This window comes from Pseudophryne corroboree, chromosome 10, assembly GCF_028390025.1.
Source record: "Pseudophryne corroboree isolate aPseCor3 chromosome 10, aPseCor3.hap2, whole genome shotgun sequence".
Classification (NCBI taxonomy): Eukaryota; Metazoa; Chordata; class Amphibia; order Anura; family Myobatrachidae; genus Pseudophryne; species Pseudophryne corroboree.
Genome location: NC_086453.1, coordinates 7,342,429 through 7,486,607, shown reverse-complemented (window position 1 = coordinate 7,486,607; position 144,179 = coordinate 7,342,429). Strand labels below are relative to the sequence as shown.

General features: G+C 50.3%; 2 protein-coding genes across 3 annotated transcripts in view; both read right to left on the bottom strand.

The window, feature by feature from the left end:
• The window catches only part of DDOST (dolichyl-diphosphooligosaccharide--protein glycosyltransferase non-catalytic subunit), a 10,539-nt gene extending 6,607 nt beyond the window's left edge, over positions 1 to 3,932 (bottom strand). Inside the window, exon 1 of the mRNA XM_063942075.1 lies at positions 3,736 to 3,932. Within this exon, the coding sequence (XP_063798145.1) occupies positions 3,736 to 3,880 (145 nt within the window). The 5' untranslated portion in view covers positions 3,881 to 3,932. The remainder of the gene's footprint in view (positions 1 to 3,735) is intronic.
• Positions 3,933 to 47,487: 43,555 nt separating this feature from the next.
• On the bottom strand, positions 47,488 to 118,950 carry KIF17 (kinesin family member 17). Of its 2 annotated transcripts, XM_063942073.1 has the most exons (15): positions 118,847 to 118,950; positions 112,687 to 112,959; positions 105,947 to 106,093; positions 105,760 to 105,861; positions 103,691 to 103,880; positions 103,164 to 103,616; positions 102,465 to 102,553; positions 92,426 to 92,573; positions 90,653 to 90,714; positions 90,402 to 90,526; positions 78,147 to 78,378; positions 74,347 to 74,605; positions 73,975 to 74,039; positions 66,514 to 66,631; positions 47,488 to 47,721 (listed from the first exon to the last, which is right to left on the bottom strand). In XM_063942073.1, exons 2-15 carry the CDS (start codon positions 112,915 to 112,917, stop codon positions 47,534 to 47,536), a joined length of 2,409 nt encoding a protein of 802 aa, XP_063798143.1. In that variant the 5' UTR covers positions 112,918 to 112,959; positions 118,847 to 118,950; the 3' UTR covers positions 47,488 to 47,533. The 2 variants fall into 2 exon arrangements, with proteins under 2 accessions (XP_063798143.1, XP_063798144.1); XM_063942074.1 differs by lacking the exons at positions 105,760 to 105,861; positions 105,947 to 106,093.
• Positions 118,951 to 144,179: the final 25,229 nt, after the last annotated feature.

Here is a 144,179-nt window from a genome sequence, read left to right as displayed (position 1 = left end):
TTCACGAAGGATGCCAAAACCATTGTTGAGGATGACTCGTCAGTAGCACTTTTTGGACGACCACTCCGTGACTTGTCAGTCACAGTCACAGTTTCTCTGAATTTGGAAATTAGGCACCAGACAGAGTTATGTGAAATTGGAGGTCTTTCTGGGTGCCGGTTGTTCAAATCTGAAGCTATGACACGGAAACTTTGTTCTACAGACATCTAAATGACCTCAATTCTCTCCTCTTTTGTCAAAGCCATCTTCAGTTACGTGCAACAAAAAGTGTTGTAACTTTTGAACCATAGCTGCTATTTCTAATCTGTGTACAGCAATGAACTGTACAGGAAATTCTGATGTTGTTTGAAAAAAACTGACTGGAGCATATATGTGTATACAGGTATATATGTGTCTGCAGGCATGTGAGGGGAGTATATAGGTGTATACAGGTATGTGTATGCAGGCATGTGAGGGGAGTATATAGGTGTATATATGTGTATGCAGTGATGTGAGGGGAGTATATAGGTGTATACAGGTATATATGTGTATGTAGGCATGTGAGGGGAGTATATAGGTGTATATATGTGTATGCAGTGATGTGAGGGGAGTATATAGGTGTATACAGGTATATATGTGTATGTAGGCATGTGAGGGGAGTATATAGGTGTATACAGTTATATATGTGTAGTGTTCATGCTAGGATTTGGGCTGGGCAGGGCGCCGGACTGTGGGGGGAACATGCGCGTCAAAAATGGGGCATGGCCACGCAAAATAGGGGGCATGATCATTTTACATAATAAAAGTGGGGGGTTCAGCCCACAGACGATAAAACAGGGGGCGTGGGCGGCCGGCGGCGTCACTGATGGGGGCGTGCTCAGCACCTATGCAGGTGCTGGGCTTCCCCCAAGCTCTCTCTCACAGCGTGAATGGATGCTGCATGCATGCGCACGGCATCTTTACACACTGGGAGGACAGGAAGCGGCCGGCTGTTTTAGCAGGGCGCCGCAGAAAGGGTAGGGCGGATTTTGCCCCGTCCTGCTAAAACAGCCTAGCATGAACACTATATGTGTATACAGGCATGTGAGGGGAGTATATAGGTGTATACAGGTATATATGTGTATGTGAGCGGAGTATATGGGTGTATGCGGGCATGTGAGCGGAGTATATGGGTGTATGCGGGCATGTGAGCGGAGTATATGGGTGTATGCGGGCATGTGAGCGGAGTATATGGGTGTATGCGGGCATGTGAGCGGAGTATATGGGTGTATGCGGGCATGTGAGCGGAGTATATGGGTGTATGCGGGCATGTGAGCGGAGTATATGGGTGTATGCGGGCATGTGAGCGGAGTATATGGGTGTATGCGGGCATGTGAGCGGAGTATATGGGTGTATGCGGGCATGTGAGCGGAGTATATGGGTGTATGCGGGCATGTGAGCGGAGTATATGGGTGTATGCGGGCATGTGAGCGGAGTATATGGGTGTATGCGGGCATGTGAGCGGAGTATATGGGTGTATGCGGGCATGTGAGCGGAGTATATGGGTGTATGCGGGCATGTGAGCGGAGTATATGGGTGTATGCGGGCATGTGAGCGGAGTATATGGGTGTATGCGGGCATGTGAGCGGAGTATATGGGTGTATGCGGGCATGTGAGCGGAGTATATGGGTGTATGCGGGCATGTGAGCGGAGTATATGGGTGTATGCGGGCATGTGAGCGGAGTATATGGGTGTATGCGGGCATGTGAGCGGAGTATATGGGTGTATGCGGGCATGTGAGCGGAGTATATGGGTGTATGCGGGCATGTGAGCGGAGTATATGGGTGTATGCGGGCATGTGAGCGGAGTATATGGGTGTATGCGGGCATGTGAGCGGAGTATATGGGTGTATGCGGGCATGTGAGCGGAGTATATGGGTGTATGCGGGCATGTGAGCGGAGTATATGGGTGTATGCGGGCATGTGAGCGGAGTATATGGGTGTATGCGGGCATGTGAGCGGAGCATATGGGTGTATGCGGGCATGTGAGCGGAGCATATGGGTGTATGCGGGCATGTGAGCGGAGCATATGGGTGTATGCGGGCATGTGAGCGGAGCATATGGGTGTATGCGGGCATGTGAGCGGAGCATATGGGTGTATACGGGCATGTGAGCGGAGCATCTGGGTGTATACGGGCATGTGAGCGGAGCATCTGGGTGTATACGGGCATGTGAGCGGAGCATCTGGGTGTATACGGGCATGTGAGCGGAGCATCTGGGTGTATACGGGCATGTGAGCGGAGCATCTGGGTGTATACAGGCATGTGAGCGGAGCATCTGGGTGTATACAGGCATGTGAGCGGTGCATCTGGGTGTATGGAGGCATGTGAGCGGAGCATCTGGGTGTATACAGGCATGTGAGCGGAGCATCTGGGTGTATACAGGCATGTGAGCGGAGCATCTGGGTGTATACAGGCATGTGAGCGGTGCATCTGGGTGTATGGAGGCATGTGAGCGGAGCATCTGGGTGTATGGAGGCATGTGAGCGGAGCATCTGGGTGTATGGAGGCATGTGAGGGGAGCATCTAGGTGTATGGAGGCATGTGAGGGGAGCATCTAGGTGTATGGAGGCATGTGAGGGGAGCATCTGGGTGTATGGAGGCATGTGAGGGGAGCATCTGGGTGTATGGAGGCATGTGAGGGGAGCATCTAGGTGTATGGAGGCATGTGAGGGGAGCATCTAGGTGTATGGAGGCATGTGAGGGGAGCATCTAGGTGTATGGAGGCATGTGAGGGGAGCATCTAGGTGTATGGAGGCATGTGAGGGGAGCATCTAGGTGTATGGAGGCATGTGAGGGGAGCATCTAGGTGTATGGAGGCATGTGAGGGGAGCATCTAGGTGTATGGAGGCATGTGAGGGGAGCATCTAGGTGTATGGAGGCATGTGAGGGGAGCATCTAGGTGTATGGAGGCATGTGAGAGGAGCATATAGGTGTATGGAGTATACAGGCATGTGAGGGGAGTATACAGGTGTATACAGGCATGTGAGGGGAGTATACAGGTGTATACAGGCATGTGAGGGGAGTATACAGGTGTATACAGGCATGTGAGGGGAGTATACAGGTGTATACAGGCATGTGAGGGGAGTATACAGGTGTATACAGGCATGTGAGGGGAGTATACAGGTGTATACAGGCATGTGAGGGGAGTATACAGGTGTATACAGGCATGTGAGGGGAGTATACAGGTGTATACAGGCATGTGAGGGGAGTATATAGGTGTATACAGGCATGTGAGGGGAGTATATAGGTGTATACAGGCATGTGAGGGGAGTATATAGGTGTATACAGGCATGTGAGGGGAGTATATAGGTGTATACAGGTATATGTGTGTATACAGGCATGTGAGGGGAGTATATAGGTATATGGAGTATATAGCTGTATACAGGTATATATGTGCATGCGGGGATGTGAGCGAAGTATACAGGTGTATACAGGCATGTGAGCGGAGAATACAGGTGTATACAGGCATGTGAGGGGAATATATAGGTATATGGAGTATATAGGTGTATACAGGCATGTGCGGGGAGTATATAGGTGTATACAGGCATGTGCGGGGAGTATATAGGTGTATACAAGCATGTGAGGGGAGTATATAGGTGTATACAGGTATATGTGTGTATACAGGCATGTGAGGGGAGTATATAGGTGTATGGAGTATATAGCTGTATACAGGTATACATGTGCATGCGGTATAGGTGTATATGCGGGTCTCTCACCGGCCAGGCTGCGGAAGAAGAGGGAGTGTGTCTCCCGCAGGTTGATGTTCTCCAGCAGGACCAGGGTGCGGGGCGTGGCGAGGGCCCCGGGGGCCAGTGCGGCCAGGAGTAGCAGCAGCGAAGAGCACAGGGAAGCAGCCATCATTCCCGGTCCTGAGCGGCCACCTCCACGTCACCGGAAGCGTCTGCAGCCGACCAATCACCGAGAGACACCTCCTGTCACAGCGCTACCACGTGACCACCGCTCTGACACCGCGGCCGCCATCTTTACTCCGGGCACCGCATCGAGGGTATTCTCTCTCGACTGTTCCCTTACCTACCCCCGGGTCACTCCCTCTGCACCAACGCCGTAATATACACGGTAATACATGACGGTTCTCTCCCGGGCACTGACGGAACATGAGCTGTGACCGTGATAATCTGTGGGAGACGTGGAAACGGCACTGCGCATGCGTGAGGCCCGTGTGTCAGCAACTGACCAATCGGAGAGCGCCAACTCCAAGGCGGGAACCACGAGGGGACAGAGATAATACATGTATCATTATTATAACAGGTTGAGTATCCCTTATCCACAATGCTTGGGACCAGAGGTATTTTGGATATGGGATTGTTCCGTATTTTGGAATAATTGCATACCATAATGAGATATCATGGCGATGGGACCTAAATCTAAGCACAGAATGCATTTATGTTTCACATACACCTTATACACACAACCTGAAGGTCATTTAATACAGTATTTTTAATAACTTTGCGTATATTGACCAATCAGAAAACAAAGGTTTCACTATCTCAGTCCAAAAATTCCGTATTTCGGAATATTTGGATATGGGACACTCAACCTGTATGTACCTGCTGTTATTATCATACATCCCCTGTCCTGCCAGTCACTGATACATCACTATAATACAGATGGGGCGCAGGGGCTGTGAGGTGACAGAGATATTACATGTATCATTATTATATACCTGCTGGTGACAGAGATTGATAGGGTATGTTAACCTATTCAGGTCTGGTCTATAAACTCTCTGCAGTCATCAGTCAGAATTCTGTTTCTCTTGCAACCGGTTGGAGATCAGTGAATGAAAAAAGGACACAAGTTCATGTGTAACCTTAATCAAATCATAAAATGACCCGCTAGGGGCCATCATAGCTTTATTATTTATAGCTTGAAAACAAAGGGTTTATGCTTGCCAATACATTTAGCCAATCAGAGTACACCATGTATGTCTTGAAAATACATCGATTGTCATACAATGTTAGAAGTGGCAACTAGGACAGCCTTGAAAATGGTTATTGTTTCGTTTATCAGTCTTTCGGACATAAACTCAAAAGATTTCTTTCTTTATTCTTCTCAATTAGCCTTGGATATATCTGGTGTTGCTTTGTCCGTCTTGGATACATTTCCAATACATTTAATGTTGCATTTGTCTTGTACAAGTCATGCCTTAAAACAAGATTATTCAGTAAATATAGTATTCTGACCAGCTCTGCACATTTTTCTTAAGGACATATCAACTCATTTTGTGATTAACAGTAAATATCTTAATAAATGCGAAAAAACGTGAATCAATATATATATTTGCTATACTGCGGAAGCTCCTACACCATCATTTCCCCTCTTTTTGATTCCACTTTTTCTCCCTATTCTACCTACACTACACTACCTAGGCCTGAACTATTTCCTTTCAGTAAACCAGTCCCCTGGACTTATAGTCCAAACCTTGGGGATTACCCCTAACAACAACCAAAGGATAAGCAACTTCATTCTTCTGGCTGGAGAGTCACTGTCAACTTCTTCGAGTGGGATGCATGTAATCAGGTATCACGACCTTTCACCTTAATTTAAGGTAGACATGGTTAGCAGCACTTGATATGAACCATCATATCTTGGTTCAAAGGTCTTTCTCACATGTCTCTTTAAATAGACCCAATCTCCTGGATTTAGCTTATGCGTAGCTGATCCTTCTGGGTCTGGAATGGAAGAAAACACTCGGCAATGGAGGTTAGTCAATGTTTTACAGACCTCATGTACATAACCTGTAAAAATAACCATGATTATGTTGTAATTGTTGTGGATAATAACAACCTGTTCTTAGAGCTGACCCAAACAATATTTCATATGGAGTCAGTTTACTAGGTTTCATGGGTGTGGTCCTAATATTGAACAATACTATAGGTAGGCATTCTGGCCGTTCTTTTGGTTTCTGTCATTTTCTGTAGTTTTAGCTTAAGGTCAAAGTTCAGATGTCCCCCCTCCCACTCGCCTGGGGGCGGTAAGGCACGTGGAAGGCCTGCTGTACCCCCAAATCTTTCATTATATGCTGCATGACTTCTCCTGTGAAATGTGTACCTCTATCTGATTCTATAACCTCAGGTATCCCAAATCTACATACTACTTCTGCTATCAGTTTCTTTGCAGTGGTTTTTGCTGTGGCTTTGCTTACTGGCCAGGCTTCGGCCCAGTAACTAAACATGTCCGTTGTTACTAGTACATATTCATATGGACCGCTTCGTGGCCACTGTATATAGTCAATTTGTAGTCTTTCAAATGGGTAAGAGGCTTTGGGTATACTTCCTAGAGGTGTCTTGGTTCTTTGTCCTGGATTGCTGATTCCACAGATCCAGCATCCTGCTACAAAGTTTGTTGCAGCTTTATTGAAGCCTGGAGCTATCCAATGCTCTTGTACTCTATTCACCATGGCTTCCTTTGAATGATGTACTTGTCCATGAGCTACTTGTAACATAGGTGGAAATAGAGCTGCTGGTAGAGTATGTGCTTGTACCTTGATTATACCAATCCTTTTAGGTAGTTCCAATGTTCTGAAGAGTTCCATAATCAAACTGGCATGTTTGATAGGTTTTCCGTTTGCACCTTTGAAGTCCCTACTTTTCCAAATAACAGCGTAATCCTGGGACTAGATATTAGCTGTCATGTTTTCAGCATGTATGCAGGCTCTGGTCATTGCTATGAGTTCTGCTTCTTGTGCTGTCATTCTTGGTAGCAATGGTCCAGAGTCTATGACTTAAGTTTCAGTTGTTACTGCATATCCTGTCCTTGGGGATCCATTATCATTATATCTTGATCCATCGACGAACAGGTTCATGTCTTGATTGTCCAGTGGTGTATCTTGGACATTAGGAAGAGGTAAAGTCTCTAATTCCATGAGGGCTAGGCAATCACTTCATATTTGGTAAGTCTGGCTGCAGAAAGATGCTTGCTTTTTTCTTGACTTAGTATTTCTGTTACAGCGTGCGGTACTTGTATACACAGTGGATGATCAAGCACAATGATGTCTGTCACCTTTTCCTTCATTATTGCTGCTGCTGCCATTGCTCGGACACAGGATGGTGCTCCTCTGATAATCGGATCCAACTGGGCTGAATAGTATGCCACTGGTCTTTGTTTTGGTCCGTATTTCTGGGTGAGCACCCCTAAAGAATGCCCTCTGTTTTCATGGCAGAATAGGTGAAAAGGCTTTTTTGTAATCAGGCAATCCCAATGCTGGGGCTGTTATTATGGCTTGCTTTAGTTTTCTTACTGCTTCTTCCATGGTGTCCCTGTTTTCTGATGGACGCCTCCTTTTTTTTGTTAATTCATATAGGGGATGCATCAGTAATGAGGCTGAGGGTATCCATTCTCTGCAATAACCAATAAGGCCCAGAAAAGCTCTGATTTCATTTAATGTTCTTGGGGTTTTTGCTTGAGTTATTGCTTTTGTTCTTTCATCAGTAAGATGCCTTGTTCCTTGGGATATGCAGTGTCCTAAAAAGATAACTCTTGTCTGTACTAGCTGTAGTTTGGCTTTTGACATGAGTAGTGATGCTGTTTCCTTTTTGCACTTTTCTTCTGTCTGTGCAGCAATAAGCAGATCATCGACATATTGAACTAACTGGGTGTCTGTAAAGTCCGGTCTCCATTTCTGCAGGATTAATGCCATTGCCTCCGAGAAATCTGATGGACTGGTTGCTCCCCCTTGGGGTAATCGTGTCCAACAATATTGTTTACCTTCGTGAGTGAATGTTAGAAACTTCTGGCTTTCCCATTCATCAGTAGATAATCTGTTTTTCCCTCCTTTTGAATCTTGAGATTCAACACCTTTATTGATTAATGCTAGAAAAGGGTTGCTGAGTTGAGGGTAATACATCGTCAGATGGTTACTTGTCGCACTTTGGCAGTGCTACTTCATACATGGTCAGCCTTGCCACTGACAGGTGTTTGGTTCTTGCTTGTTGAAGCTTCTCTGTACCTGCATGTGGACCCTGGATGATAAGTTCATGATTCAGCACTATGCCTGTGCTCTTGTCCTCTTCTAGGACTTCTGATTCATCACTGTGTCTGTGCTCTTATACTCTTCTAGGACTGTTGCTGCTATCACTGCTCTGATGCCGGTAGGTGCTCTTTGATTACCGCTGTCAAGCTTGCTTGAGTTGTAGGCCACTGGTCTTCACCTCAGTCCATGATTTTGCATAAGGACTTCTATGTATGGCCTCATTCTTTAATAGTCAGGTAGTTCTAGGGCTTGAGATGAGGCAACTGCTGTTTCCAACTGTTCAATAGCCTAATTCATCTGTTGCTGTATGTAGGATGCGGACCCTCCTCCCTTTCAGTGTTGTCATACAATGCTTGCATGTAGACTGGTGCTAGAGGTATCCGTGTTCTGTAGTGTCCTACTAGGCCCAGGAATGATCATCTGACTTGCTTGACACTAGTTGGCATCTTAGCTTGCAGTCTGAATCTTTTCCTTCTCACTTTTGTTAGATGTCGGGTACCTTGGGTGTCCTAGGAAGATTAACTCTTGCTTGACTAGCTGCAATTTCTCCTTCTGAGGCTCTGCAGTCTTGTTCTTCCAGAAACTTCACTAAGGACACTGCCCCTTCTTGGTACTTCTTTTAGTGGTGGTGGTAATCAACAGTTCATTCACATCCTGTATTTAGCTGTGTGTTTTGTGGATAAATCACTTGGTGATATAGCCCCTCCACAAAGCTATCCTGGTCCAGTAGTATTGCTTCCTTTCTTCTACAACTGGTACTGCGGGAATGAGCCAATACTGAACTTCTGTTTTAACTTGCTTCTAAATGGCTTTTTGTTCTTTCCTTTGATAAGTTGCTGAAAAGTTAAACTTCTTCTTGCATTCTCCTTGGATAAGCTTTTGTACATTGTGCTTCAGCAAAGTCACTGGACATGTACTCCAAGGTCAAGAACTGGGCTGGTATTGGTGACTGTATTTCTTTCATCTCCTGGCCTTTTAAGAATTTCTGATATCATCAGTTCTTATCTCCCTCTGCTGTCTTCTGCGTGTGCTGGCTCCAGTATTCATTAGGCACAAACGTATTTCTCCAGTGGGCAAGGTGACTGTAATCATACCTTCTGCTGTTTCTTCTGGAGACATTATGTTCACTGGGGAGTACCTGAAGAAGCTTGTACTTCATATTGGCAGAAGAAGCATCATTCATTTGTCTTCTGGAACTTTTTCTGTCTTGTTCCTTATTATTTGCTTTAAACCCCGGAGCTTCTGTAGCTTTAAATCATGGCATTATCTCTGTAATCTTGCCAGGTAGTACTGACCACTTGTCAGATGTCTTTCTTTGTCCTTCTTAATGCAGACTTCCTTTAGTCTCCAAACTTTCATGCGGCCTTCATATTGTTTCTCAACTTTTCTTTTTCCAATCACCTCTCTTTATGATTCATTCATTATTCTTCATACTTTGTCCTTTCTTTACTTGCATATTCTTTCTCACTGCTGCAGGCATGTCATCTTCTTAGTCCAAGTCCACCCAGGCTGGTGTTTAACATAATGATGTTTATGCTGGGAGTTGTTGTTCCTCTTTGTCTTACTTTTCCTGTGAGAGATAGTCTTGTATAGCAGCTTGTATTTCAGGTTACATCTTTGCTTTCTTGCAGGGGTAGGGCTTAACCTCCCAATCCAGTCGTTGCAATGGCTTGATCTGTAAGTAAACGTAGAGGAATCTGGTTGTGCATAAAAACAGCTCTTGAAACCCTTGGGTCTCCTGTGGGTAAAGTCACTTTTATCGAACTGCCAGTGGTGACTGAGTACACTGTTGCCGACACAGGAGTTGCACACCTTCATATTCTATCATCTTGTGTGTCGTATAGTGACTTTATCATAGTAAGTTCTGATGGACTTAGTCTTTTCCTGTTTCAAGTCTGGGGCTGCTGGTGCTCTGAGTGTCTGTGCATGACACCATCTCTTAAGTCTTGTCATGTACATCTTTCTACTTTCAAACGTTGTTCTATTTTCCTCTGTCGGAACGTCCGTTATGGCTGGGCAATCATCTACTGCATCTGCTTTTAACATGGTGCTTACTGTTTGGGCAGTTGCTGGTCCTAGTATAGCCTCACACAACTGGTGGTAGTCGACCCATGCCGGTGTCCATATGGTTTGAATTCTTTCCATATAGGCATAAACTGCTGTTGGGTTTTTTCTAAGATCTGGGGTCTCTGCAACTATATTTGCGAGACCATTGCCATACCATGGTTTGTGGTGTTGGCTCTGTACGATGTATGGTTCGTTCGTCCTGGCTGCATTATCTGGGTTGCGTATTCTCTGTACTTGTGCTGGATACAGAGAAACAGGCAATGATGACCGTCTTTCAGTATTTCTAGTCGCATAGATATCTTGGCATGGTGGTTCATGGTGTGAAATCCAGTTTCCACAATTTGGGCAATGTTCATATCCTTCTGGAACGCAAAACTGACATACCGGACACAATCTTTCTGGAAAATATGTCAGTTTATTCTGTACATTATGCACCTGGGCATGAAAAGCTGTAGAGGCTGTGTCTTGATCCCTTGCTTCTCCTCTCCGCCTGATTTGCACCCTTTCGCCTATAGTTCCTGATTGTGGACAATTGTTTACTGGACTCATAGCTTGATTCCAGGTGTCTACCACTCGTTTAAACATGAGGGGAACTTTAGCTGCCCAGTTTCTTTGGTTGGTCTTGTTGGGGTTTCTTGTGATAAAGTATCAGGACACTGGGGCATACTCTGTACACATAGCTCAGGTAAATCATTCGGATTTTCAACTACAGATCCTTCCAAGATAGGGCTGATTATTCGTCACTCTTTTCCTGGCTCATCTTTTTTTCAATTTTACTGTTAGTGAGCTTGCAGATGATTTCATTCTGTTCATACTATGGGTACCTTGGTGTGCATGCATGTCTGGGTATAGGGGTGGGGTATAGTGTGCAGGTGCTGTTGCTGGAATCACAGGCAGTGAGTTTAACGCTGGTTGTGGTGCTATTGAGTACTCTGGTACAATGGGGAAATCATTTTCCTCATCTCTTCTTCTATTCTCTGCTCCTAATTCTTTTGCTACAGTGATCCAGATGGATGCTTGATCTCTACTATTATGCTTAATAATCCAACTCTTGTTACAGGAGGCAAATTTTTTTCCATTTCTCTAAGTCTAGTGTCCCTTCTGACGGAAAACCTGCTCTTCTGAAAATTTTACTTATTCCTTTCAAAGCTTTCCTGCCCTCCCTGTTACTAACAATATCCACGGGTTTGTCGGGCCCTGACATCTTTACAGACCGCGCTCCCATGCCTGGGTGAACGTGCGCGGAACCCCTCCTGATGTGGTATTTTAGTAACTCCTTATGAGGGACTTAAAATCTCCTTTTAAAGCTTTTCTTACCCTCCCTGTTACTAACAATATCCACGGGTTTGAACCCATCCTGATGTGGTATTTTAGCAACCCCTTATGAGGGAATTAAAATCTCCTTGTGAGACGCTGACTCTGAAGAATCTCTTCTATCCTTGTACCTAAAAAGCTCCTTAAATCCGTCTGTGGACAAATGACATGGGTTGTAGTGTTGTCCCTTCCTCCCTGTGTTGGTGGAAAATCTGTTAGTACTGCTCCCCAAGTGAGACCTGCATAATAGATTATTTCTTCTGGATCACTGAGATGCGTCCCTAATATTTATTGTTAAGTCACTCCAAGGGTCTATCCCTCTGCCTATATAGACTCCTGTTTGTACCTTGTGTTCTTGGTAAACTCCCCACTATTCTTGGAATACGTTCACCTTGTGTCTCTTTCAGACAGTAGCTGTTCTTTATTACAGACCCAATCCTACCCTTTAACTGTCTTGCATAGGGACATACAATATATACAGTACAATGTGTGCAGCAGAATCTAGTTACTGACACTGGTTTCATTATTCAGCAGACACCCGACTCCCCCCCACCTTTTCAAAAGCATATTGACAGAGTACATACAACAGTGCAAGGATACAAAAACAAGGATGACAGTAAATGCTATATCTGTTATCTGTGTGCACGGCAGCTGTTTGAGGCTGCACGGGCACATGGGTCTTAGACCTGGGATTATGTGGTTCCTAGGCCAATAGGTTATGATGTTAGATCAATCATTCTCAATGTAATGTTCCAACAATTCCCTTTTTAAAATGACAACCTTTTGTACAATAAAATTCATCATCATTTTCCACATAACCAAATGAGACTTCAGTGCTTGTAATTGCCACCAATCTCGGTGCTACGGACCCTTTGTATTTTCTTAACACAACAACACAGGTACAAGATTTGCATACACCTCTTTGGTTATTTATCAATTCAAACTGGTTATCAGCATTAGAACATATCTTGGCCATGCGCCACCTTTATAAAACGGCTCTATTTTCTTAATAAACATGTATTAGTACTTTCACAATTTAAAAGTTTTCTGCATATTTGATTAATTCCCCCTGTGCACTTGTGGCAAATTATCTGAAATTATTTACCCACAATTCAACAATATAACATACATGTATGGTACCTTAAAAAATTTCTTCTGACTGACACTGGGCTCTGTAAAATATTCTCTGACCTTCCCGACTGGACTTCCCCAGATTTCAAGAAACGCTGAGTTCAAGTGAGCAGGTAGAAATCTACACATTAAATCTCACTTACCGGTTTTTGTTATCAGCGGTTCCTGAAAGATCAGAGGATTTATTGCCAGTGGAGGAGATGCTGGAATATGCCGGACGATGCTCCCAAAATGATAGGGTATGTTAACCTATTCAGGTCTGGTCTATAAACTCTCTGCAGTCATCAGTCAGAATTCTGTTTCTCTTGCAACCGGTTGGAGATCAGTGAATGAAAAAAGGACACAAGTTCATGTGTAACCTTAATCAAATCATAAAATGACCCGCTAGGGGCCATCATAGCTTTATTATTTATAGCTTGAAAACAAAGGGTTTATGCTTGCCAATACATTTAGCCAATCAGAGTACACCATGTATGTCTTGAAAATACATCGATTGTCATACAATGTTAGAAGTGGCAACTAGGACAGCCTTGAAAATGGTTATTGTTTCGTTTATCAGTCTTTCGGACATAAACTCAAAAGATTTCTTTCTTTATTCTTCTCAATTAGCCTTGGATATATCTGGTGTTGCTTTGTCCGTCTTGGATACATTTCCAATACATTTAATGTTGCATTTGTCTTGTACAAGTCATGCCTTAAAACAAGATTATTCAGCAAATATAGTATTCTGACCAGCTCTGCACATTTTTCTTAAGGACATATCAACTCATTTTGTGATTAACAGTAAATATCTTAATAAATGCGAAAAAACGTGAATCAATATATATTTGCTATACTGCGGAAGCTCCTACACCATCAAGATATTACATGTATCATTATTATATACCTGCTGGTGACAGAGATATTACATGTATCATTATTTTCTCTTATGTCCTAGAGGATGCTGGGGACTCCAAAAGGACCATGGGGTATAGACGAGATCCGCAGGAGACATGGGCACACTAAAAGACTTTGACTGGGTGTGAACTGGCTCCTCCCTCTATGCCCCTCCTCCAGACCTCAGTTAGATTCTGTGCCCAGGAGTGACTGGACACACACTAGGGGAGCTCTACGGAGTTTCTCTGGAAAGACTTTATGTTAGGTTTTTTATTTTCAGGGAGACCTGCTGGCTACAGGCTCCCTGCATCGTGGGACTGAGGGGAGAGAAGCAGAACCTACTTCTTCTGAGTTAAGGGCTCTGCTTCTTAGGCTACTGGACACCATTAGCTCCAGAGGGTTCGATCACTTGGTGCGCCTAGCTGCTTGTTCCCGGAGCCGCGCCGTCACTCCCCTCACAGATGCCAGAAGAAAGAAGCCGGGTGAGTATTAGAAGAACAGAAGACTTCAGACGGCAGAAGACTTCAGTAACAGAGGTACAGCGCAGCGGTCGCGCTGCGCTCCATGCTCCCACACACCAACGGCACTCGCAGGGCGCTGGGGGGGGGGGCGCCCTGGGCAGAACGTTACTGGAGCCTTGTTTTACACTGGCAATAGACATATTAAGGGTGCTTGGGCACTGTGTATGTACCCCCGCCAGTATAATTTTTTAAATTTTAGCGGGACTATAGCGCGCCGGGAAGGGGCGGGGCTTAGCCGCACAGCTTACCAGCGCCATTTTCTCTTCTCCACCGTGCATGCGGAGACGCTGGCCCGGACCTCCACTCTCCTTACAAGTAACAAAGGGAGCAAAACGGGGGGGGGGGGGGGGGGGGGCACAGGCAATTGGTGCTATATATATTCAGCTCAGACAGCATTATAATATATATATAATATATTATTTATATAGTAGTATATGGGCGCTGGGGTGTGAGCTGGCATACTCCCTCTGTGTTCTCTCTACAGGCTTCCCTGTGGGTCTGTCCCCTTTGGCCAGTGTGAGTGTGGTGTGTCGGTACTGTGTGTCGACATGTCTGAGGCTGAGTGTTCCTCCCCGGTGGAAGTTACAGGGGCGCGGAGAAGGATTTGGGAATGACTCTGTCGGCACAGCCGACTGCTGATTGGGTGAATATGTTGAGTACATTGAATGCAAATGTGGCGTTATTGTCTAAGAGGCTGATAAATCTGATTCTCAGACACAAACGTGGAAAAAATCCATGGAGGACGCTTTGTCTCAGGTACAGGCCCCCTCAGGGTCACAAAAGCGTTCGTTTACCCAGATGGCAGATACGGATACCGACACAGACTCTGATTCCAGTGTCGACTTCAATGAGGCCAGTTTACATCCGAAATTGGTTAAGAGTATTCAGTACATGATTGTGGCTATTAAAGATGTTTTACATATTTCTGAAGTGCCTGCTGTTCCTGATACGAGGGTTTGTCTGTATAAGGGTAAAAAGCCTGAGGTGACATTTCCCCCCTCTCATGAACTGAACGCTCTTTGGCCCTCATTCCGAGTTGTTCGCTCGCTAGCTGCTTTTAGCAGCATTGCACACGCTAAGCTGCCGCCCTCTGGGAGTGTATCTTAGCTTAGCAGAATTGCGAATAGAAATTTCTTAGCAGTGTCTGAGTAGCTCGAGACTTACTCCTACACTGCGATCAGTTCAGTCAGTTTCGTTCCTGGTTTGACGTCACAAACACACCCAGCGTTCGCCCAGACACTCCCCCGTTTCTCCAGCCACTCCCGCGTTTTCCCCTGAAACGCCTGCATTTTTCCGCACACTCCCATAAAACGGCCAGTTTCCGCCCCGAAACACCCACTTCCTGTCAATCACACTCCGATCACCAGAACGATGCAAAATCTTTGTTAGGCCGTGAGTAAAATACCAAACTTTTGTGCTAATTTACTTGGCGCAGGCGCACTGCGAACATTGCGCATGCGCAGTTTGCGACTAATCGCTCTGTTGCGAAAAAAACTAACGAGCGAACAACTCGGAATGACCCCCTTTGTGAAAAAGCTTGGGAGTCGCCTGACAAAAGGTGGCAGATTCCCAAGATAATTTTTATGGTATATCCTTTCCCCTCTGACGACAGGGAAAAATGGGAGTCGTCTCCCAATGTGGTCAAGGCTCTGTCCCGACTGTCCAAAAAGGTGGAGCTTCCGTCTCCTGACACAGTTGCCCTCAAGGATCAGGCGGATCACAAACAGGAGACGACATTGAAGGCCATTTTCGTCACTACTGGTGCACTCCTCAGGCCTGCCATGGCGTCGGCTTGGGTGAGTAGTGCTATTGCTAAGTGGGCTGATAATTTGGCATCTGACATGGATACCCTTGATAAGGATAACATTCTTTTGACTCTTGGTTATATCAAGGACGCTGCAGATTACCTAAAGGATGTGGCGAGGGATATTGGCCTCCTGGGATCAAGGGCCAATGCCATGGCGGTCTCGGCCAGAAGGGCGCTGTGGATTCATCAATGGAATGCTGATGCCGACTCCAAGAAAGCTATGGAAGCTCTCCCTTTTAAAGGTAGTGTCTTGTTTGGTGCAGGCCTTGCTGACCTGGTGTCTACCACTACTGCGGGTAAGTCATCTTTTCTTCCTTATGTTCCCACACAACAGAAAAAGACGCCCCATTATCAGATGCAGTCCTTTCGACCTAATAAATACAAAAAAGGAAAGGGCTCGTCCTTCCTCGCTTCAAAGGTTAGAGGAAGTGGAAGAAGGTCGCCTGCTGTGTCTGACGCCCAGGACCAAATGTCCTCCCCCGCCTCTACCAAGTCCACCGCATGACGCTGGGGCTCCCCTATGGGAGTCCGTGCCGGTGGGGGGGCCGTCTCCGAATCTTCAGTCAGGTCTTGTCTCAATTGGGCCTGGATCCTTGGGTCTTAGACATAGTATCCCAGGGGTACAAACTGGAGTTTCAGGAGATGCGTCCCCCCCCCCCCCCCGCCGCTTTTTCAAATCAGCCTTGCCAGTTTCTCTCCAGACAGAGAAGTAGTAAATGCGATACAAAAGCTGTGTCAACAGAGGGTCATTGTCCCGGTTCCCCCATCCCAACAGGGGGAAGGGTTCTATTCGAGCCTCTTTGTCGTGCCGAAGCCGGACGGCTCGGTCAGACCGATTCTGAACCTAAAATCCCTAAATCCTTACTTGAAAACTTTCAAGTTCAAGATGGAATCTCTTCAAGCTGTGATCTCCAGCCTAGAAGGGGGGATTTTATGGCATCAGTCGACATAAAAGATGCCTACTTGCACGTCCCGATATATCCTCCTCATCAGGCCTTCCTAAGATTTGCGGTGCAGGATTGTCATTACCAATTTCAGACGTTGCAGTTTGGGCTTTCCACGGCCCGAGGGTCTTCACCAAGGTGATGGCGGAAATTACGATACTCCTACGCAAGCAAGGTGTCACAATTATCCTGTACTTGGACGATCTCCTGATAAAGGCGAGATCAAAAGAGCAGTTGCTAAGAACTGTGGAACTCTCCCTGATGGTTCTGCAACATCATGGTTGGATTCTAAATTTGCCAAAGTCTCAGTTGATTCCGACAACTCGGCTGCCCTTCTTGGGCATGATCCTAGACACGGAACTACAGGGAGTGTTTCTTCCGGCAGAAAAAGCTCTGGAAATCCGGACCATGGTCAAGGAGATTCTGAAACCGGCAAGGGTGTCGATTCATCAATGCACTCGAGTGCTAGGGAAGATGGTTGCGGGTTACGAAGCCATTCCGTTCGGCAGGTTTCATGCCCGGGTGTTTCAGTGGGATCTGCTGAACAAATGGTCCGGGTCTCACCTGCACATGCACCGGAAAATAAGTCTATCTTTCAGGACCAGAATTTCTCTCCTGTGGTGGCTGCAAAGTTCTCACCTTCTAGAGCAGAGGTTTTCAACCTTTCACAACTCGCGGCACACTGAACAAGATTTATATATTGCCAAGGCACATTCAAATATATTGGTGATGCATGGTTCCGATGCATGTCCTAGGATGTTATGTTGCAGTTTCTTGATAGGTAACGCCTGAGCCACATCTGAGAAAGCCAGAAGAGCCCAACACTGGCCGGGCCCAAAATTAGAACTGGCTCTGCAACCACTAAAACCACAAGTACTGATCGTCCCAGGGCCTCAGTAGCAGCAAAACACTGACGGGCCTGGCTCTGCTTCTATGGCGGCACACTTGGAGACTGCTCAGGGCACACTAGTGTGCCACGGCACAGTGGTTGAAAAACACTGTTCTAGAGGGACGCAGATTCGGAATCCAGGATTGGGTCCTGCTGACCACAGATGCAAGTCTCCGAGGCTGGGATGCAGTCACACAAGGAAGAAGTTTCCAGGGAAAATGGTCAAGCCAGGAATCTTGTCTCCACATAAATGTTCTGGAGTTAAGAGCCGTTTACAACGGCCTTCGGCAAGCAAAGAACCTTCTTCAAGGTCTACCTGTCCTGATCCAGTCGGACAACATAACAGCGGTGGCGTACGTAAACCGCCAGGGCGGAACAAAGAGCAGGGCGGCAATGGCGGAGGCCACAAGAGTTCTCCGCTGGGCGGAACAGCACGTAAGCGCTCTGTCAGCAGTTTTCCTTCTGGGCGTGGACAACTGGGAAGCAGACTTCCTCAGCAGACACGATCTCCATCCAGGAGAGTGGGCTCTTCATCAAGAGGTGTTTGCAGAAGTGACAAGGCGTTGGGGAATTCCTCAAACAGACATGATGGCGTCTTGCCTCAACAAGAAGCTTCCGAGGTATTGTTCCAGGTCAAGGGACCCCCAAGCCAGTGCAGTGGACGCCCTGGTAACTCCGTGGGTGTTTCAGTCGGTGTATGTGTTCCCCCCGCTTCCTCTCATTCCAAGAGTGCTGAGGATCATAAGACGAACAAGGGTTCAGGCAATACTTGTCGTTCCAGATTGGCCACGGAGGGCCTGGTATCCGGATCTTCAGGAATTGCTCATAGAAGATCCTTGGCCGCTTCCTCTCAGAGAGGACCTGTTACTGCAGGGGCCATGCGTGTTTCCGGACTTACCGCGGCTGCGTTTGACGGCGTGGAGGTTGAACGCCAAATCCTAGCTCATAAAGGTATTCCCGGGGAAGTCATCCCCACTCTACTTAAGGCTAGAAAGGATGTCACGGCTAAACATTATCACCGTATTTGGAGAAAATATGTGTTGTGGTGTGAAACACATATCAGCTCCTCTGGAGGAGTTTCACTTGGGTCGTTTCCTCCATTTTTTGCAGGCAGGCGTGGATGCAGGCCTGAAATTGGGTTCCATCAAAGTGCAGATTTCGGCTTTATCTATTTTCTTTCAAAAAGAATTGGCTGCCCATCCTGAGGTTCAGACTTTCGTGAAGGGAGTGCTGCATATCCATCCTCCATGTGTGCCGCCTGTGGCGCCGTGGAATCTTGAAGTGGTGTTGCAGTTTCTTATGTCTCACTGGTTTGAACCTTTGCGAAAGGTTGAGTTAAAGTTTCTCACTTGGAAAGTGGTCATGCTTTTGGCCTTGGCGTCTGCGAGACGAGTGTCAGAATTGGCGGCTTTGTCTCACAAGAGCCCATATTTGATTTTTCATGTGGATAGAGCGGAATTGAGGACTCGTCAACAATTTCTGCCGAAGGTGGTTTCTTCGTTTCACATAAATCAACCTATTGTGGTACCTGTGGCTACGGATGCTGTGGCAGTCCCAAAATCTTTTGATGTCGTAAGAGCTTTGAAAATTTATGTCGCCAGAACGGCTCTTGTTAGGAAAACGGAGGCTGTTTGTCCTGTATGCTTCCAACAAGATTCGAAATCCTGCTTCCAAGCAAACTATTGCACGCTGGATTTGTAATACGATTCAGCACGCTCATTTTTCGGCTGGGTTGCCGTTGCCGAAGTCAGTAAAGGCCCATTCTACCAGGAAGGTGGGTTCATCTTGGGCGGCTGCCCGAGTGGTCTCGGCACTTCAACTTTGCCGAGCAGCTACGTGGTCAGGTTCAAACACTTTTGCTAAGTTCTATAAGTTTCATACCCTGGCTGAGGAGGACCTCATGTTTGCTCAATCGGTGCTGCAGAGTCGTCTGCACTCTCCCGCCCGGTCTGGAGCTTTGGTAAAGACCCCATGGTCCTTTTGGAGTCCCCAGCATCCTCTAGGACGTAAGAGAAAATAGGATTTTAATACCTACCGGTAAATCCTTTTCTCCTAGTCCGTAGAGGATGCTGGGCGCCCATCCCAGTACGTACTGTTACTTGCAGTTGTATTGTTGGTTGTTGTTTTCGGTTACACGATGGTTGTGTATCGGTTATGTTCAGCTTGTTGCTGTTTTTTCGTGCATACTGTTATCTGGTATTCCTGCTAATCCAGTTGTATGGTGTGTTTGTGGTGTGGGCTGGTATGTATGTATCTCACCCTTAGTTTAACAAAAATCCTTTCCCTCGAAATGTCCGTCTCCCCTGGGCACAGTTCCTATAACTGAGGTCTGGGGGAGGGGCATAGGGGGAGGAGCCAGTTCACACCCAGTAAAAGTCTTTTAGTGTGCCCATGTCTCCTGCGGATCCCATCTATACTCCATGGTCCTTTTGGAGTCCCCAGCATCCTCTACGGACTAGGAGAAAAAGATTTACCGGTAGGTTTAAAATCTTATTATATACCTGCTGGTGACAGAGATATTATATGTATCATCTTCATAGGCGTGCGCAGACGCCGACACGGGGGTGCCGCTCCAGACTTCCCTCCTCCACCCTTTGCTCTGGGACATAAGACTGCTCACCTGGGCCGCCCAGGCGAGCAGTCTATGGGGGACATGTACTAAGCAGTGATAAAAGTGGAGAAGTGAGTCAGTGGAGAAGTTGCCCATGGCAACCAATCAGCATTGACGTAACATTTATAATTTGCATACTATAAACATATACAAAGCAGCTGATTGGTTGTCATGGGCAACTTCTCCACTGGCTCACTTCTCTACTTTTATCACTGCTTAGTACATGTCCCCCTATGTCCTGGACGGGGAGGGGGAGAGTTGACCATAATGCGGCGGAGGGGGGAAAGTCCGGAACGGCAACCTCGTGTCGGCTTCCGCGCACGCCTCTGGTGATTATATACATGCTGTTATTACATCCCCTGCCCTGCCAGCCACTAATACATCACCGTATAATACATATGGGGCGCAGGGACCAGGTGGTGACAGAGATATTACATGTATCATTATTAATACATAGTACATCCCAACATCTGAGTCTTCTAAGTCGGGACCGCCGCACGCCGCCGGAAAGGGGGCGTGGCCTCCCATTTTAGTCACAGTGGGGGCATGCCCTCTGGCTCCCGGGAATAGATGCTGTGTGTCTATTTACCGCTGCTCTGCTTTGCACTAAGCAGAGCATCGAGTGACAGGAGCCTCCCAACTGAGATATTACATGTATCATTATTACTGTATATACCTCTGGTGACAGAGATTTTATATGTTTCTCCTACGTCCTAGGGGATACTGGGAATCCATTTAGTACCCTGGGGTATAGACGGGTCCACTAGGAGCCATGGGCACTTTAAGAAATTTATAGTGTTTGCTGGCTCCTCCCTCCATGCCCCTCCTACGAGACTCAGTTTAGAGACTGTGCCCGGAGGAGCCGGTCACATTTCTGGAAGCTCCTGAAGAATTTTCTGCATTTATTTTTATTGTTTGTTGTTTTCGGGTAGGTCTGGCTCGCACCAGCCTGCCTGCTTTGTGGGACTTAGGGGGGGAACAGCCCAACCTCCCAAAGCGTTAATAGTCCCGTTCCCCGCTGACAGGACATAGAGCTCCTGAGGGAACTATTCGCAAGCCCCACCACGGCGAGCGTACATTCCCGCAGCACGCCGCTACCCCTAACAGAGCCAGAAGAAAGAAGAGTGGTGAGTAAGTGGTCGCCGTCCCGACTAGCGGGTCACCGGCCATTATGGCGGCAGGTGGGTACGGAGATACACGGCTTCTTCATGGGGCGGCTGGGTCTCCAGACTTAGTACACAGTGCAGACGCACGGCTTCTAACCAGGGCGAACGGAGTCTCAGTACACTTTATGTGTACACAGTACCCAGACTGGCATTACAGACTTAAAAGGGGGCTGACTCCATTTTAGGCACAAAAATCACCTCAGCCAGTATAAAAAAATAGCAGGAAGACCGTGCGCCATTACAGGGGCGGGGCTTCACTATGAGGGGATACTGGGAATACACTTAGTACCACAGGCACCATTTTACACACTGCATCATCACATACGCTGACTGCAGAGCTGCGCAGCTCCTCCAGAAAGCCTCCAGTTTACCTCAGCGGTACCAGAGGGTTATAGCAGGGAGAGAGCATTATATAGTGTACTGAGTCCCCAATTAGGGTACTTAGTCTGCAACCCGGCTAAGCTTGCTTAGTGATAAGGGTGCCGTGTGCTGGTTTCTCTACATTTGTGTCTCTCCTGAAGGGCTCTTTGTGGGTTAATTGTGCTGTTAACTATTTCCTGTGTGTATGCCATTCTGCTGCAAGGATGTCAGAAAGCAAGGAGTGTGTTACATGTAAGACACAGTGTTCCTCCTCTCCTGGGGGTTCACTAGTGTGTACTCAGTGTAGTGTCCCTTCTCAGACAAAGGAAGCAGAGCCAGCGTGGCTGAACTCCATTAGGGCAATGATCTCCACCATCTCTACTAAATTATCTCGAAATGAGAAAGAGACGCAATACTTAAGAAAGTCTATGACTGAGTTTATGCAAAAGGACTCAGTACTCAGACCAGCGTCTCAGTCCTCTGCCGTTTGTTCACAAAAACGTACTTTAGCCCAGATCCTACATTCTGACTCTGATCAAGAAGGGTCAGAAATGGAGGAAGGTGAGGTGGACATGGCGGTAGGGGAGGGTACTCTGTCGCAGGGAGTTAAAGCGCTCATAGACGCTATCAGGGAAGTCCTCAATATTCCTGACAAGGTGACAGAGGAGAGTGAAAAATCTTACTTTCTCTAACGTCCTAGAGGATGCTGGGACTCCGTAAGGACCATGGGGATAGACGGGCTCCGCAGGAGACATGGGCACTTTAAGAAAGACTTTGACTCTGGGTGTGCACTGGCTCCTCCCTCTGTGCCCAGAGGAGCTGGGTGCATTTCAGGAGCTCTCCTGAGTTTCCTGTAAGAAAGCATTTTTGTTAGGTTTTTTATTTTCAGGGAGCCTGCTGGCAACAGACTCCCTGCATCGAGGGACTGAGGAGAGAGAAACAGACCCACTTCTCTGAGTTTCAGGGCTCTGTTTCTTAGGCTACTAGACACCATTAGCTCCAGAGGGAGTCAGAACACAGGTCTCACCCTGGAGTTCGTCCCGGAGCCGCGCCGCCGTCCTCCTCACAGAGCCGGAAGATAGAAGCCGGGTGAGTATGAGAGGAAAAGATCTTCAGAGGCGGCAGAAGACTTCATTGATCTTCACTGAGGTAACGCACAGCACCGCAGCTGTGCGCCATTGCTCCCATACACCTCACAAACGACAGTCACTGTAAGGGTGCAGGGCGCAGGGGGGGGCACCCTGGGCAGCAATATAAACCTCTTATTTGGCAAAAGAGAGCATATATACAGCTGGACACTGTATATATGCATGAGCCCCCGCCAATTTTACACTTTTAGCGGGACTGAAGCCCGCCGCCGAGGGGGCGGGGCTTCTCCCTCAGCACTCACCAGCGCCATGTTTTTCTCCACAGCACCGCTGAGAGGAAGCTCCCCGGACTCTCCCCTGCTTATACCACGGTAGAAGAGAGGGTTTTAAAGAAGAGGGGGGGCACATAATTCAACGCAGATAATTATAACAGCGCTACGGGGTAAACATTAAATTGCTGTCTTTTTCCTGGGTCATATAGCGCTGGGGTGTGTGCTGGCATACTCTCTCTCTGTCTCTCCAAAGGGCCTTGTGGGGGAACTGTCTTCAGAAGAGCATTCCCTGAGTGTGTGGTGTGTCGGTATGTGTGTGTCGACATGTCTGAGGTAAAAGGCTCTCCTAAGGAGGAGATGGAGCAAATGTGTGTGTGTGTGTGTGGTGTCTCCGTCGACAACGCCGACACCTGATTGGATATGTGAAATTAAGTGCTAAGATGAATTTATTACACAAAAGATTAGAGAACAGACAGGGAATCTACCCATGTCTGTCCCTATGTCACAGAGATCTTCAGAGTCTCACAACGCTCACTATCCAAAATAATAGACACTGATATCGACACGGAGTCTGACTCCAGTGTCGACTACGATAATGCAAAGTACAGCCAAAATTGGCAGAAAAGTATTCAATATATGATTATTGTAATAAAAGATGTTTTGCATATCACTGATGACTCATCTGTCCCTGACACAAGGGTACACATGTTTAAGGGGAAGAAAGCTGAGGTAAATTTCCCTCCTCTCATGAAGAAAAAGAGCGGAAATCTCCAGACAAGAAGCTGCAGCTTCCCAAAAAGAATTCTCATGGTGTATCCTTTCCCTAATGGGGCCAGGATACGATGGGAATCTTCCCCTAGGGTATACAAGGCATTGACACGTTTACCCAAAAAGGTAGCGCTGACTTAACAGCTATCCTCAGGGAGCATGCAGTAAAAGTACTTTGAAGTCCATTTACACGCATTCTGGTACACTACTCAGACCGGCGATTGTGTCGGCATGGGTTTATAGCGCTGTAGCAGCGTAGACAGATATCTTATCAGCGGAGATTGAAACCCTAGATAAGGATATTATGTTATTGTCCATAGTATATATATATATATATATATATATATATATATATATTTATTTATATGTAAAAGATGTTGTCTTATATATATATATATATATATATATATATATATATATATAAAACACATGCCCAAAGAGACGTTAGTCTACTGGGTTCTAGAGACAACGCTATGTCGATTTCTGCTAGACGTGTCCTGTGGAACATGCAATGGACAGGTGATGCCGACTAAAAGAGGCATATGGAGGGTTTACCTTACAAGGCTGAGGAATTGTGTGGAGAAGGGCTCTCGGACCTGGTCTCCACAGCTATAGCTGGTAATTCTGATCTTTTGCCTTATATTCCCTCACAGACTAAGAAAGCACGACATTGTCAAATGCAGTCCTTTCGGTCACAGAATAACAAGAAAGTACGAGGAGCGTCCTTTCTTACCAGAGGTAAGGGCACAGGGCACAGCTAGTTCCCAGGAACAGAAGTCCTTCCCGGCCTCTACTACATCCACCGCATGACGCGGGAGCTCCGCTAAGGGAGTCCGTCCCAGGGGGAGCACGTCTTCGACTCTTCAGCCACATCTGAGTTCACTCACAGGTGGATCCCGGGGCAATAAAAATTGTTCTCAGTGTTACAAGCTGGAATTCGAAAGATGCCTCCTCGCCGGTTTTCCTTATCGGACCTACCGGCTTCTCCCCCAGCAGGGGAGTTATATTAAATACAATTCACACATTGTATCTCCAACAGGTGGTGCTCAAGGTTCCCCTCCTGCAACAAGGAAGGGGATATTACTGAACCTTGGCTGTAGTCCCGAAACCGTACGGTTCGGTCAGACCTATTTTAAAATTAAAATCTCTGAACCTATACTGGTAATGGTTCAAATTTAAAGTGGAATCGCTCAGAGCGATCATGGCCAGCCTGGAAAGGGGGGATTTGATGGTGTATCTAGACATAAAGGCTGCATACCTTCATGTTCCCATTTATCCACCCCATCAGGCGTACCTGAGAATTGCGGTACAGTATTGTCATTACCAATTTCAGGGTATTTGGCGGAAATGATGGTGCTCCTACGCAAGCAAAGAGTCGCAGTTATCCCATACTTGGACGATCTCCTATAAGGGCGAGATCAAAAGAGCAGTTGTTGAACAGCGTGTCACTTTCGCTGAAGGTGTCACAGCAACACGGCTGGATTCTCAATATCCCGAAGTCACAGTTGGTTCCTATGACTACTCTGCCCTTCTTGGGTATGATTCTGGATACGGACCAGGAGAAGGCCCAGGAACTCATGACTCTGGTCAGGAACTTATTGAAACCAAGACAGGTGTCAGTGCATCACTGCACCCGAGTCCGGGGAAAATCAATCCCTTCGGCAGGTTCCATGCGAGGACTTTCAAATGGGACCTACTGGACAAGTGGTCCGGGTCACATCTACAGATTCATCAGTTGATCACCCTCTCCCCCAGGGCCAGGGTATCTCTCCTGTGGTGGCTGCAGGGTGCTCACCTTCTAAAGGGCCGCAGGTTCGGCATTCAGGACTGGATCCTGGCGACCACGGACGCGAGCCTCCGAGGTTGGGGAGCAGTCACACAGGGAAAAATAAAATTTCCAAGGTCTTTGGTCAAGTCAAGAGACTTGTCTTCACATCAACATCCTGGAACTAAGGGACATATACAACGCCCTACGTCAAGCGGAGATCTTACTTCGCAATCGACCAGTTCTGATCCAGTCAGACATCACCGCAGTAGCTCATGTAAACCGCCAAGGCGGCACAAGGAGCAGAGTGGCAATGGCGGAAGCCACCAGAATTCTTCGCTGGGCGGAGAATCATGTAAGCACTCTGTCAGCAGTGTTCATTTCGGGAGTGGACAACTGGGAAGCAGACTTCCTCTGCAGACACGATCTGTATCCGGGAGAGTGGGGACTTCATCAGGAAGTCTTCGTGCAGATTGCAAGTCGGTGGAGACTACCCCAAATAGACATGATGGCATCCCGTCTCAACAAAAAGCTACAAAGGTATTGCGCCAGGTCAAGAGACCCTCAGGCGGTAGCTGTGGACGCCCTAGTGACACCGTGGGTGTTCCAGTCGGTATATGTGTTTCCTCCTCTTCCTCTCATACCCAAGGTGTTGAGGATAATCACAAAAAGAGGAGTGAGAACAATTCTCATTGTTCCAGATTGGCCACGAAGGACCTGGTATCCGGATCTGCAAGAAATGCTCACAGAAGATCCGTGGCCTCTTCCTCTAAGGCAGGACCTGTTACAACAAGGTCCCTGTCTGTTCCAAGACTTACCGCGGCTGCGTTTGACGGCATGGCGGTTAACGCCGGATCCTAGCGGAAAAAGGTATTCCGGATGAGGTCATTCCTACGCTAATAAAGGCTAGGAAGGACGTGACATCTAAACATTATCACCGAATGTGGAGAAAATATGTTTCTTGGTGTGAGGCCAGGAATGCTCCTACGGAAGAATTCCACTTGGGCCGTTTTCTTCACTTCCTACAAACTGGAGTGAATTTGGGCCTAAAATTAGGCTCCATTAAAGTTCAGATTTCGGCCTTATCCATTTTCTTTCAAAAGGAATTGGCCTCATTACCTGAAGTACAGACTTTTGTGAAGGGAGTATTGCATATTCAGCCTCCTTTTGTACCTCCGGTGGCGCCTTGGGACCTTAATGTGGGGTTAAGTTTCCTGAAGTGACATTGGTTTGAACCACTTAAGACAGTGGAGTTAAAATATCTCACCTGGAAGGTGGTCATGTTGTTAGCCTTAGCTTCGGCTAGGCGAGTTTCGGAATTGGCGGCTTTATCACATAAAAGCCCCTATCTGGTTTTCCATATGGATAGAGCGGAATTGCGGACCCGTCCTCAATTCCTGCCTAAGGTGGTCTCATCCTTTCATATGAACCAACCTATTGTCGTGCCTGTGGCTACGCGTGACTTGGAGGATTCCGAGTCCCGTGATGTGGTCAGGGCTTTGAAAATTTACGTGGCCAGAACGGCTAGGATCAGAAAAACAGCAGCACTGTTTGTCCTGTATGCAGCCAACAAGGTTGGCGGCCCTGCTTCAAAGCAGACTATTGCTCGCTGGATCTGTAACACGATTCAGCAGGCGCATTCTACGGCAGGATTGCCGTTACCAAAATCGGTTAGGCCCATTCCACTAGGAAGGTGGGCTCTTCTTGGGCGGCTGCCCGAGGGGTCTCGGCACTACAGCTGTGCCGAGCTGACACTTGGTCGGGGTCAAACACCTTTGCAAAGTTCTATAAGTTTGATACCCTGGCTGAGGAGGACCTCCTGTTTGCTCAATCGGTGCTGCAGAGTCATCCGCACTCTCCCGCCCGTTTGGGAGCTTTGGTATAATCCCCATGGTCCTTACGGAGTCCCAGCATCCTCTAGGACGTAAGAGAAAATAAGATTTTAAACCTACCGGTAAATCTTTTTCTCCTAGTCCGTAGAGGATGCTGGGCGCCCGTCCCAAGTGCGGACTACTTCTGCAAGACTTGTATATAGTTATTGCTTACATAAGGGTTATTTTATAGTTTCATCGGTCTTGGACTGATGCTATGTTGTTTTTCATACTGTTAACTGGGTAGTTTATCACAAGTTATACGGTGTGATTGGTGTGGTTGGTATGAATCTTGCCCTTGGATTACAAAAATCCTTTCCTCGTACTGTCTGTCTCCTCTGGGCACAGTTTCTCGAACTGAGGTCTGGAGGAGGGGCATAGAGGGAGGAGCCAGTGCACACCCAGAGTCATAGTCTTTCTTAAAGTGCCCATGTCTCCTGCGGAGCCCGTCTATCCCCATGGTCCTTACGGAGTCCCAGCATCCTCTACGGACTACGAGAAAAAGATTTACCGGTAGGTTTAAAATCTTATTTTAATGTACAGAAAAAATCCTCAGCCACTTTTCCTGTGTCAAAAGAACTAAATACCCTGTTTGAACAACCGTGGGTTAATCCAGAAAAGAAGAAGTTCCAGATCCCTAAGCGATTACTGTCAACTTTTCCCTCCCCCTCCCCCCCCCCCGAGGATAGAAAAAAATGGGAAAATCCACTGATTGTAGATACATCAGTCTCCAGGCTCTCACGTAAAATTGTTTTACCTGTTCCTGGTGCAGCCTCCCTAAAGGACACAGCTGATCGTAAGATTGAGACTACCCTCAAATCTTTGTATACAGCTGCGGGGGTGGCTCAGAGACCCATTATAGCATGTGGGTGGATTGCAAAGTGGTTTGATAATGTCATAGAGGGTTTTGACACCTTACGTCGAGGTGAAATTATTTTACTTCTGCAACATATACAAGATTCTGCAAACTTTATGGTTGAAGCCATAAAGGAGATAGGTCTGCTAAATGCACGCACGACAGCTATGGTGTCAGCACGCAGGGGTTTATGGTTACGTCAGTGGACTGCCGACACGGACTCCAAGAAAGGTGTGGAAGGCCTGCCATTCTCAGGTGAGGCCTTATTTGACGATGAACTGGATAAGTGGATTTCAAAAGCTACTGCAGGTAAATTACCTATCTGCCTTCTGCAGCTCCACCTGCTAGGAAGACCTACTCAGGACCCAACTTACAGTCCTTTCGGACTGCAAAGTTTCGGGGCAGAGCCAGAGGTTCCTCTACCGCCGCAAGAGGGGCTTGAGGAAAATCAAATAAGCCAACCACTGTTGGCTCTCTGGAACAGAGCTCCAGCTCTGTTGCCTCAAAGGCTTCTGCATGACGGGGGGCCCACATGCCTGGAAGAAAGGCCGGTGGGAGCCCGGCTAAAATTCTTCAGTCACGCCTGGGTGAGGTCTTGCCAGGACCCCTGGGTCCTAGACCTTATTTCTCTATCGTCCTAGTGGATGCTGGGGTTCCTGAAAGGACCATGGGGAATAGCGGCTCCGCAGGAGACAGGGCACAAAAAGTAAAGCTTTAGGATCAGGTGGTGTGCACTGGCTCCTCCCCCTATGACCCTCCTCCAAGCCTCAGTTAGATTTTTGTGCCCGGCCGAGAAGGGTGCAATCTAGGTGGCTCTCCTAAAGAGCTGCTTAGAAAAGTTTAGCTTAGGTTTTTTATTTTACAGTGAGTCCTGCTGGCAACAGGATCACTGCAACGAGGGACTTAGGGGAGAAGAAGTGAACTCACCTGCGTGCAGGATGGATTGGCTTCTTTGGCTACTGGACATTAGCTCCAGAGGGACGATCACAGGTACAGCCTGGATGGTCACCGGAGCCTCGCCGCCGGCCCCCTTGCAGATGCTGAAAAGAGAAGAAGGTCCAGAATCGGCGGCAGAAGACTCCTCAGTCTTCTTAAGGTAGCGCACAGCACTGCAGCTGTGCGCCATTGCTCTCAGCACACTTCACACGGCAGTCACTGAGGGTGCAGGGCGCTGGGAGGGGGGCGCCCTGGGAGGCAATGTAAACCTATTTTTTGGCAAAAAATACCTCACATATAGCCTCCGGGGGCTATATGGAGATATTTAACCCCTGCCAGAATCCGTTGAAGAGCGGGAGACGAGCCCGCCGAAAAAGGGGCGGGGCCTATCTCCTCAGCACACAGCGCCATTTTCCCTCACAGAAAGGCTGGAGGGAAGGCTCCCAGGCTCTCCCCTGCACTGCACTACAGAAACAGGGTTAAAACAGAGAGGGGGGGCACTAATTTGGCGTTAGAAATATATAAAAAGATGCTATAAGGGAAAACACTTATATAAGGTTGTCCCTATATAATTATAGCGTTTTTTGGTGTGTGCTGGCAAACTCTCCCTCTGTCTCTCCAAAGGGCTAGTGGGTCCTGTCCTCTATCAGAGCATTCCCTGTGTGTGTGCTGTGTGTCGGTACGTGTGTGTCGACATGTATGAGGACGATGTTGGTGAGGAGGCGGAGCAATTGCCTGTAATGGTGATGTCACTCTCTAGGGAGTCGACACCGGAATGGATGGCTTATTTAGGGAATTACGTGATAATGTCAACACGCTGCAAGGTCGGTTGACGACATGAGACGGCCGACAAACAATTAGTACCGGTCCAGACGTCTCAAAAACACCGTCAGGGGTTTTAAAACGCCCGTTTACCTTAGTCGGTCGACACAGACACAGACACGGACACTGAATCCAGTGTCGACGGTGAATAAACAAACGTATTCCTTATTAGGGCCACACGTTAAGGGCAATGAAGGAGGTGTTACATATTTCTGATACTACAAGTACCACAAAAGAGGGTATTATGTGGGATGTGAAAAAACTACCTGTAGTTTTTCCTGAATCAGATAAATTAAATGAAGTGTGTGATGATGCGTGGGTTCCCCCCGATAGAAAATTATTGGCGGTATACCCTTTCCCGCCAGAAGTTAGGGCGCGTTGGGAAACACCCCTTAGGGTGGATAAGGCGCTCACACGCTTATCAAAACAAGTGGCGGTACCGTCTATAGATAGGGCCGTCCTCAAGGAGCCAGCTGACAGGAGGCTGGAAAATATCATATAAAAGTATATACACACATACTGGTGTTATACTGCGACCAGCGATCGCCTCAGCCTGGATGTGCAGAGCTGGGGTGGCTTGGTCGGATTCCCTGACTAAAAATATTGATACCCTTGACAGGGACAGTATTTTATTGACTATAGAGCATTTAAAGGATGCATTTCTATATATGCGAGATGCACAGAGGGATATTTGCACTCTGGCATCAAGAGTAAGTGCGATGTCCATATCTGCCAGAAGATGTTTATGGACACGACAGTGGTCAGGTGATGCAGATTCCAAACGGCACAAAGGTGTATTGCCGTATAAAGGAAGAGGAGTTATTTGGGGTCGGTCCATCGGACCTGGTGGCCACGGCAACTGCTGGAAAATCCACCGTTTTTACCCTAAGTCACATCTCTGCAGAAAAAGACACCGTCTTTTCAGCCTCAGTCCTTTCGTCCCTATAAGAGTCATATTTGCCCAGGGATAGAGGAAAGGGAAGAAGACTGCAGCAGGCAGCCCATTCCCAGGAACAGAAGCCTTCCACCGCTTCTGCCAAGCTCTCAGCATGACGCTGGGACCGTACAGGACCTCTGGATCCTACAAGTAGTATCCCAGGGGTACAGATTGGAATGTCGAAACGTTTCCCCCTCGCAGGCTCCTGAAGTCTGCTTTACCAAGGTATCCCTCCGACAAGGAGGCAGTATGAAAAAAAAATTCACAAGCTGTATTCCCAGCAGGTGATAATCAAATTACCCCTCCTACAACAAGGAAAGGGGTATTATTCCACACTATATTGTGGTACTGAAGCCAGAAGGCTAGGTGAGACCTATTCTAAATCTAAAAAAATTTGAACACTTACAAAGGTTCAAATCAAGATGGAGTCACTCAGAGCAGTGATAACGAACCAGGAAGAAGGGGACTATATAGTGTCCCGGGACATCAGGGATGCTTACCTCCATGTCCCAAATTTGCCCTTCTCACTAAGGGTACCTCAGGTTCGTGGTATAGAACTGTCACTGTCAGTTTCAGACGCTGCCGTTTGGATTGTCCACGGCACCCCGGGTCTTTACCAAGGTAATGGCCGAAATGATTCTTCTTCGAAGAAAAGGCGTCTTAATTACCCCTTACTTGGACGATCTCCTGATAAGGGCAAAGTCCAGGGAACAGTTGGAGGTCGGAGTAGCACTATCTCGGATACTGCTACAACAGCACGGATGGATTCTAAATATTCCAAAATCGCACCTGATCCTGACGACACGTCTGCTGTGCCTAGGGATGATTCTGGACACAGTCCAGAAAAAGGTGTTTCTCCCGGAAGAGAAAGCCAGGGAGTTATCCGAGCTAGTCAAGAACCTCCTAAAACCAGGAAAAGTGTCAGTGCATCATTGCACAAGGGTCCTGGTAAAAATGGTGGCTTCCTACGAAGCAATTCCATTCGGCAGATTTCACGCAAGAACTTTTCAGTGGGATCTGCTGGACAAATGGTCCGGATCGCATCTTCAGATGCATCAGCGGATAACCCTATATCCAAGGACAAGGGTGTCTCTCCTGTGGTGGTTACAGAGTGCTCATCTTCTAGAGGGCCGCAGATTCGGCATTCAGGATTGGATGCTGGTGACCACGGAGGCCAGCCCGAGAGGCTGGGGAGCAGTCACACAAGGAAAAAATTTCCAGGGAGTGTGATCAAGTCTGGAGACTTTTCTCCACATAAATATACTGGAGCTAAGGGTAAATTTATAATGCTCTAAGCTTAGCAAGACCTCTGCTTCAAGGTCAGCCTGTATTGATCCAGTGGGAAAAACATCACGGCAGTCGCCCACGTAAACAGACAGGGCGGCACAAGAAGCAGGAGGGCAATGGCAAAAACTGCAAGGACTTTTCGCTGGGCGGAAAATCATGTGATAGCACTGTCAGCAGTGTTTCATTCCGGGAGTGGAAACTGGGAAGCAGACTTCCTCAGCAGGCACGACCTCCACCCGGGAGAGTGGAAACTTCATCGGGAAGTTTTTCCACATGATTGTGAACCGTTGGGAAATACCAAAGGTGGACATGATGGCGTCCCGTCTGAACAAAAAACGGGACAGGTATTGCGCCAGGTCAAGAGACCCTCAGGCAATAGCTGTGGACGTTCTGGTAACACCGTGGGTGTACCAGTCGGTGTATGTGTTCCCTCCTCTGCTTCTCATACCTAAGGTACTGAGAATTATAAGACGTAGAGGAGTAAGAACTATACTCATGGCTCCGGATTGGCCAAGAAGGACTTGGTACCCGGAACTTCAAGAGATGCTCACAGAGGACTTATGGCCTCTGCCGCTAAGAAGGGACTTGCTTCAGCAAGTACCATGTCTGTTCCAAGACTTACCGCAGCTGCGTTTGACGGCATGGCGGTGGAACGCCGGATCCTAAGGGAAAAAGGCATTCCCGAAGAGGTCATTCCTACCCTGGTCAAAGCCAGGAAGGAGGTGACCGCACAACATTATCACCACATGTGGCGAAAATATGTTGCGTGGTGTGAGGCCAGGAAGGCCCCACGAAGAAATTTCAACTCGGTCGATTCCTGCATTTCCTGCAAACAGGAGTGTCTATGGGCCTCAAATTGGGGCCCATTAAGGTTCAAATTTCGGCCCTGTCGATTTTCTTCCAGAAAGAATTGGCTTCAGTTCCTGAAGTCCAGAAGTTTGTCAAGGGAGTATTGCATATACAACCCCCTTTTGTGCCTCCAGTGGCACTGTGGGATCTTAACGTAGTTCTGGGATTCCTCAAATCACATTGGTTTAAAACCAGTCAAATCTGTGGATTTGAAGCATCTCACATGAAAAGTGACCATGCTCTTGGCCCTGGCCTGGGCCAGGCGAGTGTCAAATTGGTGGGTTTTTTTCTCAAAAAAGCCCATATCTGTTTGTCCATTCGGACAGGGCAGAGCTGCGGACTCGTCCCCAGTTCTCTCCCTAAGGTGGTGTCAGTGTTTCACCTGAACCAGCTTATTGTGGTGCCTTGCGCCTACTAGGGACTTGGAGGACTCCAAGTTGCTGGATGTTGTCAGGGCCCTGAAAGTATAGGTTCCAGGACGGCTGGAGTCAGGAAAACTGACTTGCTGTTATCCTGTATGCACCCAACAAACTGGGTGCTCTTGCTTCTAAGCAGACTATTGCTAGTTGGATGTGTAATACAATTCAGCTTGCACATTCTGTGGCAGGCCTGCCACAGCCAAAATATGTAAATGCCCATTCCACAAGGAAGGTGGGCTCATCTTGGGCGGCTGCCCGAGGGGTCTCGGCTTTACAACTTTGCCGAGCGGCTATTTAGTCAGGGGCAAACACGTTTGTAAAATCCTACAAATTTGATACCCTGGCTAAGGAGGACCTGGAGTTCTCTCATTCGGTGCTGCAGAGTCATCCGCACTCTCCCGCCCGTTTGGGAGCTTTGGTATAATCCCCATGGTCCTTTCAGGAACCCCAGCATCCACTAGGACGATAGAGAAAATAAGAATTTACTTACCGATAATTCTATTTCTCGGAGTCCGTAGTGGATGCTGGGCGCCCATCCCAAGTGCGGATTATCTGCATTACTTGTACATAGTTACAAAAATCGGGTTATTATTGTTGTGAGCCATCTTTTCAGAGGCTCCGCTGTTATCATACTGTTAACTGGGTTCAGATCACAGGTTGTACAGTGTGATTGGTGTGGCTGGTATGAGTCTTACCCGGGATTCAAAATCCTTCCTTATTGTGTACGCTCGTCCGGGCACAGTATCCTAACTGAGGCTTGGAGGAGGGTCATAGGGGGAGGAGCCAGTGCACACCACCTGATCCTAAAGCTTTACTTTTTGTGCCCTGTCTCCTGCGGAGCCGCTATTCCCCATGGTCCTTTCAGGAACCCCAGCATCCACTACGGACTCCGAGAAATAGAATTATCGGTAAGTAAATTCTTATTTTCCAGGGCTACAGGCTGGAGTTCCAGGATCTCCAACCTCACAGATTCTTCAAATCAGGCATACCAGCTTCACAGGAAGCAAGAATTACCTTAGAAGAAGCTATTCAAAAACTATTACTGACTCAGGTAATTGTTCCAGTTCCACCTTATCTACAAAATGGGATACTATTCCAGCTTGTTTGTAGTTCCGAAACGGGACGGTGCGGTCAGACCGATTCTAAATCTCAAGTCATTGAACGCGTACTTCTGGGTATTCAAGTTCAAAATGGAGTCTCCGAGAGCGGTGATCTCAGGTCTGGAAGAGGGGGAGTTCCTTGTGTCTCTGGATATCAAGGATGCGTACCTTCACATTTCCGATCTGGCCACCTCACCAGGCTTACCTGCGGTTTGCACTGCAGGACTGTCACTACCAGTTTCAGGCCCTGCCTTTTGGTCTCTCAACGGCACCGAGGGTGTTCACCAAAGTGGTGGCAGAGATGATGATGTTACTCCAAAACAGGGAGTGAACATTATTCCTTATTTGGACGATCTTCTGATAAAGGCTGCATCCAGGGAACAGTTGTTGGTGAACATTGGTCTCACAACCAGTTTGCTCCTGGATCATGGGTGGATTCTGAACCTGCCAAAATCTCACCTAGAACCAACACAGAAGCTTTATTTCCTGAGAATGATCCTGGACACAGGAGTCTCAGAAAGTGTTCCTTCCCTTGGAAAAGGCCATGGTAATCCAGTCGAACGTGCGGGATGTCTTGAAGGAAACCAAATCTCAGTACATCAGTGCATCCGTCTTCTGGGAAAGATGGTGTCCTTTTATGAGGCAATTCAGTACAGAAGGTTTCATGCAAGGCCCTTCCAGCTGGATCTGTTGGACAAATGGTCCGGATCGCATCTACACATCCATCAGAGGATTTGTCTGTCGCCAAAGGCCAGGATTTCCCTCCTGTGGTGGTTACAAACTTCTCACCTGGTCAAGGGTCGACGGTTCGGGATTCAAATTTGGATTCTGTTAACCACTGACTCAAGCCTCAGAGGTTGGGGAGCGGTCACCCAGGGGGGACAATTCCAAGGAAGATGGTCAAGTCTGGAAGCCACACTTCCCATAAACATCTTGGAGCTCAGGGCAATCTACAATGCCCTTCGCAGGCCTCTTATCTTCTTCAGAATCAGGCCATTCAAGTTCAGTCGGACAATGTGACGGCGGTGACATACATAAACTGACAAGGCGGAACAAAAAGCAGAGCCGCAATGTCAGAGGTGTCAAGAATTCTTCTCTGGGCAGAAACACACTCGGTGGAGTTGTCGGCCATCTTCATTCCGGGAGTAGATAACTGGGAAGCAGATTTCCTCAGCAGAAACTACCTGCACCCGGGAAAATGGGGCCTCCACCCAGTGGTGTTCCAGCATGTCTGTGGGGTTGTCCACAAATCGACATGATGGCCTCTTGTCTCAACAAGAAGCTCAAGCGGTATTGTTCCAGGTCGAGGAACCCACAGGCTGTAGCGGTCTACACCCTGACAACTCCGTGGGTATACCGACTGGTATACTTGTTTCCTCCGATTCCTCTGATCCCAAGGGTTCTCAAAAGAATAAGGGAAAGAGTTTATGCAGTCCTGATTGCTCCGGACTGGGCGAGAAGAGCCTGGTATGCGGACCTTCTAGAGATGCTAAGCGAAGATCCGTGGCCTCTGCCTCTTCTGCAACAGGACCCGTTCGTCTATCAAGACTTATCACGGCTACGTTTGACGGTATGGAAGTTGAGCGTCTGATTCTAGCCCAGAAAGGGTATCCCGACAAGGTCATCCTGACTATGATCCAAGCCAGGAAGGGGGTAACGTCGAAACATTACCATATCTGGAAGAAATATGTCTCTTGGTGCGAAAGTAGATGATATTTACGGTGGAATTTAATCTGGGACGTTTCCTGCTGTTCCTGTAGTCGTGAGTGGATGTGGGCCTACGCCTAGGATCCTTAAAGGTTCAGATTTCGGCCTTGTCAATTTTCTTTCAGAAACAATTGGCTTCTCTACCGGAAGTACAGACGTTCTTGAAGGGTGTCCTTCATATCCAAACTCCCTTTGTGCCTCCCACGGCACCTTGGGATCTCCAGTTCGTTCTGCGGTTCCTCCAATTGGACTGGTTCGCACCGTTAATGGAAGTGGAAGAAAAATATCTTACGTGGAAGACCGTCACGCTGTTAGCCTTGGCCTCGGCAAGGCGCATCTCGGAACTGGGGGCGTTGTCGCACAAGAGTCCCTACTTGATTTTCCACGAAGACAGGGCTGAACTCAGGACTCGTCAGCAACTCCTTCCTAAGGTGGTGTCGGCGTTTCATATCAACCAGCCGATTGTGGTTCCGGTTGTTACCAACACCTCTACTGTTTCAAAGTCCTTGGATGTGGTTCGGGTTTTGAAGATATATGTGAAGAGAACGGCTCGTACCAGGAAATCAGATTCACTGTTCGTTCTCTATGATGCCAACAAGATTGGGTGTCCTGCTTCAAAGCAGTCAATTGCAAGATGGATCAGGCTTACTATCCAACATGCTTATTCTACGGCAGGTTTGCCGCTTCCAAAATCTATTCAGGCCAACTCTACTAGGTCAATGGGTTCCTCCTGGGCGGCTGCTCGGGGGGGTCTCGGCATTACAGCTATGCCGTGCAGCTACTTGTTCGGGTTTGAACACGTTTGCAAAGTTTTACAAGTTTGATACCTTGGCCTCTGAGGACCTTCAGTTTGGTCAGTCAGTTATGCAGGAACCTCAGCACTCTCCCACCCGGTTTGGGAGCTTCCATGGTACTAATGTGGACCCCAGTATCCTCTAGGACGTAAGAGAAAATAGGATTTTGATTACCTACCGGTAAATCCTTTTCTCGTAGTCCGTAGGGGATGCTGGGCCCCGCCCAGCGCTTCGTTCTTCCTGCTAAGTTACTTGTTAACTGATGTTTGGTTCAGCTGTTGCCGTTCTTGTTTTCACGTTCTGGTTAGCATGGCTTTCCTCCTGTTATGTGTGTGCTGGTTCGAAATCTCACCACTGTTCTTATCTGTTTCCTTCTCTCAAAGTATGTCCGTCTCCTCCGGGCACAGTTTCCTAGACTGAGTCTGGTAGGAGGGGCATAGAGGGAGGAGCCAGCGCACACTATTAATTTCTTAAAGTGCCCATGGCTCCTAGTGGACCCATCTATTCCGCATGGTACTAAATGGATTCCTAGTATCCCCTACGGACTACGAGAATATATGTATCATCACTATTATATACCTGCTGGTGACAGAGATATTACATGTATCATCACTATTTTATATACCTGCTGGTGACAGAGATATTACATGTATCATCATTATTATATACCTGCTGGTGACAGAGATATTACATGTATCATCATTATTATATACCTGCTGGTGACAGAGATATTACATGTATCATCATTATTATATACCTGCTGGTGACAGAGATATTACATGTATCATCATTATTATATACCTGCTGGTGACAGAGATATTACATGTGATCATTATTATATATAGTTACATAGTCAGTGAGGTTGAAAAGAGGCAAAATGCTCATCGGGTTCAACCTGTATTCTGTGTTAATCTGTTCATATTATAATGCGCCTGCTGGAGTAATGGTTTAGTACCAATTGACAGCTATGAATCTTACCACTCCCAGATAATTTTTTTTAAATAGAGTAATTTTTTATTCAACAGCATATTAAAGATACAGACATTTCAGTGTACACTGGGAAGCACAATTAGAGTTACACTATATTCAGAGTCACACTCCCAGATAATTTAATATCAATATGATAATTGCTATAGCCCTGGATACATTTTCCAGTTAGAAATTTGTCCAATCCGTTTTTAAATGCATTTACAGAGTCTGCCATTATTACCTTCTCCGGCAGGGAGTTCCAAATCTTTATTGCCCTTACCGTGAAGAACCCTTTCCTACGTTGTGTACGGAATTTCCTCTCCTCTAGCCTCAGTGAGTGCCCACGCGTCCTATACAGAGTTCTTTTAATAAACAAATCAGTTGCTAGCTCCTTGTAATGTCCCTTTACATATTTGAAGATATTAATAATGTCTCCTCTTAGACGCCTCTTATCTAGAGTATACATATGTAACCTAGTAAGCCTTTCCTCATACTCCAGTGTCTCTAACCCTTTCATCAGTTTAGTAGCTTGCCTTTGAACTCTTTCTAGTTCCCCGATATCTTTTTTTATAATACGGTGCCCAGAACTACACCTCCAACCACATATGAGTGAGGGCCATTGTGCACCGGCCCCATATACTGGTTATACTGCACATCGGGCCTGATACCTGCTTGTAATTAAAGCAGAAAACGCAAGCAACTTTGTGCCTGGACTAAACCATGCTGCTGTCCAAGAGGAGAAAATACACTTTTGTTTCTGTGCAGGGTGAATACTGGCTGCTTCTGCATGTAGCCCACACGTTAGGCAGCTTCATTTTTACACTGCTATTTAGATTTCAGTTTGAACACACCCCACCCAAATCTAACTCTCTCTGCACATGTTACATCCATACCTGCCTACCCTTCCGGAATGGCCGGAAAACTCCCGAAAATCGGGTGCCAGTCCCAGCCTCCCGGAAAGGTGGGCATGTCTCCCCCAGCGCTGCAGCCCCCCTGACACCCACCTCGGCCGCCCACTTACAGAGCAGAAGTGGGCAGTCCGAGAGGACTTAGTGACGCGATTTGCGCTGATTCGCGTCACCGTAGCCCCGCCCCTGCTGTACAATGCCTGTAATATCTGCATTATATAGCGGGGGCATGGTCACGATGTTGCAACTACCACGCCCCCTGTGCTGTCTCCAGTACGTAGCCACGCCCCCACCCTTATCCAGCGTCATGCCTGCATTGCTGAGCTGGCTGCTGGTCACAGTGCTTCCTGCGGTGTAAGGAATCAGGGAAATGAGGGGAAGGGACTGATATCTGCATTGCATTGGTGGCGGTTGCTCCATGCAGGACACTGAAGCCCCTTTCACATCTCCAAAGCCAAATCCCACCAGGGAAATGGAAACGAGTCCTTCCCGGGTGGGATCCGACATTGGAGCCTAAGATCTGGCTTCCCGACCCGGCAATATGCTAGGTCGGGATGCCATAGCAGCGGGGGGCGGAGCCGGCGCTGGGAGATGAGCTCATCTCTGCGCCGCCTCTCCCTATGTAGTGAACGGGTCCCGGGTCGTTCACACTGCACTGACCCGGTATTCAACCCAGAAATAACCCAGCTTGAATTTCAGGGTCAGGCAACCCAGGAATTCTCCATGGGCCCTTTCACATCGCACACTGACCCGCGTGGACCCGTCAATATACCGGGTGGATACCGGGTTATTTGTGCGATGTGAAAGGGGTATGATTGGCTAACATATAAGCAGGTAATGCCGGCAGTTGCCTCTTATGCACGCTGTAACGCGACGCTGTATGTGACGGAGGAGAGCGCGTAACAATACTAACCTCTAAAACCTAGCGAATAAGGATAGTTGGTAAGAAATGCAGCGACCAGACAGAAACTGGGAATATTATAGGGCAGGGATATACGGCCATACCTATAGCAGCAGAGATGGTCCCTGGATATTGGGGTCTCTGCTGAAATACACAATGAGTATACAGATGTAAATAAGTGGCCATACGTCTATTTCTGCTATGATATACAGTAAAAAGAAAACCATTGGATTCAATTGGTTGTAATATTACTACATTTATTATGAGTTATAGTCTTGTGGGAGCGATTCAATTGTTCTTGCCGCCCCCCCCCCCCCGTACCCACCGGCAGCTAGTCATTTGTTTCTGCCGACATGCACAGCCTCCTGAGGTGGCGAGCAGAAATGTGCGAAAAGTATTTGTGCACCCAAACTGCAGTTTTCGCGTCTCGCCCAGCACCTTAGCCGGGTTTAGCCGTTTTGCACAGTCGGCGCGATAAAACAAAGGGCACCCAAACAATTGCATATCGCACCATTTAAAGTGACAGGAAAAATGCAGTTATAGGCAGCCATTAACACTATCGCCCCTTGTGACAGTATGTACTGCTGCGACTAAGGTCACCGGAGAGGAGGGTAATATTTCTGGGGTTACAGGCATTCTGTCCATTCTAATTAATAGGTCTTTTCTCAGACAATCTTTCCAATGGACATTTTAGCCTGACGAAGCTGTCCTCAGTGACCAAGACAAAGTGGGTACGGATAGAGAATGCTCATATACGTGTATCAGTCACTGTCCTGCAGGATCACAGGAGGACACACTGGGTACGGATAGAGAATGCTCATATACTTGTATCAGTCACTGTCCTGCAGGATCACAGGAGGACACACTGGGTACGGATAGAGAATGCTCATATACTGTATCAGTCACTGTCCTGCAGGATCACAGGAGGACACACTGGGTACGGATAGAGAATGCTCATATACTTGTATCAGTCACTGTCCTGCAGGATCACAGGAGGACACACTGGGTACGGATAGAGAATGCTCATATACTTGTATCAGTCACTGTCCTGCAGGATCACAGGAGGACACACTGGGTACGGATAGAGAATGCTCATATACTTGTATCAGTCACTGTCCTGCAGGATCACAGGAGGACACACTGGGTACGGATAGAGAATGCTCATATACTGTATCAGTCACTGTCCTGCAGGATCACAGGAGGACACACTGGGTACGGATAGAGAATGCTCATATACTGTATCAGTCACTGTCCTGCAGGATCACAGGAGGACACACTGGGTACGGATAGAGAATGCTCATATACTGTATCAGTCACTGTCCTGCAGGATCACAGGAGGACACACTGGGTACGGATAGAGAATGCTCATATACTGTATCAGTCACTGTCCTGCAGGATCACAGGACACACTGGGTACGGATAGAGAATGCTCATATACTTGTATCAGTCACTGTCCTGCAGGATCACAGGAGGACACACTGGGTACGGATATAGAATGCTCATATACTGTATCAGTCACTGTCCTGCAGGATCACAGGAGGACACACTGGGTACGGATAGAGAATGCTCATATACTGTATCAGTCACTGTCCTGCAGGATCACAGGAGGACACACTGGGTACGGATAGAGAATGCTCATATACTGTATCAGTCACTGTCCTGCAGGATCACAGGAGGACACACTGGGTACGGATAGAGAATGCTCATATACTGTATCAGTCACTGTCCTGCAGGATCACAGGAGGACACACTGGGTACGGATAGAGAATGCTCATATACTGTATCAGTCACTGTCCTGCAGGATCACAGGAGGACACACTGGGTACGGATAGAGAATGCTCATATACTGTATCAGTCACTGTCCTGCAGGATCACAGGAGGACACACTGGGTACGGATAGAGAATGCTCATATACTGTATCAGTCACTGTCCTGCAGGATCACAGGAGGACACACTGGGTACGGATAGAGAATGCTCATATACTGTATCAGTCACTGTCCTGCAGGATCACAGGAGGACACACTGGGTACGGATAGAGAATGCTCATATACTGTATCAGTCACTGTCCTGCAGGATCACAGGAGGACACACTGGGTACGGATAGAGAATGCTCATATACTGTATCAGTCACTGTCCTGCAGGATCACAGGAGGACACACTGGGTACGGATAGAGAATGCTCATATACTTGTATCAGTCACTGTCCTGCAGGATCACAGGAGGACACACTGGGTACGGATAGAGAATGCTCATATACTTGTATCAGTCACTGTCCTGCAGGATCACAGGAGGACACACTGGGTACGGATAGAGAATGCTCATATACTGTATCAGTCACTGTCCTGCAGGATCACAGGAGGACACACTGGGTACGGATAGAGAATGCTCATATACTGTATCAGTCACTGTCCTGCAGGATCACAGGAGGACACACTGGGTACGGATAGAGAATGCTCATATACTGTATCAGTCACTGTCCTGCAGGATCACAGGAGGACACACTGGGTACGGATAGAGAATGCTCATATACTGTATCAGTCACTGTCCTGCAGGATCACAGGAGGACACACTGGGTACGGATAGAGAATGCTCATATACTTGTATCAGTCACTGTCCTGCAGGATCACAGGAGGACACACTGGGTACGGATAGAGAATGCTCATATACTGTATCAGTCACTGTCCTGCAGGATCACAGGAGGACACACTGGGTACGGATAGAGAATGCTCATATACTTGTATCAGTCACTGTCCTGCAGGATCACAGGAGGACACACTGGGTACGGATATAGAATGCTCATATACGTGTATCAGTCACTGTCCTGCAGGATCACAGGAGGACACACTGGGTACGGATAGAGAATGCTCATATACTGTATCAGTCACTGTCCTGCAGGATCACAGGAGGACACACTGGGTACGGATAGAGAATGCTCATATACTGTATCAGTCACTGTCCTGCAGGATCACAGGAGGACACACTGGGTACGGATAGAGAATGCTCATATACTGTATCAGTCACTGTCCTGCAGGATCACAGGAGGACACACTGGCTGGGTACGGATAGAGAATGCTCATATACTTGTATCAGTCACTGTCCTGCAGGATCACAGGAGGACACACTGGGTACGGATAGAGAATGCTCATATACTGTATCAGTCACTGTCCTGCAGGATCACAGGAGGACACACTGGGTACGGATAGAGAATGCTCATATACTTGTATCAGTCACTGTCCTGCAGGATCACAGGAGGACACACTGGGTACGGATAGAGAATGCTCATATACTGTATCAGTCACTGTCCTGCAGGATCACAGGAGGACACACTGGGTACGGATAGAGAATGCTCATATACTTGTATCAGTCACTGTCCTGCAGGATCACAGGAGGACACACTGGGTACGGATAGAGAATGCTCATATACTGTATCAGTCACTGTCCTGCAGGATCACAGGAGGACACACTGGGTACGGATAGAGAATGCTCATATACTGTATCAGTCACTGTCCTGCAGGATCACAGGAGGGACACACTGGGTACGGATAGAGAATGCTCATATACGTGTATCAGTCACTGTCCTGCAGGATCACAGGGAAGGACACACACTGGGTACGGATATAGAATGCTCATATACTTGTATCAGTCACTGTCCTGCAGGATCACAGGAGGACACACTGGGTACGGATATAGAATGCTCATATACTGTATCAGTCACTGTCCTGCAGGATCACAGGAGGACACACTGGGTTACGGATAGAGAATGCTCATATACTGTATCAGTCACTGTCCTGCAGGATCACAGGAGGACACACTGGGTACAGATAGAGAATGCTCATATACTTGTATCAGTCACTGTCCTGCAGGATCACAGGAGGACACACTGGGTACGGATAGAGAATGCTCATATACTGTATCAGTCACTGTCCTGCAGGATCACAGGAGGACACACTGGGTACGGATAGAGAATGCTCATATACTTGTATCAGTCACTGTCCTGCAGGATCACAGGAGGACACACTGGGTACGGATAGAGAATGCTCATATACTGTATCAGTCACTGTCCTGCAGGATCACAGGAGGACACACTGGGTACGGATAGAGAATGCTCATATACTTGTATCAGTCACTGTCCTGCAGGATCACAGGAGGACACACTGGGTACGGATAGAGAATGCTCATATACTGTATCAGTCACTGTCCTGCAGGATCACAGGAGGACACACTGGGTACGGATAGAGAATGCTCATATACTGTATCAGTCACTGTCCTGCAGGATCACAGGAGGGACACACTGGGTACGGATAGAGAATGCTTATATACTTGTATCAGTCACTGTCCTGCAGGATCACAGGAGGACACACTGGGTACGGATAGAGAATGCTCATATACTTGTATCAGTCACTGTCCTGCAGGATCACAGGAGGACACACTGGGTACGGATAGAGAATGCTCATATACTGTATCAGTCACTGTCCTGCAGGATCACAGGAGGACACACTGGGTACGGATAGAGAATACTCATATACTTGTATCAGTCACTGTCCTGCAGGATCACAGGAGGACACACTGGGTACGGATAGAGAATGCTCATATACTGTATCAGTCACTGTCCTGCAGGATCACAGGAGGACACACTGGGTACGGATAGAGAATGCTCATATACTGTATCAGTCACTGTCCTGCAGGATCACAGGAGGACACACTGGGTACGGATAGAGAATGCTCATATACGTGTATCAGTCACTGTCCTGCAGGATCACAGGAGGACACACTGGGTACGGATATAGAATGCTCATATACTTGTATCAGTCACTGTCCTGCAGGATCACAGGAGGACACACTGGGTACGGATATAGAATGCTCATATACTGTATCAGTCACTGTCCTGCAGGATCACAGGAGGACACACTGGGTACGGATAGAGAATGCTCATATACTGTATCAGTCACTGTCCTGCAGGATCACAGGAGGACACACTGGGTACGGATAGAGAATACTCATATACTTGTATCAGTCACTGTCCTGCAGGATCACAGGAGGACACACTGGGTACGGATAGAGAATGCTCATATACTGTATCAGTCACTGTCCTGCAGGATCACAGGAGGACACACTGGGTACGGATAGAGAATGCTCATATACTTGTATCAGTCACTGTCCTGCAGGATCACAGGAGGACACACTGGGTACGGATAGAGAATGCTCATATACTGTATCAGTCACTGTCCTGCAGGATCACAGGAGGACACACTGGGTACGGATAGAGAATGCTCATATACTGTGATCAGTCACTGTCCTGCAGGATCACAGGAGGACACACTGGGTACGGATAGAGAATGCTCATATACTTGTATCAGTCACTGTCCTGCAGGATCACAGGAGGACACACTGGGTACGGATAGAGAATGCTCATATACTTGTATCAGTCACTGTCCTGCAGGATCACAGGAGGACACACTGGGTACGGATAGAGAATGCTCATATACTAGTATCAGTCACTGTCCTGCAGGATCACAGGAGGACACACTGGGTACGGATAGAGAATGCTCATATACTGTATCAGTCACTGTCCTGCAGGATCACAGGAGGACACACTGGGTACGGATAGAGAATGCTCATATACTTGTATCAGTCACTGTCCTGCAGGATCACAGGAGGACACACTGGGTACGGATAGAGAATGCTCATATACTTGTATCAGTCACTGTCCTGCAGGATCACAGGAGGACACACTGGGTACGGATAGAGAATGCTCATATACTTGTATCAGTCACTGTCCTGCAGGATCACAGGAGGACACACTGGGTACGGATAGAGAATGCTCATATACTTGTATCAGTCACTGTCCTGCAGGATCACAGGAGGACACACTGGGTACGGATATAGAATGCTCATATACTGTATCAGTCACTGTCCTGCAGGATCACAGGAGGACACACTGGGTACGGATAGAGAATGCTCATATACTGTATCAGTCACTGTCCTGCAGGATCACAGAGGACACACTGGGTACGGATAGAGAATGCTCATATACTTGTATCAGTCACTGTCCTGCAGGATCACAGGAGGACACACTGGGTACGGATAGAGAATGCTCATATACTTGTATCAGTCACTGTCCTGCAGGATCACAGGAGGACACACTGGGTACGGATAGAGAATGCTCATATACTTGTATCAGTCACTGTCCTGCAGGATCACAGGAGGACACACTGGGTACGGATAGAGAATGCTCATATACTGTATCAGTCACTGTCCTGCAGGATCACAGGAGGACACACTGGGTACGGATAGAGAATGCTCATATACTGTATCAGTCACTGTCCTGCAGGATCACAGGAGGACACACTGGGTACGGATAGAGAATGCTCATATACTGTATCAGTCACTGTCCTGCAGGATCACAGGAGGACACACTGGGTACGGATAGAGAATGCTCATATACTGTATCAGTCACTGTCCTGCAGGATCACAGGAGGACACACTGGGTACGGATAGAGAATGCTCATATACTTGTATCAGTCACTGTCCTGCAGGCTCACAGGAGGACACACTGGGTACGGATAGAGAATGCTCATATACTGTATCAGTCACTGTCCTGCAGGATCACAGGAGGACACACTGGGTACGGATAGAGAATGCTCATATACTGTATCAGTCACTGTCCTGCAGGATCACAGGAGGACACACTGGGTACGGATAGAGAATGCTCATATACTGTATCAGTCACTGTCCTGCAGGATCACAGGAGGACACACTGGGTACGGATAGAGAATGCTCATATACTTGTATCAGTCACTGTCCTGCAGGATCACAGGAGGACACACTGGGTACGGATAGAGAATGCTCATATACTGTATCAGTCACTGTCCTGCAGGATCACAGGAGGACACACTGGGTACGGATAGAGAATGCTCATATACTGTATCAGTCACTGTCCTGCAGGATCACAGGAGGACACACTGGGTACGGATAGAGAATGCTCATATACTTGTATCAGTCACTGTCCTGCAGGATCACAGGAGGACACACTGGGTACGGATAGAGAATGCTCATATACTTGTATCAGTCACTGTCCTGCAGGATCACAGGAGGACACACTGGGTACGGATAGAGAATGCTCATATACTTGTATCAGTCACTGTCCTGCAGGATCACAGGAGGACACACTGGGTACGGATAGAGAATGCTCATATACTGTATCAGTCACTGTCCTGCAGGCTCACAGGAGGACACATTGGGTACGGATAGAGAATGCTCATATACTTGTATCAGTCACTGTCCTGCAGGATCACAGGAGGACACATTGGGGCAGCTTTATCCGGCTAGTAGCAGAGACATGTGACTCGTGCATGACTTGTGCACCTATATACCAGTACTTTTATTATTGGAAGTGGTTATCCGGGGCGTCAGTGTGCACATGAGCGCCACGCGTTTCCAGGCAGTGATATTTCTCCCACGCGGTTCTCCCTCTGTCCGCTGGCTCCACAGGCTCCTAACTATTCAATGTCTTGTGGGGTTCCCACTGTTAAGAAACTCAGACCTTAAGAACCATGTTTTAATTGGCTGTAACAAGGGCTCCAGCGTGGCTCAGTATTTGCTCTTCTTCCGTCTGGTTTTGGCAGATGTGACAGGGATCTCCAGGGACTCCAGTCTAAATGGGCGAGGTAAAGGCACCTCCATGGACTGTAGTGGGGACACAGAGTTGACGCTGGCACTCAGGATGGAAGTAGCATTGCTGATCGGAGCCGTGTACGCTGGGGAAGTGCTGTGCAGAGCTGCAGGTAAGAGAGAGACAAATTACACTCTGGTTCTAGATATGGCAAATAGAGAACTCACGGACACAGACACACACACGTATACTGCCTCCCCTCCCACCACCACAATATACTGCCCCTGTATACATTGCACCCCCATACCCCTACATAGAGTGGCCCCTATATATCCAGGGCACCACCCTCCTCCGTATACTGCTCCCTCCATATACCACATACTCTGCACCCCCTCCTCCATATACCATGCTGCGGCCCCAGGTTACTTGCCATCCAGGGATTCGTCAACAAGTAGCAGCAGAAACCAGGAAACGGATGCAGGAACCACCAGACGGTCCAGCAGCGCTCAGAGCGGAGGCACCGGGGACACGTGTGGCCACTTACCGGCATGGAAAGTGGGTGAATTGGTCCGGCAGGAAGGTGTGAGACCCTGTGTGGGGTGAGCAGTGCGGTGACCGGGAGAAGGAGGGGTCAGTGCTGGGGCTTCAGATGAAGCGGATGAGGAGGCGGCAGATAACCGGCTCAGCTGCTTTATATATAATGCATGCCAGCGGAGGGGCGGGGTCCTGTGCTCGCCCCTCCCAAACCCTGCACAGGCCATACCCAGACTCCTCCGGCCAGCTGCTGGTGGCTACTGGTGTCCTCTACCCCCAGACTGGCCGGCAGCTGTGCAGGGACTGCTGAGTTTTCACATGCCAGTACTGGTGTATATAGTGCAACATCATTATAGCCTGCCCATTACAGAGATACAGCATCTATATACACAGTATGTGTATATATATATATATATATATATATATATATATATATATATATATATATATACACACACACACACACACACACACAGTGATCCAAAAGTAGGTGGACAGTAAATGATAATTTATTTTGAGATTACATATACAATTATATTTACTAATACAATACAATAGCAGTAAAGGTAATCCCGTGCCTGAGTCACCTGCGGGGTAAAACGTTCTGTCTCGGTGAAGGAGGACAGATCAGAGCGTTCCCTGCTGAATGCGGCCTGGCACCGTGGCCACTGGATAAACAAGGTTTTGTGATGTACAGATAGTTATAGGCGTTTTGAGTGGCGGAGACGGAATTTATGTGGGTTATGTTTTTCCAGGTGACCCTGGGACATTTTACCTCTCTCCAGTACAGTTACTTGATTTTTATGCACTTTGGCGACGGTGAAGATCACACATTGATGTGATATATAAATTGGATGCCTGTTGCTTCGTCTTGGTACAATTTATACTGGGAATTTTATATATATATATGTCAAAGTATGTATGTATATTTGTATGTTTAATCTTCTTAGGTTCCTACATGCCTTGGTGGATCTGGACCAAGCGTGGTACACACACATACCCTTCATTATCCAACTTAAAACACTGGCGGGGTTTCAAGTGAAAAAATCCACCCCTTGCGGGGCCAGGGGACCGACCATGAAACTGGTCTGTTTGTGTGTCTGTCTGTGAGGTCATGCTGTGATGTCATAATGGTAGTAACGGCCTATACCAGGACTCTGCTTCTGCTGCTGCTGCCCTGTCTCATACTCCTCCAGAGCCCTGGCAACATACAGCTCACCAGCAGGAGGCGGTATCACCAGAAAAGCTACTCACATAAGGTCAGTGATTGGACAAAGGTAAGGGCAGCTCAGTGCAATGCGGCGGCGGCAGATTTGGAGCATGATTAATGAGAATCAGGGGAAAATAGAAATTATTCAAAGTTACACATTCCCTTCATTATCCAACTCTCAATATTGGCAGGGTTGCAATAAAAAAATTCATCCCTTTCAGGGCCAGGGCCATATTATATATTATGCTGCCAGGGTTTCAGGTGAAAAAAACCACCCCTTTCAGGGCTAGGGCCATATATATATATATATATATATATATATATATATAATGGCTTCTTAACAGCCTGCATCCAATTTGGGGGACACTCACCTACTAGTTCGCAACCGTAAGGATGGGGTGATAGTGGATACCATACCTCGTGTATATTTGGGCAGAATTATTATACTGTTGGGTATGTAAATTCATGTTCTTGCATTTTATGGAAAGAGGTCATATGCCTCTGCTTATCTACCAAGAATAAATGATTCAGGTATTTGACTAGATGTCATTATCTTGATTTTAAGAATTGAGTGACGGTTTAAATAAGGGTCATTTTATTAAGGGATTATTCCTTTCTTAACTAATTAAATAATAGCGCACCAGGGGCATTTCCATTGCACATTCCTATTTGAAGTCCCCACCAGCGCAGGGGACTACCCTAGTGGTGCCGCTGAAATTATCTGCCAGCGCAGCAAAAGGGGATTTATTTGTTGTTGTTTTTTACATATATATGTTATATTTATAAAATATAAAATACATTGCTGTTTGCTTGTTAGTCTGGTTATGCACTCGGACACCCCTGCAACAATTGGGATGAAACCAACGCGAAGTGGCCAGGTTTTAGGGAGGTTAGGGTCCTGGTCAGACCAACACTGGATCCCAGAAGACATACTGTGGGCTCCTAATAGGTCGGGGTCGCTCTCATGGCAGAATGTGCTGGGCAGAACTGTGACCCAGGGAGCCTGTTCTGGGCCTACCACTGGATGGATTTGGATGAAAACTTCACAAAGTGGTAACATTGTATCCCAGAAGACATATTAGGAGGTTGGGGTCCTGGGGGGGGGTCCTCAGAGCGACTGGCAACACCCCAAAAATAGAAACGACACTGGGCAGCCACCTCATGGGTGTGTTGGAAGAGCTACTAAGCTACTAATTATTTTTAATATGTTGACAGTTACATCCAACTCAGTGAGAACTTAATAACTGAAACTTTTAACCTGGCAACGCCAGCTACTTCAGCTAGTGTTTATATATAAAATATATTTCTGTAATGTCCTAGGGGATACTGGGATGACATTAGTACCATGGGGTATAGATCGGGTCCATTGGAGCCTGGCACTTTAAGAAATCAGTAGTGTGTGCTGGCTCCTCCCCCCTATGCCCCGCCTACCAGACTCAGTTTAGAAAAATGTGCCCAAGGAGCCGGGTGCATTTCTCTGGAGCTCGAGAATTGTCTTCAAATCTTTTATTTAGTTTGTTATTTTCAGGCAGCGCTGGTTGGCAGCCAGTCTCCCTGCATCGTGGGACTGTAGTGGGGGGACCGAACCAACCTCCTGAGGGTTAATGGTTCGTATCCCCGCTGACAGGACACTGAGCTCCTGAGGCGCTGTTTCTCATGCCCCCAGGGTGTGAGCCCACGCCGGCAGCATGCCGCCACCCCTAACAGATGCCGAAGACGCGGTGCGGTGAGTACAGGCACCAGGGTCCCGGTTAGCGGGTCCTCGGTGAACATGGCGGCATAAGGGCGCGGCGGTCACCTATGAGCTTCGGTGTCCGCTGCGGACCCCAGACAGAGGTAAAGGGGGATATTAAACTCCTTATTTTACACAAATTTCATATATACAGCCAGGATAAACTGTGAGGGCCCGCGCGCCATTGAAGGGGCGGGGCTTCCGGAGAGCGGGACCAGAGACTTAAAGGCGCCATTTCCAGCTGCTTCTGACACCCAGGCTGCATGCAAGCGCTGCTCCTCCACAGACCCTGCTAAATCACCAATTGTACTGATACAGGGGGTTTTATAGAGAGGGGGGAGCATATAGGGTAATATACCATAATCTGCCTTACTAAGGCTCTGATTTATACCCAGCAGAGCGCTGCCTTGCCTGAGGTACCGTGTGCTGGTCTCATTCCTCTCTGTGTCACTCCATACAGACTGGGGTTTCCTGTGTTATTTCACTGCACGCTGTATATTTCTGCTGAAACAGAATGTCTGCCAATAAAGGCTGTGTGTACCTGATACAACACATTTGGGGGTAATTCAGATCTGATCGCAGCAGCAAATTTGTTAGCAGTTGGGCAAAACCATGTGCAGTGCAGGAGGGGCAGATGTAACATGTGCAGAGAGTGTTAGATTTGGGGGGGTAAATTGTTTCTGTGCAGGGTAAACACTGGCTGATTTATTTTTACACTGCAGTTTAGATTTCAGTTTGAACACACCCCACCCACATCTAACTCTCTCTGCACATGTTACATCTGCCCCCCCCCCCCTGCACTGCACATGGTTTTGTCCAACTGCTAACAAATTTGCTGCTGCGATCAACTCTGCATTACCCCCAATGTTTTCCCCTTCACAGGGGGGATCTCTCTCCTAGATATTCAGTGTTCTCTACCTTTACAGGGTAGTAGTGTACAAGTGCCAGAAGTGGTTAGAATCATTTCAAGGAATGATTACAAATATTAATACAGAGCTGGTTTCTACCAGACAAGTAAGGCAGCCTCCTGGATAATCTGTGGATGATTTTTCTAACCAGGGCTGGTGACCGCAGACAGGCTTCTCAGCCTCCCCTGGTGGTCTCTCATAAACACACACACTCCCACATGTACTCCAATCTGACTCTGATAATGACATGCCAGATTGGGAAGAAGGTGCCGTGGACATAGGGGGTCATTCCGAGTTGATCGCTAGCTGCCGTTGTTCGCAGGGCAGCGATCAGGCTAAAAATCAGCATTTCTGCGCATGCGTTTACACCGCAATGCGCGCGCGACGTACGGGTACAAAGGCTTTTGTGGTTGTGCACAGGTTCTAGCGACATTTTAATTTGCACTGGCGGCCGCAAGAAGAATAACAGGAAAGGGGCGTTTCTGGGTGTCAACTGACCGTTTTCAGGGAGTGCTTAGAAAAATGCAGGCATGCCAGGGAAAACACAGGTGTGGCTGGGCGAACGCTGGGCGGGTGTGTGACGTCAAAAGCCGAAGAGTAAGTTCAGGGCTGGTCTTGTTTTGCACAAAATGATTTTGTTGGCGCTCTGCTGCACAGGCGTTCGCACTTCTGCAAAGCGAAAATACACTCCCCCCAGTGGGCGGCGACAATGCGTTTGCACGGCTGCTAAAAACTGCTAGCGAACGATCAACTCGGAATGACCCCCATGGAGCGGGACAATACTTTGTCTCAAGGTGTGGAGGCCCTAATTTATTCTATTAGGGAAGTCCTCAACATACCGGATAAGGAAACAGTACATGAGGAAGAATTGTTTTTATCGTAAAATCAAAATCTTCTACCACCTTCACTGTCTCCAAGGAATTAAACTCACTCTTTACTAAGGCGTAGGTAAATAATAAAAAAAAAAAGACTTTAAAACCCCTAAACGGTTGCTAAATTCTTTCTATTTCCCACCTGAGGATGGGACGGGTTGGGTGACCCCCCCCCCCCCCCCCCCCCCCCCCCCCGTGGGTGGATACCTCGGTGTCCAGGCTATCATGTAAGATTGTGCTGCCTATATCTGGTGCTCTCTTCTCCCAAAGATCCAGCTGACCGTAAACTTGAGACTACACTCAAATAAATTCATACCGCAGTAGACGTACCATGGCTTGCGGTTGGATTACAAGGGCCATGGTTAAATGGTCTGATAATTTAATAAGGGGGTTTGACACTCTACCTCAGATTGAGATCCTGACTCTACTGCATCATGTCCAGGATACTGCAAGTTTCATGAGTGAGGCGATCAAGGAAATAGGCCTCATTAATGCCCGTGCCCCAGCGATGGCAGTCTCGGCTCGCAGTGCTCTGTGGCTGCGACAATGGTCAGCGGATGCTGATTCCAAGTAAGGCGTAGAGAATCTTCCTTTTACAGGAGAGGCCTTGTTTGGGGAAGAACTGACCAAGTGGGTTTCTCTAGCGTTGGCGGGTAAGTCTACCTTTCTCTGACGTCCTAGTGGATGCTGGGAACTCCGTAAGGACCATGGGGAATAGCGGCTCCGCAGGAGACTGGGCACAACTAAGAAAGATTTAGGACTACCTGGTGTGCACTGGCTCCTCCCTCTATGCCCCTCCTCCAGACCTCAGTTAGAATTTTGTGCCCGGCCGAGCTGGATGCACACAAGGGGCTCTCCTGAGCTCCTAGAAAAGAAAGTATAATTTAGGTTTTTTATTTTCAGTGAGATCTGCTGGCAACAGACTTACTGCATCGAGGGACTAAGGGGAGAGAAGCGAACCTACCTGCTTGCAGCTAGTTTGGGCTTCTAGGCTACTGGACACCATTAGCTCCAGAGGGATCGAACACAGGCCCAGCCTCGGTCGTCCGGTCCCGGAGCCGCGCCGCCGTCCCCCTTACAGAGCCAGAAGCAAGAAGACGTTCCTGGAAATCGGCGGCAGAAGACTTCGGTCTTCATCAAGGTAGCGCACAGCACTGCAGCTATGCGCCATTGCTCCCATGCACACCACACACTCCGGTCACTGATGGGTGCAGGGCGCTGGGGGGGGGGGCGCCCTGGGCTGCAATAAGAGTACCTTGCTGGCAAATACCACATAATATAGTCATAAAGACTATATATGTGTAAAATACCCCTGCCAAATATACATTAAAAAATCGGGAGAAGTCCGACGGAAAAGGGGCGGGGCTATCTCCCTCAGCACACTGGCGCCATTTTCCCTCACAGCTCCGCTGGAAGGACGCTCCCAAGGCTCTCCCCTGCAGTTTCCAGACTACATAGGGTAAAAAAGAGAGGGGGGGCACTAAATTTAGGCGCATATAATATATATATATATAGCTGCTATAGGGAAAAATCACTTGTGTAGTGTGTATCCCTGCATTATATAGCGCTCTGGTGTGTGCTGGCATACTCTCTCTCTGTCTCCCCAAAGGACTTTGTGGGGTCCTGTCCTCGTTCAGAGCATTCCCTGTGTGTGTGCGGTGTGTCGGTACGGCTGTGTCGACATGTTTGATGAGGAGGCTTATGTGGAGGCGGAGCAGGGGCCGATAAATGTGATGTCACCCCCTGCGGGGTCGACACCTGAATGGATGGACATGTGGAAGGAATTACGTGACAGTGTCAACTCCTTACATAAAAGGTTTGACGACATAGCAGATGTGGGACAGCCGTATTCTCAGCTCGTGCCTGCCCAGGCGTCTCAAAAGCCATCAGGGGCTCTAAAACGCCCGCTACCTCAGATGGCAGACACAGATGTCGACACGGATACTGACTCCAGTGTCGACGATGATGAGACTAGTGTACATTCCAATAGAGCCACCCGTTACATGATTACGGCAATGAAGAATGTGTTGCACATTTCTGATATTACCCCAGGTACCACAAAAAAGGGTATTATGTTTGGGGAGAAAAAACTACCAGTGGTTTTTCCCCCTTCTGATGAATTAAATGAAGTATGTGAAGAAGCGTGGGCTTCCCCCGGTAAGAAACTGGTATTTTCTAAAAAGTTACTAATGGCGTACCCTTTCCCGCCAGAGGATAGGTCACGTTGGGAGACATCCCCTAGGGTGGATAAAGCGCTCACACGCCTGTCAAAGAAGGTGGCACTACCGTCTCCGGACACGGCCGCCCTAAAGGAACCTGCTGATAGGAAGCAGGAGGCTATCCTGAAGTCTGTATTTACACACTCAGGAATTATACTGAGACCGGCTATTGCTTCAGCATGGATGTGCAGTGCTGCAGCTGCGTGGTCAGATTCCCTGTCGGAAAACATTGATACCCTAGACAGAGACACTATATTGCTAACCGTAGAGCATATTAAAGACGCTGTCTTATACATGAGAGATGCACAGAGGGATATTTGCCGGCTGGCATCTAAAATAAACGCAATGTCCATTTCTGCCAGGAGAGGATTGTGGACTCGGCAGTGGACAGGAGATGCAGATTCTAAAAGGCACATGGAAGTTTTGCCTTACAAGGGTGAGGAGTTGTTTGGGGATGGTCTCTCGGACCTCGTTTCCACAGCAACAGCTGGGAAGTCAGCATTTTTACCCGATGTTCCCTCACAGCCAAAGAAAGCACCGTATTATCAGGTACAGTCCTTTCGGCCCCAGAAAGGCAAGCGGGTTAGAGGCGCGTCCTTTCTGCCCAGAGGCAGAGGTAGAGGGAAAAAGCTGCAACATACAGCCAGTTCCCAGGAACAAAAGTCCTCCCCCGCTTCCTCTAAGTCCACCGCATGACGCTGGGGCTCCACAGGCGGAGCCAGGTACGGTGGGGGCCCGTCTCAAGAACTTCAGCAACCAGTGGGCTCGTTCACGGGTGGATCCCTGGATTCTACAGGTAGTATCTCAGGGGTACAAGCTGGAATTCGAGACGTCTCCCCCTCGGCGGTTCCTCAAATCTGCCTTGCCGACAGCTCCCTCGGACAGGGAGGCAGTGCTGGAGGCGATTCACAAGCTGTATTCTCAGCAGGTGATAATCAAGGTGCCCCTCCTTCAACAAGGACGGGGTTACTATTCCACAATGTTTGTGGTACCGAAACCGGACGGTTCGGTGAGACCCATTTTAAATTTAAAATCTTTGAACACTTATATAAGAAGGTTCAAGTTCAAGATGGAATCGCTCAGAGCGGTGATTGCAAGCCTGGACGAGGGGGATTACATGGTGTCACTGGACATCAAGGATGCTTACCTGCATGTCCCCATTTACCCTCCTCACCAGGAGTACCTCAGATTTGTGGTACAGGACTGTCATTACCAATTCCAGACGTTGCCGTTTGGTCTGTCCACGGCACCGAGGGTATTTACCAAGGTAATGGCCGAAATTATGATACTCCTTCGGAAAAAGGGAGTTTTAATTATCCCGTACTTGGACGATCTCCTTATAAAGGCGAGGTCCAGGGAACAGTTGTTGATCGGAGTAGCACTAGCTCGGGAAGTGCTACAACAGCACGGCTGGATCCTGAATATATTCCAAAGTCGCAGCTGGTTCCTACAACGCGTCTACTGTTCCTGGGGATGGTTCTGGACACAGAACAGAAAAAAGTGTTTCTCCCGGAGGAGAAGGCCAAGGAGTTATCGTCTCTAGTCAGAGACCTCCTAAAACCTAAACAGGTGTCGGTGCACCACTGCACGCGAGTCCTGGGAAAGATGGTGGCTTCTTACGAAGCAATTCCATTCGGAAGGTTCCATGCAAGGATCTTTCAGTGGGATCTGTTGGACAAGTGGTCCGGGTCGCATCTTCAGATGCATCGGCTGATAACCCTGTCTCCAAGGGCCAGGGTGTCGCTACTGTGGTGGCTGCAGAGTGCTCATCTTCTAGAGGGCCGCAGATTCGGCATACAGGACTGGATCCTGGTGAGCACGGATGCCAGCCTTCGAGGTTGGGGGGCAGTCACACAGGGAAGAAACTTCCAAGGACTATGGACAAGTCAGGAGACTTCCCTACACATAAATATTCTGGAACTAAGGGCCATTTACAATGCCCTAAGTCAGGCAAGACACCTGCTTCAACACCAGCCGGTGCTGATACAGTCAGACAACATCACGGCGGTCGCCCATGTAAATCATCAGGGCGGCACAAGAAGCAGGATGGCGATGGCAGAAGCCACAAGGATTCTCCGATGGGCGGAAAATCATGTGTTAGCACTGTCAGCAGTGTTCATTCCGGGAGTGGACAACTGGGAAGCAGACTTCCTCAGCAGGCACGACCTCCACCCGGAAGAGTGGGGACTTCATCCAGAAGTCTTCCAAATGATTGTACACCGTTGGGAAAGGCCACAGGTGGACATGATGGCGTCCCGCCTCAACAAAAAGCTAAAAAGATATTGCGCTAGGTCAAGGGACCCTCAGGCGATAGCTGTGGACGCTCTAGTGACACCGTGGGTGTACCAGTCGGTTTATGTGTTCCCTCCTCTGCCTCTCATGCCGAAGGTACTGAGATTAATAAGAAGGAGAGGAGTAAGAACTATACTTGTGGTTCCGGATTGGCCAAGAAGAGCTTGGTACCCAGAACTTCAAGAAATGATCTCAGAGGACCCATGGCCTCTGCCGCTCAGACAGGACCTGCTGCAGCAGGGACCCTGTCTGTTCCAAGACTTACCGCGACTGCGTTTGACGGCATGGCGGTTGAACGCCGGATCCTGAAGGAAAAGGGCATTCTGGAGGAAGTCATCCCTACGCTGATTAAAGCTAGGAAGGAGGTGACCGCAAACCATTATCACCGCATATGGCGAAAATATGTTGCGTGGTGTGAGGCCAGAAGGGCCCCAACGGAGGAATTTCAGCTGGGTCGATTTTTGCACTTCCTACAGTCAGAGGTGACTATGGGCCTCAAATTAGGTTCCATTAAGGTCCAGATTTCGGCTCTGTCGATTTTCTTCCAAAAAGAACTGGCTTCACTGCCTGAAGTTCAGACGTTTGTTAAAGGAGTGCTGCATATTCAGCCCCCTTTTGTGCCTCCAGTGGCACCTTGGGATCTCAACGTGGTGTTGGATTTCCTTAAGTCACATTGGTTTGAGCCACTTAAAACCGTGGAACTAAAATATCTCACGTGGAAAGTGGCCATGCTGTTGGCCTTGGCTTCGGCCAGGCGTGTGTCAGAATTGGCGGCTTTGTCATGTAAAAGCCCTTATCTGATTTTCCATATGGATAGGGCAGAATTGAGGACTCGTCCCCAATTTCTTCCTAAGGTGATATCTGCTTTTCATTTGAACCAACCTATTGTGGTGCCTGCGGCTACTCAGGACTTGGAGGATTCCAAGTTGCTGGACGTAGTCAGGGCCCTGAAAATCTATGTTTCCAGGACGGCTGGAGTCAGGAAAACGGACTCACCTTTTATCCTGTATGCACCCAACAAGCTGGGTGCTCCTGCTTCAAAGCAGACTATTGCTCGCTGGATCTGTAGTACGATTCAACTTGCACATTCTGCGGCTGGACTGCCGCATCCTAAATCTGTAAAAGCCCATTCCACAAGGAAAGTGGGCTCTTCTTGGGCGGCTGCCCGAGGGGTCTCGGCTTTACAACTTTGCCGAGCTGCTACTTGGTCGGGTTCAAACACGTTTGCCAAGTTCTACAAGTTTGATACCCTGGCTGAGGAGGACCTTGCTTTTGCTCATTCGGTGCTGCAGAGTCATCCGCACTCTCCCGCCCGTTTGGGAGCTTTGGTATAATCCCCATGGTCCTTACGGAGTTCCCAGCATCCACTAGGACGTCAGAGAAAATAAGAATTTACTCACCGGTAATTCTATTTCTCGTAGTCCGTAGTGGATGCTGGGCGCCCATCCCAAGTGCGGATTGTCTGCAATACTTGTATATAGTTATTGCCTAACTAAAGGGTTATTGTTGAGCCATCTGTTGAGAGGCTCAGTTATTTTTCATACTGTTAACTGGGTATAGTATTACGAGTTATACGGTGTGATTGGTGTGGCTGGTATGAGTCTTACCCGGGATTCCAAAATCCTTTCCTTATTGTGTCAGCTCTTCCGGGCACAGTATCCTAACTGAGGTCTGGAGGAGGGGCATAGAGGGAGAAGCCAGTGCACACCAGGTAGTCCTAAATCTTTCTTAGTTGTGCCCAGTCTCCTGCGGAGCCGCTATTCCCCATGGTCCTTACGGAGTTCCCAGCATCCACTACGGACTACGAGAAATAGAATTACCGGTGAGTAAATTCTTATTATCTGCCGTCTGCTGCTAGACATCCTTACCCTGGGCCCTCTCTGCAGTTTTTTCGTGTGACCAGATTTAGAGGCAGAGCCAGAGGTGCCTCAAATGCTGCCAGAGGAAATTAAGGCGAGTCCCGTAAACCAGCGACTGCTGGATCTCTGGGCCAGGCCTCTGAATCTTCCTCCACTACGCCCTCCGTGTGACGGTTGGCCCCAGCAGCAAGGTGACATTCAGGTAGGTGCTCGCCTTCAAAACTTCGCTCACGTGTGGGCGAAGTCCTGCCAGGTTCCTTGGGTGAGGGACCTCATATCCCAAGGGACCCGGTTGGAATTTCAAGCACTGCCTCCTCTCTGATACTCAAGTCAGGCTTACCAGCTTCACTTGTAAAAAGGGTTACCTTGCATGACGCAAATCACAAACTGCTTCTAACGGGGGTTATTGTTCCAATATCTCCTCCGCTGCACAAAAAGGGATTTTATTCAAGTCTATTTCTTGTTCCGGACAGCTCGGTATGGCCAATCTTGAACCTCAAATCTCTGAACCCGTATCTCACGTATCACGTGTGTTCAATTTCAAGATGGAATCTCTAAGGGCAGTTATCTCCAGTCTGGAGAAGGGGGAGTTCCTGGTATCCCTGGATATCAAGGATGCAGATCTACATCCCAATATGGCCTCCTCATCAGGCTTACCTCTGGTTCGCTATATTGGACCCCAACTACCAGTTTCAGGTCTTACCCTTTGGTCTCTCTACAGCTTCAAAGGTGTTCATGATGGTCATGGCGGCGATCATGCTGCAATTGCGCATGTTGGGAGTCACTATTGTTCCCTACTTGGACGATCTCCTGATAAAGGCGGTGTACGGGAAGCATCTGCCACACAGCATCGACTTAGCTACTCGCCTTCTTACGGAACATTGGGGGTCATTCCGAGTTGTTCGCTCTGTAAAAATCTTCGCATCGCAGCGATTTTCCGCTTAATGCGCAATGTCCGCACTGCGACTGCGCCAAGTAAATTTGCTATGCACTTAGGAATTTTACTCACGGCATTTTCATCGTTCTGGCGATCGTAATGTGATTGACAAGAAATGGGTGTTACTGGGCGGAAACAGGCCATTTTATGGGCGTGTGGGAAAAAACACAACCGTTTCCGGAAAAAACGCAGGAGTGGCTGGAGAAACGGGGGAGTGTCTGGGCGAACGCTGGGTGTGTTTGTGACGTCAAACCAGGAACGACAAGCAGTGAAATGATCGCAGATGCCGAGTAAGTCTGAAGCTACTCAGAAACTGCTACGAGGTGTGTAATCGCAATATTGCGAATACATCGTTCGCAATTTTAAGATGCTAAGATTCACTCCCAGTAGGCGGCGGCTTAGCATGAGCAAATCTGCTAAAATTCACTTGCGAGCGAACAACTCGGAATGACCCCCATAGGTGGATCCTAAAGTTCCAGTAGTCTCACCTGAACCCGTCACAGAGGATTTAGTTCCTAGGGAAGCTACTGGACACGGTGGCTCAGAAGATATTCCTCCCCATGGACAAGGCCTTGACAATCCATGCTATGGTCCGCTCGATACACAGACCTCGCAAGGTCTCCATTCATCTTTGCATCCGTCTACTGGGCAAGATGGTGGCCTCCTACAAGGCGATCCAATACCCGTCCATTTCAGCTGGATCTCCTGGACAAGTGGTCAGGATCTCACCTCCGAATGTACTGGTGTTTCACCCTGTCGCCGAAGGCACGGATCTCCCTATTATGGTGGCTCCAGATCTCTCACCTGGTGGAGGGTCGGAGCTTCAGTACCCAATCTTGGGTCCTGCTGACAACAGCTGTCAGCCTCCGGGGTTGGTGTGAGGGTAGAAGATATTCTCCTGTGGAATTTCAACTTGGCCGTTGTCTGCTCTTCCTGCAAGCAGGAGTGGATAAGGGTCTAGGCTAAGGTTAGGTTCCACCAAAGTTCAGATTTCAGCTCTCTCCATCTTCTTCCAGAAACGGCTAGCTGTACTTCGGCAGTACACACATTCCTGAAGGGTGTTCTTCGCATTCAACCACCCTTTGTCCCTCCCACGACTCCGTGGGATCTCACTGTGGTCCAGACCTTTCTCCAGTCAGACTGGTTTGACCCCTTGCAGAGGGTGGACTTGAAATATCTTACTTGGAAGACTGTCATGTTACTGGCTTTAGCCTCTGCAGGATATGTGTCAGACTTGGGGGCCTTATCCTGTAAGAGCCCGTATCTGATATTTCACGAGGATAGGGCGGAGCTCAGGACTCGCCCGCAGTTTTTGCCAAAAGTAGTATCGGCTTTTCATATAAATCAACAGATTGTGGTTCTGGTATTGTATGACACATCGGTTGCTCCAAAGTCCTTGACGTTGTGAGGGCTTTGAGGTTTTCCGTCAAGAGGACAGCTTGTCGCAGGAAGTCTGACTCGCTTTTGTCCTTTATGACGCTACCAAGATTGGATGTCCGGCTTCTTAGCTGTCCATTACTCGTTGGTTCAGGTTGACCATTCAACAAGCCTATTCTTCGACAGCATTGCTGCTGCGAGTTCTATCCAGGCCCACTCCACAAGGTCGGTGGGTTCTTCCTTGTCGACTGCCCGGGGCATCTCGGCCTTACAGTAGTGCCAGGCAGCTACTTGGTCTGAGTTGAAAACGTTTGTGAGGTTCTACAGGTTCGACACCTTGGCCAGAGATGACCTTCCGTTTGGTCAGGCGGTTTTGCAGGGGTCTCAGCACTCTCCCACCCGTTCTGGGAGCTTTGGGACTTCCCCATGGTACTAATGTCATCCCAGTATCCACTAGGATGTTAGAGAAAATAGGAATTGAATACCTACCGGTAATTCCTTTTCTCGTAGTCCATAGTGGATACTGGGCGCCCGTGTTCCTGCTTACCTGGTTGTAAGTGTTCTGGTTTGGGTCTGCTGGTGCTGGCCCTGTTCCTGATGATTAGCGTTCTGTTAGCACTGCAGTATTATTATTGTGGTGTGTTGGTTCGTTGCCTCACCGCTTCAGTGTTATTCCTTCTCTCAAGGTATGTCCGTCTCCTCAGGCATAGTTTTCCTAGACAGAGTCTGGTGGAGGGGCATAGAGGGGAGGAGCCAGCACACACTAATGATTTCTTAAAGTGCCTGGCTCCAGTGGTCCTGATCTATACCCCATGGTACTAAATGACATCCCCAGTATCCACTACGGACTACGAGAAAAGGAATTACCGGTAGGTATTAAATTCCTATTATATATTTCAAGGCTAGAATTGTGACATGAAATTATTACAGTTCTGAGGTCTCACTCTCATGACACATTAATGAGGCTTGTAATAAATTAGTGGTGTGTAATGAGGCACTGCAGAAACACTACCTCCAGTCTGCCATCGCATTAGCCTTTAGTGAACCTGAAATTGTGAGGCCACCTGATGCACTGTGCGGTGGCGTGGATGCACTGTGCGGTGGCGTGGATGCACTGTGTGGTGGTGTGGATGCACTGTGCGGAAGCAGTGTGCGGTGGCGTGGATGCACTGTGCGGTGGCGTGGATGCACTACGGTGGCGTGGATGCGCTGCGCGGTGACGTGGATGCATGTGGAAGCAGTGTGCGGTGGCGTGGATGCACTGTGCGGTGGCGTGGATGCACTGTGCGGTGGCGTGGATGCACTGTGCGGTGGCGTGGATGCACTGTGCGGTGGCGTGGATGCACTGTGTGGTAGCATGAATGTGCGTGGGTGCGGTGGCATGGATGCGTGTGGATGCACTGTGTGGTGGTGTGGATGCACTGTGCGGAAGCAGTGTGCGATGGCGTGGATGCGTGTGGAAGCAGTTTGCTGTGGCGTGGATGGGTGTGGAACCACTATGCAGTGGCGTGGATGCATGTGGAACCACTATGCGGTGGCGTGGATGTGCGTGGAACCACTATGTGGTGGCGTGTATGCGTTCGGACGCAGTTTGCGGTTGCGTGGATGCATGTGAGACCACTATGCGGTGGCGTGGATGCGCGTGGGACCACTATGCGGTGGCGTGGATGCGTGTGGGACCACTATGCGGTGGCGTGGATGCGTGTGGGACCACTATGCGGTGGTGTGGATGCGCGTGGGACCACTATGCGGTGGCGTGGATGCGTGTGGGACCACTATGCGGTGGCGTGGATGCGCGTGGGACCACTATGCGGTGGCGTGGATGCGTGTGGGACCACTATGCGGTGGTGTGGATGCGCGTGGGACCACTATGCGGTGGTGTGGATGCGTGTGGGACCACTATGCGGTGGCGTGGATGCGTGTGGGACCACTATGCGGTGGCGTGGATGCGTGTGGGACCACTATGCGGTGGCGTGGATGCGTGTGGGACCACTATGCGGTGGCGTGGATGCGTGTGGGACCACTATGCGGTGGCGTGGATGCGTGTGGGACCACTATGCGGTGGCGTGGATGCGTGTGGGACCACTATGCGGTGGCGTGGATGCGTGTGAGACCACTATGCGGTGGCGTGGATGCGTGTGGGACCACTATGCGGTGGCGTGGATGCGTGTGGGACCACTATGCGGTGGCGTGGATGCGTGTGGGACCACTATGCGGTGGTGTGGATGCGTGTGGGACCACTATGCGGTTGCGTGGATGCGTGTGGGACCACTATGCGGTGGCGTGGATGCGCGTGGGACCACTATGCGGTGGCGTGGATGCGCGTGGGACCACTATGCGGTGGTGTGGATGCGTGTGGGACCACTATGCGGTTGCGTGGATGCGTGTGGGACCACTATGCGGTGGCGTGGATGCGTGTGGGACCACTATGCGGTGGCGTGGATGCGTGTGGGACCACTATGCGGTGGCGTGGATGCGTGTGGGACCACTATGCGGTGGCGTGGATGCGTGTGGGACCACTATGTGGTGGCGTGGATGCGTGTGGGACCACTATGCGGTGGTGTGGATGCGTGTGGGACCACTATGCGGTGGTGTGGATGCGTGTGGGACCACTATGCGGTGGTGTGGATGCGTGTGGGACCACTATGCGGTGGCGTGGATGCGTGTGGGACCACTATGCGGTGGTGTGGATGGGCGTGGGACCACTATGCGGTGGCGTGGATGCGTGTGGGACCACTATGCGGTGGTGTGGATGCGTGTGGGACCACTATGCGGTGGCGTGGATGGGCGTGGGACCACTATGCGGTGGCGTGGATGCGTGTGGGACCACTATGCGGTGGCGTGGATGCGTGTGGGACCACTATGCGGTGGCGTGGATGCGTGTGGGACCACTATGCGGTGGTGTGGATGCGTGTGGGACCACTATGCGGTGGCGTGGATGCTGATACACAAAACAAAAATTGCTGTATTTGGCGTCCCTATAAAGGTAAGATGTGACAGGATACATTGTGTGCTATAACTTTATAATAACACTGTCTGTGTAGAAACGACAAGAGACAGAAAAGGACTTAGCTCACATTTCCTACTCTGAACACATTATACTGCTACGATTATAAGTATTTGTGTGTTACGTTGTGGCTGCACACTACGGTTTCTGTATCAGTTATATACAAAATATATAATATAATATATATATACATGTAATCAACAGCTTCTTAGTGTGGAGTATAGGAAGAGTGAATTCTATAGGATCTCTGACTCGTGGGTGGGAATCTTATAACACCAGCTTCTACCTGCGGCTTCGCCCGCGTGTATTCAGGATGTAGTTGGTGATGTTACAGTACAGCCTCCCTGTATACAACACTTGTAGTTTCGGCTCTATTGCTTTGAATGCAGATATAAAGGTCTCTGCTTGTACCGACCAGAGAACCGGCTACAGAACGCTGACCATGTGATAAGCGGCCAGTTCTCAGCTCCACCCCTACTTTACATAGAGTCTGACCCTGCGACTAGCCGCAGTTATGTAACCCATACACTTGTGAGATATCGGGTGCAATCCTTCGATTTCGACCGCATCTGTGAGATAAATCCAAGGACTGTATGCATCTTCACCTTTACCGCATCCTGGTCTGATTTGGAAGTAAAGTAAAAAAATAAAAAGCAAGTAACTATGCACCTGGGCAAAACCATGCTGCACTGCAGGGGGGCAGATGTAACATGTGCAGAGAGACCTGGGAAACACCATGCTGCACTGCAGGTGGGGCAGATGCAACATGTGCAGAGAGACCTGGGTAACACCATGCTGCACTGCAGGTGGGGCAGATGTAACATGTGCAGAGTTACTAGATGTGGGTGGGGCGTGTTCAAACAGAAATCTAAATTGCAGTGTAACAATAAAGCTGTCAAACGTGTGGGCTACATGCAGAAGCTGACGGTATTTACCCTGCACAGAAATAACATAAATGTATTTTCTCCTCTTGCATTGCAACAAGGTTTGTTCCATACACAGTTACTGGCTTTACTTCCAAATCAGAATCCGGGCGCTGTCAGTGTAGTGGCCCCTGTGACGCTTCTGTGAAGAGACTTTCAATCTCATCTCAATTCGACTTTTTCAAGACGAATTGAGATGAGGGACGCAGAGGAGGAGAGGGGGGCGAGCCGCGGGGAGACCAGCGGGGACAGGCGGCGGGCATACAGGGGAGATCAGCGCTACAGTAGCACTGCAGGAGGATGTCACTCAGCCGCCCGACCTCACGGCAGCTTCAACCCGGCCCCAGCAAGCGTGTCCTCACGTGCTGGAGCCGGGTGGAAGCTGCCATGAGCGGCACGGCTGTGTGACATCCTGCTGCAGCGCTACTGTAGCGCTGATCTCCCCTGTATGCCCGCCGGCTACCCCCCCCCCCCCGTCTCCCTGCGGCTCTACCCCCTCTCCTCCTCTGGGTACGCATCTCAGTCCGACATCTTTTGATGTCGGACTGAGATGGTCGTTTTCGACACAAGCACGTGGATCGGAAGCTATTCCGCCGATCCACGTGCTTTTCGACAAGTCGAATTTATCGACTTGTCGAAAAATTTAGGGATATATTGAATAGGTCGAATCAGGATTCGACCTTAAAAAGTCGAAAAACTGCCGACTTCAATTGAATATACCCCTTATAATATTAGCTAGATGAATTACTGATGTCAGCAAAAATGCTGAAATGGAAGCGGCCACCTAATGTGGAAAGCTAACATCTGTCCATGTCACACTGACACCAGTAAGAGTGGCGTACAAGCTTCTACCACATCAGTCTAGTATATATCTAATAATCGTCTATATTAGGGACACATAATGTGTGGCAATCCTGCAGCTGTGGAACTACACATCTCAGCATGCTCTGCCACAGTTTTGCTGTTTGTGTATGCGAAAACTGTAGCAGGGAGTGCTGGGATGTGTAGTTCCACAGCAACTTGCGTGCCACACGTTGCTTAACCCTGTTCTGGATTATACAGACACGGTAGGGACAGGACGCACTCACCGAGGCTCTTCATCGGATCCGCACTGAGAATTTGGCTGGCTCGTTTGGACTTGAAGTAATTGCTTGCGAGGTTTTCACTGTCGCTTTTGGTGAGCATTACCCTGTATCGGTCTTCTCCCTGACAGCAGCAGAGGAATACGTCAGTGTACACATTGCCCCATGGCAGAGGCAGCAACACAGTCTCACTAGCCTTGTATGAACTGCAGGACTTGGCATTGTAGCATCACAGTCATAGAGGCACTAAACATAGGGTACTGACCTGACATTAGCAGTAAATGCCGTTGTATATAGAGGTCTGACATGACAGCAGAAAATTACATTTTATATAGGGGACACAGATCTCTACAGCCCACCACACATCAACTACAGCCCACCAGACATCACCTACAACCCACCGTACATACCACTACAGATCACATGCAGCCCACCACACATCAGAATAAAAACACATTGACCAAGCGCTTAATCAGATTCCTCTGAGGAAGCCACTGACACCGTAAGGAGGCGGGGAAACGCGCTAAGTGCTCAGTACACCGGACACCCACCACCCGGTTAACACAGTACCTGTTCAAATAGTTTTCAGCATCAGGATATGCCGCTATTTGTGCCCCAGAGATGGCTGCAATGAAAGGATAAGCACCAGCAGCCGGGGAGGATCATATACAGCGAAAGAGCAAGGAGAGCGGTGGGATCATTGCCCAGCTTTGTATTGTCTAACCAGACTTTTTAATCAATCAGCTTCTTTGCGGACTGCAATATTGGATCTTTAACTCCATACTGATCACTAAAGTTGAATATTAATGACATGTTTAGGGATCAGTAACACTATATATGTGGAGATTGAAAAGTGTTTTTAATCATCCGGTATTTAACACTGACGGTGTCACTTCTACCGTTTACACTGTATGGATACGGATTTCAGCCCACTTGAGTTATATTAAGATTTTAAACCTACCGGTAAATCTTTTTCTCCTAGTCCGTAGAGGATGCTGGGGACTCCGTAAGGACCATGGGGTATAGACGGGCTCCGCAGGAGACATGGGCACTCTAAAGACTTTAGAATGGGTGTGCACTGGCTCCTCCCTCTATGCCCCTCCTCCAGACCTCAGTTAGAGAAACTGTGCCCAGAGGAGACGGACAGTACGAGGAAAGGATTTTTGTAAATCTAAGGGCAAGATTCATACCAGCCCACACCATCCACACCGTATAACATGGAATATACACAACCAGTTAAGAGTATGAACAAAACAGTATCAGCCAAAGACTGATCTTAACTGTAACATAACCCTTATGTAAGCAATAACTATATACAAGTCTAGCAGAAATACGTCCGCACTGGGACGGGCGCCCAGCATCCTCTACAGACTAGGAGAAAAAGATTTACCGGTAGGTTTAAAATCTTATTTTCTCTTACGTCCTAGAGGATGCTGGGGACTCTGTAAGGACCATGGGGATTATACCAAAGCTCCAGACCGGGCGGGAGAGTGCGGATGACTCTGCAGCACCAATTGAGCAAATATGAGGTCCTTATCAGCCAGGGTATCAAACTTGTAGAATCTTGCAAAGGTGTTTGAACCCGACCAAGTAGCTGCTCGGCAAAGCTGTAAAGCCGAGACACCTCGGGCAGCCGTCCAAGAAGAGCCCACCTTCCTAGTGGAATGGGCCTTTACCGAATTTGGTAACGGCAAATCGTGTTACAGATCCAGCGAGCAATAGTCTGCTTAGAAGCAGGAGCGCCAACCTTGTTGGCTGCATACAGCACAAACAGTGCCTCTGTTTTTCTAACTCGAGCCGTCCTGGCTACGTAAATTTTTAAGGCCCTGACTACATCAAGGGACTTGGAATCCTCCAAGTCACCCGTAGCCACAGGGACTACAATAGGTTGGTTCATATGAAACGATGAAACCACCTTAGGCAAAAATTGAGGACGAGTTCTCAATTCTGCTCTATCCACATGGAAAATCAGATAGGGGCTCTTGCGAGACAAGGCCGCCAATTCGGACACCCGCCTCGCAGATGCCAAGGCCAACAACATGACCACCTTCCAAGTGAGAAATTTTAACTCAACCGTTTGAAGAGGTTAAAACCAGTGAGATTTTAGGAACCGCAACACCACGTTAAGATCCCATGGTGCCACTGGGGGCACAAAAGGAGGCTGGATGTGCAGTACTCCCTATACAAACGTCTAGACTTCTGGGAGAGAAGCCAATTCCTTCTGAAAGAAAATAGACAGGGCCGAAATCTGTACCTTAATGGAGCCTAACTTTAGGCCCATATCCACTCCTGTCTGTAGAAAGTGGAGAAAACGGCCCAGATGGAAATCTTCCGTAGGAGCATTCTTGGCTTCACACCAAGATACATACTTCCTTCAGATACGGTGATAATGTTTCGCCGTCACCTCCTTCCTAGCCTTTATCAGAGTAGGGATGACTTCCTCCGGAATACCTTTCCCAGCTAGGATTCGGTGTTCAACCGCCATGCCGTCAAACGTAACCGCGGTAAGTCTTGGAACACGCAGGGCCCCTGCTGCAACAGGTCCTCCCTGAGAGGAAGTGGCCACGGATCTTCTGTGAGCATCTCCTGAAGATCTGAATACCAGGCCCTTCGAGGCCAATCTGGAACAATGAGTATTGTCTGCACTCTTTTTCGTCTTATGATTCTCAATATTTTTGAGATGAGAGGAAGAGGAGGGAACACATAGACCGACTGAAACACCCATGGTGTCACCAGGGCGTCTACCGCTACTGCCTGAGGGTCCCTTGACCTGGCACAATACCTCCGAAGCGTCTTGTTGAGGCGTGACGCCATCATGTCTATTTGAGGAAGTCCCCAATGACTGGTTATCTCTGCAAAAACTTCTTGATGAAGTCCCCACTCTCCTGGATGGAGATCGTGTCTGCTGAGGAAGTCTGCTTCCCAGTTGTCCACTCCCGGAATGAAGACTGCTGACAGAGCGCTTACGTGATTTTCCGCCCAGCGAAGAATCCTGGTGGCTTCCGCCATTGCCACTCTGCTCCTTGTCCCGCCTTGGCGGTTTACATGAGCCACGGCTGTGACGTTGTCTGATTGAATCAGAACCGGTAAGTCGCGAAAAAGATTCTCCGTTTGTCGTAGGCCGTTGTATATGGCCCTCAATTCCAGAACGTTGATGTGTAGACAAGCCTCCTGGCTTGACCATAGTCCCTGAAAATTTCTTCCTTGTGTGACTGCTCCCCATCCCCGGAGGCTCGCGTCCGTGGTCACCAAACCCAGTCTTGAATACCGAACCTGCGACCCTCTAGAAGATGAGCACTCTGCAGCCACCACAGGAGAGACACCCTGGCCCTGGGGGACAGGCTTATTTTCTGATGTATTTGTAGATGGGACCCGCACCACTTGTCCAGAAGGTCCCACTGAAATGTCCTTGCATGGAACCTGCCGAAGGGGATGGCCTTGTAGGCCGCCACCATTTTTCCCAGAACCCGAGTGCATTGATGAACTGACACTCTTTTTGGTTTTAGCAGGTCTCTGACCATGTTCTGGAGTTCCTGGGCTTTTTCCATTGGGAGAAAAACCCTCTTCTGTTCCGTGTCCAGAATCATGCCTAGGAATGATAGTCGAGTCGTTGGAATCAATTGTGACTTTGGTAGATTTAGAATCCAACCGTGCTGCTGCAGCACTCTCAGGGAGAGCGACACGCTTTTCAGCAATTGATCTCTCGATCTCGCTTTTATCAGGAGATCGTCCAAGTACGGGATAATTGTCACTCCCTGCCTGCGCAGGAGCACCATCATTTCCGCCATTACCTTGGTGAAAATCCTCGGGGCCGTGGAAAGCCCAAACGGCAACGTCTGAAACTGGTAATGACAGTCCTGTAAAGCGAATCTCAGGTATGCCTGATGAGGAGGATATATGGGGACATGAAGGTATGCATCCTTTATGTCTAGTGACACCATAAAATTCCCCCCTTCCAGGATGGAGATCACTGCCCGAAGCGATTCCATCTTGAATTTGAACCTTTTCAAGTACAGGTTTAGGGATTTTAGATTCAGAATGGGTCTGAGCGAGCCATCCAGCTTTGGGACCACAGACAGGGTTAAATAGTACCCTTTCCCCTCTTAGACTAGGGGAACCTTGATAATCACTTGCTGTTGACACAGCTTTTGAATTGCAGCCAAAACTATTTCCCTCTCTGGGGGAGAAGCTGGCAAAGCCGACTTGACAAATCGGCGAGGAGGCACCTCTTCGAATTACAGTTTGTAGCCTTGGGATACAATTTACATCACCCAAGGATCCACGTCTGACAGAACCCAGACCTGGCTGAAGAGTCGGAGACGTGCCCCCACCGGCGCGGACTCCTTCAGTGGAGCCCCAGCGTCATGCGGTGGATTTAGTAGAAGCCGGGGAGGACTTCTGCTCCTGGGAACTAGCCGAAGCAGGTGTTCTTTTCCCTCTACCCTTACCTCTGGCGAGGAAGGAAGAGCCCCGACCTCTTCTGGACTTATGCGACCGAAAGGACTGCATCTGATATTGTGGAGTTTTCTTTTGCTGTGGGGGAACATAAGGCAAAAAAGTAGATTTACCCGCGGTAGCTGTGGAAACCAGGTCCGCGAGACCTTCCCCAAATAAAACCTCACCCTTGTAAGGTAAAACTTCCATATGCCTCTTTGAGTCGGCATCACCCGTCCATTGGCGGGTCCACAGGGCTCGCCTAGCAGAAATCGCCATGGCATTAGCTCTCGAACCTAGCAGCCCAATGTCTCACTGAGCGTCTCTCATATATAAGACTGCGTCTTTAATATGACCTAAGGTCAATAAAATGGTATCCCTATCTAGGGTATCAATATCAGCTGACAAGGTATCTGTCCAAGCTGCTACTGCGCTACAAACCCAAGCCGATGCTATTGCCGGTCTGAGTAAAGCACCCATATGTGTATAAATTGATTTTAATGTAGTCTCCTGTCTGCGATCAGCAGGATCCTTGAGGGCTGCCGTGTCTGGAGACGGTAGCGTCACCTTCTTGGACAAGCGCGTTAAAGCCTTGTCCACCCTGGGCGAGGATTCCCACCGTATCCTGTCCTGTGCAGGGAAAGGATACGCCATGAGAATCCTCTTAGGAATCTGCAGTTTTTTGTCTGGAGTTTCCCAAGCTTTTTCAAATAACTCGTTCAGCTCATGAGATGGGGGAAAGGTTACCTCAGGTTTCTTTTCCTTAAACATGTGCACCCTCGTGTCAGGGACCGAGGGGTCATCTGTGATATGTAAAACATCTTTTATTGCAATAATCATATAATGAATACTTTTGGCCACCCTTGGGTGTAACCTCGCATCATCGTAGTCGACACTGGAGTCAGAATCCGTGTCGGTACCAGTGTCTGTTACTTGGGACAGGGGACGTTTCTGAGACCCTGAAGGGCCCTGTGACACAGTCAAAGCCATGGATTGACTCCCTGCTTTTTCCCTGGACTCTGCTTTGTCCAATCTTTTATGTAATAAATTCACATTTGCATTTAAAACATTCCACATGTCCAACCAATCAGGTGTCGGCGTTGCCGGCGGAGACACCACAATCATCTGCTCCACCTCCTCCTTAGATGAGCCTTCCGCTTCAGACATGCCGACACACACGTACCGACACCCCCACACACTCAGGGATATATCTATATGGAGACAGTCCCCCAATAAGGCCCTTTGGAGAGACAGAGAGAGAGTATGCCAGCACACACCCAGCGCCACCGGACACTGGAATAAAATCCCAGTTAGTACAGCGCTTTTATATAAATATGTATAAATACACTCACTGTGCCAATGAAATGTGCCCCCCCCCCCCCCCTCTTTTTATGCCCTCTGTAACCGTGTTCAGCAGGGGAGAGTCTGGGGAGCCAGCTTCTCTGCAGTGTGCTGTGGAGAAAATGGTGCGGGTTAGTGCTGGAGGATCAAGCCCCGCCCCCTCACCGGCGGGCTTCGGTCCCGCTCAAATTATTTATACTGGCGGGGGTTTATTAATATACTGCCTCCGCAGTATCTACTTTATATGCCAGTTTCCCTAGAGGTTTTTATTGCTGACCAGGGCGCCCCCCCTGCGCCCTGCACCCTTACAGTGCCCGCTGTGTGTGAATGTGTGGGAGCAATGGCGCGCAGCGTTACCTCAGTGAAGATCTGAAGTCTTCTGCCGCCTTTGAAGTCTTCTTTCTTCTTATACTCACCCGACTTCTATCTTCCGGCTCTGTGAGGAGGACGGCGGCGCGGCTCCGGGATGAACGGCGAGGGTGAGACCTGCGTTCCGACTCCCTCTGGAGCTAATGGTGTCCAGTAGCCTAAGAAGCAGAGCCTATCACTTAAGTAGGTCTGCTCCTCTCCCCTCAGTCCCACGATGCAGGGAGTCTGTTGCCAGCAGTGCTCCCTGAAAATAAAAAACCTAACAAAATTCTTTTTACAGAGAAACTCAGGAGAGCTCCCTGTAATGCACCCAGTCTCCTCTGGGCACAGGATCTAACTGAGGTCTGGAGGAGGGGCATAGAGGGAGGAGCCAGTGCACACCCATCTAAAGTTCTTTATAGTGCCCATGTCTCCTGCGGAGCCCGTCTATACGCCATGGTCCTTACGGAGTCCCCAGCATCCTCTAGGACGTAAGAGAAAACATGCTGGATGGATGGTGATAACATTGTGAGATTGAATGAAACGGTTGCTGATTGTGGGATAACGACCACACCTGCTACTAGATGAGCCATTCCACCACACACTGCTGCACCCCACCACACACTGCTGCACTGCCGGGGGGGCACATACATTTTGCTTCTACATGTAGCCTGCACACACTAGGCAGCTTTATTCATACAGTACTACTTAGATTTCAACTTGGACATGACCCTCTCACACCTAGGGCCTAATTCGGACGATTATCGAATGACTGATATGCACCGTAATGAGCAGGCGCGATGCCAAACAGCGACAGGGTGGTGCAAAAATTTCCATCACAAGGTGATTGACAGGAAGCGGACGTTTGTGGGTGGTAACTGCCCGTTTATCTGGGAGTGTCAGGGAAAACGCAGGCACTCCCAAGGGAGGGTGTGTGACGTCAGCTCCGGCCCCGATCAGCCTGTATGTATCACAGTGTAGGAGTAAGTCCTGAGCTACGCGTAGACTGGAAAAATCATTCCGTGGTGAGTGAGTTGTGAACGGACATGTCCGATGTCGGGCGAAGTTTTCGCACGGTGTACACATGCATTCGCACACTTGCACGGGGGCGGGTTTTCACTTTCCATGGGCGGCGGCTATCTGATCGCAGACCGCTGCAAAAACGTACAGCAGGTCTGAATGGGGCCCTTAATGTCTCTCTGTTACATCTGCCCCACCTGCAGCGCAGTTACTGGCTTTCTTTTTGCGCTGCTCACAACTCAGAATCAGGCCCTATACCTCACATACAGCCCATAACACACTACACGGACAGGTAACACAGAACCCACCATGCGGGACACATACCAGCTGGTGCTCTCCGTTTTCTGCTGATGGCGCCTTCTTTGCATTCGCTGATGGAAGACCTGGAGCTACAACGATGGGAAGACAGACAATTATGTACTGGAGACAAAGCACAATCTAATCTGAAGCAGCCAATCAGCATCAGGGAGGACTGCAGACGTGGTTAGTGCATGAGAACCTCCCCACCGGATGTCCCCTTTTATATGTGCCCTACACTGCAATAGGGTGTAGTTATAATGGTGTCTTATGCAGTATCCCAGTGACTGCGGGAGGCCAAGGGCAATCACTCTGCAGAATAGGACCATTCCCGACATGCTATCAGAAGATAAATACTATAAACCCCAGACACTGGAGACATCAGCAGTATGTGACCACCTGTGGGAAGACTGGTCCTCTGCATGACAAGCTCTGGGATCTTCCAGCTGCCGCTGTCCTCATCCCATAACGCATCTTTCCGGATTCTGTCCAGGTTGCTGTAATTACAGTCTCTACGGATGAGAGGCTGAACCTGATCAAGAATCTGCTGGAAGAGGAGGAGATCTCTTTCCTGCCGGCGGATGGTGACCAGGTAGTCATCTCTATCCCGTTCAAATTCCGAATGGAGATCTTCAATTTCAACCTCTGCGGCTTTCAGCTGTGACACAGAAAGTATATGTCAGATGAAATGAATATAAAACATGCAAAATATAGATGGAATACAGAACACAGGGAAACAGATGAAACTGGTGCAATGCCCAGACCAACCAATCACATTCTAATGCAGCTCTGAACATACAACCAAACATCTCGCCATTTATAACATGCTAAGCTACAGAATACAGTGCCAAGTATACAAACTGAGCAGTGTCTAGTGCAGAGTACACAACCCTGAGCCATAGCATGTGCACAGTACACAGCGCTGAGCCATATCATGTGTACAGTACACAACGCTGAGCCATAGCATGTGTACAGTACACAACGCTGAGCCATATCATGTGTACAGTACACAGCGCTGAGCCATATCATGTGTACAGTACACAACTCTGAGCCATAGCATGTGCATAGTACACAAGGCTGAGCCATATCATGTGCACAGTACACAACTCTGAGCCATATCATATGTACAGTACACAACTCTGAGCCATATGTGCACAGTACACAACGCTGAGCCATATCATGTGCACAGTACACAGCGCTGAGCCATATCATGTGTACAGTACACAACTCTGAGCCATATATGCACAGTACACAACGCTGAGCCATATCATGTGTACAGTACACAACTCTGAGCCATATCATGTGTACAGTACACAACTCTGAGCCATATGTGCACAGTACACAACGCTGAGCCATAGCATGTGCACAGTACACAGCGCTGAGCCATAGCATGTGCACAGTACACAACTCTGAGCCATATGTGCACAGTACACAACGCTGAGCCATAGCATGTGCACAGTACACAACTCTGAGCCATATGTGCACAGTACACAACGCTGAGCCATAGCATGTGCACAGTACACAGCGCTGAGCCATATCATGTGTACAGTACACAACTCTGAGCCATAGCATGTGCACAGTACACAACTCTGAGCCGTATCATGTGCACAGTACACAAGGCTGAGCCTTATGTGCACAGTACACAACGCTGAGCCATATCATGTGCACAGTACACAGGGCTGAGCCATATCATATGTACAGTACACAACTCTGAGCCATATGTGCACAGTACACAACGCTGAGCCATATCATGTGCACAGTACACAACGCTGAGCCATAGCATGTGCACAGTACACAGCGCTGAGCCATATGTGCACAGTACACAACGCTGAGCCATAGCATGTGCACAGTACACAGCGCTGAGCCATATCATGTACACAGTACACAACGCTGAGCCATATCATGTGCACAGTACACAACTCTGAGCCATATCATGTGCACAGTACACAACTCTGAGCCATATCATGTACACAGTACACAGCGCTGAGCCATATCATGTGCACAGTACACAACTCTGAGCCATATCATGTGCACAGTACACAACTCTGAGCCATATCATGTGCACAGTACACAACGCTGAGTCATATAATGTGCACAGTACACAACTCTGAGCCGTATCATGTGCACAGTACACAACTCTGAGCCGTATCATGTGCACAGTACACAACGCTGAGCCATATCATGTGCACAGTACACAACGCTGAGCCGTATCATGTGCACAGTACACAACGCTGAGTCATATAATGTGCACAGTACACAACGCTGAGCCGTATCATGTGCACAGTACACAACGCTGAGCCGTATCATGTGCACAGTACACAACGCTGAGCCGTATCATGTGCACAGTACACAACGCTGAGCCGTATCATGTGCACAGTACACAACGCTGAGCCGTATCATGTGCACAGTACACAACGCTGAGCCGTATCATGTGCACAGTACACAACGCTGAGCCATATCATGTGCACAGTACACAACGCTGAGTCATATAATGTGCACAGTACACAACGCTGAGTCATATAATGTGCACAGTACACAACGCTGAGCCGTATCATGTGCACAGTACACAACGCTGAGCCGTATCATGTGCACAGTACACAACGCTGAGCCGTATCATGTGCACAGTACACAACGCTGAGCCATATCATGTGCATAGTACACAACGCTGAGTCATATAATGTGCACAGTACACAACGCTGAGCCATATCATGTGCACAGTACACATGGCTGAGCCATATCATGGGCACAGTACACAACGCTGAGCCATATCATGTGCACAGTACACAACGCTGAGCCATATGTGCACAGTACACAACGCTGAGCCATATCATGTGCACAGTACACAATGCTGAGCCATATCATGTGCACAGTACACAACGCTGAGCCATATCATGTGCACAGTACACAACGCTGAGCCATATCATGTGCACAGTACACAACGCTGAGTCATATAATGGGCACAGTACACAACGCTGAGCCGTATCATGTGCACAGTACACAACGCTGAGCCATATCATGTGCACAGTACACAACGCTGAGTCATATAATGTGCACAGTACACAACGCTGAGCCATAGCAGGTGCACAGTACACAGCGCTGAGCCATATCATGTGCACAGTACACAACGCTGAGTCATATAATGTGCACAGTACACAACGCTGAGCCATATCATGTGCACAGTACACAACGCTGAGCCGTATCATGTGCACAGTACACAACGCTGAGTCATATAATGTGCACAGTACACAACGCTGAGCCATATCATGTGCACAGTACACAACGCTGAGCCATATCATGTGCACAGTACACAACGCTGAGCCATATCATGTGCACAGTACACAACGCTGAGCCATATCATGTGCACAGTACACAACGCTGAGCCATAGCATGTGCACAGTACACAGCGCTGAGCCATAGCATGTGCACAGTACACAGCGCTGAGCCATATCATGTGCACAATACACAACGCTGAGCCGTATCATGTGCACAGTACACAACGCTGAGCCGTATCATGTGCACAGTACACAATGCTGAGCCGTATCATGTGCACAGTACACAACGCTGAGCCATATGGTGCACAGTACACAACGCTGAGCCGTATCATGTGCACAGTACACAACGCTGAGTCATATAATGTGCACAGTACACAACGCTGAGCCGTATCATGTGCACAGTACACAACGCTGAGCCGTATCATGTGCACAGTACACAATGCTGAGCCGTATCATGTGCACAGTACACAACGCTGAGTCATATAATGTGCACAGTACACAACGCTGAGCCGTATCATGTGCACAGTACACAACGCTGAGCCATATCATGTGTACAGTACATAACGCTGAGCCGTATCATGTGCACAGTACACAACGCTGAGCCGTATCATGTGCACAGTACACAACGCTGAGCCGTATCATGTGCACAGTACACAACGCTGAGCCGTATCATGTGCACAGTACACAATGCTGAGCCGTATCATGTGCACAGTACACAACGCTGAGCCGTATCATGTGCACAGTACACAACGCTGAGCCATATGGTGCACAGTACACAAGGCTGAGGCATAAAGTTGCACAGTCCCTTGGTGAGCAGTTATGTATGTCAGCCAGTAGGTGGCAGTATGACACTGACTGCAGATGGTCTGACTATGAGCCGGGAGATGCAGCGTTCATGTGTGTGTGACATAACGGAGCGTAAATGACCTTTTTCTGCATCTTTTCCAGGTGCTTGCTCTTGGCCTGCAGCTCCTCCTGAATGGAGTCGTAGACGTTGAGCAGGATCCGGTCACCGCTCTCCTCGTCTATGTTTGTCAGTGCAGCTATCAGGTCTTTCTTCCTCTCGTCCGCGTATCTCTTCCTGCGCTTCTGCTTCTCCTTCAGCTCCTTGTTTTTGGCCTGTTCACCCCCAACAACCTGCTGCTCCAGGATCTGCAGCCTGAAACAACGGTGGTCTTATTAGGATGGGACAGGCAACTTGATAAACCTTGGGGGCCGCACTGGGCGAGCCTCTAGCTGTGAGGAGGGCCACATATTACTCTTAGGGGGTAATTCAGAGTTGATCGCAGCAGCAAGTTTGTTAGCAGTTGGGCAAAACCATGAGCACTGCAGGTGGGGCAGATGTAAAATGTGTAGAGCGAGTTAGATTTTGGGTGGTTTATATTGTTTCTGTGCAGGGTAAATACTGGCTGCTTTATTTATACACTGCAATTTAGATTTCAGTTTGAACACACCCCACCCAAATCTAACTCTCTCTGCACATGTTATATCTGCCCCTCCTGCGGTGCACATGGTTTTGCCCAACTGCTAACAAATTTGCTGCTGCGATCATCTCTGAGTTAGGCCCTTAATCTCAATAGTAAATGAAGTCCAAACAATGAATAACGAGATTTATGGTAAGAATTTACCGTTGTTAAATCTCTTTCTGCGAGGTGGAGCCCAGTGTACCTCGCAGAAAGATTTAACAACGGTAAATTCTTACCATAAATCTCGTTTTCTGCTGCGGGGTACACTGGGCACCACAAGGAAATAACATCGTCCTAAAGCAGTTCCTTATGGGAGGGGACGCACTGTAGCGGGCACAAGAACCCAGCGTCCAAAGGAAGCATCCTGGGAAGCGGCAGTATCAAAGGCATAGAACCTAATAAACGTGTTCCCCGAGGACCACGTAGCTGCCTTGCACAATTGTTCAAGGGTCGCACCACGGTGGGCCGCCCAAGAAGGTCCAACCAACCGAGTAGAATGGGCTTTGATGGTAGCAGGAACCGGACGACCAGCCTGTACATAAGCATGTGCAATCACCATTCTAATCCATCTGGCCAATGTCTGCTTAGATGCAAGCCAGCCACGTTTGTGAAAACCAAACAACACAAAAAGAGAATCGGATTTCCTAATGGAGGAAGTTCTCTTCACATAGATGCGGAGCGCCCGCACCACATCCAAAGACCGCTCTTTGGAAGACAACTCAGGAGAATTAAAGGCCGGAACCTACAATCTCCTGGTTAAGGTGGAAAGAAGACACCACCTTGGGTAAATAACCTGGGCGTGTCCGAAGAACCGCCCGGTCACGTGAAAAATCAAATAGGGGGACTTAAAGGATAAGGCACCCAAGTCCGAGACCCTTCTAACTGAAGCAATAGCCAGCAAAAACAAGACCTTAAGGGAAAGCCACTTAAGGTCAGCAGAGGGAAGAGGCTCAAACGGAGACTCTTGTAAGGCCTCCAGAACCACCGACAGATCCCAAGGGGCCACAGGTGGCACATAAGGAGGCTGAATCCTCAGCACACCCTGAGTGAATGTATGGACATCAGGTAGGATAGCGATCTTTCTCTGAAACCAAACCGACAAGGCCGACATGTGAATCTTGAGGATGGCCAGACGCAGGCCTAAATCCAGGCCTTGTTGTAGAAAGGCCAATAGTTGTCCACGAGAAGTTGAAACACCTCCGGATGTAGGCTCCATTTTCCGGCGTGCACGTACTGTCGACTCAGGTAGTCCGCCTCCCAGTTTAGAACGCCCGGAATGAACACTGCTGATATGGCCGGCAGATGGCGTTCTGCCCACTGAAGAATCCTTGATACTTCCGTCATTGCCATGCGGCTTCGAGTGCCGCCCTGATGATTGATGTACGCCACCGTGGTGGCGTTGTCCAATTGTACTTGAACAGGTCTGTTCTGTATCAGATGCTGGGCCATTGTCAACGCATTGAACACTGCCCGCAGTTCCAGAATGTTTATCGGGAGTAGAGACTCCTCCTCGGTCCACCGACCCTGGAGAGAGTGTTGTTCCAACACTGCGCCCCAACCATCAGTCGTCAGCAGGACCCAGTTGGATATTCAGAAGGGACGGCCCCTGCTCAATCGTTGGTCCTGAAGCCACCAGCTCAGTGACAGACGGACCTCCGGAGATAGGGAGATCATGTGAGATCTTACCCGGTGAGGCAGACCGTCCCACTTGGACAGAATCAACTTCTGCAGAGGACGAGAATGGAATTGAGCATACTCCACCATGTCGAAAGCCGACACCATGAGACCTAGCACTTGCATCGCCAAATGAATCGACACTTGCGGACGGGATAGGAAGCATCGTATCTTGTCCTGAAGCTTCAGGACTTTCTCCTGGGACAGGAACAATCGCTGGTTGTGGGTGTCCAATAACGATCCCAGGTGTACCATGCTCCGAGCCGGAACCAGGGAGGATTTCTTCCAGTTGATCAGCCATCCGTGGGCTTTCATGCACCGGATTGTCAAATCGAGATGACACAGGAGAAGTTCTAGGAAACTCGCCAGGATTAACAAATCGTCTAGCTATGGTAGTATCCTGACCCCTTGATGGCGTAGCGTGGCCACCATGACCTCCATAACCTTGGTGAAGACTCGCGGAGCCGTTGTCAAACAAAAAGGTAACGCCCGAAATTGGTAATGAAGGTTGCCCACTACAAACCTCAGGTACTGCTGATGAGACACTGCAATAGGAATATGCAGGTAGGCATCCTGTATGTCCAGGGAGACCATATAGTCCCCAGGCTCCATGGCCAGAACAATAGAGCGCAGCGTTTCCATATTAAATTTGGAAATCCGCACATGCTTGTTCAAGGACTTCAGATTGAGAATGGGCCGCGAGGACCCGTTCGGTTTCGGGACTAGAAACAGTGATGAATAGAACCCCCCGCCCCTCTGAGTCAGAGGCACCTGTACCACCACTCCTGTGGACAGGAGGGAACGTACCACTGAGTGCAACGTGTTTGCTTTTGCCGGATCCAGAGGCACATCTGTTAGGCAAAATCGATGAGGGGGGCGATTCTTGAAGGGAATGGCGTAACCTCGAGCAACGACTTCCCTCACCCAGGTATCCGAAGTGGTCTTAAACCATTCCTGGGCAAAACCTAGAAGTCGGCCCCCCACCCTGGGATCCCCCAGGGGGAGGCCCGCCCCATCATGCTTATCAGTTTCTCCTTCATCCACTAGGGGCCACTGGAGCGTAGTTACAATGGGGAATAGTAGGCAGTAATTGGGAGCTGGCACTTTAAAAAACTCTAACCCTGTGGCTAGCTCCTCCCCTACTATCTCCCCTCCAAGCCAGTCTTAGTTAGTGCCCAAGGGAGCTGGTTCACTTGGGTTTAGCTGAAGAAATTTTTCTTTTTTCTTTATTATTTTATTTTTCTTTCTTCCACACACAGACTGGCAGCTCTGCCACTGCCAGTCTGCACCGCGGGAGCTGCCGGCGGGGTCCCATCGCTGCTGCGTGCGGCTCGGGATGGGCCCCGGCTGAGGGAGACACTGAGCTCTCCTGAGTTGGCGGACACCGCTGCGTGCGGCGCGTGTCGGGACCACTCCTTCCAGCAGAAGATTCCGGCAGCACGGCAGCGGTGAGTATCTGCGGCCGGACACCGCTGCGTGCGGCGTGTTTCGGAGCCACCCTCCACCACTGAAAGATGAGTGTCTGTATTTTCCCCACTTCCCCCCAGAGTGTTGGGATGAAGGGGTGACAGGGGGGTTTTGAAAAATTACTTTTATTATTGGTGACTGAGGAAGAACTCCCCTCCAGCACCCAAACAACCCCCCCAATTCCCCCCCCCCCTCCCCTCGGATTATTAATTGTTACTACTCATTTTTATTTAATATTTATTTAAAAAAAAAAAAGTAGTAAAAGTAACAGCGCAGTGCCGCGCTCCAGCTCATCCGCCCGCCAGCCGCCCGCCCTCCTCCCTGCTCGGATCCCCGCCAGCGCGGCTCACAGAGACGCTACAGGGATCCGGCATAAGACACGGCAACTTTGAATTTGGCGCCGTTGAGGAGGGGGGCGGGGCTTAGTCCCGCTCTGCACGCCCGGAAGTAGAGCTTGCTGGGGACCCGTCATTTTCCTGTCTGCAGCGCGGGATGGAGGCCACGCGATCACAACAACGAGCTGTTACAGTGGGGAAGGGGGGCACTCGGGGGCACTGCAGGTACAATAGTTGTTTATTTCAGCCTGTCACTGCACACAGTATCGTGCAGGACAGATCGGGCTGCTGTGGCTGCATTCTTTTCCCTGCTTCACTCCCCTCCCTCCCATTCTGCCTATAGCTGTTTTCCTGTGGGGGAAGGGTATCAAGTTTAGGTGCTGCCATGGCCACCAAAGGCTCCAAGGCAACACAAAAGCAGGGTCAGGTTTTAGGTGAGGAGTCACAGCCATCGGCTCAGCCCTCCTCAGAACCCCAGAGCGCCCCGACATGGACGACACAACTCACAGAGGTGATGTCCCTGCTGACTGGGGAACTTAAAGCCTCTCGGGAAGATAGAGAGGCGGCCCGGTTCAGACAGCTTGTCCCGGTACCGGCGCCAGAACCTGCATGGGCAGTCTCATTGGCAAAGTCAGTGGAGGGGCTTTCCAGGGCTGTAATCCCTTCCCAAGCCCCGTCCTTTAGCCCCCCCCCAACAGGCTGCAAAAAAGAGATTGCTAGCCTCGGTGTTACAGGACTTTGACGATGATATGCCTCAATTAGATGAGGCGGGGGTAGATGTACAGGATATACAGGATGTGGATATCCAGGATACTGACGATCAGGTATATGAGGACTCTGAACCAGTAGCTCAGGGTATAGAGGCTCTTACTACTGCTATTCGCTCAGTGTTACAGGTGGAGGAGACGGAAGACACCTTACGCCCTTCAAGGTTTGGCACCGACCAATACCTGCCGGTGACTTTTCCAGTTTCGGAGGAGCTGGATGCGCTTATAACAACAGCCTGGAAGCATCCAGACGCGAAATTTCAGGTATCAAGAAAAATGTTGTCTTCCTATCCTTTTCCCGTAGGTAGCAGAACGCACTATGAGACCTCTCCGATCGTGGATCCTTCGGTGTCTCATCTGTCCAAAAAGACGGTCCTGCCTGTTCCGGGGGCAACTTCACTTAAGGAGGCGTCAGATAGGAAGTTGGAGTCTACCTTAAAGAATATTTACTCTGCGGCAGGGGTTTTACATCGCCCGGCGCAGGTAGGTTGTTGGGTCAACAAGGCGATCGAAGCTTGGGCGGAACAATTATCCTCTGGAATTTGTGACGAATTACCGGCGGATCAATTGATAGAGTTGGCAGAACACATCCGTGAATCAGCCCTTTATCTTTGCGAAGCGTCCAAGGACATAGGTGTTCTCAGAGCTAGAATTTCCGCTTTAACAATTGCGGCCCGCAGAGCGCTATGGCTCCGGCATTGGCATGCGGACACGGAATCCAAAAGGGTGGCAGAGGCGTTGCCCTTTACGGGTGAGTTTTTGTTTGGTAAGGATCTGGATGCCTGGATTTCTACGGCCACGGGGGGTAGGTCGGCTTATCTTCCTTCTGCTGCTCCAGCCGCTCGCAGACCATATAGGGGTCCCTCTTTTCGATCCTTTCGTGCCCCTTCCAGGTTTCGAGGACAGGTCAGGGGTGGAGCTTCTTCCTTCCGTGGCCATAGAGGTAGAGGCGGCGGCAGGGGTAGAGGTTCCGCAGCCTCAGCCCAGTCAGACGTTAAGTCTTCTACCACTGCCACCGCATGACGGGCCTCCCTCCCACCTGGGAGATCACAGGGTGGGAGCTCGTTTGTGGGATTTCAAGGAGGTCTGGATACAGTCCTGCCCGGATGCTTGGGTCCGGGATCTCATCACTTGCGGTTACAAGCTCGTTTTTCAGGAACAACCACCCCAGCGGTTCTTTACCACGGGTTTGCCAGTTTCCGACAACCGGGGAGTTGCCTTACAAGCCGCGGTCCAGAAGCTTCTGTATGCAAGGGTTGTGATCCCTGTTCCCTCGCATCATCGGAAATAGGGCTATTACTCAAGCCTGTTTCTAGTACCGAAGCCGGACGGCTCAGTCAGACCGATCCTGAACTTGAAAGATCTCAATCCGTATTTGAAGGTATTCAAGTTCAAGATGGAGTCCCTCCAGTCTGTTATTGCGGGGTTGGAAAAAGACGAGTTTCTGGCATCCTTAGACATCAAGGACGCATACTTACATGTTCCCATTTGGCCTCCTCATCAGGCTTTTCTCCGGTTCGCAATACAGGACGCTCATTTACAGTTCCAGGCCCTTCCTTTCGGTCTCTCTTCTGCTCCCAGAGTGTTCACAAAGGTCATGGCGGTCATGATGGCCCTACTTCGGAAGCAGGGTGTGACAATTGTTCCCTATCTGGACGATCTGCTAATAAAAGCAAGCTCAGCAGAAGGGTTACTTCAGAATATCCGGATGACACAGGACCTTCTGATCCGACACGGGTGGGTCCTGAATTTTCCGAAGTCTCACTTATGCCCCTCACAACGGCTGTTGTTTCTGGGAATGATTCTCGACACAGTCCATCAGAGGGTTTTCCTTCCGCGGGACAAGATACTGTCTCTGCAGACACTGGTAAGATTGGTCCTTCAGCACCGTCGGGTGTCAGTATATCTGTGCATTCGCCTGCTGGGAAAGATGGTAGCAGCATTCGAAGCTCTTCCGTACGGTCGCTTCCACTCTTGACCGTTTCAGCTGTGTCTTCTACATCAGTAGTCAGGATCTCATCTGTTCCTTCATCAGCGGGTGACGCTATCTCCAAAGGCACGGTCATCGCTGCTCTGGTGGCTCCAGTCGACCCATCTGTTGGAAGGAAGACGGTTCGGCATATGGGATTGGACTCTCCTCACCACGGACGCCAGTCTGCGAGGCTGGGGGGCAGTGACCCTGGGACATCAGTTTCAGGGGCGCTGGTCAATCCACGAATCCGCTCTCCCCATAAACATTCTCGAACTAAGGGCGGTGTACAACGCTCTGCTGCAGGCACATCACCTCCTGCGAGGTCGAGCGGTCAGAGTTCAGTCCGACAACGCCACGGCGGTAGCGTACATCAACCGTCAGGGCGGCACTCGCAGCCGCGCAGCAATGAGGGAAGTCACCAACATCCTTCTCTGGGCGGAGAAGTACGCTCTGTCCTTCTCGGCAATATTCATTCCGGGAGTGGACAATTGGGAAGCCGACTATCTAAGCCGACAAGACATGCACCCGGGAGAGTGGTCGCTACATCCCCAGGTGTTTTGGCAACTGGTACGTCGGTGGGGAAAACCACAGATCGACCTCATGGCATCCCGCCTGAACCATCAGTTGCCTCTTTATTACTCTCGGACAAGGGACCCGGCGGCGGCGGCGGCCGTGGATGCCCTCACGGCTCCTTGGAATTTCCGGTTCGTCTACCTCTTTCCTCCTTTCCCGCTGTTGCCGAAGGTTCTGCAACGCATCAAGAGGGAAGACGCTCTGGTTCTCCTAGTGGCTCCGGATTGGCCACGCAGGGTTTGGTACTCCACTCTACATCTGTTGTCGGTGGCCGAGCCTTGGACCCTACCACTACGAGACGACCTTCTACAACAGGGTCCTTTTCTTTATCCAGACTTACGCAGGCTACGTTTGATGGCGTGGCTGTTGAGAAAGCCATCTTGACAAGGAAGGGGATTCCTCGTACAGTTATACCTACTATGCTTCGGGCTCGAAAGTCAGTTACATCTTCTCACTACTACCGCATTTGGAAGGCTTATGTAGCATGGTGTGAACGTCGAGAATTTTCTCCTTCCGTGTATAGCTTAGCCCGTCTTCTCCGTTTTTTGCAGGCGGGTTTTTCAGCAGGCCTAAGACTGGGCTCACTAAAAGTGCAGGTCTCTGCTCTTTCGGTTTACTTCCAGAAAAGGTTAGCCTTGCTGCCTGAGGTTCAGACCTTCTTTCAAGGGGTTCTTCGAATACAGCCTCCCTTCCGTCCTCCGACAGCGCCATGGGACCTCAGTCTTGTCCTGTCTTTTCTGCAGTCTTCATTGTTTGAGCCCCTGGAATCAGTAGAGATAAAATATCTCACCTGGAAGGTGGTTCTTCTCCTGGCGCTGGCTTCAGCTAGACGGGTGTCGGAACTGGGGGCTCTCTCTTGCAGGTCTCCTTACCTGGTGTTTCATGCGGATAGGGCCGAGCTTCGTACTCGTATGTCCTTTCTACCTAAAGTGGTGTCTGATTTTCACATCAATCAGCCGCTTGTCGTCCCGGCCCTCTCGGGGGACTCTCCGGATGCGAGATCATTGGATGTTGTAAGAGCGCTCAAGATCTATGTGGATAGGACTTCAACTATTCGGAAGTCTGATTCCTTATTTGTTCTGTACGACGCCGCCCGCCGTGCTTGGCCGGCCTCTAAGCAAACCTTGTCTCGATGGATTCGACTGACCATCAGGCAAGATTATTTGGCGGCTTCTCGGGAACCTCCATCTTCCATTTCAGCACACTCCACACGCTCTGTGGGACCTTCGTGGGCGGCTGCCCGGGGTGTCTCTATGACTACTTTATGTCGGGCGGCTACTTGGTCCGGCCGTCATACGTTTGTTAAATTCTACAAGTTTGACACTTTTGCGGCCTCTGCATCTCAGTTTGGCCGAGCGGTTTTACAGGACTCTCAGCGCTCTCCCACCCGTTCTGGGAGCTCTGGGACGTCCCCATTGTAACTACGCTCCAGTGGCCCCTAGTGGATGAAGGAGAAATCAGGATTTTGGTACTTACCGATAAATCCCTTTCTCCGATTCCACAGGGGCCACTGGACGCCCGCCCAGCGCTGTTCCTCCTTGTTGTTTTTTGCTTAACGGACCGCTTGTTGAGTTCAGGTTAGCCTGTTTATTGTTAGGTTCTATTCCAGGGTTAGTTTGGATTATCCTGGTTGACTGGACGTCAATAACCTCCTCTACCTTAAGGTTTTCTTTATTACAGCTCTCCTTGGGCACAGTTTTACGTAGACTGGCTTGGAGGGGAGATAGTAGGGGAGGAGCTAGCCACAGGGTTAGAGTTTTTTAAAGTGCCAGCTCCCAATTACTGCCTACTATTCCCCATTGTAACTACGCTCCAGTGGCCCCTGTGGAATCGGAAAAAGGGATTTATCGGTAAGTACCAAAATCCTGATTTTTGAAGCTGGCTGACAGGCGGCCCAAGCACGCTTTGGTCTGGGCTTGGCAGTTCTGGAAGCACAGACTTGCTTTGGGTACGCCTAACCTTTTGCTTTACCTGGAGTACGAAAGGGCAGAGGGAAAGTACTTTTAGCCTTCTGTGCGGAAGGAGCCGTACTAGGTAGGCAGGCTGTTTTAGCAGTAGCCAGGTCAGCCACAATCTTATTGAGGTCTTCTCCAAAGAGAATGTCTCCCTTGAAAGGAAGAACCTCCAGGGTTTTTCTGGAATCCAAATCCACCGACCAGGATCTCAACCAAAGGATATGCCTGGCCAAAACGGATGCAGTAGCAGCCTTGGCAGCGAGCACCCCGGCATCGGAGGCCGCCTCCTTAAGGTACAGAGAAGCCGTGGCAATATATGAGAGACATTGCCAAGCATGTACAGAAGCATCCGAAGGCAGTTCCGCCTCGAGTTCCTGAGCCCACGCCTCGACAGCTTCAGCAGCCCATGTAGCTGCAATAGTTGGCCTTTGAACAGCCCCAGACAGGGTATAAATCGCTTTTAAACAGCCCTCCACCCGACGATCCGTCGGTTCCTTCAGAGAGGCGACGGTAGTTACTGGTAGGGCAGAGGAAACAACCATACGCGCCACATGAGAATCTACAGGCGGTGGGGTTTCACAATTTTTACACACCTCCGCAGAGAGAGGATAGCGAGCCAACAGTCTCTTATTCGGTGTAAACTTTGTCCCCGGATTTTCCCAGGATTCCTGACATATGTCAATCAGGTGTTTAGAGTAGGGAAGAACCTGCTTAACCACCTTCTTACGCTTAAACCGATCAGGTTTCCTGGAGACAGTCTCAGGCTCGGAATCATCAGCCACCTGAAGAATGAGCCGTATCGCCTCAATCAAATCCGAGACATCCACGGACGATTTCCCCTCCCCATCTGAAACATCAGTGTCAGCGTCAGTGTCCGAGGGGTCAGTATAAGCACCGTCCTCCTCGAAGGACGTGTCAGTTAAGGCCGCGGAACTGGAGGAGGTAATGGCCCTTTTAGAAGACGACTTAGTCTTATGCGGGCGTGAGTGACCCTTAGATTTGGACATGGATCGGTTCAAATGCTGTAACTGAGTGGAAAGCTGATCCGCCCATGGCGGGTTCACAGCGGGAACCATAAACTGTGGCAACGGCACAGGTGGTCCCACAGGGGGTGTCAATTTTGTTACAAGCGTGTTTAACAATGTGGAGAACGTAGCCCAAGGTGGTTCTTTTGATGCCCCGAGTGCTACTGACCCACTGGGGGGGCAAGGAAGCCCCTGAACCTGAACTCTCAGCTGCTAAATTATCCTCCAAGCCGTCAGTGGCCTCATTACCACGCAGTGTAGGAGAGGCACCAATGTCATTGCCACGTGTAGCCGACATAACTATGCGCACAGTAATGGGCAACCCAATACAAAAAGATATTTATTATTTTGTAGCAGCCCTATACCTAGTAAGAACTCTCACAGATACAGCAGAAGCCGGCACAGACCGAGGGTTCAATAGGAACAGAACATATGGTGACTATAACCAGGGACGGCGACAGGGGGGGGTCAAAGGGGACAACTGTACAGGGCCCCAAGGGTCAGAGGGGCCCCAAGGATATGCCACTTAGTGACCGTCAGGGATGTGAGCCGTCTTGTCCAAATAGGTGGTGTGGGCGCAGCCTAAGAGTAAACAGGAGGGCGGGGGTAGCAAGTCTGCGATGTATAGGACTGAGACAGCTGGCCATGTGGAGAGTGCCAGGGCTCCCTAAGGGCTCAGTACAAAAGTACAAAATGAAAAAGGGGGCGTGCTCTCTCTACATGATGATAATGGAGCCTCAGAGTGACAGGAGCCTCTTACACACAGTCATTATGCGGCGCAAGTGTGCACTTGCTATTCCGGGTCCCTATCTGTTGCAAGCAGTTATGGGACATGGCAGCAGCTCCGCTGGGCAGGATTCCTGTGCCCTGTGCTGGCCTCTTCTGGTGGGGTGTGAGGGCCGCATGGTATCTGCTGTGTGGTGTGCGGGTCTGGATAGTGGAAAGTGCAGCGTAGGTGAATCTCTCCCCGGGGTAAGAGTGGATTGGTGAGGGTATATATTGCTTTGGCATAGGGTAGGGGAGCTGGGAATGCAGCATGTAGTCATTGGGGACAGACAGACTGAGGGAGCCACAGCTGGGTTGGACACATGTCCCCAGCATGGACGTTATTTGTGAGAATATTCCAATATGCCATATGCTGACTTTGCACTAGTCGTGTCTTGGATGATATTAAATAACTTTATGCTATGAATGGAGTGCTGGTCTTGTCTGCAGCATAGTCCCTGCTAGAGCCTCTGTGTGTGGATAGATAGATAGATAGATAGATAGATAGATAGATAGATAGATAGATAGATAGATAGATAGATAGATAGATAGATAGATAAAATTAGATGGGGCCCCACAGATATCACTGTACGGGGCCCCGAGATTTCTGTTGCCGGCCCTGACTATAACTCACAAGAAAAAAATACTGCAGTAGTATATCTTGTGAAACAAACCTATATTATCAGAGAAAACCTGAAACACTTGGCCCCCACAGGTATAGTAATATAGGAATAGCACGCTGAGTGAAATACCCTGCAATAAGGCAACCACGCAGCAGCTACATGCACACACACATATATAGGTCACAGAAATTAGGCTGCCTGAAGCAGCCGCCTGTTAAGTGACCTGCTACTGCAGGCACCAACTACAAACTGTGCTCACTGGCATGGAGGCGGGGTTATAGAGGAGGCGGCGCTGTGCATCTAGGGAACAGTCTAAAGCTTTGAGCCTGTTGGTGCCTTGGACCAAGATCCTACTCTACACCCCGATGTTATTTCCTTGTGGAGCCCAGTGTACCCCGCAGCAGAAAATTGAAATATACACCTATCTGCAAATAACATGTCAGCAGGCTTTTTAAACCTTCGTGGATGTGGGTAGCAACCGGGTGTAACTCCCAGCCGTGTGCTTCTGGCTCCTGATTTCTGTGTCTGCATTGACGATCATTATCAGAGTTGTCCCTTACCTGGCAAGTACTTGCTGGGGGCTGACGGACGCCGCGGCCTCCTCTGGTGGGATCGGTGCGGCAGGGGCGGTGTCTCTCCTCACGCTGCTGAGATGCATGGCCACCGGTGACTGTGCTGCCTCTGGCTGGTAAGGAGAATGTCATTATAGTCACACTTGTGATGTCACACATGAGATGGAGCGCTATATTGGCGTCTCTACGGATTATCATTATTACTCAGGCAGCAGACACCTGTGACGCACGTCTCATACCTGGATTCCTGACACTTCTGCCGAGCTCCCCGGCCTTGTTCTTACACCATTCATAATGACACCTGCGAGCAGAGCAGATTACAGTAATGTCACATGATTGTATCATACTGTGGGTGGGATGTATTAACATACATAGCCGCACCTCGCCGCAGATCGCTATGCGGTGACGGAGGCCTGCCGCGATACCTGTGAGGTGGTGTGGTCTCCGTCACCTCCCTGGACTCTCCACACTCCCCCCCACGTCGGGAAGCAGCAGCAGGCTGTCCGCGGCGGCGTCTCCTCCTCCCCCAGCAGCTGGAAGGACCTCCGGGCTGCGTTGCTAGGGGGAGGAGCAGTTTACCTTCCGGGTCCAGGCTTCCTGGAGGAAGGTATGCTGGGGGGAGAGGGGGGGACGGCATCTGCGGCGGGGGTCAGTGGAAGCAGCGGCCGGCGATAAGAAGCCCATAGGCTTCTATAGGGTATCGCCATCCAAAGATGGCGATACCCTGGGCGGCAAAAACCCGGCGTCTGGATCTAAGTACATTTGAAAATGAGGCAAAACCCCCTGAAAACGGGGGTTTTACCACATTTTTCCCTTAGTACATCCCTCCCTGTGTAACGTAACTTGCATCAACGTTTATACACATTATATGATCCATGACAGCAGTGTCTGCCCGTCTCTGCCGACTCATAATTCATTCTATTCAATTATACATTTTCTCTTACCCATTTTTGTAGTTTACTTGTCTTTTTTTAATATCTTCTAGTAGTTATAAGACGTTGTAATATGAAAATTCTTAAAGATCACATGGACACGTCTGCGGTGTGAGGAGCGCGCTCGTACAGTGCACATGTGACTGGAAGCGCTATAGACCTAGACTTCACTTTGTCTCACGTCACATATTTCATCTTTATCGGGTGATGCGCCAACAACAAACGCGCACATAGGCCGTTTCCGAAAAAATGTTTTATTTTATTCAAGTGCAGCAACACAAAGTAGAAAGGCGCACACCAGTACTGGGGGGGGCACCGCAGTCAGCGATATGCAAGCGACGACCAAACGGTATTAGTTTCCTCAGCGCACTGCGCCCTACGATACACACTGCCCCCACACACACACACCAGCATGAAACTTTGAACAATATGTTGCCGCACTTGAGTAAGATAAAATTAACATTTTCCCAAATGAAAGGGGGTGCACCATTAATATGTGCCCCATTATCCACGTGTGCCTCTGACACCCCTCCCCCCATTACCAATGTGCGGCTCTGACCCCTGCACTACCTGCTCTGTGGCACGACAACAGAGATGATTAATAATTAGAGATAATTAGCCAATTAACATGATAGTGAGATGATTCATAGCCTGCGTTACTCAAAGGATCTCAAGGAAGATTTCACTGAAAACTGATCAAAGTTTGTTCAGTAGTTCTTGAGTTTCTCCCGAACATTCCTACAAACTTTATTATATGTTATATTCCTAGATAATGCTATGCAAACGCCAGAATATAACTCTGCCCTGCCCTGTAGTAAATAACTAACATCTGACATTGGAAGTCAGTACTGTAAGGGTGGTCATATTTATACACGTGCATTTTCTCTATAGTGTGTATACATGTATTCATAGCGTGTTATATGTAACCTATGCCTGGAACACAGATCCCTATGGCTACTGAGCCAGAACTCAGGGTGCCATCTCTATTACTATCCCGGAATGAGCTTCCAGAACACACCCTATATAAAACAGTCCTCTCTGTACAGAGATATATTATGAATAGGAAGCCACAGGTGTCACCTGATCTCTTTTTCAGGTCCTCCTCCACGGTGGCCAGTTGTTGGTCATACGAGTTGCGCAGATTGCTGATGTCGTCCTCCAGGCGCGCTCGGGACTTCTGCTCAGCTTCGTATTCCGCCTTCAGCCGAGCAAACCTCTCCTCGTACTCCTGTGGACCAGCACAGGTCAGTGGTGACATATAAGTGTACATGCATCTATGACATGAGGCATCTATACAACAGGATGATGGGGAGACAAGGAGCAGTTTGTTGGGGCAGTTCCCACGTCCTTGGTGTGAGATTAGGTCTTTAAAAAAATAAATAAATGGTAAATCATACATACGTCATCGTTCACCCTCACAATCCCCGGTGACTACAGAGAAGAACCAAACCATGTCCGCATGATCTATACAGGGCCTGTTTTGCAAAAACAGATATTTTTGGCGATTCTGCTGGAGGGTTTTAAATGGCAATTTAATTATAGGCCAAGCCGTGCTGGGTTGTAAAATATACCCCACGGGCCAGGTTTTACCGTCAATTAAATGGCCATTTTAAATACTGCCGGCAGAATCGCCAAATATAACTGGTTTTGCAAAACTGACCCTTGATAGACCAGATACAAAGTTCTTGCCCCCAGCTCAGAACCCGCTCCTCCAGGTATAGTGAGTGTCCATCTGCCTACCGTGGGGACTGCACAGGGAATGTCCTATTCTGTGTGGCCATTACTTATACACAGTGATCGTTCTCCCCCTTAATCTTCTCTTGTGTCAATAAATCTCGCACCCTGTTCCCTTGTAAGGGAGACGTTCCATACGCCATGTTCAGTTACTGCCTCCTCTCTGCACTGTCTCCAGTACCGGGACATCCTCTATCCACAGCCTTATATAAAGGGTTAGTGGATCCCTCGTTCTCTCGTGTCTGTGTCTCTTCTTAACAAAGTAATATTGGGCCTAATTCAGATCTGATCGCAGCAGCAAATTTGTTAGCAAATGGGCAAAACCATGTGCAGTGCAGGAGGGGCAGATGTAACATGTGCAGAGAGTTAGATTTGGGTGGGGTGTGTTCAAACTGAAATCTAAATTGCAGTGTAAAAAACAAGTTTTATGGTAAGAACTTACCTTTGTTAAAACTCTTTCTGCGAGGTACACTGGGCTCCACAAGGAATAGACATAGGGGTGTAGAGTAGGATCTTGATTCGAGGCACCAACAGGCTCAAAGCTTTGACTGTTCCCAGAATGCACAGCGCCGCCTCATCTATAACCCCGCCTCCCAGCACAGGAGCTCAGTTTTGTTAACCAACCCAATGCAGTAGCAGGAAAAGAGACGACAACGGTTAGTAGCCACATACACCACAATCTCACGACAGGAGAAGTGTCAGCGGCTAATGCCATACCAACCCAAAGAAGCTAAGTGCGTCAGGGTGGGCGCCTTGTGGAGCCCAGTGTACCTCGCAGAAAGAGTTTTAACAAAGGTAAGTTGTTACCATAAAACTCGTTTTCTGCTGCGGGGTACACTGGGCTCCACAAGTCTGGACAATGGGGATGTCCTAAAGCAGTTCCTTATGGGAGGGGACGCACTGTAGCGGGCACAAGAACCCGGCATCCAAAGGAAGCATCCTGGGAAGCGGCAGTATCGAAGGCATAGAACCTTATGGACGTGTGTGGCCGGAGAGACCCCCCAGCCCACGTGGACAATGGCCGCTGCGGCACTGAAGGGGTTAACCCTCGTGCCCGGCGCCATATTAAGGGACAATGGGCGCTTGGCGTCACTGTTAAACGTACTTACGGCGCTGGGCGCGGACTGTTTAAAAGTTTGTTTAATGATGTGTCTTAACATGTCATATGTAGTGCTCTGTGCACAATTGCAGGATTGCATGTTTAACTGTATTTATTTTATATTCAAGATATGGTCACCTGTATTTTAAAGGGGAAAATGCACTTACTATAGATGTCTGAATAATCATCTCCTGTCAGTAGGAAGTGGCATGCTAATGGCCCTGTCCTAGCAGAGAGGTGTGAATTACAAAACCTTTTGATGTGTAAGTACCTTAGAGAAAGATGCTAATCACGGGGTCTATGGGCTTGGAACCTGTTTCATGTACCTGATTTGGTTGATGTGCGAGCCCTGGGTGGCAGATGCAGGAAGGAAGACTGTTTGATGTGTTGTATAGCCTTTCCTGTTGTAATCTCAAACACTGGGTTTGCCTGGAGATGTGAATGAGACAGAAACATTTGTATTTTGAAGCTATGTGATAAATTTATCAATAGTGAATGTTAATCTGATACCAAACGTTGTCTGGGTGACAGGAAGGAGGATATTGTTTTTTGCACTTACTGACATCCTTGTAAAATGTAATTTATTTATATTTTGTGCAATAACCTGATTGGTTGGAGAAGACAAGGAGGGCTTACCCCCCTGTGGTACTGTGTGGAAAATTGACATAAAAGAAGGCCTGCGTGCCTCCAGATTGTAGTTGTACCATCTTTATTCTGCTGGAACATCTTGCTGTATGCTGTTGCCCCTAGCAATAGGGATGAGTCTTTTTTAAGGCTATTATTGAGCAAATAAACATCTGCCTCAAGAAGATTGCTTCATCTTGTGACCTACAGGGTTATGCCAAACATAGCCCCGTCCTCCGGCTGTCCAGGGAAGCACCTAAAGTTTCCAAGTTCCGCCTTCCGCCAGCTACCGGTAGAGGCCTAGCAAGTGGCTAGTGGGGATTCGTCAACACCACACAGGTGTGGTAAGGCAGTGCGTCGGCACATACAGAGCAGAACCGTGGTTCCAAACGCCATGGCAGGTTAGGAGTTTGGTGGTGGCAGCATAAACCCGCCCACAGCGCAGTGGGTGGAGTCAGTAACAGGCGGTTACTGACGGTAAGCGGGAATCCCCTATGTGGTCAGGCCTCGTGTGACCTGACCCTCCATTCTGTGCGCAGGAGACGGGACGCGAAAGCGGCGAGTGCTTTCGTACGGGACCGTCCTCTCACAACGTGTTCACAGAGGACCACGTAGCCGCCTTGCACAATTATTCAAGGGTCGCACCACGGCGGGCCGCCCAAGAAGGTCCAACAGACCGAGTAGAATGGGCCGTAATGTGAGCAGGAGCTGACAGACAAGCCCTCACATAAGCATGTGCAATCACCATTCTAATCCATCTGGCCAAAGTTTGCTTGTGAGCAGGCCAGTCCCGTTTGTGAAATCCAAACAGTACAAAGAGAGAATCAGATTTCTTAATAGAAGCAGTTCTCTTTACATAGATACGGAGAGCCCGTACCACATCCAAATACCGCTCTTTGGGAGACAGATCAGGAGAAACAAGTGCCGGAACCACAATCTCCTGGTTAAGGTGGAACGAAGAAACCACCTTAGGTAAATATCCGGGACGAGTCCTAAGAACCGCCCAGTCACGGTGAAATATCAGATATGGGGAACTACAGGACAAGGCACCCAAATCCGACACTCTTCTAATTGAAGCAATAGCCAGCAGAAACACCACCTTAAGGGAAAGCCACTTAAGGTCAGCTGAACCAAGAGGTTCAAACGGAGACACTTGTAACGCCTCCAAAACCACCGACAAGTCCCAAGGAGCCACAGGCGGGACATAGGGAGGTTGGATACGCAACACACCCTGAGTAAAGGTATGCACATCAGGTAAGGTCACAATTTTTCTCTGAAACCACACCGACAAGGCAGATATTTGAACCTTGAGGGAGGCCAGACGCAGGCCTAAGTCCAGGCCCTGCTGAAGAAAAGCCAACAACTTGGCTATACTAAACTTGGAAGCGTCATAATCGTTAGATGCGCACCAAACAAAGTAAGAATGCCAGACCCGATAGTAAATCCGAGCCGAAGCCGGTTTCCGGGTCCGAAACATAGTTTGAATGACCGCCTCAGAAAACTCTTTAGCCCTTAAGACGGAAGCTTCAAGAGCCACGCCGTCAAAGACAGCCGGGCTACGTCCTGGTGGACACAGGGGCCCTGAACGAGGAGGTCTGGGCATTGTGGAAGTAGAATTGGACGCTCTGACGATAGGCCCTGCACAGGGCCGTCTTTTCGTATGGGCTCAATGGGCTCTTGCCCAAGGGCCCCAAGATAATAAGGGCCCTATGCTGATAGCTGAGGGTCCCCTCTTTCCAGGGGTACCAGATTTTTGAAAATCGGCCCTGGGGAACCAGAGATATCCGACTTGAAAGCAGTGGTCCCCATCCAAGCCTGTTAATTGCTCTTCCCAACAAGATATTTCGGGTTCTTTCTGACTTAGAGTATTTCTAAGGTTATAAGCCAAAAGCTGGGACTCTCCCCTTTTAGTGGACACTGGCAGCTTGTTTCTACTATGCCCAGAACCAGAGATATCAGCCTTCAAGCAGCTGGACCCTGCTCCAGCTCCATATGCCTAATATGCAGTTTTAGATTTTCATTGGTGAATTGCTCTGGCTCCTGAACTCTGATCCCCAAGTCCCCAGAACCTTCTGAAAGGTGGGACTCTCTAGTTTTTTATCCCATTCAAAGCTGAGAAATATATTTTCAGGAACTTGAGATATCTGCAGTCAAGCAAGCTGCCCTCCCACCGTAAAATGATAAATATTAAGCCCACTTCACTAGCCACCCCTCCCCTATGTATTAAACACCCCCTACCACCCTGGATGTCATGTACCGGGGCTTCTTCATTCAGCCCAATGCCCCCTTCTACAGTTTAGCCCCATCTGTGCAGTACAGGAATAATTAGCAGAAATTACTGCTTCAGGTCCTACATGCTGAGCAGAAGATAGAACACCCCCTACTGCCCGCGGAACATCAAAGCTGCTGCTGATAGCTCCTCCCACCCCTACCACTGGAGCATGGGTAGGGGGCCCAGTGAATTGCTGTGCCCAGGGGCCTACACTGCTGTTAAGAAGGCTCTGGCCCTGCAGGTCTGAGAACCAGTGCTGTCTGGGCCACGCTGGAGCTATGAGAAGCAGAATTCCTTTTTCTTGCTTGAACTTCCGAATTACCCTGGGCAGGAGTGACACCAGAGGGAACATGTACGGCAGCCGAAACCTCCACGGCACTGCCAGCGCATCCACGAATGCTGCTTGAGGATCCCTTGTCCTTGCTCCGAAAAACGGAACCTTGTGATTGTGTCGAGACGCCATCAGATCTACGTCTGGAAGACCCCACTTTTCCACTAGGAGTTGAAACACTTCTGGATGGAGGCCCCACTCGCCGGCATGCACGTCCGGACGACTGAGAAAGTCCGCTTCCCAATTCAGGACTCCCGGAATGAAAATCGCAGATATGGTCGGTAGATGGCGTTCCGCCCATTGCAGAATCCGTGAGACTTCCTTCATTGCCAAACGGCTTTGAGTGCCGCCTTGATGATTTATGTAAGCCACTGTGGTGGCGTTGTCCGACTGCACTTGAACAGGACGGTTGTGAATTAAATGCTGGGCTAGGTTGATTGAGAGGAGGGACTCCTCCTTGGTCCACCGACCCTGAAGGGAGTGTTGCTCCATCACCGCACCCCAACCTCTTAGACTGGCATCTGTCGTCAACAGGACCCAGTTGGATATCCAGAAGGGACGGCCCCTGCACAATTGTTGGTCCTGGATCCACCAGAGCAGCGACAGACGGACCTCCGGAGTTAATGAGATCATTTGAGACCTGATCCGGTGAGGCAGGCCGTCCCACTTGGCTAGAATCAGCCTCTGGAGGGGGTGAGAATGGAATTGAGCATACTCCACCATGTCGAATGCTGATACCATGAGGCCCAGCACTTGCATCGCCGAATGTATCGACACTTGCGGACGAGAAAGGAAGCAACGAATCCTGTCCTGAAGCTTCAGGACTTTCTCCTGACACAAGAACAACCTCTGGTTGTGAGTGTCCAATAGCATCCTGAAGCTTCAGGACTTTCTCCTGATACAAGAACAACCTCTGGTTGTGAGTGTCCAATAGCGCTCTCAGATGCACCATGCTCTGAGCAGGGATCAGGGAGGATTTCTTCCAGTTGATGAGCCACCCGTGGGCTTGTACAAACCGGACCGTCATATCTAGATGACGTAGGAGAAGTTCTGAGGAATTTGCCAGGATTAACAAGTCGTCCAGATACGGCAGTATCCGGACCCCTTGACGGCGGAGTACCACCGTCATCACCGCCATTACTTTGGTGAAGACTCGTGGAGCCGTTGTTAAACCAAAAGGTAACGCCCAAAACTGGTAATGAAAGTTGCCAATAGCAAACCTCAGGTATTGCTGATGTGACGCTGCTATAGGAATATGCAGGTAAGCATCCTGTATGTCCAGGGAGACCATGTAGTCCCCAGGTTCCAAAGCCAGAACTATAGAGCGAAGGGTTTCCATACGGAACTTGGAAACCTTCACAAACCTGTTCAATGCCTTGAGGTTGAGAATGGTCCGGGAGGACCCATTCGGTTTCGGGACTAGAAACAGCGGAGAATAGTACCGCCGGCCCCTCTGCGCAAGAGGCACCTGTACTACGACTCCTGTATCCAGGGGGGTCTGTACCACCAAATGCAGAGTGTTTGCCTTTGTCTGGTCCAACGGGACGTCTGTCTAGCAAAATCGATGAGGGGGTCGGTTTTTGAAGGCTATGGCGTAACCTCGAGTGACGACTTCCCGTACCCAGGCATCTGAAGTGGTCTTCAACCATTCCTGGGTATACCCTAGAAGCCGGCCCCCCACCCTGGGGTCCCCCAGGGGGAGGCCCGGCCCGTCATGCGGCAGGCTTATCTGTCTTGGAAGCTGGCTGATGGGCCACCCAGGCTCTTTTTGGCTTTGGCTTACCAGGTTTGGAAGTGCGGGCCTGCTTGTTGTACGCCTGACCTTTTGCTTTACCTGAAGGATGAAAGGGGCGAAAGGAAGTACCCATAGCCTTCGACACAGAAGGTGCAGTACTTGGCAGACAGGCAGTTTTGACAGTAGCCAAGTCAGCCTCTATCTTATTTAAGTCCTCCCCAAACAGAATATCTCCCTTGAAAGGGAGTACCTCCAGGGTTTTTCTAGAGTCCAGATCCACAGACCAGGATCTCAGCCACAATATCCGGCAAGCCAGGACTGACGTAGTAGAGGCCTTGGCTGCTAGGATACCGGCATCAGAAGCCGCCTCTTTAATATAGCGAGAAGCTGTGACAATATATGACAAGCATTGTCTAGCATGGTCAGAAGAGATTTCAGCTTCTAACTCCAAGGCCCATGCTTCAATAGCCTCTGCCGCCCATGTAGCTGCAATAGTGGGCCTTTGTGCAGCACCCGTGAGGGTGTAAATCGCTTTAAGACAACCCTCCACACGTTTATCCGTAGGCTCTTTTAGAGACGTGACGGTAGTGACAGGTAGAGCTGAGGAAACCACGATCATAGCCACATGTGAGTCTACTGGAGGAGGCGTTTCCCAATTCTTAGACAGCTCTGGTGCGAGGGGATAGCGAGCCAGCATCTTCTTTTGAGGCACAAACTTCGTACCCGGGTTTTCCCAGGGTTCCTGACGTATATCCACTAGGTGATCAGAGTGAGGTAAAACTTGTTTAACCACCTTCTGACGCTTGAACCTATCTGGCTTCTTAGGAGGGACGGATGGCTCGGGATCATCCGTAATCTGTAGAATTAACTTAATAGCCCCCAAAAGATCAGGAACATCCACATGTGAACTACCCTCCCCATCAGCTGTATCTGAGTCAGAACCTGTGGGGTCAGTGTAAGTGCCGTCTTCATCAGACGAGGTGTCAGTGACAGCAGTGGATTGTGAGGAGACAAGCGCTCGCTTAGAGGATCCCTTGGACTTAGGCGAGCGATGGTCAGACTTTTTATTAGTCAGGGACTGGTTCAACTTCTTCAATTGAGCAGATAAATCGTCCGCCCACGGCGGGTTAGCTGCAGGGACCACATACGGTTGTACCGGGATTGGGGGTCCCATAGGGGGTGTTAGTTTATTAACTAGCGTATGTAGAAGCGTGGAAAAAGCGGCCCACGGTGGGTCATTATGTACCTCCGTTGCCACAGTCCCACTGGGGGGCAAGGAGCCCCCAGAACCAGAGCCCACAGCTGCTATATTCCCCTCATAGTGATCTGTGGCTTCAGCAACACCGGCAGTGTGTTCAGCCCCAGAACCGTTACCCTCAGAAGCAGACATGATATAACTTGCATTATCAGGTAACACAGTACAATTGGCAGCAGCACAACACCTCTTACCCAAACCCCTGCGCAGTGTAGTCAGCACTAGCAGAGATAAAGGAGAGATATGGTGACTAAATCACAGAGAAAAATACGTATTAAAGGTATATCTTTGTGAAAATCCTATATCAATATAAAACCTGACGCACCAAGTCCCCTCAGGTTATAGAATATAGGGATAGCAAGTTGAGTGAAAGACAAGAAACGGACACCACTCAGCAAGCTAATGCACACACAGATAGTCACAGTTTGTACAATGCAGAGGTTATTACTATCAATAATACTACACTGGACTAGCTTATATATATAGCTATATAGTCAATAGATATAACACTGCACAGTAAGAACTGGATGTATATCACAGGGTAATTGTACTAGAAAACCCTGACTAAGTGCACTCTTTCTTACTAACACTGACTAAAAAGGCAGGTAGAATACTTAAGTGTCATGTAAAGTCACAGCGCTGACAACCAGGCGGCTTTACATAGGAGGATTTGCCCAAGCAGTCCCAGGAACAGTGAGCTGAGGGATAATGGCACCCAGACACTGCCAGGGAGTGAGGGAGAGACAGATATGCAGCTCCAGGGCAGGAACATTTGCGGGAAATGGCGCCCTGGGGCTGGGGGAGGGGCTTCAGGTCTAAGCCTTATCCCCTCTGCTGGCAAACCACCTGGTACTGTGGGCTACTGAAAATGGTTTAGAGAGAAAATCTGACCTGCACCCATGCCCTGGTGATCTAGTGGGATCGCCTGTACTGCCACAGTGTCCATCGCCAGCGCGCGCGGCCCGCCTCCCACTGACCGCGCCGGATCGCGATAAAGACCGGGTCCCGCAAGCGGAACCCACTCACCACCTCCCGAAGCGCGGCCACGCGATCCCGGAGAGCCCCAGTCGTGTGTGCCTGACGTGAAGAAAACCGGAGCCTCCTGCTGTAGTTACCCGGCAACCAGGGCTCGGGAGTGTACAGCGCCGCTGGGGAGAGCTGGAGCTGCAGCCGTGTCTTCTGACATTTACCACCGCTGCTGCCCTTGAAGTCTTCACTTTTTTCTTCAAAAAAAGCTTTTCTTAGGGCTGCCTGGAGCAGCCCCTCTGTTATGTGCCTGCAAACTGCAGCACCAACTACAAAACTGAGCTCCTGTGCAGGGAGGCGGGGTTATAGAGGAGGCGGCGCTGTGCATTCTGGGAACAGTCAAAGCTTTGAGCCTGTTGGTGCCTCGGATCAAGATCCTACTCTACACCCCTATGTCTATTCCTTGTGGAGCCCAGTGTACCCCGCAGCAGAAATAAAGCAGCCAGTTTTTACCCTGCACAGAAACAATATAACCCACTCAAATCTATCTCTCTCTGCACATGTTACAGCTGCCCCCCCCCCACGTGCAGTTCACATGGTTCTGCCCATCTGATAACAAATTTGCTGCTGCGATCAGGTCTGAATTACCCCCTCTTCTCTGGCTCTGAATGCAGCAGACGACATGACGTGGTATTACTATTGTACCTAGAGCCTAGAATCAGCCAGTCGTGTCCCTTATACATTGTAAGCCACATGCTTATTCCTAAGACGTTACACAAGCCCTAAGTATCCAATCAGACAGGCCATGCTTTCAGCATTTCCCTGTTTGAGAAGTCAGATATTTCCTGTAATAGTGAATAGGGTGTTATGTAATTGGTTCAGAGATTACAGAACCAGTGTGTTTTTGTAGAGTTCCCCCATAAATTTAAAGCGCCAATTAGTCATTATGCAAAACCAGCCTTATAACTGGCTGCTGCTTTACATTTGAAAATAAAGTTGCCGAAATCACGCTGGTTCCGTAATCCCGAGACCTGTTACATAACCCCCTATTAGGGGAACTGATAATGGTGAGGATTCCCGAGTCTGTGTCAGGTCACCTTTACCTGTCGGATCATCTGTTTCTCAGCCTCCACATCAGCGCCATGTCCGTTCTGGTCTGGCTGGGCTGGCGTCACCAACAGCTTCTCAGGTGCTGGAACAAGAGCGACGCGGCACAGCCATTAGATTATCCGTTGTACATTTTCTATGACGTTTATTACATTTTCCAACTTTGGACACTGCAAAACTGCTGACACCCAGCCTGATTCAGAGGGTGCGCTAGGCCGATGTTTGCGCAGTTGTCCGATGTTATTGCTACTACGCATGTGCCGCCTGACGCCGGGCCTGATTCAGAGGGGGCGCTAGGCCGATGTTTGCGCAGTTGTCCGATGTTGTTGCTACTACGCATGTCCCGCCTGACACCGGGCCTGATTCAGAGGGGGCGCTAGGCCGATGTTTGCGCAGTTGGCCAATGTTATTGCTACTACGCATGTGCCGCCTGACGCCGGGCCTGATTCAGAGGGGGCGCTAGGCCGATGTTTGCGCAGTTGTCCGATGTTGTTGCTACTACGCATGTCCCGCCTGACACCGGGCCTGATTCAGAGGGGGCGCTAGGCCGATGTTTGCGCAGTTGTCCGATGTTGTTGCTACTACGCATGTGCCGCCATGGTCCTGCAATGTGTAATAGGACGCAGAGTGATTGACAGACAGTGACCGTTTGGGGCAGGTAATAGGGGTATGGCGACTCAGACGTGACAGCGTACCTGGAAGTACTTTAATGTCGGACTGCTCAGTGAGCATGGCTTTCAGTTTCCGGATCTCCTCCTGGTACTCCCTCAGTAGGGCGTCCTTGGGGTCCTCGTTGATGCGTGGCTTGTTCTTGATGTTTTTGGCTCTGTTGGCGTAGCGCAGGGTGCTGAGGGTCTCGTCGTAGTTGTTGTCGGCGGGCGATAAACACGCCACCATCAGGGTCTTTGTGTTGCCTCCCAGCGAGTCCTGGAGCAGGCGGGTCAGCTTGGAGTCCCGGTAGGGAATATGCTTGGACTTCCCGTCCACTAGCGCTGAGATAACGTTGCCCAGGGCGGAGAGGGACAGGTTTATTTTGGTGGCTTCTTTGAGCCGCTCTCCTGTGGCGCCGGTCTTGGACTGTCTCTCGCTGCCGGCCAGATCTACCAGATTGAGCTTCCCGGCTCGGAGATGATCCTCCCCGTTCTCATCTGCCGAGAGACAAGTCGTATGTAAGGTAACGTTATGTCACTTCCGTCCTCTATCACACAGATGGCGCACCTACCTGTCGTACAAATCTCTATGTGGATTATAAATATGGAGTGTGAACGAGAAGAGTCTTTATTCATCAGCGTGTAACCTACGGAGCGGTTTCTCCAGCCGGTGTCCATGATCTTCCCGCACTCCGCAACGCTGTGCACGGTGTGTAATGACAGAGCCTTCACATACACACCCCTGTCCGGATGCTCCTTCAGCTGGGAACAGAGAAAGGCTGGAATAAAATATCGCCTCCGTCACAGGAGTCTGCAAGCAGGGGTGCGGGAGCGCAGGCGGTGACGCAGAGGAGTCATCAGCGTGGACTTACCGATCTGCGGACATGGGGAACAAGTGCCTGGGCTGTGTGTCCAGGAGGGAATACTACGCCAAAGGAGAACAGCGGGCACCGATGTCTGCTTGTTCACAAATGTACCCCTGCAGCCCTCATAGATTTCTATGGGTGCTGCTATAATGTGAAATGTAATAATCCCAGTAGCCTATGCCACCTTCAGATGGCGGTAACTCATAATAGCCTATGGGCTGCTCTATTGCATCTTATAAGGGGTCTATCCCCGCTGACCCATCCTGATGCATGTACAGCCCAACAGCGTATTAGGTATGCCACTATCGATGTGCTTCTAACCATTCACCAGGACCTGGCTTTCCCGGCACCTCTAGAATGGTAAATGCAGACAGTGGGCCTAATTCAGCATGGATTGTTACTCTGAGAAATTGCGCCACCCTTGACAGGAAGAAACAACGCCCCGTGCAAATTTGCAAATACATCGCAGATCGCTATCCACTCGCAGATGCATACGCAAATCCCGGAACATCGAAGAATCTTTGCCGTCTGAACAAATGTGAGTAGGTCTGAGGATGCCAGTAATCTGTGACTGAGACGGGCTGGAAGTGGTCTGAGCCGAAGTCAGAGACCCTCCCCAAAAACACCTGGGCACGCTTGCGCTTTTCCTGACACACCCAAACAGCGGCTGCATTGCGTTTATGATCCGTACGCATTTTCTGTCGCTATTACCCCACGCGTGTGCACAATGTGAACGCTATGCATGCGCAGTTGTTTGATAATCGCTCGATTTGCGAAGTCTCTAATTAACGATCCATGCTGTATTAGGCCCCGTATCCTTACATTACTGCATTGCGATTAGGGGCGATACTTACACACCGCAGCCGCATGTTAAACGCAGATTGTGGAACACATGCCCCTAAATATAAATGTGTTGGTGCTGTATAAAGAATATTGGTAATAAATGGCGCTACGCTGTGTGTAATATATCACTATAGCGCTGTGGTGCAAGCGATATAACAGACTGCACCTAATGCAGGGGTGGGGAACCTTCGGCCCTCCAGCTGTTGCTGAACTACACATACCAGCATGCCCTGCAACAGTTTCAGCATGGCCAAATAACAAAACTGTAGCAGGGCATGCTGGTATGTTTAGTTCAGCAACAGCTGGAGGGCCGAAAGTTCCCCACCCCTGACCTAATGCAATAAATGATGTCTGTGTCTCAACCAATGGCTGGCAGTGCATGCTGGGGCTTGTAGTCCCCCTGCTGCTGGCGATAGGGATGGGATTCCCGGCCGCTGACAGTTCCTGTTGCTATAGGAACCATTGTGCATTTTCTTAGGCTTGGGAGCAGGGACGGAGTCAGCGGTTGTTGTGGAAACACAGGCCACCGAGAACGAAACAATTCCTGGACCTGCGGACCGCTCCTCCCTCCTCCTGCTTGGGGGGGGGCCTGATCCGGGCGACATTTCCAGCCTAATCCTTTGTAAAGTAACTGTGGATCCCACGCACGTGCTGGAGTTATTTTGTACCTACCTCACATGATATAGATGTAGCCCTAGTGTATATGAATGAGCCTCTTACCTGAAGGTGTATCTGTGAAGGGTTAGTGGGTCTGTTCATGAACGCAAAGGGACTACCTTCAGCTCCACACACTGCAAGTGGATGGAGCACAACGCTTAGCGTGGCGACAGCGGGTAACGGATGCGCCATGGAGGAGCGGCACGCATAGGTCCCCGCATTACATTATCTATAGCGCCACTGATGCATGTTCTAAGATGTCTCCAGCCGGATACCTCAAGCTTCTGCTTGGTGTCCTCTCCAAGGAGGTCCCGGATCTCCTCGTTGTAGATCTCTAGATAGGAAGCTCGGACCAAGAACTTGGTGTTCTCTGCGCACTGCGGCAACGGGAGAGAAATACAGGATTAGGAGCTGTCACCATACAGAGCTCTCTGGGGCGAGTGCTAGCTCCTCCGTCTTTACCTGAATGTTTTCAAAGATATGTTCAAATGCCCGGGGGATAATGCCCCTCTGCGCGGGAGGGTCTGGGACGCCCTGCATGCTGAACGATTTCCCACTGCCAGTCTGGCCGTACGCAAAGATGGTTCCATTGTAGCCCTCCGTCACGCCCTGTAATGGGGAGATGCAGGGTGAGTATAGGGGCATGCGGGAGACAGCCTTTACTAGGAACCAGCGCACATTACCCGGTGCCTCAATAATACAGACGTCATGGACGTTGCACGGATCTCTCTTCGTGGACGTAAACGGCGAGCTGCATACAGCACATGCGCAGACCGACTTCACGCATCTTTGTGTACGACCGTCCTATTCTGAGCTGTTTGCAACTTTGCCAGATCTGTCTTTCCGGATAATAGGGCGTTTTGTGGCGTGATCTTGGCAGCGGCAAAGTGATCGCACTGAACCACACTGATTTGTGGGAGCGCCGTGGGAGTGTCATTATGGGGGTACTGTACGGGGAAGGGAAGCCTGTCTCTGACGGATCACCAGCTCCTAGCGCGGGGCAGGTGCAGGTATGAACGCTGACCGTTCCAGCAGCCGATGTGAAATCAGTGGACGCCATGAGTTTCTGCTTAGACACACACGACCCCCCCCGCATTAGCAGATACTGGCATTACCTTACAGTAGTAAAACCAGGCTCTGTGTGTGCAACCCAGACCATCGTCTTTCCCCCTCCTCCCGCCCTTTCCCTGTTCCTCAAATCCGCTGACAAGGTGTCATCCTGCACTCTGGGCCTAATTCAGACCCGATCGCTCCTTTGTGAATTTGCAGATGTCTGCGATCGGATAGTCGCCACGCAAAGACAGAGTGAAAACCCGCCCCGTGCAAGACTGTGTACGTCGCGCGAAAAGCTTTGCAAACACCGCTCAGTTGCAAATCCGTTCACAGCTCATTCACCATCTAATGTGTTTTCCATTCTGCGCAGTCTGTGCGTAGCCCGTCGCCTACTCCTACAGTGCCATACAAACAGGCTGATTGAGCCAGAGCCGACGTCACACACCCGCCCTGAACGCACTTGGGGACGCCTGCGTTTTTCCTGACACTCCCAGAAAACTTCCAGTTACCATTCGCAAACGTCTGCGTCCTGTCAATCAGCCTGCGTACGCCTAGCGATCAAAAAAAATTAAATAAAAATCGCTAGATTCTTTTTTTGCAGATTGGTCTCGCGCCTGCGCATTACGAACAGTACGCATGCGCAGTCGTTCCATAATCATCCGCTGTGTGATTTCACACAACAGTGATCAGCTCTGAACTAGGCGCTCTGTCGCCCCACATTAATTGCTTCTCCCCTCTGTCCCCCCACACCCATTGCATCTCCCATCTTGCCCCCTGTCCTCCCACACCCATTGCATCTCCCATCCTGCGCTCTGCCCTCTGTCTTCCCACACCCATTGCGTCTCCCAACATTTCCAGAATCAGAGCCTTTATCTTCCTGGAAGTGGCTAAAACTATCATCCATGCCCTTATCATCTCCCGCCTTGATTACTGTAACCTCCTCCTCTCTGGCCTACCCTACTCCCTCCTTGTGTCCCTTCAGTCTGTCCTCAGCCCCGCTGCTCCCCCTATAAGGCCTTTCACCACTAGCGGAGCACCAAACAGCGTTTATGCAGCCGGTGACTCCCAGTTGCTTGCACAGACTGAGTATAAAGTATTTGTTACTCATGTCGCTTCATACACGCTGTTCAGGACCCAGTGACACTACTGAAAGCGTCTGCAGCCTGGTAGTTACAGAGAAACATACAATGTGACGGCTGATGAGAACCTCTTGGCCCATCCAGTCTGCCCCTTTTTCTTTTCTCCTTTTGGCCACTTTAACCCTATTTGTTTCTTAGGTCTCTGTAAGGAGATCCCTATGTATACCCCAGGCGTGTTTATATTGCTCCCCTGTCTTAGCTCCTCCCACCCCTGACGTTTGCAGTGTCCCCCATAGCGCCGGCCGTGTACTGACTGACAGGGGATTCTACAATAACATTTCATTTTAACACGCTTCCTGCACACATGTGGGAAATTGCTCTGTGGGTTTTCTATATATTAGAAATAAGTTATTTGTCAATGCTACACCTTTAAAAATCCTGATTCCCCATTGGTCGGGATTGGCGAGGCAAATCTGATTTTTGTTAACATGTTTAATTCGCCCTGATTCCTCGACGGATCGTTAGATCGGGGAATCGGAGTTTAGATGTGGGAGGTGGCATGCCCAAACTCAGATCTAAATTGCAGTGTAACAATATAGCTATTGATGTGTGGGCTACATGCAGAAGCAGCCAGTATTTACCCTGCATGCAAACTAACAAATGTATTTGCAGCGTGGTTTGTCCAGGTGTAAAGTTACAGCTTCTTTTTTCTCCTTATCCCCAACTCAGGATGGTCCCCAATATACGTAACTCGCAGCGCTGTCTCACCTATTCACTTACAGACAGGGGATTGGATATTTTCATTTGGGAGATAGTGTGGCTGGTGTACCGTGGCTGTAGGCTTGGGAATAAGATGGCGGTGGTGTTACTGGGTTGGTCAAGTGGTATCATGGAGCTAGAACATATAGTAAATATGTATATGGGGGGGGGGGGGGGAGGGGGGCCATAGTGATTACGGTTCATGTGACTTGAAATGAAAATGGTCAAATGTTAAAATAGAAGCATGCTCGCTAAAAGCCATAAAACCTCCATACTTCATCTCCATTAACTCGGTTCATAAATATGAGCAGAAAGTTTTTATTTTTCTGTGCGTATTTATGATCCGAGCGTCTACGGGCGCTTACAATGGGCGTGTCAGTCGCAGGTGCATCCATAATGTTCAGTTTGGCAAAACCACATTAAGCTGCCGGTGGCAAATTTACACAGTACGGACAGGGTGGGAGGGGGCCGCGTTCTAGCTCATTTCTAAATCAGTGCAAAAATAAATGTTCCTGAAATCTGTGAGCTGCATGCAAAAGCCGCCAGTATACGCCCTGCATAGAAACATAATGGATTTGCCCCACCGTTAACCACAGCATGGTTTGTCCAGGTGGATTTGCTCTAACTCGTGCTGGGACATATACTCAATATACAGATGGTGCTGGGACATATACTCAACATACGGATGGTGCTGGGACATATACTCAATATACAGATGGTGCTGGGACATATACTCAACATATGGATGGTGCTGGGACATATACTCAATATACAGATGGTGCTGGGACATATACTCAACATACGGATGGTGCTGGGACATATACTCAACATACGGATGGTGCTGGGACATATACTCAACATACGGATGGTGTTGGGACATATACTCAATATACAGACATGCTAGGACATATACTCAAGATATAGACGGTGCTGGGACATATACTCAATATACAGATGGTGCTGGGACATATACTCAAGATATAGACGGTGCTGGGACATATACTCAACATACGGATGGTGCTGGGACATATACTCAATATACAGACATGCTGGGACATATACTCAATATACAAATGGTGCTGGGACACATACTCAATATACAGATGGTGCTGGGACACATACTCAATATACAGATGGTGCTGGGACATATACTCAATATACAGATGGTGCTGGGACATATACTCAATATACAGATGGTGCTGGGACATATACTCAATATACGGATGGTGCTGGGACATATACTCAACATACGGATGGTGCTGGGACATATACTCAACATACGGATGGTGCTGGGACATATACTCAACATACGGATGGTGCTGGGACATATACTCAACATACGGATGGTGCTGGGACATATACTCAACATACGGATGGTGCTGGGATATATACTCAATATACAGACATGCTAGGACATATACTCAAGATATAGACGGTGCTGGGACATATACTCAATATACAGATGGTGCTGGGACATATACTCAAGATATAGACGGTGCTGGGACATATACTCAACATACGGATGGTGCTGGGACATATACTCAATATACAGACATGCTGGGACATATACTCAATATACAAATGGTGCTGGGACACATACTCAATATACAGATGGTGCTGGGACACATACTCAATATACAGATGGTGCTGGGACATATACTCAATATACAGATGGTGCTGGGACATATACTCAATATACAGATGGTGCTGGGACATATACTCAATATACGGATGGTGCTGGGACATATACTCAACATACGGATGGTGCTGGGACATATACTCAACATACGGATGGTGCTGGGACATATACTCAACATACGGATGGTGCTGGGACATATACTCAACATACGGATGGTGCTGGGACATATACTCAACATACGGATGGTGTTGGGACATATACTCAATATACAGACATGCTAGGACATATACTCAAGATATAGACGGTGCTGGGACATATACTCAATATACAGATGGTGCTGGGACATATACTCAAGATATAGACGGTGCTGGGACATATACTCAACATACGGATGGTGCTGGGACATATACTCAATATACAGACATGCTGGGACATATACTCAATATACAAATGGTGCTGGGACACATACTCAATATACAGATGGTGCTGGGACACATACTCAATATACAGATGGTGCTGGGACATATACTCAATATACAGATGGTGCTGGGACATATACTCAATATACAGATGGTGCTGGGACATATACTCAATATACGGATGGTGCTGGGACATATACTCAACATACGGATGGTGCTGGGACATATACTCAACATACGGATGGTGCTGGGACATATACTCAACATACGGATGGTGCTGGGACATATACTCAACATACGGATGGTGCTGGGACATATACTCAACATACGGATGGTGCTGGGATATATACTCAACATACGGATGGTGCTGGGACATATACTCAACATACGGATGGTGCTGGGACATATACTCAACATACGGATGGTGCTGGGACATATACTCAACATACAGATGGTGCTGGGACATATACTCAACATACGGATGGTGCTGGGACATATACTCAACATACGGATGGTGCTGGGACATATACTCAACATACAGATGGTGCTGGGACATATACTCAACATACGGATGGTGTTGGGACATATACTCAATATACAGACGGTGCTGGGACATATACTCAATATACAGACGGTGCTGGGACATATACTCAATATACAGATGGTGCTGGGACATATACTCAATATACAGACATGCTGGGACATATACTCAATATACAAATGGTGCTGAGACACAACTCAATATACAGATGGTGCTGGGACATATACTCAATATACAAATGGTGCTGGGACATATACTCAATATACAGATGGTGCTGGGACATATACTCAATATACAGATGGTGCTGGGACATATATTCAATATACAGATGGTGCTGGGACATATACTCAATATACAGATGGTGCTGGACATATACTCAATATACAAATGGTGCTGGGACATATACTCAATATACAGATGGTGCGGGGACATATACTCAACATACGGATGGTGCTGGGACATATACTCAATATACAGACATGCTGGGACATATACTCAATATACAAATGGTGCTGGGACACATACTCAATATACAGATGGTGCTGGGACACATACTCAATATACAGATGGTGCTGGGACATATACTCAATATACAGATGGTGCTGGGACATATACTCAATATACAGATGGTGCTGGGACATATACTCAATATACGGATGGTGCTGGGACATATACTCAACATACGGATGGTGCTGGGACATATACTCAACATACGGATGGTGCTGGGACATATACTCAACATACGGATGGTGCTGGGACATATACTCAACATACGGATGGTGCTGGGACATATACTCAACATACAGATGGTGCTGGGACATATACTCAACATACGGATGGTGTTGGGACATATACTCAATATACAGACGGTGCTGGGACATATACTCAATATACAGACGGTGCTGGGACATATACTCAATATACAGATGGTGCTGGGACATATACTCAATATACAGATGGTGCTGGGACATATACTCAATATACAGACATGCTGGGACATATACTCAATATACAAATGGTGCTGAGACACAACTCAATATACAGATGGTGCTGGGACATATACTCAATATACAAATGGTGCTGGGACATATACTCAATATACAGATGGTGCTGGGACATATACTCAATATACAGATGGTGCTGGGACATATACTCAATATACAGATGGTGCTGGGACATATACTCAATATACAGATGGTGCTGGACATATACTCAATATACAAATGGTGCTGGGACATATACTCAATATACAGATGGTGCTGGGACATATACTCAATATACAGACGGTGCTGGGACATATACTCAATATACAGATGGTGCTGGGACATATACTCAATATACAGATGGTGCTGGGACATATACTCAATATACAGATGGTGCTGGGACATATACTCAATATACAGATGGTGCTGGGACATATACTCAATATACAGATGGTGCTGGGACATATACTCAATATACAGATGGTGCTGGGACATATACTCAATATACAGATGGTGCTGGGACATATACTCAGTATACAGATGATGCTGGGACACATACTCAATGTGAACTGTCCGCTCTAGGCCCCGCACTCTTATGTAAGCAGCCATGTTGGATTTGTCACATGCCCAATCATATCACAGTCAGCAGACGGCCGTGAGCAGCTCAAGCCCCCCCCGCACATGAGGTCACAGCGCAGGGACAGGACGCTCCTGTTACATCTCTCTCACCTCAACCAAAAGGAAGGCGATTTCATTATAGATCTGCTCAGTGCAGTGGTCCGTGTAGTACGCCCCATCAAAGGTGAACTGTTTAGGGGTCTCCTCGCCCCCTTCAGGCTTCCGGATGAAGCACTGTCCCCGGCTGCAGTCAATGGTGACCACTGTCTGGCAGCTCAGGTCTTTCTCACGCTCGTTCATGGGCCGGCACCGTACAATCACTTTCACACACTCAGAGGCCATCTTCCAGGTGTATAGGTGGGTGCACTGGAGTCACCTACCTGCCTGCAAGGGGATGTAACAGAGGATTAATATTCTATTCACTCAGTAACACACTGTGCCTCTCTCCCCCAGCATAGTATCCAGACTGTGCCTCCCCCCTCAGTAACACACTGTGCCTCTCTCCCCCAGCATAGTATCCAGACTGTGCCTCCCCCCTCAGTAACACACTGTGCCTCTTTCCCCCAGCATAGTATCCAGACTGTGCCTCCCCCCTCAGTAACACACTGTGCCTCTCTCCCCCAGCATAGTATCCAGACTGTGCCTCCCCCCTCAGTAACACACTGTGCCTCTCTCCCCCCAGCATAGTATCCAGACTGTGCCTCCCCCCCTCAGTAACACACTGTGCCTCTCCCCCCCAGCATAGTATCCAGACTGTGCCTCCTCCAGGGTCTCTGTCAGTGGTGGGCTGCCACTACCAAGCTCTGTACCCTTCAGGAACACATACTGGGCTGATCCAGAGCCCTGTGCCTCTCTTCTCGGTAACACACTGTGCCTCTCTCCCCCAGCATAGTATCCAGACTGTGCCTCCCCCAGGGTCTCTGTCAGTGGTGGGCTGCCACTACCAAGCTCTGTACCCCTCAGGAACACACTGTGCCTCTCCCCTCAGTAACACACTGTGCCTCTCCCCTCAGTAACACACTGTGCCTCTCCCCTCAGTAACACACTGTGTCAACCTCCCCCCCAGTAACACACAGTGCCAATCTCCCCCAGTAACACACTGTGCCTCTCTCCTCAGTTACACACTGTGCCTCTCCCCTCAGTAACACACTGTGCCAACCTCCCCCCCCAGTAACACACAGTGCCAATCCCCCCCCCAGTAACACACAGTGCCAATCTCCCCCCAGTAACACATAGTGCCAATCTTCCCCCAGTAACACACTGTGCCAATCTCCCCCCAGTAACGCACTGTGCCTCTCCCCTCAGTAACGCACTGTGCCTCTCCCCTCAGTAACGCACTGTGCCTCTCCCCTCAGTAACGCACTGTGCCTCTCCCCTCAGTAACGCACTGTGCCTCTCCCCTCAGTAACGCATTGTGCCAATCTCCCCCCAGTAACACACTGTGCCTCTCTCCTCAGTAACACACTGCGCCTGCCGCCCAGTAACACACTGCGCCTGCCCCCCAGTAACACACTGCACCTGCCCCCCAGTAACACACTGCACCTGCCCCCCAGTAACACACTGCGCCTCCTCCCCTATAACACGTGCCTTCCCCCAGTAACACACTGTGCCTCTCCCCAGTAACGTACTGTGCATCCCCCCAGTAACACACTGCGCGTCCTCCCTAACACACTGCCACTACCCCAGTAACACACTGTGCCTATCCCCCCCCAAGGAACACGCTGTTCCCCTTACCCCCAGTAACACACTGCAAATCCCCCCAGTAACACCCTGTGCCTCTCACCCCCAGTAACACACTGCAACTGCCCCCCCCCCCAGTAACACACTGTGCCTCCTCCCCTGTAACACACTGCCACCACCCCAGTAAAACACTGTGCTCCCCCTCCCTGTAATACACTGTGCCTCCTCCCCTGTACCACACTGCCACTACCCCAGTAACACACTGTGCCTCTCCCTCAGTAACACATTCCGACTGCCCCCCGTAACACACTGTGCATCCCCCAATAACACACTGTGCCTCTCACCCCAGTAACACATTGTGCCTCTCCCCTCAGTAACACACTGTGCCTCCTCCCCAGTAACACACTGTGCCTCTCACCCCCAGTAACACACTGCAACTGTCCCCCCCCAGTAACACACTGTGCGTTCTCCCCTGTAACACACTGTGCCTCCTTCTCTGTAGCACACTGCCACTACCCCAGTAACACACTGTGCCTCCTCCCCTGTAACACACTGCCACCACCCCAGTAAAACACTGTGCTTTCCCCCCTGTAATACACTGTGCCTCCTCCCCTGTACCAGACTGCCACTACCCCAGTAACACACTGTGCCTCTCCCTCAGTAACATATTCCGACTGCCCCCGTAACACACTGTGCATCCCCCCCAATAACACACTGTGCCTCTCACCCCCAGTAAAACACTGTGCCTCTCCCCTCAGTAACACACTGTGCCACCCTCCCCCCCAGTAACACACAGTGCCAATCTCCCCCCAGTAACACACTGTGCCTCTCCCCTCAGTAACGCACTGTGCTTCTCCCCTCAGTAACGCACTGTGCCTCTCCCCTCAGTAACGCACTGTGCCTCTCCCCTCAGTAACGCACTGTGCCTCTCCCCTCAGTAACACACTGTGCCTCTCTCCTCAGTAACGCACTGTGCCTCTCCCCTCAGTAACGCACTGTGCCTCTCCCCGCACTGTGCCTCTCCCCTCAGTAACGCACTGTGCCTCTCCCATCAGTAACGCACTGTGCCTCTACCCTCAGTAACACACTGTGCCAATCTCCCCCCAGTAACACACTGTTCCAATCTCCCCCCAGTAACACACTGTGCCTCCCTCCTCAGTAACACACTGCGCCTGCCCCGCAGTAACACACTGCGCCTGCCCCCCAGTAACACACTGCGCCTGCCCCCCAGTAACACACTGCGCCTCCTCCCCTATAACACGTGCCTCCCCCCAGTAACACACTGTGCCTCTCCCCAGTAACACACTGTGCCTCCCCCCCAGTAACACACTGTGCGTCCTCCCTAACACACTGCCACTACCCCAGTAACACACTGTGCCTATCCCCCCCCCAAGGAACACGCTGTTCCCCTTACCCCCAGTAACACACTGCGAATCCCCCCAGTAACACACTGCAACTGTCCCCCCCCCCAGAAACACACTGTGCGTCCTCCCCTGTAACACACTGTGCCTCCTTCTCTATAACACACTGCCACTACCCCAGTAACACACTGACACCACCCCAGTAAAACACTGTGCTTCCCCCCTGTAATACACTGTGCCTCCTCCACTGTACCACACTGCCACTACCCCATTAACACACTGTGCCTCTCCCTCAGTAACACATTCCGACTGCCCCCCGTAACACACTGTGCATCCCCCCCCAATAACACACTGTGCCTCTCACCCCCAGTAACACACTGTGCCTCTCCCCTCAGTAACACACTGTGCCTCCTCCCCAGTAACACACTGTGCCTCCTCCCCAGCAACACACTGTGCCTCCTCCCCAGCAACACACTGTGCCTCCTCCCCAGCAACACACTGTGCCTCCCCCAGTAACACACTGTGCCTCCTCCCCAGTAACACACTGCCACTACCCCAGAAAACACACTGCGCCTCCCCCCAGTAACACTGCAACTGTCCCCCAGTAACACACTGTGCCTCCCCCCCAGTAACACACTGTGCCTCCTCCCCAGTAACACACTGTGCCTCCTCCCCAGTAACACACTGTGCCTCCCCCCAGTAACACACTGCCACTACCCCAGAAAACACACTGTGCCTCCCCCCAGTAACACACTGCCACTACTCCCCCATAGCACACTGTGCCTGCCCCCCAGTAACACACTGTGCCTCTCACCCCCAGTAACACACTGCCACTACCCCAGAAAACACACTGTGCCTGCCCCCAGTAACACTGCGACTGTCACCCAGTAACACACTGTGCCTCCCACCAGTAACACATTGTGCCTCCCCCCAGTAACACTGTGACTGTCCCCCAGTAACACACTGTGCCAGCCCCCCAGTAACACACTGTGCCAGCCCCCCAGTAACCCACTGTGCCTCCTCCCCAGTAACACACTGTGCCAGCCCCCCAGTAACCCACTGTGCCTCCTCCCCAGTAACACTGTGCCTCCTTCCAAGTAACACACTGTGCCTCCCCCGGTAACACACTGAGCCTCCTCCCCAGTAACACACTGTGCCTCCCCCGTAACACACTGTGCCTCCTCCCCAGTAACACTGCCAATACCCCAGAAAACACACTGTGCCTCCCCCCAGTAACACTGCGACTGTTCCCAAGTAACACAATGTGCCAGCCCCCAGTAACACACTGTGCCTGCCCCCCAGTAACACACTGTGCCTCCTCCCCCCAGTGCCAATCTCCCCCCAGTAACACACTGTGCCTCTCCCCCCCAGTAACACACTGTGCCTCTCCCCCCCAGTAACACACTGTGCCTCTCCCCCCAGTGCCAATCTCCCCCTAGTAACACACTGTGCCTCTCCCCCCAGTAATACACTGTGCCTCTCCCCCCAGTGCCAATCTCCCCCCAGTAACACACTGTGCCTCTCCCCCCAGTAACACACTGTGCGTCTGCCCCCAGTAATACACTCTGCCTCTCCCCCCAGTAACACACTGTGCCTCTCCCCCAGTGCCAATCTCCCCCCAGTAACACACTGTGCCTCTCCCCCCAGTAACACACTGTGCCTCTCACCCCCAGTAACACACTGTGCCTCTCACCCCCAGTGCCAATCTCCCCCCAGTAACACACTGTGCCTCTCCGCCCAGTAACACAGTGCCTCTCACCCCCAGTAACACACTGTGCCTCTCACCCCCAGTAACACACTGTGCCTCTCCCCCCCAGTGCCAATCGCCCCCCAGTAAAACACTGTGCCTCTCCCCCCAGTAACACACTGTGCCTCTCCCCCCCCCGTAACACACTGTGCCTCTCACCCCCAGTAACACACTGTGCCTCTCACCCCCAGTGCCAATCTCCCCCCAGTAACACACTGTGCCTATCCTCCCAGTAACACACTGTGCCTCTCACCCCCAGTGCCAATCTCCCCCCAGTAACACACTGTGCCTCTCCCCCCAGTAATACACTGTGCCTCTTCCCCCAGTAATACACTGTGCCTCTTCCCCCAGTGCCAATCTCCCCCCAGTAACACACTGTGCCTCTCCCCCCCAGTAACACACTGTGCCTCTCCCCCCAGTGCCAATCTCCCCCCAGTAACAAACTGTGTCTCTCACCCCCAGTAACACACTGTGTCTCTCACCCCCAGTGCCAATCTCCCCCCAGTAACACACTGTGCCTCTCCCCCCCGTAACACACTGTGCCTCTCACCCCCAGTAACACACTGTGCCTCTCCCCCCCAGTGCCAATCTCCCCCCAGTAAAACACTGTGCCTCTCCCCCCCAGTAACACACTGTGCCTCTCCCCCCCAGTGCCAATCTCCCCCCAGTAACACACTGTGCCTCTCCCCCCAGTAATACACTGTGCCTCTCCCCCCAGTGCCAATCTCCCCCCAGTAACACACTGTGCCTCTCCCCCCAGTAACACACTGTGCCTCTCACCCCCAGTGCCAATCTCCCCCCAGTAACACACTGTGCCTCTCCCCCCCCGTAACACACTGTGCCTCTCACCGCCAGTAACACACTGTGCCTCTCACCCCCAGTGCCAATCTCCCCCCAGTAACACACTGTGCCTATCCTCCCAGTAACACACTGTGCCTCTCACCCCCAGTGCCAATCTCCCCCCAGTAACACACTGTGCCTCTCCCCCCAGTAATACACTGTGCCTCTTCCCCCAGTAATACACTGTGCCTCTTCCCCAGTGCCAATCTCCCCCCAGTAACACACTGTGCCTCTCCCCCCCAGTAACACACTGTGCCTCTCCCCCCAGTGCCAATCTCCCCCCAGTAACACACTGTGTCTCTCACCCCCAGTAACACACTGTGTCTCTCACCCCCAGTGCCAATCTCCCCCCAGTAACACACTGTGCCTCTCCCCCCAGTAACACACTGTGCCTCTCACCCCCAGTAACACACTGTGCCTCTCCCCCCCAGTGCCAATCTCCCCCCAGTAAAACACTGTGCCTCTCCCCCCCAGTAACACACTGTGCCTCTCCCCCCCAGTGCCAATCTCCCCCCAGTAACACACTGTGCCTCTCCCCCCAGTAACACACTGTGCCTCTCACCCCCAGTGCCAATCTCCCCCCAGTAACACACTGTGCCTCTCACCCCCAGTAACACACTGTGCCTCCCCGGTATCACCATACCTCTCCCAGGAACAGTCTGTGCTGCTGTCGGTGGGTCCCGTCTCCCCTGTGCCGCTTCCTGCACAGCCGCCCCCAGATGTTCCTCCCACACACAGCGTTACTCGTTACCTAGCAACGGCTGACGTCACCCGTATCACCCCGCCCCCTGCAGCACCTGATCACCCCGCCCCCTGCAGCACCTGATCACTCCCCCATCCACCGAGTCCTCATCCCAACGTTCTGCATCACCTGCCCCCTGCCGGGTCCCTCCCCAGACCGGGTGTAACTCAAGCCCCCTGCCGGGTCCCTTACAAGACCGGGTGTAACTCAAGCCCCCTGCCGGGTCCCTTCCCAGACCGGGTGTAACTCAAGCTCCCTGCCGGGTCCCTCCCCAGACCGGGTGTAACTCAGCCACCTGCCCTCTGCCGGGTCCCTCCCCAGACCGGGTGTAACTCAGCCACCTGCCCTCTGCCGGGTCCCTCCCCAGACCGGGTGTAACTCAGGTCACCTGTCCCTACATAGTGACCCCAGACAGGGTGTAACACCAGTCACCTGCCCCTATATAGTGACCCCAGACAGGGTGTAACACCAGTCACCTGCCCCTATATAGTGACCCCAGACAGGGTGTAACACCAGTCACCTGCCCCTACATAGTGACCCCAGAAAGGGTGTAACACCAGTCACCTGCCCCTACATAGTGACCCCAGACAGGGTGTAACACAGGTGACCTGGACCTACATAGTGACCCCAGACAGGGTGTAACACAGGTCACCTGCCCCTATATAGTGACCCCAGACAGGGTGTAACACAGGTCACCTGCCCCTATATAGTGACCCCAGACAGGGTGTAACACCGGTCACCTGCCCTTACATAGTGACCCCAGACAGGGTGTCACACAAGTGACCTGCCCCTACATAGTGACCCCAGACAGGGTGTAACACCAGTCACCTGCCCCTATATAGTGACCCCAGACAGGGTGTAACACCGGTCACCTGCCCTTACATAGTGACCCCAGACAGGGTGTAACACCGGTCACCTGCCCCTATATAGTGACCCCAGACAGGGTGTAACACCGGTCACCTGCCCCTATACAGTGACCCCAGACAGGGTGTAACACCGGTCACCTGCCCCTATATAGTGACCCCAGACAGGGTGTAACACCAGTCACCTGCCCCTACATAGTGACCCCAGACAGGATGTAACACCAGTCACCTGCCCCTATATAGTGACCCCAGACAGGGTGTAACGCAAGTGACCTGCCCCTATATAGTGACCCCAGACAGGGTGTAACACCGGTCACCTGCCCTTACATAGTGACCCCAGACAGGGTGTAACACCGGTCACCTGCCCCTATATAGTGACCCCAGACAGGGTGTAACACCGGTCACCTGCCCCTATTTAGTGACCCCAGACAGGGTGTAACACCGGTCACCTGCCCCTATATCGTGACCCCAGACAGGATGTAACACCGGTCACCTGCCCCTACATAGTGACCCCAGACAGGATGTAACACCGGTCACCTGCCCCTATATAGTGACCCAAAACAGGGTGTAACACCAGTCACCTGCCCCTACATAGTGACCCCAGACAGGGTTTAACACAGGTGACCTGCCCCTACATAGTGACCCCAGACAGGGTGTAACACCGGTCACCTGCCCCTACATAGCGACCCCAGACAGGGTGTAACACCGGTCACCTGCCCCTACATAGTGACCCCAGACAGGGTGTAACACCGGTCTCCTACCCCTACATACTGACCACAGACAGGGTGTAACACATGTGACCTGCCCCTACATTGCGACCCCAGACAGGGTGTAACACAAGTGACCTGCCCCTACATAGTGACCCCAGACAGGGTGTAACAGCGGTCACCTGCCCCTATATAGTGACCCCAGACAGGGTGTAACACCGGTCTCCTGCCCCTACATACTGACCACAGACAGGGTGTAACACATGTGACCTGCCCCTACATTGCGACCCCAGACAGGGTGTAACACAAGTGACCTGCCCCTACATAGTGACCCCAGACAGGGTGTAACACAGGTCACCTGCCCCTACATAGTGACCCCAGACAGGGTGTAACACCGGTCACCTGCCCCTATATAGTGACCCCAGACAGGGTGTAACACCGATCACCTGCCCCTCTATAGTGACCCCAGACAGGGTGTAACACCGGTCACCTGCCCCTATATAGTGACCCCAGACAGGATGTAACACCAGTCACCTGCCCCTATATAGTGACCCCAGACAGGGTGTAACGCAAGTGACCTGCCCCTATATAGTGACCCCAGACAGGGTGTAACACCGGTCACCTGCCCTTACATAGTGACCCCAGACAGGGTGTAACACCGGTCACCTGCCCCTATATAGTGACCCCAGACAGGGTGTAACACCGGTCACCTGCCCCTATATAGTGACCCCAGACAGGGTGTAACACCGGTCACCTGCCCCTATATCGTGACCCCAGACAGGATGTAACACCAGTCACCTGCCCCTACATAGTGACCCCAGACAGGATGTAACACCAGTCACCTGCCCCTATATAGTGACCCCAGACAGGGTGTAACACCAGTCACCTGCCCCTACATAGTGACCCCAGACAGGGTGTAACACAGGTGACCTGCCCCTACATAGTGACCCCAGACAGGGTGTAACACAAGTGACCTGCCCCTACATAGTGACCCCAGACAGGGTGTAACACCGGTCACCTGCCCCTACATAGTGACCCCAGACAGGGTGTAACACCGGTCACCTGCCCCTACATAGTGACCCCAGACAGGGTGTAACACCAGTCACCTGCCCCTATATAGTGACCCCAGACAGGGTGTAACGCAAGTGACCTGCCCCTATATAGTGACCCCAGACAGGGTGTAACACCGGTCACCTGCCCTTACATAGTGACCCCAGACAGGGTGTAACACCGGTCACCTGCCCCTATATAGTGACCCCAGACAGGGTGTAACACCGGTCACCTGCCCCTATATAGTGACCCCAGACAGGGTGTAACACCGGTCACCTGCCCCTATATCGTGACCCCAGACAGGATGTAACACCAGTCACCTGCCCCTACATAGTGACCCCAGACAGGATGTAACACCAGTCACCTGCCCCTATATAGTGACCCCAGACAGGGTGTAACACCAGTCACCTGCCCCTACATAGTGACCCCAGACAGGGTGTAACACAGGTGACCTGCCCCTACATAGTGACCCCAGACAGGGTGTAACACAAGTGACCTGCCCCTACATAGTGACCCCAGACAGGGTGTAACACCGGTCACCTGCCCCTACATAGTGACCCCAGACAGGGTGTAACACCGGTCACCTGCCCCTACATAGTGACCCCAGACAGGGTGTAACACAGGTGACCTGCCCCTACATAGCGACCCCAGACAGGGTGTAACACCTGTCACCTGCCCCTACATAGTGACCCCAGACAGGGTGTAACACCGGTGACCTGCCCCTACATAGCAACCCCAGACAGGGTGTAACACCAGTCACCTGCCCCTACATAGTGACCCCAGACAGGGTGTAACACAGGTGACCTGCCCCTACATAGTGACCCCAGACAGGGTGTAACACAAGTGACCTGCCCCTACATAGTGACCCCAGACAGGGTGTAACACAGGTGACCTGCCCCTACATAGTGACCCCAGACAGGGTGTAACACAGGTGACCTGCCCCTACATAGCGACCCCAGACAGGGTGTAACACAGGTGACCTGCCCGTACATAGTGACCCCAGACAGGGTGTAACACAGGTGACCTGCCCGTACATAGTGACCCCAGACAGGGTGTAACACAGGTTACCTGCCCCTACTGACCCCAGACAGGGTGTAACACAAGTGACCTGCCCCTATATAGTGACCCCAGACAGGGTGTAACACCAGTCACCTGCCCCTACATAGTGACCCCAGACAGGGTGTAACACCAGTCACCTGCCCCTACATAGTGACCCCAGACAGGGTGTAACACAAGTGACCTGCCCCTACATAGTGACCCCAGACAGGGTGTAACACCGGTGACCTGCCTCTACATAGCGACCCCAGACAGGGTGTAACACAAGTGACCTGCCCCTACATAGTGACCCCAGACAGGGTGTAACACAGGTGACCTGCCCCTACATAGTGACCCCAGACAGGGTGTAACACCAGTCACCTGCCCCTACATAGTGACCCCAGACAGGGTGTAACGCAAGTGACCTGCCCCTACATAGTGAAGCCAGACAGGGTGTAACACAAGTGACCTGCCCCTACATAGTGACCCCAGACAGGGTGTAACACAAGTGACCTGCCCCTACATAGTGACCCCAGACAGGGTGTAACACCGGTGACCTGCCCCTACATAGCGACCCCAGACAGGGTGTAACACAAGTGACCTGCCCCTATATAGTGACCCCAGACAGGGTGTAACACCGGTCACCTGCCCCTATATAGTGACCCCAGACAGGGTGTAACACCAGTCACCTGCCCCTATATAGTGACCCCAGACAGGGTGTAACACCGGTCACCTGCCACTACATAGCGACCCCAGACAGGGTGTAACACCGGTCACCTGCCCCTATATAGTGACCCCAGACAGGGTGTAACACCAGTCACCTGCCCCTACATAGTGACCCCAGACAGGGTGTAACACCAGTCACCTGCCCCTATATAGTGACCCCAGACAGGGTGTAACACCAGTCACCTGCCCCTACATAGTGACCCCAGACAGGGTGTAACACCGGTCACCTGCCCCTATATAGTGACCCCAGACAGGGTGTAACACCAGTCACCTGCCCCTACATAGTGACCCCAGACAGGGTGTAACACCGGTCACCTGCCCCTATATAGTGACCCCAGACAGGGTGTAACACATGTGACCTGCCCCTATATAGTGACCCCAGACAGGGTGTAACACCAGTCACCTGCCCCTACATAGTGACCCCAGAGAGGGTGTAACACAGGTCACCTGCCCCTATATAGTGACCCCAGACAGGGTGTAACACATGTGACCTGCCCCTACATAGTGACCCCAGACAGGGTGTAACACCGGTCACCTGCCCCTATATAGTGACCCCAGACAGGGTGTAACACAAGTGACCTGCCCCTACATAGTGACCCCAGACAGGGTGTAACACCGGTGACCTGCCCCTATATAGTGACCCCAGACAGGGTGTAACACCAGTCACCTGCCCCTACACAGTGACCCCAGACAGGGTGTAACACCAGTCACCTGCCCCTATATAGTGACCCCAGACAGGGTTTAACACCAGTCACCTGCCCCTATATAGTGACCCTAGACAGTATGTAACACCAGTCACCTGCCCCTATATAGTGACCCTAGACAGGGTGTAACACCAGTCACCTGCCCCTACATAGTGACCCCAGACAGGGTTTAACACCGGTCACCTGCCCCTACATAGTGACCCCAGACAGGATGTAACACCAGTCACCTGCCCCTACATAGTGACCCCAGACTGGGTTTAACACCGGTCACCTGCCCCTATATAGTGACCCCAGACAGGATGTAACACAAGTGACCTGCCCCTACATAGTTACCCTAGACAGGGTGTAACACCAGTCACCTGCCCCTACATAGTGACCCCAGACAGGATGTAACACAAGTGACCTGCCCCTACATAGTGACCCCAGACAGGGTGTAACACCGGTCACCTGCCCCTACATAGTGACCCCAGACAGGGTTTAACACCGGTGACCTGCCCCTACATAGTGACCCCAGACAGGGTGTAACACATGTGACCTGCCCCTACATAGTGACCCCAGACAGGGTGTAACACAAGTGACCTGCCCCTACATAGTGACCCCAGACAGGGTGTAACACAGGTGACCTGCCCCTACATAGTGACCCCAGACAGGGTGTAACACCAGTCACCTGCCCCTACATAGTGACCCCAGACAGGGTGTAACACCGGTCACCTGCCCCTATATAGTGATCCCAGACAGGGTGTAACACCACCACCAGTCACCTGCCCCTACATAGTCACCCCAGACAGGATGTAACACCGGTCACCTGCCCCTACATAGTGACCCCAGACAGGGTGTAACACAGGTCACCTGCCCCTATATAGTGACCCCAGACAGGATGTAACACCGGTCACCTGCCCCTACATAGTGACCCCAGACAGGATGTAACACCGGTCACCTGCCCCTGTATAGTGACCCCAGACAGGGTGTAACACCAGTCACCTGCCCCTATATAGTGACCCCAGACAGGGTGTAACACCGGTCACCTGCCCCTATATAGTGACCCCAGACAGGGTGTAACACCACCACCAGTCACCTGCCCCTACATAGTCACCCCAGACAGGATGTAACACCGGTCACCTGCCCCTATATAGTGACCCCAGATAGGGTGTAACACCGGTCACCTGCCCCTATATAGTGACCCCAGACAGGGTGTAACACCGGTCACCTGCCCCTATATAGTGACCCCAGACAGGGTGTAACACCGGTCACCTGCCCCTATATAGTGACCCCAGACAGGGTGTAACACCGGTCACCTGCCCCTATATAGTGACCCCAGACAGGGTGTAACGCAAGTGACCTGCCCCTATATAGTGACCCCAGACAGGGTGTAACACCGGTCACCTGCCCTTACATAGTGACCCCAGACAGGGTGTAACACCGGTCACCTGCCCCTATATAGTGACCCCAGACAGGGTGTAACACCGGTCACCTGCCCCTATATAGTGACCCCAGACAGGGTGTAACACCGGTCACCTGCCCCTATATCGTGACCCCAGACAGGATGTAACACCAGTCACCTGCCCCTACATAGTGACCCCAGACAGGATGTAACACCAGTCACCTGCCCCTATATAGTGACCCCAGACAGGGTGTAACACCAGTCACCTGCCCCTACATAGTGACCCCAGACAGGGTGTAACACAGGTGACCTGCCCCTACATAGTGACCCCAGACAGGGTGTAACACAAGTGACCTGCCCCTACATAGTGACCCCAGACAGGGTGTAACACCGGTCACCTGCCCCTACATAGTGACCCCAGACAGGGTGTAACACCGGTCACCTGCCCCTACATAGTGACCCCAGACAGGGTGTAACACAGGTGACCTGCCCCTACATAGCGACCCCAGACAGGGTGTAACACCTGTCACCTGCCCCTACATAGTGACCCCAGACAGGGTGTAACACCGGTGACCTGCCCCTACATAGCAACCCCAGACAGGGTGTAACACCAGTCACCTGCCCCTACATAGTGACCCCAGACAGGGTGTAACACAGGTGACCTGCCCCTACATAGTGACCCCAGACAGGGTGTAACACAAGTGACCTGCCCCTACATAGTGACCCCAGACAGGGTGTAACACAGGTGACCTGCCCCTACATAGTGACCCCAGACAGGGTGTAACACAGGTGACCTGCCCCTACATAGCGACCCCAGACAGGGTGTAACACAGGTGACCTGCCCCTACTGACCCCAGACAGGGTGTAACACAGGTGACCTGCCCGTACATAGTGACCCCAGACAGGGTGTAACACAGGTGACCTGCCCGTACATAGTGACCCCAGACAGGGTGTAACACAGGTTACCTGCCCCTACTGACCCCAGACAGGGTGTAACACAAGTGACCTGCCCCTATATAGTGACCCCAGACAGGGTGTAACACCAGTCACCTGCCCCTACATAGTGACCCCAGACAGGGTGTAACACCGGTCACCTGCCCCTACTGACCCCAGACAGGGTGTAACACAAGTGACCTGCCCCTACATAGTGACCCCAGACAGGGTGTAACACCAGTCACCTGCCCCTACATAGTGACCCCAGACAGGGTGTAACACAAGTGACCTGCCCCTACATAGTGACCCCAGACAGGGTGTAACACCGGTGACCTGCCTCTACATAGCGACCCCAGACAGGGTGTAACACAAGTGACCTGCCCCTACATAGTGACCCCAGACAGGGTGTAACACAGGTGACCTGCCCCTACATAGTGACCCCAGACAGGGTGTAACACCAGTAACCTGCCCCTACATAGTGACCCCAGACAGGGTGTAACGCAAGTGACCTGCCCCTACATAGTGACCCCAGACAGGGTGTAACACAAGTGACCTGCCCCTACATAGTGACCCCAGGCAGGGTGTAACACAAGTGACCTGCCCCTACATAGTGACCCCAGACAGGGTGTAACACCGGTGACCTGCCCCTACATAGCGACCCCAGACAGGGTGTAACACAAGTGACCTGCCCCTACATAGTGACCCCAGACAGGGTGTAACACCGGTGACCTGCCCCTACATAGTGACCCCAGACAGGGTGTAACACAAGTGACCTGCCCCTACATAGTGACCCCAGACAGGGTGTAACACCGGTGACCTGCCCCTACATAGTGACCTCAGACAGGGTGTAACACAAGTGACCTGCCCCTATATAGTGACCCCAGACAGGGTGTAACACCGGTCACCTGCCCCTATATAGTGACCCCAGACAGGGTGTAACACCAGTCACCTGCCCCTATATAGTGACCCCAGACAGGGTGTAACACCGGTCACCTGCCACTACATAGCGACCCCAGACAGGGTGTAACACCGGTCACCTGCCCCTATATAGTGACCCCAGACAGGGTGTAACACCAGTCACCTGCCCCTACATAGTGACCCCAGACAGGGTGTAACACCAGTCACCTGCCCCTATATAGTGACCCCAGACAGGGTGTAACACCAGTCACCTGCCCCTACATAGTGACCCCAGACAGGGTGTAACACCGGTCACCTACCCCTATATAGTGACCCCAGACAGGGTGTAACACCAGTCACCTGCCCCTACATAGTGACCCCAGACATGGTGTAACACCGGTCACCTGCCCCTATATAGTGACCCCAGACAGGGTGTAACACATGTGACCTGCCCCTATATAGTGACCCCAGACAGGGTGTAACACCAGTCACCTGCCCCTACATAGTGACCCCAGAGAGGGTGTAACACAGGTCACCTGCCCCTATATAGTGACCCCAGACAGGGTGTAACACATGTGACCTGCCCCTACATAGTGACCCCAGACAGGGTGTAACACCGGTCACCTGCCCCTATATAGTGACCCCAGACAGGGTGTAACACAAGTGACCTGCCCCTACATAGTGACCCCAGACAGGGTGTAACACCGGTGACCTGCCCCTATATAGTGACCCCAGACAGGGTGTAACACCAGTCACCTGCCCCTACATAGTGACCCCAGACAGGGTGTAACACCAGTCACCTGCCCCTATATAGTGACCCCAGACAGGGTTTAACACCAGTCACCTGCCCCTATATAGTGACCCTAGACAGTATGTAACACCAGTCACCTGCCCCTATATAGTGACCCCAGACAGGGTGTAACACCTGTCACCTGCCCCTACATAGTGACCCCAGACAGGGTGTAACACCGGTGACCTGCCCCTACATAGCAACCCCAGACAGGGTGTAACACCAGTCACCTGCCCCTACATAGTGACCCCAGACAGGGTGTAACACAGGTGACCTGCCCCTACATAGTGACCCCAGACAGGGTGTAACACAAGTGACCTGCCCCTACATAGTGACCCCAGACAGGGTGTAACACAGGTGACCTGCCCCTACATAGTGACCCCAGACAGGGTGTAACACAGGTGACCTGCCCCTACATAGCGACCCCAGACAGGGTGTAACACAGGTGACCTGCCCCTACTGACCCCAGACAGGGTGTAACACAGGTGACCTGCCCGTACATAGTGACCCCAGACAGGGTGTAACACAGGTGACCTGCCCGTACATAGTGACCCCAGACAGGGTGTAACACAGGTTACCTGCCCCTACTGACCCCAGACAGGGTGTAACACAAGTGACCTGCCCCTATATAGTGACCCCAGACAGGGTGTAACACCAGTCACCTGCCCCTACATAGTGACCCCAGACAGGGTGTAACACCGGTCACCTGCCCCTACTGACCCCAGACAGGGTGTAACACAAGTGACCTGCCCCTACATAGTGACCCCAGACAGGGTGTAACACCAGTCACCTGCCCCTACATAGTGACCCCAGACAGGGTGTAACACAAGTGACCTGCCCCTACATAGTGACCCCAGACAGGGTGTAACACCGGTGACCTGCCTCTACATAGCGACCCCAGACAGGGTGTAACACAAGTGACCTGCCCCTACATAGTGACCCCAGACAGGGTGTAACACAGGTGACCTGCCCCTACATAGTGACCCCAGACAGGGTGTAACACCAGTCACCTGCCCCTACATAGTGACCCCAGACAGGGTGTAACGCAAGTGACCTGCCCCTACATAGTGAAGCCAGACAGGGTGTAACACAAGTGACCTGCCCCTACATAGTGACCCCAGACAGGGTGTAACACAAGTGACCTGCCCCTACATAGTGACCCCAGACAGGGTGTAACACCGGTGACCTGCCCCTACATAGCGACCCCAGACAGGGTGTAACACAAGTGACCTGCCCCTATATAGTGACCCCAGACAGGGTGTAACACCGGTCACCTGCCCCTATATAGTGACCCCAGACAGGGTGTAACACCAGTCACCTGCCCCTATATAGCGACCCCAGACAGGGTGTAACACCGGTCACCTGCCACTACATAGCGACCCCAGACAGGGTGTAACACCGGTCACCTGCCCCTATATAGTGACCCCAGACAGGGTGTAACACCAGTCACCTGCCCCTACATAGTGACCCCAGACAGGGTGTAACACCAGTCACCTGCCCCTATATAGTGACCCCAGACAGGGTGTAACACCAGTCACCTGCCCCTACATAGTGACCCCAGACAGGGTGTAACACCGGTCACCTGCCCCTATATAGTGACCCCAGACAGGGTGGAACACCAGTCACCTGCCCCTACATAGTGACCCCAGACAGGGTGTAACACCGGTCACCTGCCCCTATATAGTGACCCCAGACAGGGTGTAACACATGTGACCTGCCCCTATATAGTGACCCCAGACAGGGTGTAACACCAGTCACCTGCCCCTACATAGTGACCCCAGAGAGGGTGTAACACAGGTCACCTGCCCCTATATAGTGACCCCAGACAGGGTGTAACACATGTGACCTGCCCCTACATAGTGACCCCAGACAGGGTGTAACACCGGTCACCTGCCCCTATATAGTGACCCCAGACAGGGTGTAACACAAGTGACCTGCCCCTATATAGTGACCCCAGACAGGGTGTAACACCGGTGACCTGCCCCTATATAGTGACCCCAGACAGGGTGTAACACCAGTCACCTGCCCCTACATAGTGACCCCAGACAGGGTGTAACACCAGTCACCTGCCCCTATATAGTGACCCCAGACAGGGTTTAACACCAGTCACCTGCCCCTATATAGTGACCCTAGACAGTATGTAACACCAGTCACCTGCCCCTATATAGTGACCCTAGACAGGGTGTAACACCAGTCACCTGCCCCTACATAGTGACCCCAGACAGGGTTTAACACCGGTCACCTGCCCCTACATAGTGACCCCAGACAGGATGTAACACCAGTCACCTGCCCCTATATAGTGACCCTAGACAGGGTGTAACACCGGTCACCTGCCCCTACATAGTGACCCCAGACAGGGTGTAACACCAGTCACCTGCCCCTACATAGTGACCCCAGACTGGGTTTAACACCGGTCACCTGCCCCTATATAGTGACCCCAGACAGGATGTAACACAAGTGACCTGCCCCTACATAGTTACCCTAGACAGGGTGTAACACCAGTCACCTGCCCCTACATAGTGACCCCAGACAGGATGTAACACAAGTGACCTGCCCCTACATAGTGACCCCAGACAGGGTGTAACACCGGTCACCTGCCCCTACATAGTGACCCCAGACAGGGTGTAACACATGTGACCTGCCCCTACATAGTGACCCCAGACAGGGTGTAACACAAGTGACCTGCCCCTACATAGTGACCCCAGACAGGGTGTAACACAGGTGACCTGCCCCTACATAGTGACCCCAGACAGGGTGTAACACCAGTCACCTGCCCCTACATAGTGACCCCAGACAGGGTGTAACACCGGTCACCTGCCCCTATATAGTGATCCCAGACAGGGTGTAACACCACCACCAGTCACCTGCCCCTACATAGTCACCCCAGACAGGATGTAACACCGGTCACCTGCCCCTACATAGTGACCCCAGACAGGGTGTAACACAGGTCACCTGCCCCTATATAGTGACCCCAGACAGGATGTAACACCGGTCACCTGCCCCTACATAGTGACCCCAGACAGGATGTAACACCGGTCACCTGCCCCTGTATAGTGACCCCAGACAGGGTGTAACACCAGTCACCTGCCCCTATATAGTGACCCCAGACAGGGTGTAACACCGGTCACCTGCCCCTATATAGTGACCCCAGACAGGGTGTAACACCACCACCAGTCACCTGCCCCTACATAGTCACCCCAGACAGGATGTAACACCGGTCACCTGCCCCTATATAGTGACCCCAGATAGGGTGTAACACCGGTCACCTGCCCCTATATAGTGACCCCAGACAGGGTGTAACACCGGTCACCTGCCCCTATATAGTGACCCCAGACAGGGTGTAACACCGGTCACCTGCCCCTATATAGTGACCCCAGACAGGGTGTAACACCGGTCACCTGCCCCTATATAGTGACCCCAGACAGGGTGTAACACCGGTCACCTGCCCCTATATAGTGACCCCTGACAGGGTGTAACACCGGTCACCTGCCCCTATATAGTGACCCCAGACAGGGTGTAACGCAAGTGACCTGCCCCTATATAGTGACCCCAGACAGGGTGTAACACCGGTCACCTGCCCTTACATAGTGACCCCAGACAGGGTGTAACACCGGTCACCTGCCCCTATATAGTGACCCCAGACAGGGTGTAACACCGGTCACCTGCCCCTATATAGTGACCCCAGACAGGGTGTAACACCGGTCACCTGCCCCTATATCGTGACCCCAGACAGGATGTAACACCAGTCACCTGCCCCTACATAGTGACCCCAGACAGGATGTAACACCAGTCACCTGCCCCTATATAGTGACCCCAGACAGGGTGTAACACCAGTCACCTGCCCCTACATAGTGACCCCAGACAGGGTGTAACACAGGTGACCTGCCCCTACATAGTGACCCCAGACAGGGTGTAACACAAGTGACCTGCCCCTACATAGTGACCCCAGACAGGGTGTAACACCGGTCACCTGCCCCTACATAGTGACCCCAGACAGGGTGTAACACCGGTCACCTGCCCCTACATAGTGACCCCAGACAGGGTGTAACACAGGTGACCTGCCCCTACATAGCGACCCCAGACAGGGTGTAACACCTGTCACCTGCCCCTACATAGTGACCCCAGACAGGGTGTAACACCGGTGACCTGCCCCTACATAGCAACCCCAGACAGGGTGTAACACCAGTCACCTGCCCCTACATAGTGACCCCAGACAGGGTGTAACACAGGTGACCTGCCCCTACATAGTGACCCCAGACAGGGTGTAACACAAGTGACCTGCCCCTACATAGTGACCCCAGACAGGGTGTAACACAGGTGACCTGCCCCTACATAGTGACCCCAGACAGGGTGTAACACAGGTGACCTGCCCCTACATAGCGACCCCAGACAGGGTGTAACACAGGTGACCTGCCCCTACTGACCCCAGACAGGGTGTAACACAGGTGACCTGCCCGTACATAGTGACCCCAGACAGGGTGTAACACAGGTGACCTGCCCGTACATAGTGACCCCAGACAGGGTGTAACACAGGTTACCTGCCCCTACTGACCCCAGACAGGGTGTAACACAAGTGACCTGCCCCTATATAGTGACCCCAGACAGGGTGTAACACCAGTCACCTGCCCCTACATAGTGACCCCAGACAGGGTGTAACACCGGTCACCTGCCCCTACTGACCCCAGACAGGGTGTAACACAAGTGACCTGCCCCTACATAGTGACCCCAGACAGGGTGTAACACCAGTCACCTGCCCCTACATAGTGACCCCAGACAGGGTGTAACACAAGTGACCTGCCCCTACATAGTGACCCCAGACAGGGTGTAACACCGGTGACCTGCCTCTACATAGCGACCCCAGACAGGGTGTAACACAAGTGACCTGCCCCTACATAGTGACCCCAGACAGGGTGTAACACAGGTGACCTGCCCCTACATAGTGACCCCAGACAGGGTGTAACACCAGTCACCTGCCCCTACATAGTGACCCCAGACAGGGTGTAACGCAAGTGACCTGCCCCTACATAGTGACCCCAGACAGGGTGTAACACAAGTGACCTGCCCCTACATAGTGACCCCAGGCAGGGTGTAACACAAGTGACCTGCCCCTACATAGTGACCCCAGACAGGGTGTAACACCGGTGACCTGCCCCTACATAGCGACCCCAGACAGGGTGTAACACAAGTGACCTGCCCCTACATAGTGACCCCAGACAGGGTGTAACACCGGTGACCTGCCCCTACATAGTGACCCCAGACAGGGTGTAACACAAGTGACCTGCCCCTACATAGTGACCCCAGACAGGGTGTAACACCGGTGACCTGCCCCTACATAGTGACCTCAGACAGGGTGTAACACAAGTGACCTGCCCCTATATAGTGACCCCAGACAGGGTGTAACACCGGTCACCTGCCCCTATATAGTGACCCCAGACAGGGTGTAACACCAGTCACCTGCCCCTATATAGTGACCCCAGACAGGGTGTAACACCGGTCACCTGCCACTACATAGCGACCCCAGACAGGGTGTAACACCGGTCACCTGCCCCTATATAGTGACCCCAGACAGGGTGTAACACCAGTCACCTGCCCCTACATAGTGACCCCAGACAGGGTGTAACACCAGTCACCTGCCCCTATATAGTGACCCCAGACAGGGTGTAACACCAGTCACCTGCCCCTACATAGTGACCCCAGACAGGGTGTAACGCATGTGACCTGCCCCTATATAGTGACCCCAGACAGGGTGTAACACCAGTCGCCTGCCCCTACATAGTGACCCCAGAGAGGGTGTAACACAGGTCACCTGCCCCTATATAGTGACCCCAGACAGGGTGTAACACATGTGACCTGCCCCTACATAGTGACCCCAGACAGGGTGTAACACCGGTCACCTGCCCCTATATAGTGACCCCAGACAGGGTGTAACACAAGTGACCTGCCCCTACATAGTGACCCCAGACAGGGTGTAACACCGGTGACCTGCCCCTATATAGTGACCCCAGACAGGGTGTAACACCAGTCACCTGCCCCTACATAGTGACCCCAGACAGGGTGTAACACCAGTCACCTGCCCCTATATAGTGACCCCAGACAGGGTTTAACACCAGTCACCTGCCCCTATATAGTGACCCTAGACAGTATGTAACACCAGTCACCTGCCCCTATATAGTGACCCCAGACAGGGTGTTACACAGGTCACCTGCCCCTATATAGTGACCCCAGACAGGGTGTAACACCGGTCACCTGCCCCTATATAGTGACCCCAGACAGGGTGTAACACCGGTCACCTGCCCCTATATAGTGACCCCAGACAGGGTGTAACACCGGTCACCTGCCCCTATATAGTGACCCCAGACAGGGTGTAACACCAGTCACCTGCCCCTATATAGTGACCCCAGACAGGGTGTAACACCGGTCACCTGCCCCTATATAGTGACCCCAGACAGGGTGTAACACCACCACCAGTCACCTGCCCCTCCATAGTCACCCCAGACAGGATGTAACACCGGTCACCTGCCCCTACATAGTGACCCCAGACAGGGTGTAACACAGGTCACCTGCCCCTATATAGTGACCCCAGACAGGATGTAACACCAGTCACCTGCCCCTACATAGTCACCCCAGACAGGATGTAACACCGGTCACCTGCCCCTATATAGTGACCCCAGACAGGGTGTAACACCGGTCACCTGCCCCTATATAGTGACCCCAGACAGGGTGTAACACCAGTCACCTGCCCCTATATAGTGACCCCAGACAGGGTGTAACACCAGTCACCTGCCCCTATATAGTGACCCCAGACAGGGTGTAACACCGGTCACCTGCCCCTATATAGTGACCCCAGACAGGGTGTAACACCACCACCAGTCACCTGCCCCTACATAGTCACCCCAGACAGGATGTAACACCGGTCACCTGCCCCTACATAGTGACCCCAGACAGGGTGTAACACAGGTCACCTGCCCCTATATAGTGACCCCAGACAGGGTGTAACACAGGTCACCTGCCCCTATATAGTGACCCCAGACAGGGTGTAACACAAGTCACCTGCCCCTACATAGTGACCCCAGACAGGGTGTAACACCGGTCACCTGCCCCTACATAGTGATCCCAGACAGGGTGTAACACATGTGACCTGCCCCTACATAGTGACCCCAGACAGGGTGTAACACCGGTCACCTGCCCCTATATAGTGACCCCAGACAGGGTGTAACACCGGTCACCTGCCCCTATATAGTGACCCCAGACAGGGTGTAACACCGGTCACCTGCCCCTATATAGTGACCCCAGACAGGGTGTAACACAAGTCACCTGCCCCTACATAGTGACCCCAGACAGGGTGTAACACCGGTCACCTGCCCCTACATAGTGACCCCAGACAGGGTGTAACACCGGTCACCTGCCCCTACATAGTGACCCCAGACAGGGTGTAACACATGTGACCTGCCCGTACATAGTGACCCCAGACAGGGTGTAACACCGGTCACCTGCCCCTACATAGTGACCCCAGACAGGGTGTAACACATGTGACCTGCCCCTACATAGTGACCCCAGACAGGGTGTAACACATGTGACCTGCCCCTACATAGTGACCCCAGACAGGGTGTAACACCGGTCACCTGCCCCTACATAGTGACCCCAGACAGGGTGTAACACATGTGACCTGCCCCTACATAGTGACCCCAGACAGGGTGTAACACCGGTCACCTGCCCCTACATAGTGACCCCAGACAGGGTGTAACACATGTGACCTGCCCCTACATAGTGACCCCAGACAGGGTGTAACAGAAGTGACCTGCCCCTATATAGTGACCCCAGACAGGGTGTAACACCGGTCACCTGCCCCTACATAGTGACCCCAGACAGGGTGTAACACCACCACCAGTCACCTGCCTTTACATAGTGACCCCAGACAGGGTGTAACACCACCACCAGTCACCTGCCCCTACATAGTGACCCCAGACAGGGTGTAACACCAGTCACCTGCCCCTATATAGTGACCTCAGACAGGAAGGATGTATAATTAGCGTGTTACAATCTATAGTCTCCCCCAGCGTGCAGTGTGTATAATTCAGTCTCAGACATTTGTAGGCCCAGTGATCATGATACGCCACTCACCAGTTTCTCTCTCTGGTGCTATGATTGAGCATGAGATCCACAGACACACACCGCTCCATTCCACCCTATATACTGCATCTTGTGGCCACTGCCCAGGCTGTGGTGATCCGGGCAACTGTAAACCCCCCCCCCCCCTTGCGTTTGCCTGTGCTCTGCATGTTGTGCAACCACATAGTGTCTCAAATCCACGAATCTGCGTGGGCCATTGTGGTGGAGGCATATCTACATCCGTGGGGTGATGCTTAGGTTGCCCTGTACAGCTCTATCCTGCCTCTGGAGGGCGCCACAGTTACTGGTTTGAGGCCGCTCAGCTGCGCGGATCAGCAGGACATCATCTGGGACAGTCTGGAAATGTGCAAAATGGTTTTACAAATGCCCAAATAAAGTGCCCTGTGCAGTTACACCTCCCATGGTGTATCCAGCTACCTCCAATATGACGTGTCTGCTGTGTGGGAGAATTAGCGACCGGTGAGGGGCTGGAAGGTTAGACAGAGTATAAGTAAATGCTGAGAATAAGAGGATTAGTTACCACTGGGTTTGATTCCATGTAGACAGCAGCAATAGCTCCTCCAACCACATTTGAATCAGGCCCTGAGGTAATAAAACTACAACCACCTGGTCTCTGCACATGTTACATCTGCCCCCCCCCCCTTCAGTGCACGTTTTTGCCCAACTGCTAACAAATTTGCTGCTGCGATCAACTCTGAATTACCATCATTATGTAGACAAAGGTAATTGGATCCCCCCTACGCGCAGGCGTAATGGTGCTCCCCTGCAGCAGACACGCCTCGTGAAGGTATACAGCGGAGAATTCGGTAACCCGGATGGACTGGCAGCTCGGAGTCCAGATCTTATCCCCACTGAGAACCTCTGGGAGGAATTGGAGCGACGGAAAGGCTTACATGTGTCCTAATATCTTGTGATCCATAACACACAGTAATCACGACAACGCCCGTAAGACGGAACATCTCTGGGCGTGCGCTAAGACCTCACTGTCACTGCTCAGGAACGTCCACTGCATTTTCATTACACTTCTCACTACAACTGCGGCTCTGAATGGACACAACCGGGACGCATTTGCCGCAGCAAAATAACACTACACTACGTCAGATATCGCCAGTGTGTACATCCCTGATTCAGGCGCACTGTGCGTCCATTGCCAGGCCCGGGCAGGTCAGTGTGTGACTTGGGCGGGCGGCCAGGTTATGGCACACACGTGGGCATTAATAGCGGCACACCTGTTGAAAACACTGACGACCCCACCCCCACCCCCCCAAAAAAAAAAAATCGCTCCAGAATTGTTGGGTCTTTCAATGAGTGAATCAGGTGAAGAACATGAATTTAACCCTATCCAAAAGGATTTTATTTAAACAAAAATATATATTTCTCTAACGTCCTAAGTGGATGCTGGGGACTCCGTCAGGACCATGGGGAATAGCGGCTCCGCAGGAGACAGGGCACAAAAGTAAAAGCTTTAGGATCAGGTGGTGTGCACTGGCTCCTCCCCCTATGACCCTCCTCCAAGCCTCAGTTAGATTTTTGTGCCCGGCCGAGAAGGGTGCAATCTAGGTGGCTCTCCTAAAGAGCTGCTTAGAGTAAAAGTTTTGTTAGGTTTTTTATTTTCAGTGAGTCCTGCTGGCAACAGGCTCACTGCATCGAGGGACTAAGGGGAGAAGAAGTGAACTCACCTGCATGCAGGATGGATTGGCTTCTTAGGCTACTGGACACCATTAGCTCCAGAGGGAGTCGGAACACAGGTCTCACCCTGGGGTTCGTCCCGGAGCCGCGCCGCCGACCCCCTTGCAGATGCCGAAAAGTGAAGAGGTCCAGAAACCGGCGGCAGAAGACTCTTCAGTCTTCATAAGGTAGCGCACAGCACTGCAGCTGTGCGCCATTGTTGTCAGCACACTTCATAGCAGCGGTCACTGAGGGTGCAGGGCGCTGGGGGGGGGGGCGCCCTGGGCAGCAATGATAGTACCTTATTCTGGCTAAAAATACATCACATATAGCCCCTGGGGGCTATATGGATGTATTTAACCCCTGCCAGGTCTCAAAAAAATGGGAGAAGAAGCCCGCCGAAAAGGGGGCGGGGCCTATTCTCCTCAGCACACAGCGCCATTTTCCCTCACAGAAATGCTGGTGGGAAGGCTCCCAGGCTCTCCCCTGCACTGCACTACAGAAACAGGGTTAAAACAGAGAGGGGGGGCACTTATTTGGCGATATGTATATATATATTAAAATGCTATAAGGGAAAAACACTTATATAAAGGTTGTCCCTGTATAATTATAGCGTTTTTGGTGTGTGCTGGCAAACTCTCCCTCTGTCTCCCCAAAGGGCTAGTGGGGTCCTGTCCTCTATCAGAGCATTCCCTGTGTGTGTGCTGTGTGTCGGTACGTGTGTGTCGACATGTATGAGGATGATGTTGGTGAGGAGGAGGAGCAATTGCCTGAAATGGTGATGTCACTCTCTAGGGAGTCGACACCGGAATGGATGGCTTATTTAAGGAATTACGTGATAATGTCAACACGCTGCAAGGTCGGTTGACGACATGAGACGGCCGGCAAACAAATTAGTACCTGTCCAGGCGTCTCAAACACCGTCAGGGGCTGTAAAAGGCTCATTTACCTCAGTCGGTCGACACAGACACAGACACGGACACTGACTCCAGTGTCGACGGTGAAGAAACAAACGTATTTTCCTTTAGGGCCACACGTTACATGTTAAGGGCAATGAAGGAGGTGTTACATATTTCTGATACTACAAGTACCACAAAGAAGGGTATTATGTGGGGTGTGAAAAAACTACCTGTAGTTTTTCCTGAATCAGATAAATTAAATGAAGTTTGTGATGATGAGTAGGTTTCCCCCGATAGAAAATTATTGGCGGTATACCCTTTCCCGCCAGAAACACCCTTTAGGGTGGATAAGGCGCTCACACGCTTATCAAAACAAGTGGCGGTACCGTCTCCAGATAGGGCCGCCCTCAAGGAGCCAGCTGAGAGGCTGGAAAATATCCTAAAAAGGTATATACACACATACTGGTGTTATACTGCGACCAGCGATCGCCTCAACCTGGATGTGCAGCGCTGGGGTGGCTTGGTCGGATTCCCTGACTGAAAATATTGATACCCTTGACAGGGACAGTATTTTATTGACTATAGAGCATTTAAAGGATGCATTTCTATATATGCGAGATGCACAGAGGGATATTTGCACTCTGGCATCAAGAGTAAGTGCGATGTCCATATCTGCCAGAAGATGTTTATGGACACGACAGTGGTCAGGTGATGCAGATTCCAAACGGCACATGGAAGTATTGCCGTATAAAGGGGAGGAGTTATTTGGGGTCGGTCCATCGGACCTGGTGGCCACGGCAACAGCTGGAAAATCCACCTTTTTTACCCCAAGTCACATCTCAGCAGAAAAAGACACCGTCTTTTCAGCCTCAGTCCTTTCGTCCCCATAAGGGCAAGCGGGCAAAAGGCCAGTCATATCTGCCCAGGGATAGAGGAAAGGGAAGAAGACTGCAGCAGGCAGCCCATTCCCAGGAACAGAGCCCTCCACCGCTTCTACTAAGTCCTCAGCATGACGCTGGGGCCGTACAAGCGGACTCAGGTGCGGTGGGGGGTCGTCTCAAGAGTTTCAGCGCGTAGTGGGCTCACTCGCAAGTGGACCCCTGGATCCTACAAGTAGTATCCCAGGGGTACAGATTGGAAATTCGAGACGTCTCCCCCTCGCAGGCTCCTGATGTCTGTTTTACCAACGTCTTCCTCCGACAGGGAGGCAGTATTGGAAACAATTCACAAGCTGTATTCCCAGCAGGTGATAATCAAAGTACCCCTCCTACAACAAGGAAAGGGGTATTATTCCACACTATATTGTGGTACTGAAGCCGGACGGCTCGGTGAGACCTATTCTAAATGGATAATCTCTGAACACTTACATACAAAGGTTCAAATCAAGATGGAGTCACTCAGAGCAGTGATAGCGAACCAATAGGGTGTCCCTGGACATCAAGGTTGCTTACCTCCATGTCCCAAATTGCCCTTCTCACCAAGGGTACCTCAGGTTCGTGGTACGGAACTGTCACTATCAGTTTCAGACGCTGCCGTTTGGATTGTCCACGGCACCCCGGGTCTTTACCAAAGTAATGGCCGAAATGATGATTCTTCTTCAAAGAAAAGGCGTCTTAATTATCCCTTACTTGGACGATCTCCTGATAAGGGCAGGGTCCAGAGAACAGTTGGAAGTCGGAGTAGCACTATCTCAAGTAGTTCTACGACAGCACGGGTGGATTTTAAATATCCAAAATCGCAGCCGTTTCCGACGACACGTCTGCTGTTCCTAGGGATGGTTCTGGACACAGTCCAGAAAAAGGTGTTTCTCCCGGAGGAGAAAGCCAGGGAGTTATCCGAGCTAGTCAGGAACCTCCTAAAACCAGGAAAAGTGTCAGTGCATCATTGCACAAGAGTCCTGGGAAAAATGGTGGCTTATTACGAAGCGATTCCATTCGGCAGATTCCACGCAAGAACTTTTCAGTGGGATCTGCTGGACAAATGGTCCGGATCGCATCTTCAGATGCATCAGCGGATAACCCTATCTCCAAGGACAAGGGTGTGTCTCTCCTGTGGTGGTTACAGAGTGCTCATCTTCTAGAGGGCCGCAGATTCGGCATTCAGGATTGGATGCTGGTGACCACGGAGGCCAGCCTGAGAGGCTGGGGAGCAGTCACACAAGGAAAAAATTTCCAGGGAGTGTGATCAAGTCTGGAGACTTTTCTCCACATAAATATACTGGAGCTAAGGGCAATTTACAATGCTCTAAGCTTAGCAAGACCTCTGCTTCAAGGTCAGCCGGTATTGATCCAGTGGGACAACAACACGGCAGTCGCCCACGTGAACAGACAGGGCGGCACAAGAAGCAGGAGGGCAATGGCAGAAACTGCAAGGATTTTTCGCTGGGCGGAAAATCATGTGATAGCACTGTCAGCAGTGTTCATTCCGGGAGTGGACAACTGGGAAGCAGACTTCCTCAGCACAACCTCCACCCGGGAGAGTGGGGACTTCATCGGGAAGTCTTCCACATGATTGTGAACCGTTGGGAAAGACCAAAGGTGGACATGATGGCGTCCCGCCTGAACAAAAAACTGGACAAGTATTGCGCCAGGTCAAAAGACCCTCAGGCAATAGCTGTGGACGTTCTGGTAACACCGTGGGTGTACCAGTCGGTGTATGTCTTACCTCCTCTGCTTCTCATACCCAAGGTATTGAGAATTATAAGACGTAGAGGAGTAAGAACTATACTCGTGGCTCCGGATTGGCCAAGAAGGACTTGGTACCCGGAACTTCAAGAGATGCTCACAGAGGACTCATGGCCTCTGCCGCTAAGAAGGGACTTGTTTCAGCAAGTACCATGTCTGTTCCAAGACTTACCGCGGCTGCGTTTGACGGCATGGCGGTTGAACGCCGGATCCTAAGGGAAAAAGGCATTCCGGAAGAGGTCCTTCCTACCCTGGTCAAAGCCAGGAAGGAGGTGACCGCACAACATTATCACCACATGTGGCGAAAATATGTTGCGTGGTGTGAGGCCAGGAAGGCCCCACGAAGAAATTTCAACTCGGTCGTTTCCTGCATTCCTGCAAACAGGAGTGTCTATGGGCCTCAAATTGGGGTCCATTAAGGTTCCAATTTCGGCCCTGTCGATTTTCTTCCAAAAAAGAATTGGCTTCAGTTCCTGAAGTCCAGAAGTTTGTCAAGGGAGTGCTGCATATACAACCCCCTTTTGTGCCTCCAGTGGCACTGTGGGATCTCAACGTAGTTCTGGGATTCCTCAAATCACATTGGTTTAAACCGCTCAAATCTGTGGATTTGAAATATTTCACAGGGAAAGTGACCATGCGGTTGGCCCTGGCCTCGGCCAGGCGAGTGTCAGAATTGGCGGCGTTTGTCTCACAAAAGCCCATATCTGATTGTCCATTCGGACAGGGCAGAGCTGCGGACTCGTCCCCAGTTTCTCCCTAAGGTGGTGTCAGTGTTTCACCTGAACCAGCTTATTGTGGTACCTGCGGCTACTAGGGACTTGGAGGACTCCAAGTTGCTAGATGTTGTCAGGGCCCTGAAAATATAGTTTCCAGGACGACTGGAGTCAGGAAAACTGACTTGCTGTTATCCTGTATGCACCCAACAAACTGGGTGCTCTTGCTTCTAAGCAGACGATTGCTAGTTGGATGTGTAGTACAATTCAGCTTGCACATTCTGTGGCAGGCCTGCCACAGCCAAAATATGTAAATGCCCATTTCACAAGGAAGGTGGGCTCATCTTGGGCGGCTGCCCGAGGGCTCTCGGCTTTACAACTTTGCCGAGCTGATACTTGGTCAGGGGCACACCCTGACTGAGGAGGACCTGGAGTTCTCTCATTCGGTGCTGCAGAGTCATCCGCACTCTCCCGCCCGTTTGGGAGCTTTGGTATAATCCCCATGGTCCTGACGGAGTCCCCAGCATCCACTTAGGACGTTAGAGAAAATAAGAATTTACTTACCGATAATTCTATTTCTCGTAGTCCGTAGTGGATGCTGGGCGCCCATCCCAAGTGCGGATTGTCTGCAATACTTGTACATAGTTATTGTTACAAAAATCGGGTTATTATTGTTGTGAGCCATCTTTTCAGAGGCTCCGCTGTTATCATGCTGTTACCTGGGTTCAGATCACAGGTTGTACAGTGTGATTGGTGTGGCTGGTATGAGTCTTACCCGGGATTCAAAATCCTTCCTTATTGTGTACGCTCGTCCGGGCACAGTATCCTAACTGAGGCTTGGAGGAGGGTCATAGGGGGAGGAGCCAGTGCACACCACCTGATCCTAAAGCTTTTACTTTTGTGCCCTGTCTCCTGCGGAGCCGCTATTCCCCATGGTCCTGACGGAGTCCCCAGCATCCACTACGGACTACGAGAAATAGAATTATCGGTAAGTAAATTCTTATTATATATTTTTAATATTTTTTTTTTCAAACATAGAACCATTGATCGGGAACATTGCGACCATCGGAAGCATCGCAGCTTTCATTTTGAAAGCTGGGGCAGCCTCCAGGTACACAGGGGGGGGGGGCTTGGTGGGGGGGGGGTTAATCAACTCTTCCCCAGCGGATGCTATTGTCTGCAGCCGCTAGAAGGGTGTTTCCTGCCGTGCTGTCAGGAATCTGCATTTTCCATCACGTCCCTTACCGGTGCTCTGACGTACTGGCCTCCGGGGGTCACATCCTCAGCCTCGCAGCATGTTCCATGATTGCCTGCAATGCGCAGAGACTCTCTCCAGCGTGTACCCCAATGTATTCCCACCATCTCCAGGTTATGGGCGCCGCCATGACACCTGCAGTCAGCTGACTTGGTGCTATTGGAGCGCTCACATGACTTGATTGTCCAATCCCTGCTGACCAGGGGGTACATACTCAGAGTTCCTGCTCAGTATCATTGCCTTGAACAACGCGTCACATTCTGTGAACAAGCGTCTCCTGGCTCCCGTCTCCTGTCTTCAGAGATTCTCCTGTGTATTAGTCCTGTGGAACTACAGGTCCCAGCATTTACTCCAGCTTTCCTACGAACTCCTGCCACAGTCAGCCTCCACACTACTTGCAGTAAGAGACTTTCTCCAGGTGTTTCTCACCATTCTCACCTGTGTAGTAATTACCAGCAACTCTGCACAGTGCAATTGCAATCAGCACTTAATCTACCAACTTGCTGCGTTATAGTGGACGTGTGCCTATATACAGACTGTGTGTATCCTCATTGGTGGTTTCCAAACTATCCAGCGGAGCTATGTACTGCCTATAATCTTGTCTTCAGTTGCATCTGCTTCATCTGCATATTGTTTCCGTTTTTTATCTACTACAAAACCAATCATCACTGCTCTTTAATATCATTGACTTTTTAAAACCATTTACCGGAGTTATTTACTGCCTGACATTCCTGTCATCAATTGCATCTGTTTCCATCTGCATATTAATTTCTGTTACTGCTGTCAAGTTAATCATCGT

What these genes read in the sequence shown, in the direction of transcription:
- KIF17 (XM_063942073.1), bottom strand. Translation starts at nt 112,917, where the DNA reads ATGGCCTCTGAGTGTGTGAAAGTGATTGTACGGTGCCGGCCCATGAAC. An exon ending in ATATCTTTGAAAACATTCAG is followed by an intron (nt 105,862 to 105,946) that starts GTAAAGACGGAG and finishes CCGTTGCCGCAG; the next exon opens with TGCGCAGAGAACACCAAGTT. An exon ending in CATAGAGATTTGTACGACAG is followed by an intron (nt 103,617 to 103,690) that starts GTAGGTGCGCCA and finishes GTCTCTCGGCAG; the next exon opens with ATGAGAACGGGGAGGATCAT.